This window comes from Zingiber officinale, chromosome 5A, assembly GCF_018446385.1.
Source record: "Zingiber officinale cultivar Zhangliang chromosome 5A, Zo_v1.1, whole genome shotgun sequence".
Classification (NCBI taxonomy): Eukaryota; Viridiplantae; Streptophyta; class Magnoliopsida; order Zingiberales; family Zingiberaceae; genus Zingiber; species Zingiber officinale.
The window spans coordinates 88,806,421-88,924,836 of record NC_055994.1 but is presented as its reverse complement, the minus strand read 5'-3'; the positions used below and the strand labels follow the sequence as shown (position 1 = coordinate 88,924,836).

The 118,416-nt window shown below is 38.2% G+C and overlaps 9 protein-coding genes and 1 long non-coding RNA gene across 16 annotated transcripts in view; all 10 read left to right on the top strand.

Annotated features, from left to right (window-relative positions):
• Window positions 1–15,135: 15,135 nt before the first annotated feature.
• LOC121982997 (myb family transcription factor MOF1-like) lies at window positions 15,136–16,821 on the top strand. 3 transcript variants are annotated; one of them, XM_042535989.1, is made up of 7 exons: window positions 15,136–15,298; window positions 15,385–15,549; window positions 15,638–15,714; window positions 15,785–15,821; window positions 15,903–16,023; window positions 16,113–16,224; window positions 16,495–16,821. In XM_042535989.1, the coding sequence occupies exons 2-7, from the start codon at window positions 15,408–15,410 to the stop codon at window positions 16,720–16,722; spliced, it is 717 nt and encodes a 238-aa protein (XP_042391923.1). In that variant the 5' UTR covers window positions 15,136–15,298; window positions 15,385–15,407; the 3' UTR covers window positions 16,723–16,821. The 3 variants fall into 3 exon arrangements, with proteins under 3 accessions (XP_042391923.1, XP_042391926.1, XP_042391925.1); XM_042535992.1 differs by having other exon boundaries at window positions 15,137–15,298; window positions 16,490–16,644; XM_042535991.1 differs by having other exon boundaries at window positions 15,143–15,298; window positions 15,385–15,534.
• A 17,961-nt stretch (window positions 16,822–34,782) lies between these two features.
• On the top strand, window positions 34,783–41,722 carry LOC121980905 (glutamate receptor 3.1-like). Its single transcript, XM_042533178.1, has 8 exons — window positions 34,783–35,555; window positions 35,645–36,993; window positions 37,114–37,391; window positions 37,483–37,514; window positions 37,598–38,004; window positions 38,090–38,550; window positions 40,766–40,853; window positions 41,671–41,722. The coding sequence occupies exons 1-6, from the start codon at window positions 35,291–35,293 to the stop codon at window positions 38,546–38,548; spliced, it is 2,790 nt and encodes a 929-aa protein (XP_042389112.1). The 5' UTR covers window positions 34,783–35,290; the 3' UTR covers window positions 38,549–38,550; window positions 40,766–40,853; window positions 41,671–41,722.
• On the top strand, window positions 38,972–45,743 carry LOC121980906 (UDP-N-acetylglucosamine--dolichyl-phosphate N-acetylglucosaminephosphotransferase-like). Its single transcript, XM_042533179.1, has 11 exons — window positions 38,972–39,407; window positions 40,766–40,853; window positions 41,671–41,762; window positions 41,931–42,049; window positions 43,623–43,738; window positions 43,816–43,943; window positions 44,054–44,140; window positions 44,916–44,976; window positions 45,075–45,115; window positions 45,200–45,320; window positions 45,402–45,743. Exons 1-11 carry the CDS (start codon window positions 39,058–39,060, stop codon window positions 45,459–45,461), a joined length of 1,263 nt encoding a protein of 420 aa, XP_042389113.1. The 5' UTR covers window positions 38,972–39,057; the 3' UTR covers window positions 45,462–45,743.
• Window positions 45,744–55,608: 9,865 nt separating this feature from the next.
• LOC121979772 lies at window positions 55,609–57,166 on the top strand. The gene is made up of 3 exons (XM_042531765.1): window positions 55,609–56,344; window positions 56,453–56,897; window positions 57,004–57,166. Exons 1-3 carry the CDS (start codon window positions 55,609–55,611, stop codon window positions 57,164–57,166), a joined length of 1,344 nt encoding a protein of 447 aa, XP_042387699.1.
• Window positions 57,167–57,245: 79 nt separating this feature from the next.
• LOC121979771 lies at window positions 57,246–59,197 on the top strand. Its single transcript, XM_042531764.1, has 4 exons — window positions 57,246–57,847; window positions 57,944–58,219; window positions 58,318–58,417; window positions 58,514–59,197. Exons 1-4 carry the CDS (start codon window positions 57,246–57,248, stop codon window positions 59,195–59,197), a joined length of 1,662 nt encoding a protein of 553 aa, XP_042387698.1.
• Window positions 59,198–60,882: 1,685 nt separating this feature from the next.
• LOC121982996 lies at window positions 60,883–61,217 on the top strand. Its single transcript, XR_006112352.1, has 3 exons — window positions 60,883–60,894; window positions 60,986–61,075; window positions 61,145–61,217. It is a non-coding gene; the product is annotated as an uncharacterized LOC121982996 (long non-coding RNA).
• Window positions 61,218–70,351: 9,134 nt separating this feature from the next.
• On the top strand, window positions 70,352–87,355 carry LOC121980904 (rhodanese-like domain-containing protein 8, chloroplastic). The gene is made up of 9 exons (XM_042533177.1): window positions 70,352–70,756; window positions 70,901–70,954; window positions 71,827–71,976; window positions 72,355–72,529; window positions 85,000–85,091; window positions 85,987–86,090; window positions 86,201–86,479; window positions 86,558–86,779; window positions 86,962–87,355. The coding sequence occupies exons 1-8, from the start codon at window positions 70,442–70,444 to the stop codon at window positions 86,688–86,690; spliced, it is 1,302 nt and encodes a 433-aa protein (XP_042389111.1). The 5' UTR covers window positions 70,352–70,441; the 3' UTR covers window positions 86,691–86,779; window positions 86,962–87,355.
• Window positions 87,356–87,796: 441 nt separating this feature from the next.
• On the top strand, window positions 87,797–91,833 carry LOC121980903 (probable U6 snRNA-associated Sm-like protein LSm4). 3 transcript variants are annotated; one of them, XR_006111675.1, is made up of 7 exons: window positions 87,797–88,047; window positions 88,131–88,172; window positions 88,259–88,357; window positions 88,469–88,546; window positions 90,472–90,514; window positions 91,099–91,539; window positions 91,628–91,833. XR_006111675.1 is itself a non-coding variant. In XM_042533176.1 (7 exons), exons 1-7 carry the CDS (start codon window positions 88,045–88,047, stop codon window positions 91,648–91,650), a joined length of 450 nt encoding a protein of 149 aa, XP_042389110.1. In that variant the 5' UTR covers window positions 87,797–88,044; the 3' UTR covers window positions 91,651–91,833. The 3 variants fall into 3 exon arrangements, 2 of the variants coding, with proteins under 2 accessions (XP_042389110.1, XP_042389109.1); XM_042533176.1 differs by having other exon boundaries at window positions 91,378–91,539; XM_042533175.1 differs by lacking the exons at window positions 88,131–88,172; window positions 91,628–91,833 and having other exon boundaries at window positions 91,099–91,371.
• Window positions 91,834–103,917: 12,084 nt separating this feature from the next.
• On the top strand, window positions 103,918–106,932 carry LOC121980902 (anamorsin homolog). The gene is made up of 8 exons (XM_042533174.1): window positions 103,918–104,095; window positions 104,291–104,444; window positions 104,660–104,820; window positions 104,908–105,012; window positions 105,963–106,113; window positions 106,199–106,335; window positions 106,424–106,498; window positions 106,592–106,932. The coding sequence occupies exons 2-8, from the start codon at window positions 104,294–104,296 to the stop codon at window positions 106,628–106,630; spliced, it is 819 nt and encodes a 272-aa protein (XP_042389108.1). The 5' UTR covers window positions 103,918–104,095; window positions 104,291–104,293; the 3' UTR covers window positions 106,631–106,932.
• Window positions 106,933–114,599: 7,667 nt separating this feature from the next.
• LOC121980901 (WD repeat-containing protein 44-like) overlaps window positions 114,600–118,416 on the top strand; it is a 5,727-nt gene continuing 1,910 nt past the window's right edge. For all 3 annotated transcript variants that reach the window (XM_042533171.1, XM_042533170.1, XM_042533172.1), the window contains exons 1-6: window positions 114,600–116,237; window positions 117,379–117,469; window positions 117,570–117,727; window positions 117,817–117,868; window positions 117,956–118,038; window positions 118,151–118,244. In XM_042533171.1, the coding sequence (XP_042389105.1) occupies window positions 114,795–116,237; window positions 117,379–117,469; window positions 117,570–117,727; window positions 117,817–117,868; window positions 117,956–118,038; window positions 118,151–118,244 (1,921 nt within the window). In that variant the 5' untranslated portion in view covers window positions 114,600–114,794. The remainder of the gene's footprint in view (window positions 116,238–117,378; window positions 117,470–117,569; window positions 117,728–117,816; window positions 117,869–117,955; window positions 118,039–118,150; window positions 118,245–118,416) is intronic.

The following is a 118,416-nucleotide window of genomic DNA, read 5'->3' as shown; positions in this document are numbered from 1 at the left end:
ATAATATACACATTAAATTAAATAATAATGATAATAATCATTTAAAAGTTCATATGTGTTTAATTTTAATTTTAACTTTATGATCCATCAAGCATAAAACATGAGTAAACATAATAATCATGCTCATAGTGATCTAAACATAATCATGCTCAAAGTAAGAAAATATTCATAACTCACATACTAAACAAATATGTGATTATCAAAATCATTTATTTTTAATGAATGACACTACAAGAATTTCTGGATTTAACCACACCTAATAGACAACAGTTTTTCAAGAAATTGTTGTATTTTTTTCATTTAACAACAGTTTTATTGAAAACTGTTGTTGTTCACCATAATGTTTTTTTAAATAACAACAGTTTTTCAAAACATTGTTGTCTAATGTGTGTCAAAGACAACGGTTTTAAAAAACTATTGTCTTTTAGTGTTGCTTATGTGATAATATACAACAGTTTTATTAAACTGTTGTCTATTGAATGTTGTTGAATCCTAAAAACACAACAGTTTTTTTAACTTCATGAAAAAAACCTAAAACCCACTTCTCTGTGACTCTTCAAACGAACAACAGTTTTATTGAAAACTGTTGTTGTTCACCATAATGTTTTTTTAAATAACAACAGTTTTTCAAAACACTGTTGTCTAATGTGTGTCAAAGACAACAGTTTTAAAAAACTATTGTCTTTTAGTGTTGCTTATGTGATAATATACAACAGTTTTATTAAACTGTTGTCTATTGAATGTTGTTGAATCCTAAAAACACAACAGTTTTTTTAACTTCATGAAAAAAACCTAAAACCCACTTCTCTGTGACTCTTCAAACGAACAAAAACCTATCTTTGACTCCTCCTTCGCGACTCCTCCGCGAAAGACGCTCCTCCTCCAAATTTGACTTTATTTGGAGGTCAAATGATTGAGATCAAGCAGAATTAATATGAGTCGTTGATCCAAATCAAAAGAAATCTTCCTCCTTCATTCAGATCTAAGTCATCCAACCCTCCATCCAGATTTGAAGCTACATGGACCATTGGATCGAAGCAAGAAGGCAACTAGATCTGCACCACTCATCTCTCATCACGATCTTTTCCCTTTCATTTTTTTTGCTAACCTAAAACTTTCCCTTCCCGCAGCGATCGCATTTCCTCTCCGCAGCATAACACGATCTTCTTCCATCGCCGACAAGGAGGCCGCTGACAAGGAGGCATGCGACAAGGTTGGGCGCCGACTGCTCGAGAGGTGGCTACTGAGGCTCAGTCACCAGCAAGCAGCCGTTGCCTCGCTTCGCTTGTAGGCGGTTCGCGAGCGGCTACTTGAACAGCGAGGTAACCCTTTCTTCCTCTCGTTGCGGCAATCCACAACAAGATCCTCGAGGTCGCTTATGGCCACCTTGCACTTACGCGACTTGTTCTCTGCTAACTAGAATGCTGCCCGCACCTTGCCTCCTCTGCCACTCCTTCGCACCACCCGTGACCTAGCTTCCTCCGCCACTTCTCCCGCCGCCCACACCTAGCCTCCTCCGCCCACTCATCATCATCATCATCATCATCATCCAATTCTTCAACTGTTAGTGTATATCAAATCTACGGTAAGCTTTAAGATCTGCGTCTTTATTGGAGATTCCATCGGTTGCAAGTTAGGATCCAGCTGTGGCAGGGGTCTGTTGCCATAGTGACCATTTTAGGTTTGCAGAATCAGATCTTCCAATTACGAACAAACTCATTAAGGTTTGTTTTCTTATCCATATTTCTTATTCTTAGGGTCATATGAACATGACTTTCTCTGAAGGACCTTAAAGTAGATTTGTTTCAATGACAATGATTCATCATTTTGTATTCTTACTTATATTTTGAATTTTGATACTTACTAATATATCTAGGTTCACCAACATATACACTTTCACTTATATTTGCAAATTATAGTTGAATGATGTTTAAGGAATGACTTTTTAGTCGATAATGCATTGGTCTTAGAATGCATTGATATGGTATTTATCCAAGCCATATTGTCCAGTGTTTGCTTTGTTCTATCCAAATAAACTTTCAATTTCTTTAAAATACAGCTAGATTCATTTTTAGAATTCATTGGTTATTCTTTTGAGATTTTTTCTCCTCACTTTGATGGCTGATATATGACTTTTCTTCCATAAAGCCTTTCACCTATCCGAAGGCTGAATCAACGGATGCTGGGCACGTGGCGCTCTCCGGGTAGCTGACGTGGATCGACGACTGATCGTACGAAACTCCGGCGAACCTGCACAGAAGTCGGGCCGGGAAGGGGTTCCCGGCGACGACCCTCCGACGCTCAAGTCAGGCAAGCGGACAGCAAAAGGTGGCTCCGAATATCAAAGAACGCGTACCTCCGGCGAAGGGTGAGGACCCTTTATATAGAGCTGTGAAGAGGCTCGGGCACACATACCGAGGTGCATACGTGTCCTCTGTCCATACCTCGGTATGGACTTGTCAGAAGAGCTTACCTGACCCCTTACTGCTACAGTCCGAGCACGTCTTTGATGGGACAGCGGACTCTTGTTAAAAGATCATGCGTATGGCCTGCTCCTCGAACATACCCGCTGTCAGAGGACGTTTCCTTGTCCTATTGTCTATTCTTACTCCGTCTCGAGTGTCCGTCCGGTCGGTAATCCCCTTACGTCCGACCGGTCTTATGTTGTGTGGACTGTTCGCAGTGTTGCTACTTTGTGCCTTCGGCCGAGCGGGCTACCCGCTCGGCCATACGACTCTGTTCAACATGAGCGTCAGAACCCTGGGATATGGTCGGGTTGCCTTCCGTTCGGCCTGGCATGCTTCCGTTCGGCGAGGCATCCTTCCGTTCGGCTCGGCATGCTTCCGTTCGGCGCGGCATCCTTCCGTTCGGCCCGGCATGCTTCCGTTCGGCGCGACATGCTTCCGTTCGGCCCGGCATGCTTCCGTTCGGCGCGAACTTGGGGTTGACCTCCACGTGTCTTTGACCCTCCGCCCATGAGGGTCCCCCGTCCTTACCACCAGATCACATGCCTCCCCTTCAAGTCTAGTCGAAGGAGGCGCATACTCCGACTGACTGGACGCCCGTAGTGCCGAGCAGTGCATCCAAGAAACCATCCTCCGCTTCTCCTCGTTAATCGCCTCTCATCCTACCTCTCTTGCGTTTTGCAAGGGATTTCTCACGAAGTATTTTGCGTAGCTTTTCCACTCGGCTTAATATATTATGTCTCGACAAAAGAGGTTGTTCGCTGGACGTTGACGAAGTACTTTTGGGTACTTGGCCGATCGAATAAACGACTCACCAGCGAAACCTCTTTATTGCATTCATCCGGCTGGAGGGTTTATAGACGCCGGTTCGTCTCTCGATTTTTAACGTCGGAGCTCGACGGTCTTCCGGCCGGAGGGTTTATAGTCGCCGGTCCGACTCTCGATATTTAATGTCGGAGCTCGACGGTCTTCCGCTCGGAGGGTTTATAGACGCCGGCTCGTCTCTCGATTTTTAAAGTCGGAGCTTTACGGTCTTCCGGCCGGAGGGTTTATAGTCGCCAGTCCGACTCTCGATATTTAACGTCGAAGCTCGACGGTCTTCCAGCCGGAGGGTTTATAGTCAACGGTCCGACTCTCGATTTTTAACGTCGAAGCTCGACGGTCTTCCGGCCGGAGGGTTTATAGTCGCCGGTCCGATTCTCGATATTTAACGTCGGAGCTCGACGGTCTTCCGCTCGGAGGGTTTATAGACGCCGGCTCGTCTCTCGATTTTTAACATCGGAGCTCGACGGTCTTCCGGCCGGAGGGTTTATAGTCGCCGGTCCGACTCTCGATATTTAACGTCGGAGCTCGACGGTCTTTCGCTCGGAGGGTTTATAGACACCGACTCGTCTCTCGATTTTTAACGTCGGAGCTCGACGGTCTTCCGCTCGGAGGGTTTATAGACGCCGGCTCGTCTCTCGATTTTTAACATCGGAGCTCGACGGTCTTCCGCTCGGAGGGTTTATAGACGCCGGCTCGTCTCTCGATTTTTAACGTCGGAGCTCGACGGTCTTCCGCTCGAAGGGTTTATAGACGCCGGCTCGTCTCTCGATTTTTAACGTCGGAGCTTGACGGTCTTCCGCTCAGAGGGTTTATAGACGTCGGCTCGGAGGGTTTATAGACGTCGGCTTGTCTCTCGATTTTTAATGTCGGAGCTCGACGGTCTTCCGCTCGGAGGGTTTATAGACGCCGGCTCGTCTCTCGATTTTTAACGTCGGAGCTCGACGGTCTTCCGCTCGGAGGGTTTATAGACGCCGGCTCGTCTCTCGATATTTAACGTCGGAGCTCGACGGTCTTCCGCTCGGGAGTTTATAGACGCCGGCTCGTCTCTCGATTTTTAACGTCGGAGCTCGACGGCATATTAAGGCTAATTTTTATTATATACTCCCGAACGGCATGGGGTCTTCGTCATTGAGCCTCCGACTCGGCTAACATACTCCCGGCCGAACGGCGCGGGATCTTTGACCTCGATCTTGCTTCGAATAATATACACCCCGCCCGAACGGTACGGGGTCTTTACCATCGAGCCTTCGACTCGTGTAATTTATATGTCCGGCCGAACGGCACGGGGTCTTTGCCTTCGAGCATTTGGCTCGTATAATTATACGCCCGGTCGAACAGCACGGGGTCTTCACGCAGTAGGCCTTTCGGCGGATAATGCTCAATGCGTTTTTATCTTTTTGCTTCCTGCATTACAAGGACATAGGCGACCGAAATGTATATAAATTTACATTTAGCGCACCTTTCACCCAGCTCGGATAACGTACTCCCGGCCGAACGGCTCGGGGTCTTCTTCGTCGAGCGCTTGGCTCGGATAACATACTCCCGGCCGAACGGCTCGGGGTCTTCTTTGTCGAGCGCTTGGCACGAATATTATACCCCCGGCCGAACGGCTCGGGGTCTTCTTTGTCGAGCGCTTGGCACGAATATTATACCCCCGGCCGAACGGCTCAGGGCCTTCAGCATCGAGCGCTTGGCTCGGATACTATATATCCGGCCGAACGGCTCGGGGCCTTCATTTGTCGAGCGCTTGGCTCGGATATTATACCTCCGGCCGAATGGCTCGGGGCCTTCGTTGTCGAGCCTTTGGCTTCGATGATATACGCCCGGCCGAACAGCACGGACCTTCTTTCGGAAAATTACGATGAATTCTATGCCCGAAAGAAAGTATATATCTGAAAGACTAACCTGGCGATCAGCATAAGATCTGACTCAATTTCTCAACTCCCAAATACCCGTGGAGTGAGGTGGATACAATGTACTCGTCGAAATTTATCAAGGCCAAGAGGATGGCGAAACTTCCCGGTCGGTCCTCCATGGCCGCTCGGCCCCCCCAGAGGTGGAGGCGGCCTGCTGCGTTATCCTTTTGCTTGTGCCTTCTGCTCCTATTGCTCCACGAGCCTAGCTACTCTTGCCTCTATCATGCCTCTATCAGAGTGTCGAGTTTCTCCATGGAGAGCATCACCATGTGCGGTCGTCCAGCTTCATCCATCTCTTCCGATCGGATGCAGGAGTGTTCCCACAGACGGCGCCAAATTGATCCTGTCCGAAGGCTGAATCAATGGACGCTGGGCACGTGGCGCTCTCCAGGTAGCTGACGTGGATCGACGACTGATCGTACGAAACTCCGGCGAACCTGCACAGAAGTCGGGCCGGGAAGGGGCTCCCGGCGACGACCCTCTGACGCTCAAGTCAGGTAAGCGGACAGCAAAAGATGGCTCCGAATATCAAAGAATGCGTACCTCCGGCGAAGGGTGAGGACCCTTTATATAGAGCTGTGAAGAGGCTCGGGCACACATACCGAGGTGCATACGTGTTCTCTGTCCATACCTCAGTATGGGCTTGTCAGAAGAGCTTACCTGACCCCTTACTGCTACAATCCGAGCACGTCTTTGATGGGACAACGGACTCCTGTTATAAGATCATGCGTATGGCCTGCTCCTCGAACATACCCGCTGTCAGAGGACGTTTCCTTGTCCTGTTGTCTATTCTTACTCCGTCTCGAGTGTCCGTCCGGTCGGCAATCCCCTTACGTCCGACCGGTCTTATGTTGTGTGGACTGTTCGCAGTGTTGCTACTTTGTGCCTTCGGCCGAGCGGGCTACCCGCTCGGCCATACGACTCTGTTCAACATGAGCGTCGGAACCCCGGCTATGGTCGGGTTGCCTTCCGTTCGGCCTGGCATGCTTCCGTTCGGCGAGGCATCCTTCCGTTCGGCCCGACATGCTTCCGTTCGGCGCGGCATGCTTCCGTTCGGCCCGGCATGCTTCCGTTCGGCCCGGCATGCTTCCGTTCGGCGCGACATCCTTCCGTTCGGCCCGGCATGCTTCCGTTCGGCGCGATCTTGGGGTTGACCTCCACGTGGCTTTGACCCTCTGCCCATGAGGGTCCCCCGTCCTTACCACTGGATCACATATTTCTTATTCTTAGGGTTATATGAACATGACTTTCTCTGAATGACCTTAAAGTAGATTTGTTTCAATGACAATGATTCATCATTTTGTATTCTTACTTATATTTTGAATTTTTGATACTTACTAATATATCTATGTTCACCAACATATACACTTTCACTTATATTTGCAAATTATAGTTGAATGATGTTTGAGGAATGACATTTTAGTCGATAATGCATTGGTCTTAGAATGCATTGATATGGTATTTATCCAAGCCATATTGTCCAGTGTTTGCTTTGTTCTATCCAAATAAACTTTCAATTTCTTTAAAATACAGCTAGATTCATTTTTAGAATTCATTGGTTATTCTTTTGAGATTTTTTCTCCTCACTTTGATGGCTGATATATGACTTTTCTTCCATAAAGCCTTTCATTCCATTCATAGGGATGGCAAACATCATCCACAAGTGATGTGGAATGTGAATGAGAAGAATTTTATGCCTCACTTGGCTTCATCTTGGTTTGTGCTACTCATTGTTATAGATTTAGTGAAATATAATGTATTTACAATTTTTGCCTCATTTAGACTATTATATATATATAGCACAAGATAGGGAAGTGGCTAATAGTTCTTCTTACTTAACCTACACTATTGTTATCCTTATATCCCAGCCTAATCTGATTCTACATTAAATCCACAGATGAGATTGTTGGTGTGTATTAAGATTCAAATGCAATGTTATTTTGCTTCTCAGCTATTCAATTTCTAAATAGTGAAATGTTTCATAATTGGATTTTTGAAAGTCATGTATCAACACATGCATGGATGGAAGGTGTTATCATGTTCTTTAATCCATCTAGTACCTTGCTATCATGGTTATGTATATTTTCCTTTTATAGATTCGTTATGCATTTGAACTTTTGACAAATGCTTTATGGAAGAGAGATTATGACCTTTTTGGCATTGATGAACACTCTGAATCCTTTCTTGTTGGAGAATTTCAAGTTTTAGTTACTAGTATGATATGTTTTTTTACTCAATATAGAATGATATGTTGTTGACAAGTATCCCATCTTTGGCTTTAGCATGTCAGTAATAATTCATCCATTTCTCAGAGATTGAACTTCCAATTATTAATTCATCTTCACTTAGTATGTTCATTGTTCTACTGATGCAAAAATGTCAGCATGTGCATATGAGGTGTGTAAGCCTTTATGTAGAAGAATTGATTAGCAACTTTTATGATTGCAGTTAGGTATGTTGAGTGATATGATATGTAGAAGAATTGATTAGCAACTTTTATGATTGCAATTGGGTATGCTGAGTGATATAACCAAAGTTCATTTCTATTGTCGGGAAATCAAAGCCTTCGCTCATACAAGTAAGTTTTTGCAATTCAAAATATTTTCCATTGATTAAAGGAGCACACATGATAAGTTTGGTTTCTTAATTACTTCTTTTAATACTACAAGAAGTAAGTTCAGGTCCTGAGCTGAACACATTCCTTATCGCAACAAGTTTATTCTGCATCACATAGAGACCTAATTTTGGCCTCTGTCTTGTGTAGCTTTCTGTGAATATCGGCATTTTTCTAGCTTATCTACTGGGTATGTTTGTTCATTGGAGATTGCTTGCAGTTATAGGTAATAATTTTGGGCAGCTTGATCCCAGAATCTCGATTTCATTTTGTTTACCATTTTCAACTGCTAAAAATATGCACTTCTCTATAATATTCTTTGTAAGACCAGCATGAATTTCTGAGATGTTTTGCACAGTTAAATTTGTTCTTGTATTTGATCACATATGAACTTTTGTCTTTGCCAAATTAATCTCAATTGATTGCGCATCCAGCATCTGGCATCATTTCTAAATTAAATCATGGATTTGGCATTGGTGTAGATTGAACCATTTTTCACATATGGTTTTTAGGAATATTGCCATGTACCATCCTCATTCCCAGTCTTTTCTTCATTCCAGAGTCGCCAAGTTGGTTGTTAAGGTTTCATCAGATAATTGTCTATATCAAGAAGAATCTAAAGTTACATATTTAGATTTATCTTTTCCTTTATTTGTGCAGGCAAAAATGGGCATGATGGAAGATTTTGAAGCTTCTTTACAAGTTTTGAGAGGTTTTGATACTGACATCACTGTTGAAGTAAAATGTTATGCCAAGTAGATTTTTAATGTTTCTTTTAATTTAGAGTATATCACAATGAAAAAAATAACAAACCTTGTTAGCTAGTTTTTGTTATATACTTTGCAAACTCTAAAGCTCTATATTACTGGAGACTAGCTAGACTTGTTGTTGTTGAATTGGATTAAAATCATATGATTTTTATTTTCACATGAAGTAAAAGGGTGTTTAGAAGATGCACAAGTAGAGAAGATTTGATCCAACAAAACAAGATACTTTGGCATATATATGTGTGATATATTGTTATGGGTACTATTTAGTTTTGTAAACTTCGATGTTTGGATGTTGATGTTTGGTACTTTAATGATGTTTGGATTGTAGGTTGATCAATGATATTTTGTAGATAACTTGAACTGAAATTGAGGTATGCAGTAATTTTAGTTTGTGCCTAGAAAGAAGTATTGTTATCATATTCAATTGTGTACAACGTCTTTGTCATCATCATCTTTATGTCATTTACTCCTGGGAAATGACTTAACTTGCAATCATATGCTATTTACCTCAGGGAAAAGATAATGACCATACCTAGAAAGGAGAAGAAAAGAAAAGCTAGGAGGGAGGAGAAAGCAGAAAAGGCTGCAGTTCTCAATATGGTGTTTAGAAGATGCACAGGTAGAGAAGATTTGATCCAACAAAACAAGATATTTTGGACTTCATATATATGTGTGATATATTGTTACGGGTACTATTTAGTTTTGTAAACTTTTGTGATGTTTGGATGTTGATGTTTGGTACTTTAATGATGTTTGGATGATGATGTTTGGTACATTAATGAAATTTGCACTGGATGATGATGTTTGGATTGTAGGTTTTTGATCAATGATATTTTGTAGATATATTATTTAAATAAAATAATGGTTATAAAATGATGGAAAAGATTCAGTTTTTTATTTATTGTCAAAATGTTGTATATTGTACCCAAAGACATCAGTTTAAATATGTGAAACTGTTGTCAATGGCGTTAAAAGACAACGGTGAAAAATCATTGTCAAACTGATGTTAAATAACATTGATGGCTAAAAAGACAACGGTTTTTAACTGTTGTCATTGGCTAAAAAGACAACGGTTTTTAACCGTTGTCGTAGACAATTCAAAATTGTTGTTGAAGAGCATATTATTAAAGGAATACGCTCAAAGACAACGATGAACAACTGTTGTCGTTGAATAAAAGGACAACGATTTTTTACCGTTGTAAAACTGTTGTCTTTGTCTTCAAAGACAACGGTTAAAAACTGTTGTCTTTGAGCACCCCCTTTAACAACACAACCTTTAACAACAGTCCGAAAGGGACTACGACAACGGTGAAAAACCATTGTTGTAAGCCTTTTTTCTTGTAGTGTGAATATATTAGAAAGCATATAAAGTGTTGGTGTAGTTTGCACTAATATTCAAACTCAGGTTTTGATGTATGACAAAAGGTTAAAGTTAAGTGTTATATTTATCTAACCTTTTTACTAAGTGTGTAGGATTACAAGGCTTAGGACCTAACACCAGGTTGAATCCCATGTAGGTTGATACCTAGCAGGAAGTCCAGTTGGGTCTGCGAGGTTTAACAACTGGCTGAATCCGATGTAGGAAGTCTAGCTGAGTCTGCGAGTCCTGACAGCTGGCTGAAGTTCAGATGGGACATCTGGCAGGAAAATTTGGTGGGTTAAAGAAGTTAAGTAAAGACTGCAACTAGTAAGTGAAGGTAAGTCACTGAAGGAGAGAAATCCGGTGAGAAAAAATCTTGATTGGACTATAGGCATGGTCTAGCTTAGAGTCATTTTAGATGTCTAAGCTGAGACTATGACTAAATCCTGATTTTAAGAAGACATGATCTAATTAATAATTATTTTATTTTAACTGTGCTAACTCTGTTTTGTAGATTATATTTTATTTATGGATTAATGCTTTTTTGTAGGGTTCAAATGTAAAATTGAAGCCCAGATGAATAGTATCCCAAGTGCCTCAAGTGGGACATGAGGCACCTCAGTTCACACTAGAGGTGCCCTAGATGGCTGAGGGTGTCTTTACATGGATAAGTAGCAAAGATCAGAATTTAGCGTTGGAGGCGCCGTAGCTGGGAACCAAGACACCTCAATTCGAACTCGAGGTGCCTCGGATAAGACTAAGGGCGCCTTTGAGAGGATAACCTACGCAGTTTGCACATAAGATTAAAGCTACGAAGTGAGGCACCTTAGTTGGGAACTATCAAATAGAATTGCTAGAAGAACTATCCCGATCATTATGTCGTTTCGTTCTCTAACTGCTACGACTCTACTATGCCCGACTGCTTTTGACAGATCAATACCAATACACGAGCTCGATCAAATTCCATTCTTCTAAGTGTTGGTAACGATTTCATTTATTGTGTATCTTTTATGCTTGCAAAAGGAAAGTGTAGGGTGTTACACTTTTCTTATTTATGTAATCGACTACTCTACTGGGAGTTTACTGGTAGAGAGATTTAGTGATTACTCGTCGAAAAAGGTCCAAGGGGTCTAGGTCTTAGAGTGGGAGTTGTCGAAGGCTCCAAACCAAATAAAAACCCTTGTGTTCTTCTGTTTGTGTTTTTGTTCATTTTCGTTATGTACTCGTATTTCTAAAAATTGAAAAAGAAAGATTTTAAAATACACGTCATTCCCCCCCCCCCCCCCTTATGTGCATCGGTCCTACACAAAGATCTAATAAAACACAAATAAGTGTAACATGACATTATGTCCATTAGACAGTTGAGATGGTAATAGAAACATACACAACTTTTAGTCTCAAAAATCTTTTTTGGACAATTACTCGACATGTTAATCATATAAGCTTTCTCAATTAAGTTATCATACATGTCGAGAACATTCATAATTACATGTTCATACTTGCACATGTAAATCACAGAGGAAGAAAACATAAAAAAAATTAACATGGGATCGATCAAGAGAAAAAAAGTATTCTTTAATGGAAAATCATAAGTTTTTAACAAGAGCACTAATACCACATATTAGCATAACATATATGTTCATGAATGTGAATATGCATATGTAAATTAAGTTATTGCATATTCCTTAATACCCAAGGTTTTGAACCAAATCATTTTTACAATATGATATTTAAAAGTAAAACATACCTTAGCTCATGATAATCTTTAAGCATGAATTAAAAAATTAGAACCCCTTAGACAATTGTGTTTCTCCTTCTTGACCTCTCTTCTTACTTAGCCTCTTTGAGCAATGTGGTTGGGTAGAGGGAGAAGTATTTTGTAATCTTTCATTTACACATTCCATCAATGTGTGCATTCAATTATCCCTTAATGCAATACGTTAATTCTCATATTGCATGAATATGAGAATGATCTTTTCCTCTTCCTTTAAATTCATTTGTATGAATATGAAAAGAATTGTCTTTTCTCAATATAAATATAGTCATTAATAATACTTATAATTATTTAATTATAATAAAATTGAGACATATGAGCCATTGAATAAAGATACAAATGATACATATGACATTAATTAAAAATAAGAATTATTTCTAACAATCATATCACAACTAACTTGTACACTCAATGCAATAGCATCAAATATACACTTAACACTCAAAGCACTATGGTGCTTTAGTATTAAATATCGATCTTAGGGCGTAGCCGGGTTGGTTATCACATGACATATTTGTAAAATTGAGTAAGGTTTGAATCCCGACAAAGATTGAAGAATTACCCTCCCATGTGATAGTTAACTTCCGTTTTCTGATTTACTTCCAATGATATAGGACAGTCATAGGGGGACCGCTAGGATGACAAATTTCACCTTATTACGGAACTAAGGTTAAATATAATCTCCAAGAAGAAATTATTTCACCAATACACTATGTTTATCTTTTTCCAATTTATCGAGCTCACTTATTTCTTTCAATCAATCAATTGATGGACTTTATCTCTCCAACTTGACTAGCTAACTCGATTTATCAAGCTTTTTCAAATTTCTTACTTATTTAATCGAATTGTTTCATCTAATTAATTTATTGACTCTAACTATTTGATATGAACTATTTACTCTATTTGGTATAATCTAATTTGTTTATTGCCTAGCTCATTAACTCAATTTTCCTATACTAGCTATCTATTCTACTAAAATAATAAACACATTCAGTTAGGTTCATCCATTTCATCTGGTTGGTCGAACAGGTACCTTCAGTCCATTTAAAATAATAAGCATTCCAAAGACAAGAATACTTTCTATTTGATAACATTCCAAAACCTACCAAACAAAACATAAATGATCATTTCTGATATCCATATCTACTAACACTCTGAATATCCAATACTCATGTCAGTCATGTCTAATTTTTTTTAATAGAAATACTTATGTAGAACATCTAAATTTAGACAAATGTCCAATGCTCATATCCAATATCTGAGTAACCAATCCATTCATCTGATGCGTTCTGTCATCACCCAAACCAGAGTCAGAACTATCAACATTATGCTCTGTGATCCATGAATAGATTGTGGTTATGACCCTTTGGGTGGTCCATCCTCTCTTGAACTAGTACATCAGATAGTCAGAAGAGCATTTAGTGCTGTTTGGTTGCTTATGCAGTGGAATTACAAGGTTTTAGGAAACTAGGGACCCCTCAATGACAGTGCATTTAAGGCCACCATGTTCCATTCCTTCCTCCACAAGTGCGGATCATTTTTCCTCCATGTTTAACAACTAAAATCGTTATAACTGAGTTGAATTTTCATTAAAGATGTAACTTTGCATAACAGTAGTACAGTACATCAGTTGTCCATCAAAGCTCGACCTAACTTTGTCCAAGGCACCATGATTATGATTTGACTAACTCTCTGAAGATCGCCTACAAGAGAGAGAGAGCGAGAGAAAGGAGAGAAGACTAAGGAAAAGCCATGAATGAGAACAATCTGTGGAGTGGGGACGCTGCTCAGGAGAAGCCATGATTGCAGTTTGCTCGTGGAGCAGGAAAACTGTGTTTGATTGATATTGATTCCCAATGTAGTGTTTGTGTATATTTTATTTACATATATCCAAAAGCCTTTCAGCAAAACTTTTGCTGCTGTGCATGGAGCATGATGGTGGTGGTGGTGGTGGTGGCCTGGCCTGGCCTGTGGCCTAAGTGTAAGTAAGTGTTCACCACCTTCATGCGCTGCCTTATGATGTGGTCATCCTCCTCCCTCGCCGACCACCTTCAGACCCTTCTATCTCCTCCTAAAGACAGGTCTCTTTCACAGTTGTCTCACACACACCCCTCTTCCACTTATGATCTCAGTGGCATGAAGGAGATGAATAAGTTTTTTCTTTTTCATGTGATAGCAAATACTCAATCGATTCACTGTCTGCACTTCACCACTATTACATGGAAAAGAAACAGTAGCAGCAGTACCATTATTATTCCTTTTAATAGTTTGGCAACATGAATTCTGCAACCGCAGCAATTCCCATCATTCTTTCTGCAGACCCACCTCTTCAGATCAATGGCGACAAAAAGAATTAGACCATGCAGCAGATTTAGCTCCCAAGTCCGCAACTTTATCAACACCTCCGAAGAAACATTCAGGACTAGTTATGTGAGGGCTGAGTTGGTTGCACCTCAACCAAGTTCAAGTCCGTCCGTCTAAGTTTGTGTGGTGAAGGAATAACAATTCTGAACCTACTGGTTTTGGATTCAGATTTGGGTATTTGTTCTCTGAACTTCCATTAGTCTACTCTTGGCACCAATCTAGCAGCCATGCATGTAATTTAGACGACTGGACTAAACCAGTCGATCGCTGGAGGTTTGGTTTGGTCTTCAAAGCATTGCCCAGTAGTCCTTTATTAGGTCTGATCAGCCCTGCACGAGGCAGGAAGAATTTTCAGAGGTTGGCAGCCACTGACTAGGCTTTCAAGTACTCACCCTGCAAAAGAGTTCAATGCATGCAAATACTTTTTCCTCTTTGTTGGCTTCTGCAACACCAACATTGCTCCTACAGGGCTACTCCTGTGAGCCCATTTCAGTGCAATATTAGCAAAAAAGGGAAAGGCTTAAATCCCTGAGCAGGGAGGACCTCATCACTAATCTGTGTAAATAAATGTGGTTGGTTCAGGCCAGCAGCTCTGGTTTGGTTTTAAACACATTGCAGGACTCTGATCTCTGGTTTGTATTTCTTCAACTAAGGGGCAAACACTGTATCATATGAATGGGTGATGGAGGTTTAAACCATTGAATTTGTACTGAAAGTGCATGCTTAAACCCTCCATTCCTTTTTCTCGAAAAGGACCCTGAAAGATAAAAACCTGAATAATAATAAATGAATAGATAATAGCTTTAGTGAGATTGACACAAGATAAAAGAGAGTGAGTTTTGGCACAGGAATGGTAAAGAAATCCCCTGCTCAGAGATTCTACGACCGTTTTCTTGTGTTGCTCCTTCCAATGAACTACGAGCTAGCCTTTTGGCTCCTCAAATCTGCTATCTTTGTCCCTAGTGTGTAGGTGGTCAAAAAGTCTGCAACTAAATAATCATGATTATTTAACATTTCTTCTCAGGTCATGGTGGCCATGGAGGAGCCGAGGAACATCACCACTTTGTCCTCGCCTTCTCATATATAATAAAATCCCCACTCCACTCCGATGGATTTTACATGCAATGCAAATATGCAATGCCAGTATGTTCTCTTGTGTGCCTTGTATCAATGATTAATCTCATGCAGGCCACGTGTAAGCACCTCAAAGGTAAATGTTTTGAAGAGAGATTTTGTAGTTTATTTTAATGTAATTTGTCTGCCTATAAAATGCCACTCTCGTTACACCTCAAGAAGACTGATCGCCATTCAGAGGAAGAATGGGGAACTGTGGGAGGAACGGAGCAGTGAGGCAGTACACAAGATCTAAGCTTCCTCGCCTCAAGTGGACTCCTGACCTCCATCACCTCTTTGTCAACGCGATTCAGAGGCTTGGAGGCCAAGACAGTACACATCGTTCCCGTCTCTCGTTCATTTCAATCATCAAACAATATCTCTTCTTCTTACTCCTCTCAATTCTCATTCCTTGTTGTTTTTCCTCTTTGCACAGAGGCCACTCCTAAGCTTGTGCTTCAGTTGATGGATGTCAGAGGCTTAACTATATCTCACGTAAAGTCCCATCTCCAGGTAACTAACCAATTTGTGTATCAAGATTCATACGATCTGATACATTACCGGGTTTTCACTTTCGTTTCAGATGTATAGAAGCCTAAGGAGTGACCTGAGCAGACAAGGTAAGGTCAATTATTAGTATGTTCTTAATTCATTGACAATCATTCTTGCTGCATTATTTCTACTCACTGTTTTTAATTTAGAGTTGCAAGCGAGAAAGCACCCTGCGAGCTATGAAAGTGAGGAGAAAGTTGATGGTGCTTCATGTCCTCATTCGAAGTTCAGCAAAGAGTTGCACTCTCAGTTCTTTAAGCCTCTGAAAAGGTAGTTAAGTTTGTTATGTTTCTGCAGTTAAACCTTATCAAATTTGCTCTGGCCACGCACTGTCTTATTTGTGTTTGATTTGCTAAAAGAATTAGGGCGGAAACGCAGCAGAAAGAAGCTGATTTCTTGGGGTTTAACGATCGCCATGCCAAGCTCATTAATGCTCCAGGAACAGTGAAGCAGGAATTCAGGCTTTGTAAGGTAAAAGTGCAGAAACTGAAGCTGAGAGAGCTTTATCATATTTCGTTCTTCACATTGTTAAAATTTTCTTGAAAGACTACACCGAAATGCTTTATTATCAGGCACAGTGTATTCAAATATCTGACTAATTATGTTCTGTAAGCATCTGTTCTTTTATTAAAAACACAAAAAGAAAGTGCAAGAAAAGTGGCAAGAGATTCAATGTGTTTATAGGAGCATTTTGAGCATCATTAAAGCTGATCGTTTGTTTAACTTTGGAGAAAAGTGCAGAACAATTTAAACACCAGGCACTGCTACGTGAATGGATGCTACAAGTCCCCAACCTTCATTGATGAGATATTGGACAAGGAAGAAGCCTATGGCTGTTCGTTATCGCTATCGTTATCACCGGCTTCTGCTCAAAGAAAGGCAGTTTCTTCGTCGAGTAGGCAGATCAGTGGATGCTCTGGGGGTCGCAGAATCAATCTGGATCTTTCCATGTCTATTTGCAGCTCTTAAATAGAGACTCTTGTGTGTGGAATTGTGAGACAATTGATGTATACTAGTTCACTAGAGGGATTAATTGAAGCTGCTTTTGCATTAGGATTCTTTTTGCAAGCCCTGAGTGAAGTAAAACCTCTTCTTGTAGGATGAAAAATATGTTTTATGTTTTTTTATGTTTTTTTTTTACAAATAAAAAGCATCATTTGACTATTTATGTGCCAGGACAAAATTTGCTGAGTGGCACTTGAAGACAGGAAAGACTGGATGCAAAATAGTCTAAAAGCTAAGAAAATGGCAATTAAAAAAATACTCAAAAGAGCAATTAAAGAAAAATCAAAATTTAAATAAACGTGTATAAATTAGGTTTCGAATTTATCAAAAATTAGGATGGAAAAATATCCACCTATAAGATTAATAGGTGAAATCTTTCTCTAAAGTATAATCGAGTTTGTTATCACATGATAGATTGTAGGGGTGTCAAAAATGAATCCGGTCTGATGATTCAATCCAAATCGACCCGAAAAAAATTAGGTTCGGGTTGGGTATTTTTAGATTCGGGTTGGAGGGTTGGAGAGTAAAAAATTTTCGGATTGGGTCGGGTCGGGTTCGGGTTGATCCGGGTTGACTTAAATATAGGGTTTTGTGAATTTTTTGGGGTTAAATCAATTTTTATTTTTAAAATTTAGATGTTTTTATGTATATTTGTATGATAATGATGGAGTATTGAGATAAAAGTGAAGAATTATAGGGAAAATAGTCCAAAAAATCATTTTGAATAAGATTTTCGGGTTATATGGGTCGGGTTCGGGTTAATCGGGTTGGTCGGGTTCGGGTTCGGGTTTAGGTGTTTTGGGTTGAACTCGGGTTCAGGTCGGGTTCGGGTTGGGTTAAAAAAAAAAACTCAACCCGATCCAATCCGATTTGATCCATCCGAATTGACACCCCTAATAGATTGTACGTAGTCTAACCAGAGTTTAAAGTTACTTGACTAAGTTCGTGATTTAGGCTCCTTCCAAGAGCTTCCTCAGCAAAGAACAAGAAAGGGATTGTAAGGAGGCAGAAATGACAATAACATTAGCAAATTCGATAAATATTCATCTTTAAACAATTAATGAAGCAAGAGTTGGTATGAACAGATAAAACATTTAGAGAAATAACTAAGAGAATCAGAATTTGAATCCAAGTAAGATGAATATCAACAGAAATGATGTTTAACTTCAAACTCACTAATGATAAACCAAAATGAGCACCCAAGAGCGCAAGGAGAAGAAATGCATCGTCCATATCTGTAAAATACCGAAAATGGGTGAATAACTATAAGAGAATTTTTAGAAATTTTTCGAAAATTTTTCAGAAACCGTATGGCTTCGGTTACGGGGATAAAAATTGGGCCCCTGGGAAAGTCTGTTTAGGCTACCTCATTTAAGCGAGGAAATTTTTATTTTTTTATTCCTTTTTCTATTTCTTTTCCTTTATTTTCTTTTCCACCGTGTCTTTCCCCTTCATTTCCTTCCCCGCGTGCTCGACGCCTCACTCGACGTCGATCCTTTGCCCTAACCGCACGCGGCGGTTTACTTCTTCCTGTGCATACAAAACCCTCGGCCAAGTATCGCCTCTACCCAATCCTCTTCTTCTCTTCTCCTCCCACTCCTGCTCGCGCCGATCACTGTCGCCTTGCCGCCGGCCATCCCGAGAGCCACGGGGTTTCCTCACTCTCACCGTCGCCTTCCCTCTCTTGGCCACGGACACTCAGCGTTCACCGGAACCCAAGATCCCTTTTGTACCATGCCCTAGTGCTACCCCGATTCATCTCTTTTTCTCGGTTTCCTTAGCCCCTTTGCCCTAGTTCACCACCACAACAACATTTGGGGGTTTTCGGCCTGAATCCTGGCCAAACAGCACTATTCTCGCGAGGGAATTAGAGAAATACAAGGGTAAGTTGTATGGTTTAGAAGTGGTGGATTAAGATCGAGTCTTATGCTCAAAGGTTAATGTGTTGTTTGCATTTTTAGGATATTTGTGTTGTAGATGGGCAATCCCACCTTGCTGTAGCCATTGGATCCGGGCAGAAACCATCTCTTGGCAGTGGATCAGTGATCACGGCTGTGAGGAAAGGATTCCAGCAGGGTAGTTTTGTGCTATGGGTTGTTCTTGGGTCCGGCAGCCGCCTTCTAGTGGCGAACAACCCTAATATTACAACCACTTCCATCCAGCAGCTTCTTGTTCTAAAACAAGATTGTGATTTGAGGTAAGACATAAGGATTTGAAAATATTTTGTAGGTGGTTGCTAGTTATGTTAGCAAGGAGTGTTAATTTTGGTAGGGTGAATGATCATGTTGATTAGGGTTTTCCCTAATTAGGTTTGAGCATTTTATTTAGCTACTTAATTCATTTGAATTTAGTTAAATAAAGCACTACATGTACGATTTATTGCAGGACTTTGATTCAGGACGAGCACTTCGACATAGAGATTGATTAGCTCGATCTATATTGGAGGCGAGTACTTTGACTTACTGTTTTAGATTTGTCATTTGATGTGCATAGTAGTTTGTTTTAACAAATAGAAATGATTATGTATTATATCTGCATCAGTATGTCACTATCCATTAACTGTGCATGCTTTGATTGTTTCCTATTTTGCATTCATGTTTATATCTTTCATATTACTTATGATCATAAAGGTAATGGCATACCATGCCATAGGATATACCGGACTTATTTGATACCATATCTAACCTGTGTACCTAGAATTTCCGATTTGATCCATGTATATTTTTGGTACATATTTTATAGAGGTAGATATGGTCAGAATCAGGATATTTCCATGCTTAGTGTCATGCACCATCTCGCATGATTGCATGCTGTGCGATAGTCAGCTCCATTATGGTTGAGCACATCGTCAGTTACATAGATCTGTATACACCACCACTCATGAGTTAGTGGTATGTCAGGCAGGTGTGTGGCAGTTCTGCTGTTGGGCTCCGCTGGTTCGGTGACTCAGCGTGGTAGCTGGCAGATAGTTCTGCTCTGTTAGGCTCCGCTGGTCTGGAGACGCAGCATGGTAGCCGACAGATAGTTTGCTCTGTTTGGCTCTATTAGTCCGCTCATGGGTAGTGTGACGCAGCGTGGTAGCCGGCAGGGATCCCTTCTCTGAACTTGCTCAGGGAGATGAGAGCATTGAGCTCCCCCACTTATGATTTGGGGTAGGAGGATAGGTGTACTCCGACAGAATCCCGTCCACTCGATCACTCATCAGGAGTAGTGATGGCAGAGTGCACGGTTGTCACAGCCATACCCACTCGATCTCATCATCGTGTGTGAGACGGCTGACTGATAGTAGGGGTGACCAGGACATGTCATTGGCATTATACGCATTGATGCTGATCCGGCAGTGAGGATGGGGGACCCCCCTTTTTAAGCAGAGTCAACGCCACGTGGAGGTTGAAAGGTAAGAGGTCAACCAGAGGCTTGGCCGAGCGGATAGAGATTGGGGCGACCGGTCGAAAGTTCCGAACGGAAGCAAAGACACCCCGACGGGGAGTCGGGGTTCCGACGCTCATGTTGAATAGGGTCGTATGGCCGAGCGGGTAGCCCGCTCGGCCGAAGGCATCAAGCAGTAATACTGTGAACAGTTTCATCCGAGCACACGACTTGAAATCTCCCGAGCGGATCAGTACTTACGTCCGGTCGGACGTGAGGGAACTGCCGAGCGGCCAGACGCTCGGCGCGGGAACAGAAGAGACAAAAGAACAAGGGAAACATCGAGAGACATCTTCTGACAACAAGTGTGTTCGATAACTAACCCATACGCAAAAGCCCATGACGGAAGGTTCTACTGTCCCATCAGAGAGGTGCTCGGACTATAGCAGTATGGTGTCAGGCAAACTCCTCTGACAAGCTCATACTGAGGTATAGTAAGAGGACACGTATTCGCCTCGGTGTGTGTGCATAAGCTTCTTCACAGCTCTATATAAGGGTCCTCACACTTCGCCGGAGGTACGCTTTTTACGCGATCACGCATTCTCTCATATCCGAAGCCATTTCTGCATTTCCTCTTGTCTGACTTGAGCGTCGGAGGGTCGTCGTTGGGAACCCCCTCCCGGCCCAACTTCCTTGCAGGTTCGCCGGAGGTCCATACGACCGGTCGGAGATCTTTGTCAGCAATTCGGAGAGCGCCACATGCCCAGCGTCCGTTGATTCAGCGTTCGGACAGGATCAATTTGGCGCCGTCTGTGGGAACGCACCTGCATCCGAGCGGAAGCAATGGACGAAGCTGGACGACCGCATACGGTGATGCTCTCCACGGAGGAGCTCGACGCTCTGATCGAAACAAGAGCAGCTAAGCTTGTGGAACAAAAACAGAAGGCACAAGCCGAGCGGAAGCACCCACGACCACGGTTCCATTTCATCGGGCCCTATTCCGTAGGCCTCCAGAAGCCGCAGCAGTTAATCGCGATCGAGGATCTTCATCCGACGAGGTGCCTATGCGAGACAACAGAAAAGGCAAGGTTCCCCGAGCGGACGCCTCCCCCGAACGGATCAACCAGCAATTTTCAGAGGCCATCCTGCGGGACTCTCTACCAAAGCACTATGTGCCCCCCGGCGATCGGTGAGTACAACGGAACCACCGACCTGGATGATCATCTAGGTAAGTTCGACAACACAACTACCCTTCATCAATACACAGATGGAGTAAAGTGCCGGGTGTTCCTTACCACCCTCTCGGGATCGGCGCAATGGTGGTTCCGGAGGCTGCCGTACGGATCCATTACAAGTTTCAAGGAGTTCCGCACAGTCTTCCTCCACCATTTCGCAAGTAGTCGGCGTTATCAGAAGACAAGTGTCAGCCTGTTCGCCATCAAGCAAGAACCCAGAGAGCCGCTCAGAGCTTATATACGACGATTCAACCAGGTGGCCATGGATATTCCAATGGCCACCTCAGAAATGATGATGAATGCGTTCACGCAAGGCCTCGTGGACGAGGACTTATTCCGCTCGCACATTCGGAAGCCGCCCCAAGACTACGATCATATGTTACACCGGGCCAATGAATACATCAATGTGGAGGAAGCCCAAGCGGCCCGAAGGAAGGAAGCTCCAACCGAGCGGGCACCCACTGCCGAGCGGAAGCCGCGCACTGCTCATCAGCCGCCCAGGGGACCGCGAGCTGAAGCAGCCCGCCCCCAGCAACATGCAAGATCCAACGCCATTCAAGAAGTATCTGCCAAGCAGCCCAAACATAAAAAGAAGGTATAGACCCCAATGTTTGCTCATTTCACCGGACAGACACGCATAATACAAGAGATTGTCGGAGTCTTCCCCTGATCGCCCACCCCGTGCCCCGGGGTGGCCACCGTCGATCGCCATCGTCCGACAGGCGACAGCGACACTGTGAAGCCGATCGACGACAGTCTCCCGAGTGGTATCACCCTCAGAGGCATGAGAACAATCCTCGGGTGTCTAAGGAGCGGCCTAGGCCGTCCGCTCGGGAAGAAGAAAATAGAAGTAACACTTCCCGAGGCGAAATCAACATCATCGCTGGGGGGCCGACTGGAGGCGACTCCAACAGAGTAAGGAAGATGAGCGTCAGACAGCTTCAGATCCATGCGGTCGGCTGCAGCCAAGAACGGGCGCGCGGTCCCGAAATCAGTTTCGGGCCCAAGGACTTGGAGGGAGTCGAAGTGCCACATGACGACGCTCTCCTCATCAAAGCAGTAATAGCTGACTATACTATTCATCACGTTTTCATCGATACAGGAAGCTCGGTCAATATTATATTCAAGAAGGCCTTCGACCAACTGCAAATAGATCGAGCTGAGCTGTTGCCCATGACAACCCCCCTCTACGGGTTTACGGGCAATGAAGTTCTGCCGGTCGGACAGGTCCGACTGGCTATTTCGCTGGGAGAGGAGCCGCTCAGAAGGACGCGGACTGCAAACTTCGTCGTTGTCGACTCTCCCTCAGCATACAACGTTATCTTGGGGCGACTGGCGCTCAGGGAGTTCTGAGTGGCTGTCTCCACCTTCCACTAGAAAATCAAGTTCCCGGTGGAAGATAAAGTGGGAGAAGTGCGAGGAGACCAGCTGGCAGCTCAGCGATGCTACGTCGAGATGGTCCGAGCTGAAGCTAATTCCGCTCGGAAGGCGCCACGGATCGAGGTAAATGTCATAACCGAAAAACCACCCTCTTTGGTGTATGAAGAAAAAGAGGAAGTGCAGATTCACCCAACCCGATCGGAGGCCACCACATTCATTGCGGTCGATCTGGAGGCGAGCCAGAAAGAGGAAGTGATCAAATGTCTCCAGAGAAACTGTGATGTTTTCGTTTGGTCAACACATGAGCTACCCGGAATTTCGCCAAGTATAGCGCAGCACGAGCTCCATATCCGACCGGACGCTCGGCCGGTGAAGCAAATGAAGAGGGACTTCAGCGCCGAACAAAATGTCATCATCCGAGCGGAGGTTGAGAAGCTCCTGGAGGCCGGCCACATACGCGAGGTCCAGTTCCCGAGCTGGCTGGCGAACGTGGTACTAGTCTCCAAGCCGGGCAACAAGTGGAGGGTTTGCATCGATTTCCGGGATTTCAACAAAGCATGTCCAAAGGATTTTTATCCTCTACCCCGGATCGATCAACTGGTGGACTCCACAGCCGGCTGCGAGTTGATATACATGCTCGACGCCTATCAGGGCTACCATTAAGTGCCGCTCGCTCGAGAAGATCAAGAGAAGGTCAGCTTCGTTACAACCGACGTCACTTACTGCTACAATGTGATGCTGTTCAGACTGAAGAACACGGGAGCAACTTACCAGCGCTTGATGAATAAAGTATTCAAGGAGCAGATCGGACGAAATTTGGAAGTGTACGTGGATGATATTCTCATCAAGTCCGTCCGAGCGGCCGATATCTTTAAAGACATGGAGGAGACTTTCCAAACGCTGAGGAAGTATGGAGTTAAGCTGAACCCTCAGAAGCGTCTGTTCGGGGCAAAAGGCGGGCGTTTCTTGGGTTATATAGTGACTGAGCGGGGCATCGAGGCAAATCTCAGCAAGGTGAAAGCATTACAAGATATGTCGCCCCCAAGAAATCTGAGGAAAGTACAGCACTTGACCGGTCGGATAACTGCATTATCCAGATTCATCTCGAAGACAGTCGATCGGAGCCTCCCGTTTTTCAAAATCTTGCGCAAAGCCACTAAGTTTCATTGGGATGAAGAATGTGATCGGGCGTTCGAAGAACTGAAGACATATCTAAACTCTTTACCTGTTCTAGCCAAGCCAGCTGTGGGTGAGCCGCTTTGTATCTATTTATCTTCAACTGAGCAAGCAGTAGGCTCGGCATTAGTGAGGGCGAGCGGAGAAAAACTCGTGTATTTCTTAAGCCATATTTTAAAAGACGCTGAATCTCACTACACTGGGCTCGAGAAGCTGGCTTTTGCTTTGGTCCTCGCCGCTCGGAGACTTCGCCCCTATTTCTTGGCTCATACTATCATCGTCCGGACAAATAGCCCCTTGGGAAGAGTTTTGTTGAACCCAGAAGTGTCCAGACGGCTCATCAAATGGACCACGGAGTTGAGCGAATTCGACATTCAGTATCAACCCCGTTCGGCGATAAAGGCGCAGTCCTTGACAGATTTTGTCACCGAAGTACAAAAGCTAGAGCCCGAAGCTATGTGGAAAATATTTGTGGATGGATCGTTTACTCGGCTCGGAAGCGGAATTGGGGTATTATTGCTCTCTCCACAAGAAGAACGAATGCATCTATCCGTTCGGCTGGACTACATAGCCACAAATAACGAAGAGGAGTACGAAGCCCTCATAGCCGGCTTGCAGGCAGCTCGGCATGTAGGAGCCGGTTGGGTGACAATCCATTCCGACTCTCAGCTGGCTGCCCAACAACTCTCTGACACTTTTGAGATTAACAACGCTCGGCTCAAACTTTACGCTGAAGCCTTCGAAAAGCTCAAGGTCAACTTCAGAGAAGTCATTATCCAGAAGATACCCCGAGCGGAAAATCAGGCAGCAGATGAGTTAGCCAAACTCGCAAGTTCAATATCACCGGTTGTCATCCAGTAGCCAATTGAACAAGTATCTTTGGTGGTGCACGTCGACCGGATGGAGGGCCTCGCGTTTCCGAGAGATTGGAGGACAGCCATCATGGAGTTTCTTCGATCGGGGGCAACGCCATCCGATCGGGAAGCAGCCCAGCTATTAAGGAGGAGAGCCGGTCGGCTCACGCTCATTGGAGACCAACTCTACAAGAAGGCTTTCTTCTGCCCACTGTTGAAGTGTGTGAGCTTGGAAGATGTGGAGTACATCTTCCACGAAGTGCACCAAGGATCGTGCGGGGGACATCCGGGCGGATGATCGCTGGCCAGGAAGATCTTGCTGGTCGAATACTTCTGGCCAACCCTGCACACAAACGCCACTCGGACCGTCGAGACGTGCCTTTCCTGCCAGAAGTATCACAACGTCTCCCACCGACCGGCGGGGGAAATGAAAGCATCTACAATATCATGTCCGTTCGACTAGTGGGGAATGGATATTGTGGGTCTGTTCCCTATGGCGACCGGTTAGCGGAAGTTTCTACAGGTGGCGGTCGACTATTTTTCCAAATGGGTGGAGGTCGAGCCACTAGCCAAGATCACCAAGCAGATGGTCAAGAAGTTTATCTGGCAGCATATAATCTGTCGTTTCGGCATCCCTCATCGGCTCGTATCTGATAATGGGCGGCAGTTCGTCGAGCGGAAGACCGTCGAGTTTCGACGTTAAAAATCGAGAGTCGCGCTGGCGACTATAAACCCTCCGGCCGGAAGTCCGTCGAGCTTCGACGTTAAAAATCGAGAGTCATGTTGGCGACTATAAACCCTCCGGCCGGAAGATCGTCGAGCTCCGACGTTAAAAATCGAGAGTCGAGCCGGCGACTATAAAACCTCCGGCCGAAAGACCATTGAGCTCCGACGTTAAAAATCGAGAGTCGAGCCGGCGACTATAAACCCTCCGGCCAGAAGACCATTGAGCTCCGACGTTAAAAATCGAGAGTCGAGCCGGCGACTATAAACCCTCCGAGTGGAAGACCGTCGAGCTCCGACGTTAAAAATCGAGAGTCGCGCCGGCAACTATAAACCCTCCGAGCGGAAGACCGTCGAGCTCCGACGTTAAAAATCGAGAGTCGCGCCAGCGACTATAAACCCTCCGGCCGGAAGACCGTCAAGCTCCGACGTTAAAAATCGAGAGTCGAATCGGCTACTATAAACCCTCCGAGCGGAAGACCGTCGAGCTCCGATGTTAAAAATCGAGAGTCGCGCCGGCGACTATAAACCTCCGATCGGAAGACCGTCGAGCTCCGACGTTAAAAATCGAGAGTCGAGTCGGCGATTATAAACCCTCCGAGCGGAAGACCGTCGAGCTCTGACGTTAAAAATCGAGAGTCGAGCCGGCCACTATAAACCCTCCGAGCGGAAGACCGTCGAGCTCCGACGTTAAAAATCGAGAGTCGCGCCGGCGACTATAAACCCTCCGGCCGGAAGACCGTCGAGCTCCGACGTTAAAAATCGAGAGTCGCGCCGGCGACTATAAACCCTCCGGCCGGAAGTTCGTCGAGCTCCGACGTTAAAAATCGAGAGTCGCGCCCGCGACTATAAACCCTCCGGCCGGAAGACCGTCGAGCTCCAACGTTAAAAATCGAGAGTCGAGCCGGCGACTATAAACCCTCCGAGCGGAAGATCGTCGAGCTTCGACGTTAAAAATCGAGAGTCGAGCCGGCGACTATAAACCCTCCGAGCGGAAGACCGTCGAGCTCCGACGTTAAAAATCGAGAGTCAAGCCGGCGACTATAAATCCTCCGAGCGGAAAACCGTCAAGATCCGACGTTAAAAATCGAGAGTCGTGCCCTCCGGCCGGAATACAATAAAGAGGTCGGCTTGTTAGTCGTTTGGCCATTCGGCCAATGAACCAAAGGTACTTCGCGAACGTATATCGAAAATCCTATTCGCGAAGCAGGATATATTCAGCCGAGCGGACAAGCTATGCAAAATACTTCGTAAAAAATCCCTTCCGAACACAAGAAAGGTGGGATGAGAGGCGAATGAATAACAAGGGGAAGTGAGGGAATCTAAACGGGGGTTGTTGTGCCGAGCGGATGGCACACATATTGATTAGCAAAAGGACAAAGCAAGCAAAAGGATATCATATCATTAGAGAAAATAAGGTCGAGTGGCCAAATTACAAAAAGGGATAGTTTTTTTTTGCCGAGCGGCCGAAGAACATGCAAACTTCTATTCTAAATAATCGTAAAGATCCTTCGGGATGGTGCTAAGGAGCGTCACCTGGTCTTGAGCTGGAATGGTGGCGGAATCAGAAAGTTGCCCTTTGGACTTCAAGTAGTCTGTCGTGGCAGTCATGGCAAGTTCAAAAGCTGTGTACATCCGCTCACAAACTTTCTCCGAAAATTCGGCCGAACGGATGTAATTCTGTCTTAGGGCAGCGACCCGGCTTGACTCGACCTCTTGATATTCATTAAGGGCTGCTCGGGAAGCATCGGCGGCTGCCTGGTGTTCTTGTAAAATAGCCCTGAGTTTCGTCACCTCATCCAAGCGGGCAGTCTTCTCGTTGGCCAGTTGGTCCATCAGCTCTTTAACTTTTTGCTCCAACCCCCAAGCCTCTACGTTTTTCTTCTCCAGATTGGAGATAGCCGTTTTCTTCCGCTCGATGGCCAGGCTTATCTTGCGATCCAGTGATTTGTTCAGGCGATCAAGTTCGCCCAGATTGTGAGCCTGATCGGCCGTCTTCTTCCGTTCGGCCTCCAACAAGTCTTGGGTCTTTTTGAGCTCCTTCTACAGCTCGGCATATGATGGGCATTGGGAAGGAGCGCCGCCCGAACTCCGTAGCCTTTTGAGCTCCTCGTCCACCATGGCGAGCCGATTGGAGACAGCAATCTCCTCCACCCATCTCTGACAAAAGAGAAAGGAGAAATTGTTAATAGCCGATCGGAAAGAATGCGTAAAGGACTTAAAGAAATTAGACTTACCCCCGTGGCCTGCTATATGTGGCTGTTGGCCAGGTTGCTGAGGGGGATCAGTGCGACGCGTGCCCGAGCGTCGGCCCACATCTCGGCTAAGGGCCCCTTCATTGTGATCATGTGCTCGGGCACGGTGGGTTGAGCGGCCTCGGGCATTAATTCCTCGGTAGGGAGATGCAAAGAAACCCGGATGGTGCGGTGCCGGGGAAGGATCGGAGGCCGGCGCTGAAAACTGGGACAGAATTGTTGAACGTTGAACTTGGCGAGGAGCGGGCGGAAGGGAGCTGACGGGTATGGCCTCCAAGGGGTCCGCCGACGCGTCCAATTGCGATGGGGCCCGATCAGACGAAATCGCCTCGACCTCTGGAGCTTTGCCGCGAGCAGTTGCGGTGGCCCGTTCGGACGGCTGGACCGCTGACGTGGCCGATCGGAGGGGAGTCTCCACTCGGCGCCTCTTTTGTCGGAGAGGCCGCTCTTCTTCTTGAGCGGAGCCTTCCCCCCGGATGGAAGGCTCTTGGCTAACAATTGCTCCCACAGATGGCTCCGGGAGAGAAGCCTGAGCGGCCGACTCCTGTTGAGTCCCACTTTCCCCTTCATGTGAGCCGACCGGCTCAATGCCGAGCGCCTCCATCTCTTTAGCCGCCACGGCCTCGAGCGCCGCCGCCTTTCTTTTCAAAATGCCAGCCATCACAGACTCCATGTCGACGCCCGCTGCAAAGGAAAAAGGAGAAAATTAGTTAGCAATCAAAGTGAATGCACAAAGTAAAATTCTTACCGAAGCCACTCGGAAGGGGGGTCCTGATCGGACTCAGACCGAATATATACATCACCCCTTCAGGCAAGAACTTGTTGATGTCAAACCTCAGACCGGCTAGCCTGTTTACGGCATGAAGATAGTCTGGTCGGGTTTTGAACCTTTTGAACTCTGGTGAGGTTGGTGGTTCGATCTGCCACTGCGTCCGGAAGGGAGCCCGCTCGGGCATACGAAGGTAGAAGTAGAATTCTTTCCAATGCTTATTAGAAGAAGGCAGTTTATTGAAGAAAACTAAACCAGGCTGAGCCTGGAACATATATGTGCCCGACTTGGACTGCTTAGGGTAATAAAAATAATAGAAAACCTCCGGTCGGAGGGGGATATTGTGGGTTTTGAACAAAACGACCACGCCGCATAAAAGGCGGAAAATGTTGGGGACTAGGCTTCCGAGCGGAACGCCGAAAAAGTTGTAAACCTCTACGATGAACGGATGGATGGGAAAACGCAGACCAACGACGAACTGGTCGCGGAAGACGCAGAAAGCTCCGCGCGGCGGTTTGTGTGGCCGAACGGAAGGGGAAGGTAATATAAGTTCAAAATCAGAAGGGATTTCGAAAGAGTCCATCAAAATATCGATGTCGCGCCGATCGAAGTGCGACTCCAGGGTAGTATACCATGGGCCGAGGGTGTGGTCTTGAGGTTGGGAGGAGCTAGCCATTGTCCGAGCGGACGAAACCAAAAAAGACGAAAGGCAAAGGATAAAAGGAAGAAGATGATGGACGAAACAGTGCACAAAGGAAGAAAACACGACAAGAAACACAAGGCTAACAAAGAAAGAAAGAAGAAGAACCTTACGGAGAAGAATGAGGATCGGAGAAGAACATTAAATCGCCGGAAAAAGGAGAATCGAAGCCGCCAGAGCACTGAAACGCCGAAGCTTCTGGGCACGCGAGAGCAGAAATGTGGCGAAGGCGGAGAAAGCGATGGCTTTATAGGGTTGAGCCCGAGCGGCCTCCACCGTCGGATTCAGGTTGCGAGAACCGAAGCGCGCATCGGGTCGTCCATTTCAAATCGCCTCGATCTCGTCGCCTGCGACGCCGCCGCCGTACGATGACGGCAGCAATGCCATGTGGCATTCCACCATGGGAGAGCATTTAATAAGCGCCTTATCGAGGCACAGAGCGCGTGCTTAGCCTTAATGATGGAGATTGGTGCAAATTCTGAGGAGATCCGAGGGATGGTGGCGTTGACTGAGGTCGTAGTTACCGCCACACCGGCCGAGCGGAGGATGGTTTCTTGGAAGAGCCGATCGGCGAAACAATCATCCAGTCAGTCGGACTAATCGCCTCCTTCGACTAGACTTGAAGGGGAGGCAAGTAATCCGGCAGTGAGGATAGGGGACCCCCCCTTTTTAAGCAGAGTCAACGCCACGTGGAGGTTGAAAGGTAAGAGGTCAACCAGAGGCTTGACCGAGCAGATAGAGATTGGGGCAACCGGCCGAAAGTTCCGAACGGAAGCAAAGACACCCCGACGGGGAGTCGTGGTTCTGACGCTCATGTTGAACAGGGTCGTATGGCCGAGCGGGTAGCCCGCTCGGCCGAAGGCATCAAGCAGTAATACTGTGAACAGTTTCATCCGAGCACACGACTTGAAATCTCCCGAGCGGATCAGTACTTACGTCCGGTCGGATGTGAGGTAACTGCCGAGCGGCCAGACGCTCGGCGCGGGAACAGAAGAGACAAAAGGACAAGGTAAACATCGAGGGACATCTTCTGACAACAAGCGTGTTCGATGACTAACCCATACGCAAAAGCCCATGACGGAATGTTCTACTGTCCTATCAGAGAGGTGCTTGGACTGTAGCAGTATGGTATCAGGCAAGCTCCTCTGACAAGCCCATACTGAGGTATGGTAAGAGGACACGTATTCGCCTTGGTGTGTGTGCATAAGCTTCTTCACAGTTCTATATAAGGGTCCTCACACTTCACCGGAGGTACGCTTTTTACGCGATCACGCATTCTCTCGTATCCGAAGCCATTTCTGCATTTCCTCTTGCCTGACTTGAGCGTCGGAGGGTCGTCGCCGGGAACCCCCTCCTGGCCCGACTTCCTTGCAGGTTCGCCGGAGGTCCATACGACTGGTCGGAGATCTACGTCAGCAATTCGGAGAGCGCCACGTGCCCAGCGTCCGTTGATTCAGCGTTCGGACAGGATCAGATGCATTTATTGCTTGTGTTTGCTGCACTTATATGTTGCATATTGGATGGATGCATTTGTTTGACAGGCATACAGGATTTCTATACATCTCAGGTTATTATCCATATACCAGGTCCTGGTTAACACAGTTGTTCTTCTATTTATTTCAGTTTGCATTTATCTTTCTTATATCAGGAGACTGTACGCATGATTAGTGTTATTTGTTATATTTATTACTATGCATGTCAGTAGTTACCTGCTGAGGAGTTGACTCACCCCGTGGATATTTACTATTTTCAGGTTGAGGCTATCCGGGGGAGTTACAGACGCTAGTCTCCTGCAAATCGCGAGGATGTATGTTTTTATCTTTTGGTTTTCTTATTACTATCTAGACTTGTTCTGGTTTTAACACTTGGATATTGTATGGTTTTATTGTCGATGGGTTTTATTGGATATGTTTTGCTATATGCCTATCTGGACGGCAGAAGAGGTGAGTTGATTTTATCATTGTGATTTGTGTTTTATGGGTGTAGTGGAGTAGGATATAAGTTTTGAGCTTTATGTGTGTAGTTGAGTAGGATTTTTGACTTGGTTTTTCCTTATCATTACATTTGTTTAGTTTTTTACTATTAACTGTGTGGATGCTTGCCTATTTTACTTTTATGTTATATGTATGTTCCGTTCGTGTTGACCGAGGTATTTGGATGATGTAATAAAATTTCAGATTGACACTCATACAAGAGAGATGCTGTCGAAATTACTTCTAGCAGGGACTCCCTCGGGGCGTGACAATATCGAATTTAAAATATCGTGTCAAAAGGGAAAAGAAAAGTGGAGACCTCCAATAATGTATTTTGAAGGAACACAATTGATCCTGTCTGGAAGTGGTGAATTGTGGTATGTCGATAAGTTGGCTAGGAGTTTGACTAGAAGAAGACTTCGACAGGGGAACGTCGAAGAACGCCCGCAAACACCAACAGAAGGAGGGAAAAATCATCAGTAGGCAAGTCAGAGGCCCCTGGCGTAACTTCTCCAACGATCAAGTCAGAACTCAGAAAGAAGAAGAATAATGACGTAATGAGAGAGAGGCAATAGATTCACGTACCTGCACTAGCGGAGAGGGACCCCTTGTATAATATCTCCTATAATCTCCGCATTTAGTGAGATATTATATCACTGCTTGACAATCTGTCTAATCATCATGCTTCCATCGTATGTTGCAATCTCATCGTAGGCACAGGGGAGTTTTGCATATTCATGTGAAGATAATCTTCTAATTTTCTAACAAACTTATGTGTGGTACTAATAGTAAAATGAGCTCATGAACTGGGAGGTATATTGGGCTGCTAGTCAAAAGATGGAGAGGAGTGAATGAGCTATGATAGTATCGGGGGTTGACCCCATAGACGACTACAGATCGAGGAGATGAGCCCCTTGGAGAATGTCCAATCGAGGAGATGAGCCCCTTAGTTAACTGGGAATGGTGGGGACCAGGGCCCTTTAGAGTCGATCCAATTGGTATTAGCCGATCGAGAAATGGTGGGGTGCATAACCCCGTAAGCGTCCAACAAAGTTGGGTAGTTGGACCTTTGAGAGTAGGTCCAGTCGGTATTAGCCAACTGATAAATAGTGGAGAGTAGAGCCTCGTAAGTGTCTAACAAAGTTGGGGAGCTGGGCCGCCGAGAGTTGGTCCAATCGGTATTAACCGATCGAGAAATGGTGGAGAGCAGAGCCCTATAAATGTCCGACAAAGTTGCGGAGCTGGGCCTTTGAGATTCAGTCCGATCAGCCTTAGCCGGTTGGACGATTGTAGGAAACAAAGTCTCATAAGCGTCCGACAAAATTGGAAAGCTTGGCTCTTGAGAGTCGGTCTGATCGACCTTACCAGTACGGGTGGGCATAATTCGGTTCAAATCGAAAAAACCGGCCGAACCGAAAAATTTCTGTTTTTTTGTTCGATTTTTTCGGTGTTTCGGCCGGTTTCGGTTTAAGTTTTTTAAATTTCGATTATTTGGTTTGGTTTACGATTTTGACTTCCAAAAAACCGAAAAAACTGAACCGACCGTATTATACTTAAAACATTATTTTTATGGATATTGGATCATACAAGTGGATTAGTTTATAATCATTTATAATATAATAGCATAATCAAATTATATATTTATATTTATTTATTATTACCAGATAATAAAATTTTAATATTACTTTAAATTCATAATTATTTTAATAAATTGATATTTTTTCTTTGTCTCTAAACTAATATTTATAGTAGTACAAAATTAATTTAATTTATTATATAAATCGTATATAACCGACCGTATAAATCGGACCGTATTACAATAAAAACCGGACCGAACCATATTAAAATGGTTTGATTTTGGATCAAAAATCTTTAAAACCGAAATTGAAAAAATAAAATCATAGTAAAGTAAAATCGGACCAAACCGATCGATGTCCACCCCTACTTATCAGGTTGAGAGATGATGAAAAACAAAATCCCGTGTCCAACCCAATTAGAGAACTGGGCCCCTTGGGATGCACCGGTCGGCCACTGACATGGGGAAATCCCACTGGACAGATTATTTGTCCTATTTTAGACTTTATCGTCATCTATTCCGATCTGCTGACCTTTAGACCCTCCCTATTCGCCGAACCAGCAATAATAACAAATTTCGAGCTGTTTTGCAAACCTAAAGAAAAAAAGACATGGTGATGAAAACGACCCTTCAACAGCCAAAATTATCCCTTCAACAGCCAAAATCATGTAAATCCATAATGTGTTTTGAGATGCAGAATCTAAAGAGCCTTTTTTCACCAATAATGTGGATTTTTGACTATATATCCTCAACCATTTCTAATCAGATTCTAAGTCCTCTCATTCCATTAATATATAAAACGACAAATTACCGAATCAGGTACGAAATTTCCGATATATATTCAATCCCAATTTTAAAATTATTAAATCATGTTATTTTTATCTTTTCAGATCGATGGTTGGTTCATTAAAATAATAATGTTCTAAATCTTAGAATAATAATGTCCTGGATTAATTAAAAAAATAATTTATATTCAGAAAAATGAAACGAATATATAAAACTTAATTTCATGTCATTTTGAACTCTTCAAGTCAAACAACTAATTTTGGTCTAAATCTGATGAACCTTAAGAGTTTAAAATGTCATAAAACTAAGTTTCATATGTTTATTTATTTCTCTTAATTATACATATATTCTCAAACATTAATTTAATACATTGTAGTGAAAGAATGAATTTTTTATCATAAAAGATTTTTTTAATTATTTTTTAAAAAGTTTTTAATCGAGGACTACATTATACAATTGATTTAGTTTACTATTCATACTCACATAAACATTTTGATTGAAAAATATTTTTTTAAAAAACTTACTGTTTTGAATAATGTATTAAATTGATATTTGAAGCATACAAACATATAAAATATTAATCCATATTATATTAAAATTTTTAGGTCCATCAATCAGGTTTAATTAAAATCGATTGATATATTTAAAGAACTCAGAATGACATAGAATTAGATTTTACATATTTATATAATTCTTTTAATTATATTCATTTTCTTAAATATCATTTCTATACGTCATATTAAAGATTATTTATTTTAAAATTAATATACCTGAAAAATTCACTATTTTTAATATTATAGATTTAGTGAACTCAAATTTACATAGAATAAGATTATATATACCCGACAACAACAAATTTTTATCATAAAAAACTTTTTAATTAATTTTTTTTAAAAAATTTAATCAATTGCTAAAATATAATAATCAGCAATCGATTAAACTATTGTTATTATTATTAATCGATTAACTTACGGTAGCATTAAAATTACTGTTATTCACGTAAACATTTTGAATTGGTAGGGATAAAAATGAAATTGAATATGTGATTCGGTAATTTTAATATTAATGCACGTTATTTAAATATTTTCAAAATTTTGCGTGGCGGTTATTTAACGTATATAAAATTATTTGTATCGACTTAAAATATGATTTTTTTTTCACTTGTGCGATAGATATTTTACAATGTTCTTGCGCAGTAAAACAGACAGGAATGTTATTTGATTGTTTTTTCCTCATAAAAAGGAGCCCTTTTGATATTTGTTTCCTTGCATAGTTTTCATTGCTCGGTCTTGTTCCTCCCAAGAATTCTCAGAAGAAGTAGAACAGCATCCAGTGAGATGTTTTCTTCTATATTTCTTCTTAATCTGGGCAAGTAGTTTCCTGTCCCTGTCTCTATTAATTTCTTCTGCAGAACACCAGACATTTGGATCCATTTCGATGGAAAGAACGTGAAATTTGTTTGCGCTTCGAGTTCGAAGTTGGGCCACATGTTCCTATTTCTCCTCCTTATCTGCTCTAAGTCCTGCAATTGTTTCCTTTGTTGTTTTTTCCCCTTGGATTCACACCTCGACTTCTTTTGAATTGAATTTCTTTTCTTTTCCAGTTCCTCATGGATCTTGTTTTCAGCAACTCTTCTTTTTTGCTTTTTTGCTAATCGGCGCATGTATGAGATGGATTTATGATAAGTTTGTAAAAATAGGGGAAAAGTTGAGATTTTTCAGTGTAAATCTCATACTATGAAGCTTGCTTTGCTTCTATTTTTGGCTATCTTTCTTAATCTTTTCCTGAGCGGCCTCAATATGAATGACTCCACCATGAGGCCTGCTACAGTGCACGTTGGTGCCATTTTTTCACACAATACCACCATTGGAAGAGTTGCCAAGGTTGCAATTGATGCTGCAGTGAGAGACGTCAATGCAGATCCAAGCATTCTCCGAGGCACCAAACTTGCTGTTGTAATGCAAGACTCCAATTGCAACAACCTCATAGGCGTTGTTCAAGGTGCATAGCACATTGCCTGTTTGTTGAAATGCCTGAGTGAGCTCTAACAATATGGACTCATTGTTTCTTCTTGGATTTGACTTGCACAGCCTTGCAGTTCATGGAGACGGACATTGTTGCCATCATTGGCCCGCAGTCGTCTGTGATTGCTCATGTCATTTCGCATGTTTCGAATGAGCTCCAAGTCCCTCTTGTGTCCTTTGCTGCAACGGATCCCACACTTAACTCTCTGCAATATCCCTTCTTTGTCCGGAGCATCCAAAGTGACCACTTCCAAATGGCTGCTGTTGCTGATCTAGTCGATCATTATCAGTGGAACCAGGTTATAGCAATCTTCATCGACGATGATCATGGTCGAAATGGAGTAACTTCTCTCGGAGATAAGCTTGCAGAAAAGCGCCACATGATATCATGCAAGGCTGCATTGCGGCCCGGGGCTACATCAAGCGACATCATGGACTTGTTGGTGAAGGTTGCACTCATGGGTTCAAGGATTATTGTCCTACATGTGAGCCCAGATATCGGTATCAAAATTTTCTCGACAGCAAGATACCTCGGTATGATGTCGAATGGGTATGTTTGGATAGCAACAGATTGGCTTTCTTCTCTGTTAGATTCTTCCGCGCCGTTGGATGCAACAACTATGGAGACAATGCAAGGAGTTCTTTCACTGCGCCAGCATACTGCAGATTCAAAGCTCAAGAACATGCTAATTTCAAGATGGAGCCAACTAATCAAGAATGAGAAGGCTGAAAATTTCAAGTTGAACTCTTATGGACTGTATGCTTACGATACTGTTTGGTTGGTTTCTCATGCATTGGATGCCTTTTTCAGCGATGGAGGGAGGGTTTCATTTTCTAATGACTCGAATTTGCTTGACACGGAGGGAGGGAGCCTACATCTCGAGGCCATGAGTGTGTTTGATCAGGGACAGGTTTTGCTGGACAAGATTCTCAGCACAAGTTTTGATGGTGTAACTGGTAAATTCCAGTTTGATCATGAAAGGAATCTGATTCAACCAGCCTATGATTTGCTCAATATAATAGGAACTGGGTGGAGAACAATTGGTTACTGGTCAAATTATTCTGGTTTGTCAATTGTATCTCCTGAAAAGTTGTATGAAAAACCAGCAAATCTTTCCACTTCAAATCAACAACTGCTCAATGTGATTTGGCCCGGTGATACCATGGCCAAACCTCGCGGATGGGTCTTCCCTAACAATGGAAAGGAACTGAGAATTGGAGTTCCAAAAAGATTTAGTTTCAGACAATTTGTTTCAGTATCATCAGATGGCAACGACATCAAAGGTTTCTGTATAGACGTGTTCACTGCTGCAGTCAACTTGTTGCCTTATCCTCTTCCCTACAGATTCTTACCCTACGGAAATGGCCATGAGAATCCCAGCTATGCGAAGCTCGCTGAAATGGTTGCATTGGGTGTAAGTCTTAAGGAAAAAATGGTTCTGCAAAAACAATTCAATGAAGATATTGGTTTTTCAGATTACTATATAGCACTAAGAAGAAACTTACTGAGCATGATGAATCTTTGCTTCTTGTAGGAATTTGATGCTGCCGTTGGTGACATGACCATAGTAACAAATCGAACTAAGATTGTCGATTTTACACAGCCATATGCTGAATCTGGGCTTGTACTACTGACCGCCATGAAAAAGACTAACTCCGGCGCATGGTCTTTCTTGCAGCCGTTTACTTGGGAAATGTGGTGTGTCACGGCGATCTCCTTACTTGTAATAGGAGCAGTGATTTGGATCCTCGAGCACCGGCTCAACGATGAATTCCGTGGCCCTCCTAGAAAACAGATAGTTACTGTGTTTTGGTTAGTGTTCATTTGAACTTGATCTCACACAAGAATAAGCATTTTAATTCATTTGAACTTTGACACCATGCGATCTCCGATGGCTTTGCAGGTTCAGCTTCTCAACTCTATTCTTTGCACACAGTAAGTGAACCCTACGTGATCTTCAGTAACTAGGATCAGCATTCTCGTGCCTTGAATATTCAGATTTCTCTGTTTGTTCACAGGGGAAAACACTGTAAGCGCTACAGGGCGTATGATCCTCATAATATGGCTCTTCGTCGTGCTGATAATTCAGTCGAGCTACACAGCGAATCTGACCTCAATTCTAACTGTCCAACATCTGCAATCGCCAGTAACAGGCATTGATAACTTGATTGCTAGCGATGAGCCTATAGGGTTCCAAGGCGGTTCATTTACTGAAAACTATCTCGCCGAGGAGCTTGGCATTTCGAGGTCCAGACTAATCGCTCTTGGTCCCCCTGAAGACTACGCAAGAGCACTTGAGCTTGGACCAAACAATGGAGGTGTTGCCGCTGTGGTGGATGAGCTGCCCTATATCCAGCTCTTTCTCTCGACTCAATGCAAGTTTGCTGTGGTAGGATCAGAATTTACCCGAAACGGCTGGGGATTCGTAAGTTACATAAGAAGTTCAATCATCGTGTTCAGTTTGCATGAATCTTAGCCTGTGTGTTTGACTTCATTCATCATTCTCCTAGGCATTTCCGAGGGACTCTCCTTTAGCCGTCGACTTCTCTACTGCGATCCTTACGCTGTCAGAGAACGGCGATCTCCAACGAATCCACGACAAGTGGCTGAGCACGGACGTGTGCAGCTCCGACATCAACGAGCTCGATTCTGAATCCCTCCAAATAAGAAGCTTCTTGGGTCTGTTTTTGATATGTGGAATGACGTGTGTTCTTGCTTTGCTCATATATTTCGTAACCGTGATTTGCCAATATCTTCGCCACTGTCCCACGGAGGAGGCCAATTCTTCCGCGGTGGGCAGCCTGCAGAGGTTCTTCTCTTTCATTGATGAGAAGGAAGAAGATGCCAAGAACAGGTCGAAAAGAAGAAGGGTGCAACAAGAAGAAAGCAGTGTGGTTGGCAGTGGAAGTCTCAATACGAATAGTTCCAATCAAAGTTCTGTGGGATTTAACTCTACTATATCTCCGTAACTGTAAGTACTCAGATAACATCAAATTAGACACTGGATTTTTTTTTTTTTGAAATATTTTGAAAGTTTCAGAATTATGAAATGCTTTTCAAATTGTCAATGATTTTAATGGCTAAGTTATAAATTAGTTATTTAAAAAAAAAATTGAAGAGAAGAGAAAAGAGTCGGATCTTAACTCTATCGAATATTTTAACCGTTGATTCAGTCCGACTCAATTTGTAGATAATGTTTTGATTCAGCCCGATCTGACCCGGCTCAGTTTTTCAACCCGCAAGACAAGACGAATTGGGCAGCGGACGGTCTGACCGTTTGCCACGTCTGATCTCATTTCGCACCCAATAGCCGTCATGGCCCCATATTAGTGGGTCCACTCTTTTTAATGCCCTTTTGACACGTCGAGCGCCCACTAACCGGCCGCCGCGTGGACATCTTTCTCTCACTTCTTCCTTATTCGTTCCGTTCTCCCTTCCCTTCGGCTTCCCGACGAGTCGACGACCCACCGCTGCCGCCATGGCGACTCGCCGGAAGCCCTCCTCGAAAACTGTAGAGGTCCAGCAGCCGATCTCGGCTAAGGAAAACAAACCGCTGCCTGTGGAAGACCCGCCCCTAGCTCCGCCGAAACTTGGCATCATCGTCCCAACCGCCGCCGCGTTTTTCCTCCCATTCTTTTACCTCGTCTTCGTGCACTACCAGATCGAGCCCGAATTGCGTAGATCCATCTCCATAAGTGCCGCCATGAGCTTCGGCGCCTTCGTCGTGGCGCTGCGAATGATCCCCGTGGCGGCACGCTACGTGCTGCGCCGAAATCTCTTCGGGTTTGACATCAATAAGAAGGGGACTCAGCAGGGATCCATCAAAGTGTTGGTTTTCCCCTCCTTGCTTTCTACCTTGATTTTCTTAATTAGACTTCTTACCTTGATGAACTTTTTTGCCTTTTCGTTCGCCTGCTTGATCTTAATTTCGCTAATTTCTGACTTCCTGCAAGTTGATTGCATGAAATTTATTGTAAATTTCCGAGTTTATAAAAAGTGGCGATTAAATTTACTTCATTTTACCTAAATAAAGTATGTGTCTTATGTTTGACCGTAGAGACACAAGCATTTCCACTTTCCACATCTTACGTTAAGAAGACTAGATCTAATACGCTGACTGACTTTGTTAGACTTCAGTCTTGTAAGTTACCCCAGAGCATAATGTCTTGAACACAATCGGGAATTCTATGGTCTTCAAACTTCTAAATTAGTGCAAACATTTACTTCTTAGAACTAGTAGAGTTGAATGCAGTTTTTTATTTTTATCCAACTTGAAAGAGAAGATTCAATTTAGGTGAAACTGCTTTTGTCCTAGTTGACTAGCTTTGGCCATTTGAATTGAAGCTACCCGTTCACACAAAATATTCATATCGAGGCTTTAATGGGTTGGTTTCTTATTTGTTGAGGTTGCCATAATGATAAGCAGTATGAAGTCTCCATATTATATATAAATTATTGACATTTGAATCTGCTATACATAAGAATTAAGGTATCACCTGAGTATTATGTCTTCCTTGGTTAATGTTTTAAGTTATTCATCAAGTTGGGGCTATTTCAATTTATGCATTGAACTTGCTGACATTGTTAAGCTGCCCGATAATGGAGAGACACATCATGGAGACTTCAACCATCAACATAACTAAACTGATGATCATTTACTTTGTTTTGGTTTGTCTATCTTTTATTTGTTTCAAAAGTTGGCTTCTCTTATGCATAAATATGTAGTAATAGTCTTTAGGTTGGACAATATTTGTAGATTTCAGTACAGAAATAGCTAAATAACTGAGAAAATAGGCTGATTTATTGCTGAAGAAGTGTTTTAGATTTTTATGAAAATTTTATTTTCATTTTTTTTGTTTAATTTTAAGCTACTGAATTCAAATTCGAAATGTTTATTTTCTAGTGCTGTGGTATTTTACTTGATTAGAAATCACTTAATATAGTTTTTTTTTTTCATTTAAACTCTCACATAAAATATTTATAAAATATCAACGTATTTTCACTAGCTATTAACGAAGACTTCTTGCGTGAGCTTACTGAATGGAGAAGTTATTATGGATTAAATATATATGAATCTGTATAGTGCATTAAATATTTATGGATTTCTAGACATACTTATTCTCTTATTGATATTCCATCATATTATGCATAAAGAAAATCATAATAAACACAATTTTTTTTTTCAGGCCTGAATCTTTGGGCATTGTTATTGGATTTGTCTACTTGGTTGTTGCTATATTGTTTCAGCATTTCAACTTCACATCAGACTCCAATGTATGTATATTTGTCCTATATGAAGTTCATAAATACATGTGATGTTGCTGTGTAAATGTGCATCTCTCAGTTTATTAATTTTGTGAATGACTCTTCATAAACATACCAAAAAAATAACAAAATTGTTTGTAGGCTTTCTTTTGCTGATATAATATGATGCGCACTTTAAATGCTGTTGGAAATTGGAATACTGTCATAGTGATAAAATGGTTTAGTTGAACTTTGCAAAATGACAATTTTGAAATCTGCATAATATGCACTCCTATCTTCAGTGTGGTTTAAGATTTAGAAAAGATGATCTATGCCACCATTGACATCCAGTACCTAATAGTATAGGTTCTCATACATGTCGAAATCCTATGACAATCTATTATACAGTTACACTGGTCCATGCAGTATGCTTTAATATCTGTTCCAGGTGTCTTTTACATTAGGAAAGTTTTGTTCTCATTTCTTATCACCTTGTCAGTTGTTTGGTGATGGAGACCAGCATGGCCATGTATGCTTTCACTCCCATATTTCAACATTATGTTGTATTTTATATTTATGTATTCATCAGGAATTAACTAGTGCAATGTAGCCTTTTGACTTACCATACTTTTCTGACTATCTAAATGTGGTCTATTCATGGAGATGTTTTTGTGACTTGTTTCACATTCTGATTTCTGATATTTATGTTCAAAAACATGTTATGGGCTCAGAATTGCAGATGGCTCTCTTTTTAGATAATGCAAGTGCATGACGCATTTCTTTCAGAAGTTTAACATGTGTACATGGATTTTTAGTCACATGGTTGAGCTTCTTGTTCTGAATGCAGTGGCTTGTTGAATATAATGCAGCACTGGCTTCTATCTGCTTCATGATTCTTCTGGGATTTGTGGATGATGTTCTTGACCTCCCTTGGAGAGTGTATGATCTTCTGAAGGAACTTTATTATATTTAATTCTTCTAGTATTTTCTTGTGTTACCTTTATTCTTGACAAGTTCCCACAGCCACTATATCTCATTCATCTGGAGTCCTGCAAGCTGTTCCTTAGTTTCTATTTGAAGCTGATTCTCTTTTCTTTTCAAGAGCAGAAAATTGGTGCTACCCTCATTTGCAACTCTTCCCTTGTTAATGGCATATGCTGGGCATACTACCATCATCATACCAAAGCCACTTATTCAATATGTTGGAGTAGCTGTTCTTGATTTAGGTACTTTTTTGTTGGACATTAATCACATTAAGTTTTTGTGTACACTATCTGTCCAGAAGATATTAGTTTTGATTTTTGTGTTCACTGCCGATACTGTGGTTTGCAATGCATTTAGTGCAACAGTCTCAATCCAAAAATGAATATGGTTTTAACAATTATCATTTCGTTTGTTGCATTTAGTTATCATGTCAATAAAAATATTTACACACACACATATACGGATGAATCATGGGAATGAACAAAGATATCTTATGCATGATGGTGACATCTCCCTTACTGTTTTTTAGCAGTAAAAAGGAACTTCAGCATAGAATAACATGACTAATCCTCATTTTACTTGCTAAAAGGAAGTGAGTCAACTAAAAGGAAGTCTTGCTTGCAGAACACGCCATGCATATGATTCTACATTCATTTAATCTCCTTAAGATTTTGAATATTTACATTATTTTATCAAACAAGAAACAAACTTTGGATTTACCACTAAACATTTCTTTTTATTCCAGGTATGTTCTAATATATTTTGGGAATGGATACTACTTATCATTCCATTCAATTTCAATTTTATTCCCATTCCATTCCCTCTTACCAAAACATATATGTTTGGTACAGTGGAATGCATTCAGGATTGAATGTAATAGAAATTGGTATAGAGTGAAATTGATTCTCTTCCTATCTTTGGTTTCAATATTCCAATAAACATTGAAATGATTTTGGGTAATTAAAGGAGAGTTATGTAAATATGAGATACATGCATACCTTTTTTTAAGAGAAAAATAAGTGCAATGGTTGATTTAATATTTGAACTTGGAATTAAAATTCCTTCTACTTTAGGTCTTCTTTCCTACAAAGGAAAGAAATAGATGGGGAAAAAGGAGGGGGTCGAGAGAAAAATGTCACGGAAATATTCTGTAATATTTTTAAGGAGAAAATTTTGAAATTTTATTTATCAAAGATAAGAAAAATATAAATAAAGATATATAGTTGAAAAGAAATAAATTTATATTTTAGGCATAGATTTGAGCTTCATTCCAAATGAGAGTGCAATTTCTGTTCGGAAAAAATATAGAGGAAAATTAAAGAAAGATCACCCACAGTAATTTTTTCCATCAATAGAAACGGAGGGAGCTTATTTCCTTTTTGGTTTCTTTCTTTTATAGGAAGCACACCCTTAAGAATGACAATTCCATTCCACATTTTCAAATAGCAGACACAGGATTGAAACCCAAAGTGCAATGGTGATTCTGTTCCTCTTTTGATTTCAACATACTAAACATGCCACAACTGCCATTTTGATGAGGTATAATTTTAATTTTAATGGACTCACAATGAAAGGGTGGCAAATCCTGAATTATGATAAAAACACTCATTTCAACCATATTAACTTGTTTAATCTTGAATTTCTCAACAAAGATATTTTCTCACAATAGTTATTTCAATCTGGTTATGCATGGTGTCTTTTGGGTTCTGTGGCAAACTTTGTTGTTTTTCTTTCTTAAATGATTTTAGGCTGCATCTATCTCAAGATATATTCATGGCTTTGTTCTTTTGTCTTGTATATTTGTGGGAAGAACAGGTTGGATTTACAAGCTATATATGGGCATGCTGGCAGTCTTTTGCACAAACTCCATTAACATCCATGCTGGTTTAAATGGCCTGGAAGCTGGGCAGACTGTTGTAATTTCTGCTGCAGTAAGAAGGCTACAGACATCATATTTCTTCTAAATGTTTCATTTGGATGAAATTAATAATAGTTAGTCCAATTACAGGTTTTAATCCATAATGTGATGCAAATTGGTGCATCCACAGACTCGGAATATCAACAGGCTCATGCATTTTCTATTTATCTTGTCCTTCCCTTACTGGCTACTTCATTGGCTCTACTTTCGTATAACTGGTATTTAAAATCAGCTCAACAATTGGTTATGGTATTCTTTACAAAACATTTGCATTGCTTGGTGTTCTGAAGTTTATACAAAGATGCAAATATTTCTATTTGTATGCTAGGTATCCTTCGTCAGTCTTTGTTGGTGATACCTACACCTACTTTGCTGGAATGGCTTTGGCTGTAGTTGGAATTCTTGGCCATTTCAGGTAAGTTCAATTCTTCATTTACTTTCTATCTTCTTTATATATATGTAGTTATAACAACTGTAACTTCTTGTTCTATTTGTCTATAAACTTCATAATATTTCTCTATGCTATAACGAATGGTCTCTATCTAAGGAACTTTATGCGGGCTATTATTTTTAATAAAACAACTTTAGTTGCCCTTGGTTCATTAGTGTACGTCCAGAACATAAAGAAGGCAATTGGCAACACTAGCAGAAAACAAATTAACTACCATGACACCTATAGGCATTTCGATCTCCATGTTGGATGCAGATATTTGTAGAAACATAAGGACTGATTCTGAGGGATGGAGGTCTTGACATCAACTTGAAATCTGTATTTTGGCATATGAACACTATTTCTTTAGACCAGTAAAACATAACATCTCTGTTCTTGGAGTCCATGATCTATGGAAAGGAGAGATATAGATGGTGGAATATCTTTGTTGATGAGTGTGATTTGAGATGCGGTCAGAGTAAAGGAAGAATCATCCACGCTTGTCATTTTTCTGTCTACTTCAATGCCACTTTGGAGATTAATTATAAAGACCCCAAGTATGGTTTAGATGGTATCTATTCTATTGAATCATGAAGGGATTTACTGGTGATCTTCTATAGTCGTTGAAGTGTTTGGCATGATATCATACCAGTAAAAGCATCCATATGCATGGCTATGCTTTTGTGTACTGTATTTTACATGCGCATGGCTGTAAACTCTGATCAACTATCCATGCTAAGTCACTGTCGTTTCTCTGCAGTGAGACACTCCTGCTCTTCTTCTTGCCTCAAGTTTTGAATTTCCTGTACTCCTGTCCTCAGGTTGGTTTAACCTCCCTCCTGTAATTAAATTCTCTTTCAATTATATTATTTTGTGTCACTCGATCATTTATTTTTTATTCTTTTCATCATCATTGCAGCTTTTTAAGATAATTCCTTGTCCAAGGCATCGCCTACCAAAGTAGGTTCATGCTAGATTTTTGCTACAATGATGTTACCATCTTTACCAACCGTATTGACATTGCAAGTTGTTTTCTTCCTCCAGATTTGATCCTCAAACAGGACTGTTGACCGGGACAAAGGATGGGACCTTGGTCAACCTGTTCCTCAGATTGTTCGGCCGGTGCACCGAAAAGATGCTATGCATTAGACTTCTTATTTTCCAGGTGAGTTTGTGGTAATTTCTTCTTCACCTTGCATCCATGCCTACCAGTGTAATCAATACTGCAAACTAATTCTCGGCGCAGGCTTTGTCATGCCTTTTCTGTTTCTGGCTGAGGCATTTTCTTGCTGGATGGTACAAATGAGATGAGAACACATAACCTAATTTACAGTTGTTTACTCACATCTCAGCGGGTAGATTCCTCGAGGCAACATTTTTTGAAACTCATAAATTATATCTTGTTCTGGCTGAGGAAGATGATAAGATTTCTGGTTGGCACTTCACTTAACCGTGTAAAAAAATTTTAAATATTGACTGTATTCAAGTTGAATAGAATCATTCGACTTTACTTTTGTAAGATTTTGTGCACTTGTCAAATGTTGTCTGAATTAGAAGATTCATCAATAAAATTTCTGGTTTTCTGAAACTTGTAGCTGGATTTTGTAGAAACAATTCGAGATGAGCACTTGACCATCTCAAACTCGAAGAATGCATTGTAAGATGAGGAAGGAATCGGACTCTCTTCCTCAAGTTCATATTCGCTCATTTTGTTTCTTTGGGCAGATCGATGTGAAATAAATAAATATTACATTTATTTCGCAGAAATACCATTATAAATCAGTTTGCACTATAAAAAACATTTATTTTATAGAAAATTACTTACCAGTGTAAATTAATTTTCTGTAAAAAAAATGGTAATTTACCAAAACGTGTAGGTGGTTTTGTAATTTTATCATGTTGTCTGTGTTCTTTTCTCTCGATTTCCTGCCTCTTTGCCTCCTCGTCTTGTTGCTATTGAGTGTTATGCTCGTCATGGAAGGTCATCTCGAGTTCCACGACTAGGAGATCTTGATAGGCTCCAACGCCGGAGAGTGATTGGAAACCCTAGCAGGAGCATGACTATGACAATGGAGCCATCATGCTTGACTACTTCACTTTAGATTTGCGCGAGGAGCGTCGTAAAGGAGTCTTCTTTGATGGAAATGACCACGATGCGGAGACGATTGAGGTGGCGGTGATGGATGATTCAAAAAACCCTAGTGGGTCAACTCGGACACGAAGGGGAAGGACATCAGTTTTTTGGAGGTGGGTACTGATTTGGATGATGTGGGTTCGATAAGTCGAAGGAGGAGAAAATAATTCTCGGTACCCCACTTAGTGATAGTATAATACAAGAAATCCTAATAACCTTCTAAACAGAATAATCAAGAATTTTATCAATTTTTATATATATCATCTTTTTTTGTAGACAACAAAATTATACAAAGAACATGACACATAAAACAAAACATAAATACAATGAAATGAAAATTAAACCAAATCAATAATTAGCACATCGAGATCTCTGAGCAACTTTATGTAAAGTCAGGACCAACTATAATATCAAAAAGATTCCTGTGCCTACAAAATTGAAGGACAAGGAATACAGAAAGTAAACTAAATAGATAAGTGGATAATAAAAAAAGATGCACATAAATTTAATCTTATTTAAGAAGTCAAAGAAATAGAGTAAATCATAATTTATTATAACTTTAAGTTCTTCTTAAAATTCTCCATTTATATATATATATATATATATATAAAATGTTTTTATATTAGAATTTTGAATCTTTACTTTATCATCATTTGTTATTATCAATTAAAATCAATTCTCTAGTCTTATTATTTAATTAACTGGTATCAAAGTCATCCATGGTAATATCAACATGCATATCAATGGTCTAAATATGATAAATCAACTAAAATGTGAATTACTGAACCAATATTATCAGAGTGTAATGTCATATGTATAGGCTAAAAGTCTTCTCAGAATATAATACTATCGCATATATTAGCTTATGTATGGGCTACCAGCCCTCACCGGTGGAAGATATAATTAACACTGACCAAGGACTACATCACACCACCACACCTCGGGTGTACGGTCAGATACTCTGGATCACGGGCTACCATGCTACTACAATAACATGTGAGCAACCCAGTATTCAGGTATAAAGCTCTGATATAAAGCTAGGCTTATAGTTTTCACTTTTTAGTATTCTCCAATTATCATTTTTATTATTTCACTTTAATCCTTGTTACCATCATTGTTTCATTCTACGTTCATATCTTATTAGTGAGTCTAAATGACCATTCTAAGTCAACTTTTCATATAAATATATATTAATTCATTTAAGCATCATCATAGGTTTCATAGGAAAATATTATCAATCAAAAAGTTACAAGTATCAATAGGTAGAAATAGAATATCAAAAAGCATGGAGTATGGAAGGTCAAGCAAGTAAAAAAGATATGAATCAACGGAAGAGTAATTCAGAATATTTGTTTAATTTTTAAAACAACCCTTCACATATTAACCCTCATATGAACACATAGGTGAATAGGCAATAATATCAATTATTTACCCTCCAACAATTTAATTATTTTAAACCCTCATTTCACCGTTTTAAATATCCTTTCAATATCCTTTTTAAAATAGTTATATAAGTATATACATATAATCAATTACTCTATTTATTCATGCACAACAAGGTAATGTTTAAAGAGTCAAAGGATCAAAGTTACCCACTTTATATACAGTAAAAACTTTGAGTGTCGGCAGGTCACCGTACTCCACTCAAGCTCATGTCTACAAATATAATATCAAACATAATTCAAATAATTAAAATATTATCTAATAAGAATAATGACCTAAAATCTAAATATTGTCTACGATTCGAAATCGGTGAATTATTTTGATCTCGCTATCTCGTAAGATTCAACATTCCTAAGACCTCCATTCTGATCTAAATAGTCTTCCTAACTACACATCGATTAAAAAAGCAACTCAAAATATACCTCGCAAATTCCTTTGAAGCTACTCCTATTGCTGGAAAATGGGACAAAACAAGAAAAAGGGTTGATGTTTGTTGAATCTTGTATTGTAAATGGCGAAGAGAAACTGTTGTTGATGTTATTACTGAAACCCCAAGAGCAAATGAAAGGAATGATAAGAAAAATGCCAAAACAATGAAAGAAAAGGAAGGAAAACCTTTTCCTTTTTGTTGGTGGCATCGACTAGCTTCAACAGAGGCTCTGGTGGCTAGCATGTACCAGAAAACAACAAAAGAAGGGGGAAAGGGTTGTTGCACTTGTTTTCTGGGAGAGAAAACAACAACTAGGGTTGCTTTTCCCCTTTCTACTGGCGGCTTCGATGAGCTATAGTGAGCTTCGATGGTTGCTGCCAATAACTTGAGACCGCAAGGGAAAGGAAAGGCAGCTGTTAACTGGAAAAGGCCATCAACTTGAAGCTGCTATTATTGGAGAAAGTAACGAAAAAGAAGAGAAGAAAGGAGGAAGAAGGATAATAAGTTGTGGTGGAGAAGAGGAGAAAAGAGAGGGAGAAAAAAGGGGGTATGGGGTGGTATGGTGGTGGCATGGGGTTGTCCTTTTCTCCTTATATATATGTTTTCCATACTTAACATCACGTCTTGGTAGCCAAAAGTATAAGTTTGGTGGTGCTAAAGTGCCGAAAATTATCGAGAAGATACATGAAGAAATAGTGGGTATCAGGAAAATGGGAATTGAGAAGCCTGAGGAAGAAGGGTATAAAGAATATGTGGAGATTGAGAACATTGGTTTGCAGAATAATTTTGTTAAAGGATGAGAGAAGAAAGTGATTGTTTGGTGGAAGCTCCCATTTGAGCTTCTAAAATTTTGTGTTTTGCAACTTATTATCTATCAATTGTTTTTTTCCTTTGAAAATTATTTCATTGTTATTATGTTACTATCAAAGTTCATTGCTAAACAAATGTTAGGTTGAATGTCAATTCTCTTTCAATACTTGTTCCTCTCCGCAGAGTCACTCCAATCTTAGTTGAAGACCCAAGCATTGCATCTCAACGAAGCATTCTGGGTCATGAGGTGTCTTTCAATTTTAAAATCTCAACTTCCTGCTAGTGGACTGACCTCATGGTTAGTTCTAATCTCAACTGTCTGCTAGGTAGAATGTCAAAGATCTTTGAACGAACTTTGATTTGATATATTCGTAGCTTCTATGACATGTTGATGATCTTTGAAAGACTAGTAATAACATTATTACTGGCTTAAAATTTGAGAGACCATAACTTTTGACTGAGATTGAATCACGAGACACAATATATTAAATTGAAGACCTTTGAATGAACTTCGATTTGATATATTATATGTCTCATTGTTTAATTCTAGTCAAAAGTTACGGTCTTTTGAAAATCAGTAGTAAAATCAGCAACACAATATAACTTTTGACTGAGATTGAAGTAGGAGACGCACAATATATCAAATCAAAGATCTCTAAACGAGTTTCGATTTGATATATGTGCATACTGTGGTTCAATATTAGTCAAAAGTTATGGTATGTCAAAACTTAAGTCAACAATAATGTGTTGCTAATCTTTAGAAGACCATTGGACTCTTCGTTTTGATTATCTTAAGAAACTAGCAACACATTGTAGCATCTATGAAATCGTAGCTACTACAACTACAAGTTATAACATTGAGAAGTCATAACTTTTGATTTGAGTTGAACTATGAGACACATAATATATAAAATCGAAGCTCATTCAAAGATCTTCGATTTGATATATTATGCGTCCAATGGTTTAGTCTGAATCAAACATTATGTTCTATTAAAGTTAAACTTATAATTGTAGCAGCTATAATTTCATATATACTACAATATATGCTGGATAAATTTTGAGAGATCATAACTATTGGATCGTGCCGCACGTGAGAGGGGGGAGGGGGGTGAATCACATGGTTTTAAAAATACTTCTTTTTCGATTTTAAAAAACTCGAGTACGCAGCAGAAAGTAAAAGAAAAGTAACAAGAAGAACACAAGTAATTTTTTACTTTGTTCAGAGCCTTCGGCGACTCCTACTCCAAGGTCCAGGTCCCGCACACCTATCGATGAGCAATCCACTAAAAATTTCTTCCGGTACCCCCGAAAGAGAGAATCGAGTACAAAAGGTTAGGTCAAGTGTAACACACTGCACTTGTCCTTTGATAGAAATTAAGTACAAAAGAAAATGTTACCAACACTCTTTATGGATCAAAATGAGAGCTCTTCTTGTGTTGATGTCTGTCTGCTGGGCATGACCAAAACTCCTCGGATCAGTCGTTGGGTTCAGTAGCTTCGTAGTAGAGTCCCGCCACTCTCGAGCACCTTCATTTTTTTTTATTTTAAATTTGGTTTAAGTTAATTTATTTTAAATTTAGTTTAAGTTAATTTAAAGTTAAATTATTTTTTTCCAAATAGTCCTATCCACTGAACTTAGTACAAAATCTTGATCTAACTAGTTAAGATCTGTAAGGAGTAGCTTCAGTTAGTTCCACTCAGCCAAATGCACCAAGTCGAAGTCATATCTTCTTGGACATGTAGACAGAGCTTTCCCAGCCTACTATCATCTAAAACTTCACCAGTACTATGAGTCAAGTTAAACTTTGTCTCTTTTAAGTTAATCCTAATTACCTTGTCGGGTAGGTTAGTTTTGGAGGTGCCAACTAGTTTGGAGCCTCCCCCTGAATTATTGATATGAATTAAATTTTAGTTCTGGGTTTATGTCGATTACTTTTATAATTGTAATGAACTTGATTATAGTTTGGGTTTGATTTGATTCTGTAGTTATTTCTATTATTTGATTTTGGTTTAGTTGATTTAATTTTATAGTTAGGATTCTGAATTTGATTATTTGTTTTTACACAATATACTTTATTTTTAGGTATATGGTATTGATTAATTCCTACTTATGTGGTTAGACACTTTTCGGAACCCAAACTTTAGTTTGTATTTTATGTTGAGTTATTAGTGACATAAATGATTTATTTGTTGAATTTAGCTTGTAATCAAACCTGGATTTATTATATACTGCTTTTTGATTATTTAATATTAGATCCAAATTTTTAGATCTAGTTGTGAAATTTTTTAACAAATCTTTAAGTTTGTTAATTTCAATTTTTAGTGTTGAATTTTCCTCCTCAAGTTTTACGACTTGATTTAGATTTGTTTTTTCAATTTGTTCCTTGAGTTGTTGGTTTTCCTCAAGGAGCATTTTATTTTGATTTCCTTGTTCAGTTAATTTTCTATTTAAACAAGAAATAACTTTAAAAAACTTTTTTTAAAAATTAAAGCTTACCTCATCGGAACCTTCGAAAACGAGTACGAACTCGTGGCTCGATTCGGGTTCGGACCCGTCTTTCGATTCGTCCTCTGATTCTGATTCATGGGCCATCAGTGCAAGATAGTTTCAATGATTCTGCTCTTCGGCTTTCGATTCCTCTGAAGATTATTCACCCCATGTTGATTTGAATGCCTTCTTTTTAGTTGTCTTGGTTTTGTCGTTCTTCAGCTTCGAGCACTTGTTCTTGTAGTGACCCTTCTTGTTGCATCCGAAGCAGGTCACATTCTTTAGTTCGGTAGTGGAGTTGATCTTCTGTAGGTCTTTTCTACTGAAGTTTTTCTTTCTCCTAGTGAACATGTTTCTTACCAAGTTCAACAGGTGTTATTCGTCTTCTGAGTCTTGGTCAGACTCTCTTTCAAATTTAGGGTTAGTTCTTGACATTTCTTTCGAGGAACCTGCAAAAAAGGCAACACCTTTCTCGGTTTTGGTGTTAGTTTACTTGTGTAGCTCAAGTTCACAAAATAATTCGTCTAACTTTAAGTTTGAAAGATTCTTCAAAATTTTGTAGGCATCCACGATGGATACCCACAGTGCATTTCGAGGAAACGCGTTTAGGGCGTACCTTATTAAGTCGTGGTTCTCCATTTGGTGGTCGATGGTGTGAAGCCTATTGAGGATATCCTTTATTCTTGCATGGAGTTGACTCGCCGATTCTCCTTCCTTCATTTTTATATTAAATAATTTGTTTAAATAAAAATCTCGTTTAGTTACCTTATCATCGCTGGTTTCTTCATGCAGTTCGACGAGCTTGTCCCACAGTTCCTTCATATTTTCGTGTGGGCCCACTCGGTTCAGCTCTTCCTTCGTTAGCCTGCATTGTAGTGTGTTGAGGGCTTTGAAATCTGTCTGGGCTTCCTTCTTCATCTCTGGGTTCCAATGTTCCGGGTCCTTATAACCTCTGGTGACGCTGAACCATTGATCGAAGTCTATCTTCAGGTAGACTTCTATTCGCTTCTTCCAGTATGAGAAGTCATCGCCATTAAATGGGGGAGGTCAGACGGTGTTATAACCCTCGGTCTGGGCCATGAATTATGCACACAAAGAGAGAATAGAGAGGATCTCAAGACTTGGTCTTGGATTAGTAGTGTGAGAGAAAGAAAAAAATATATTATGATTGAATTAGTGTTGCACCAATTCAGATTAGTTTGCTAAAAAAAACTTTCCAAAGAGGTAATTATACCAATTTGGATTATGTTGAAAAGCTAAAAAAATGAAAAGAAAAATTACCCCCTTTGCCTGACTGGTAGTTGCACTAAATCAGAGTGGTACCCTTTCCCTGACTTTTGGATCGTGACACACGTGAGAGAGGGGGGGGGGGGTGAATTACGTGGTTTTAAAAATACTTTTTTTCGGTTTTAAAAATTCACTACTAGAAAACTAGGCTTTTGAGACAAAAATTTTAAGACAGTGACAAAATTCGTCTCAAATGTCAAGTAATTAAGACAGTAATAATAGATGTCTCAAAATTTTACATGGAGACATTAATTTTAAGACAGTATTTAAGATTTTGTCTCAAATTCAACTAAATAAGACACCTAATAAAGACGGTTAAAAATATAATTATATAAGACATTCAAATAAGACGGTAAAAAAGTATTTGTCTCCAATTATCTTGAATATGGTTCGTCGGAACGGTTACGATAATCATTACAGACTCTACCGTTCTAGTTCCAATATCTTTTCACGGAACAGTCACGATATATATATAGCAAAATACATCTACAAATTTAACTTAATAATTTTTTTAAATTTATAATTTATGTTTAGATTATTGATAATTTAAATTTTATGAAAAAAACATACTAAATATTTAATAATATACTATCTTTTGATGGGCCTACAATATATACTAAAATAAATAATAAGTTTATTATATATCTAGGTTAATATAATTAAAGGTGTTAAATTTTTTATTTTAACATTAAATTTACATTTGTTATTATCTGGGTTTAAAGGGGTTAGGTTAATAAGTTTATTATCTACGTTACCTTAATATAATTAAAGGTTTTAAGTTTTTTTATTTTAACATTAAATTTACATTTGTTATTATCTGGGTTTAAAGGGGTTAGGTTAATAAGTTTATTATCTACGTTACCTTAATATAATTAAAGGTTTTAAGTTTTTTATTTTAACATTAATTTTACATTTGTTATTATCTGGGTTTAGATGGGTTAGGTTTGTTTTATTTCTTTCGTGCGACAAAATAGAAGACGTCGAGTGAAGAGGGCGAAGAGGGCGACGGAGGCAACGACGATCTCCACGGCAAATCTCAGGTACTTCTTTAGTTTTTCTCTTCTCTTCGTACAACCTATTGAGATTTCCTCTCTTACCGCATCCGCCGGCGTCGCGCGGTTGCTGCCACTCGTGCGACCAACTCGCACCCCCTGCTCCTGCCCTGTCGTTATGTCGCACGATGCTTTGGCCGCGGCTCCTGCTGTGCACATGGCCATGGGAGTTGCTTTTCCAAGATCACAGCGCGGCCATTGTCGCGGCCAAAGCATCGCACGACATGAGTTGGCAGTAGACTCATGGGCGGAGCTTAGCCAAGCCCAGTGTGGGCAACTGCCACACTGGTCCCATAAAAAAATAACAGCCTAGCAAGATACTGACCTTTATTAACAGTGCATCCCACATAGAATAGGAGAAATGGAATAGAAGGATGAGTTGGAGACTGATCTTGCAGTTGTAGTATTTTGATAGCTATTATTTTTATGATGAAGACAAGCTTTGAAATAAAAAATCTTTGTAATAACTTTCTTTTGCCAACTGCTATTATTTTTATTTAATCAAGTCATTCAAATTATTTCAATACAACTTACAATTTTATTTTATTTTCAAACTGTTGCTAATTCGAGATAGATTGTTTGATGTCAATTTAGTTAACTGGTCTGATAATAAGTAATAACATCGGATGTTTTCTTGTGTGTGCTTTTTTAATCTGTTTCTATCCTCTTTTCTACTTGTAACTATTTTACAATTGTATCTATTTAGCTTTTATATCAGTTGTATCAGAAAAATATAGGAAAGTTGGCACAATTTATAAGCGTTGATATCGTGAAGTGTTGATTAGAAGAAATACTATGAAGCTATTAGCTATACCTCATGTTTTCAAGTCGTCGACAAGAAGAACTACAATGTATATTTTTTTTTAACATACTTCTCATAATTTCTAGAATTTACAAGAAGTATATTCATCTTCAACTATTCTGCAAATGAATTTTTGTTTACAAGAAAAATAAAAGCTAAATTGATATTATTATTATGTCTTATTATCCACTTGAATTTTTATTTGTTGCACTCATTTTTGTCTCTTGCACTCTAGATTTAAAATTGTGAACACAAGTCAAGCCTTTCCTAACTCTGATTCCTGGATCTGTCCCTGAGTAAATCAATTTACATGGTATATCTCTTATTGCTTTTGATTTGATTTATTAGTTTGACTGGATGTGAAGGAGAGAAAAGAAATTTAGTTCCCCATCCTATTGCAATTAAGATGTTCTATAAAAGGCCAATATGATTAATTTTGAGAACTCGGCAATTTTAAGATTACTACTAACTATATACCAAACAAAGCAAGCATACCTTTAAGAGATAATGAGAACTATTAAGTGAATCTACCTGATACGGACCCCAAATGTTAGATGCAATAGTTGAAGGTAAATAGTAGTTTCAGTATTTCTCTTAGGATTGGAAAGCTTGTGTTGTTTTACTATAGGAAAAAATTCACAGACACAAGAAGTTGGAAAAGAAATAGATCTAGTGATGATTTTTTGCATTGCAATTGAAGGTGGGTGGTCAATCCTTTGATGTCATGATGCACTTTTAATTTTTTACAATTTCATTTGTAGGCATTGAATACTGCCAGTTCTAAAGTTAGAGCTTTATCACATTGGAGAGAACTTCTAGAAAAGGTACTGTTCTTTCATTAGTTAAATTTAATTGTACTTGTAAGTGCTATTTGTGTAGTAAATATTTAGTTGTGATCTAAGAAGTAACTTTTATTCGGTCATATAATGATTCAATTGTCATAAATGTACAAATTTGACAAACTTTTTTTTTATAAATGATTTTTTTTATCAGTAAATTGTTCCTCGATGAACATCGGCGATATGGAAAAAAGTTGGATTGATTCAAAGAATAGGAATTCAGAAGAATATAGAAGAAAAGTTGATGAATTTTTAGAGTTAGCTTACAAAGACAAGACTGAAGATAGCAGAATTTATTGTCCATGTTGTGATTGCAAGAATCGTTATTTTGTCTCTAAGTTAGATGCTAGGATGCATATTATTGTTAGAGGCTTTTACAATAAATATAGAGTTTGGGTTTACCATGGGGAAACTTACAGTTCTCAACAAACAACCTTGTCTTCTGGAGGTACAAGTGATATGAATACAAATGATAATATGTTTAGAATGGTTCAAGATGTTTTTGGTGCCAACAATAGCCATGATTTTGGATTAGAAGATGATTTAGTTGGGATGGATGAAAAAACCAGGCGATATATGAAATTATTGCAAGAAGCTGAGTGTGAATTGTATGAAGATTGTAAAAATTTCATAAAACTGGCATTCATTGTTCATCTCCTACAACTAAAAGTTCTAGGTAGTTGGCCTGATAATTCCTTCACTCTTTTACTTCAATTGTTGGTAAAAGCCTTTCCTCATGCAAAGTTACCTTCATCCTTTTATGAAGCCAAAAAAATAACTGAAGATCTTGGCTTCACATACCACACTTGGGATGTTTGCCCAAATGACTGTATGATATTTCGTGGTGAAGATAGTAAACTTAAAGAATGTGAAGTATGTGAATCACCTCGATACAAGCCTGGGGGTAAGCAAATTGCTGCAAAGCAAATATGATATTTTCCATTAAAGCCAAGATTGCAAAAACTTTTCCTGTCATCTAAGATTGCTTCATTAATGAAATGGCATGAAAAAGAAAGAACTGATGATGGTGTCCTGAGACACCCTGCTGATTCTCAAGTTTGGAAGTCTTTTGATAACAAATATTCATCTTTTGCTAGTGATTGTCGTAATATTAGACTTGGATTAGCTACGGATGGATTCAATCCTTTTAGAACAATGAACATATCTCATAGTACGTGGCCTGTTATGCTTATTCCATACAATTTACCCCCATGGCTATGCATGAAACAATCAAATATCATATTATCTGTGCTTGTTGATGGGCCTAAAGCACCTGGAAACAGAATAGATGTGTACTTACAGCCACTCATTGAAGAATTAGTAGAACTATGGAATGATGGTATATGTACTTATGATGCTTCAAGTAAGCAAATGTTTAATCTTCGTGCAGCTTTATTATGGGCAATCAGTGATTTTCCGGCTTATGGAAATTTATCTGGGTGGAGTACAAAAGGGAGGTATGCTTGTCCATGTTGTGGTAGCAGAACTCGATCACTATGGTTGAAACATAGTAAGAAATTTTGCTATTTTGGTCATAGAATTTTTTTTACCTCCTAATCATAGATTTCGAAAGCTGAGAGCATCCTTTGATGGAACACGAGAATATGGAAACAAGCCAAGAAGGCTTTCAGGGTATGAAATGTATGAAGAAGTGAGAGAAGTTTTAACAGATTATAAGAAAGATGACATTAAAAAGGCACAACGGGGAGTTTCATTTACCAAGTGAGACCAATTGGAAGAAAAAAAGTATATTTTTTGAGTTGCCTTATTGGATGGATAATTTAGTACCACATAATATTGATGTGATGCATACAGAGAGAAATTTCATGGAAAATGTACTTTCTACAATACTTGGCATAGCAGGAAAATCAAAGGATCATCTGAATGCTCGTCGTGATTTGAAAGAAATGGGAATAAGGAAAGCATTGCATCCTACTCTAATGGCCTCCGGTAAAGAGCGTATTCTTCCTGCAAAATTTACAATGTCCAAGGATGAAAAATTGGTTTGTTGTAAAGTTTTGAAAAATATCAAACTTCCAGACGGCATTGCATCAAATATATCAAAATGTGTACACTTGGAGGAGCGAAATATATGGGGTTTGACGTCTCATGATCATCATATTCTTATGCAACTGTTGCTTCCGTTAGCTATTCGCAAAGCATTGCCTAAAGATATAGTTAAAGTTCTTATAGAGTTAACTAATTTTTTTAGGCAACTTTGCTCAAAAGTTAATCACATAAATGATTTGGAACACATCCAAGATAGAATTACTGTTATCCTATGTCATCTTGAGAGAATATTTCCTCCATCTTTTTTTGATATAATGGAGCACTTACCTATACACTTGGTTGAAGAAGCATTACTTGCTGGAGCCGTACAATTTCGATGGATGTACCCCATAGAAAGGTTAGTTTTTGTTTGCTTTATGAATGAATTATATTTGTGTGAATATTTAATATTTTGATTAATTGAAACCAACTGATATCTCTTTAATGTTTCTAGATATCTATGTACTCTGAAAAAATATGTGCGAAATCGTGCTCAATTCGAAGCTTCTATTGCTAAAGGCTATTTAATGGAAGAGTGCATGAATTTTTGCACAAGGTATCTAGATGATGTGGAAACCAAATCTAATCGACCCAAAAGAAATTTTGATGGCAGTAATGATGAAGGACGTTCTACAAGAAAAGGAGTGAACATAACTCTTGATAGAGTTACATGGACACAATGCCATCGTTATGTCTTAATGAACACTGATGTTGTGCAACCATTTATTGAGTAAGTAAATAAATATTTACAATACATGGTTAGTTTAATATTGTGCCCCTTTTATAGGAGAACATATTATACTGAAACAAAATCTACCAAATGAACAGTATGCATATGACAGAACTTTGTGTGAAGTTTCCACGTTATGGGTACCATCAACTTCAAAGTGTGCATAATGATACATTTCATACATGGTTCAAAACTCATGTAAGTTTTTATTTTGGTTTTATATTTAGAAATAAATTCATGATTTCATTCAACAAACTTCTCTGAAACTTATATGTGCATACTCATGTATTGTAGGTTGAAGAGCAGCTAAATGCAAGAAATTCTAACTTTTCAGAAGTAATCAAAGCATTAGCAATAGGCCCTAATCCTCGAGGGAGAAGTTTCAAGGCTTATATGATTAATGGATTTCATTTTCGTACAAAGGCTTTCGAAACTAGTAGAACAACTCAAAATAGTGGAGTAATGCTTAGGGCAAAAACTACTAGCTATGCTAGTAGGAAAGATAGGAATCCAATTGCTGGAGAAATTATTTACTATGGAGTATTGAAAAATATTATTCAAGTACACTATAGTAATAGGATGAAGTTTGTTATGTTCAATTGTGATTGGGTTGATAATCAAAGAGGGAAAATGGAAGATTATTTCAAATTTACCTTGGTGAATTTTGATCATCTAATGTATAGAGATAATCAGATGTCGGATGAACCATTCATATTTGCTAGTCAAGCAGAGCAAGTATTCTATAGCAATGATCCAGTGGAACCCAAATGGCATGTTGTTCTGAAAATGAGTCGCAGAGATAATTATGATGTTTACTCTTCTTTGGATCAAGCAGATTCATATTCTTCTCAAACTTTAGATGATAATATTCCTATTAGGGATGAGGATAACGCTTGGGTGAGGGAAGATGTAGTTGTTGATGGAGCCATTGATCTTGGACAAGACGAAGAAGTTGTAGAGAATGATGAAACATATTAGGATTGTTTATTGTATTGTTAATCTTTAATATACATTTTTATTTATTATTGAGTAGAGACTTGTTTTTTAATTGTATATTTCTATTTCATTTTTATTCTTCATTTATGCTTGATGCATAATCAATTTTTGAGTATTAATCTGATTTATTTATAATTTAATAATTGGTCATCAATGTTTTCTTTTCCAAGTTCAGCTTCAAATGTGTAATTGATCTTTTTTGGCCTCTGGATTGATATGTTGATTTTTTTTCATTATAGGTCATCACGGCTAGACAAAAAAAGAAAGGGACAACCATGTTGGAAAAATTGAATGGTGATCAAACAAATGTGGTAAAAGGTAATATATCTCAAGTGCATCCTTCTACACGTGTAATAGAGAAACCGCAACAACAAAGGCCAAATAACATATTACGTCCAATAGTTCATCATCCACAAACAAGATCCAAGCATCAATCACAAGTTCAACAAGCATCAACATTGCAAGCTCAAACTTTGGAGCTCATTGATGAACTACAAAACTCGCAATCAATTGATCCACCTAATTCACAACCTGGATTAACCTTACCAAATTCAGGTTAGTTTATATTGATTTCCGAAGTGTTCAATTATTTTTAAAATTTCTTGTATTATTTGTCACCTCTCTTTGTTGGTTCTTTTTTTACTTATTGTAATTTATAAGTCTTTTACATTTGTTGAATTTCTAGAAGAAACTAATAATGGAGTGACTAAAAAACGAGGAAGAGGCCCTGCTCAGGGTAATTTATCTCAAGTGCATCCTCCCACACGTGTACTAGAGAAACCACAACAACAAAGACCAAATAATATGTTACGTCCAATAGTTCATCGTCCACAAACAAGATCCAAGCATCAATCACAAGTTCAACAAGTATCAACATTACAAGCTCAAACTTTAGAGCTCATTGATGAACAACAAAATTCACAATCAATTGATCCACCTAATTTACAACCTAGTTTAACCTTGCCAAATTCAGGTTAGTTTATATAGATTTCTAAAGTGTTCAATTATTTTTTAAATTTCTCGTATTCTTTATCACCTCTCTTTGTTGGTTCTTTTTTACTTATTGTAATTTACAAGTCTTTTACGTTTGTTGAATTTATAGGAGAAACTAACAATGAAGTTACTAAAAAGAGAGGAAGAGGCCCTGCTCAAGGGGATTTACATGCAGGTGAAAAGTTAATAGTAGATTTCAACGAATCATTCCAGGCTATTGGACCGAATCCAGGGAAGTATTCATCATTGCTTGGTCGAATTGCTCGTAATGGTGTCCAAGTTCCCTTAACATATGTGGAATGGTTTGACATGCCCACACATGTTACAGATTATATCTGGAATGAAGTTCAAGTAAGTTCTCCATTTTTGCTCTATTATTAATCATATCATATGACCAATATGACAAAGCAATGTTTCTAACCTAGTTATAATAATTGTTTCTAAATATTTTTTAACTGTTCATATATCTCCTATAAATTATATAGGAGAGCAGTAATGCCCCTCTGGCACATAAGTCTGTATGTCTTAAATCTGTTGGCGACAAATGGAGAAAGTGGAAGAATCAAATTAAAACTGATTATTTTAATGGAAACACGTATGACCAATTGTTAACCAATGTTCCTAATCGTGTTGAACCTGAGCAATGGAGGATTCTCATCGAGTACTGGAGTACAGACAAATTTCAAGTAATTTCTTGTCTCAAATAACATTGTTTATGTTTTTTAATTATTGTCATTATAACCTGTTCAAAAAATCTCTACTTTTTTTGTTTTTAAGGAAATTTCAAAGAAAAATGCACTCAATAGAGAACTTGCGGGGCCAATACATAGGACCGGAAGGACTTCGATGCCTAACTTCAAAATAAAAGTATGTATAATTATAATATACTATATTTTTCTGGTAACAAATTTATAAAGATTTGTCATTTTTATATAGTTGGCAGCTGATGGAAAGTCAACTGATCCCTTAACAACATACATTGAGGCTCGTTCTAAAAATGGAGTTCCAGCTGATGTCGAGACTGCAAATTTAATAGTAAACACATTCATTTACAATTCTTATATTATTTAGACATTATCATTTTGCTTACTTGTGAAGGATCTATATTTATTGATGTTAATAAACATCTAGGGTCAAATGCAAGAAAAGTTATCAGCGGTACCTATTGAGGATCAAACACCTGAGTTTAGACAGAAGATTTTCAATAGTTTCATGGGAAATCAAAGTCATGGTGATGTTCGCACTATGGGTTTAGGTCATAGTCCTTCTGATATGCGTACTCACCCTTTGTTATCCAATGAACATTCAAATGAGTTAATAAAAATAGCTACGGAGAAAGCTGTAGTAGAGTGTATGAAAGTAGTGACTCCTATTCTAAACCAAATGAAATCTCAAATAGATAAACTTCAATCAAAGTTAGAGAATCATGAATCCCCATTGACTCATCTTGGTATGGAATCCAGTGAATTTAGAAATCAAAAGGTATCTTTACTTCATTTAAATAATTGACTTTTATAATGAATTTTGATAGTTTTGTGATACATACATTATTTTTTATTTAGGTTGCAGATAATATTATTTCACATGAACAAGGATTGTATAACCAACAGGTACATTGGTAGTTGTTTTCATATTTGGTGATGTAGTAGTGTACATATTTTTAAGTTGTAGATAAATTTATTTTATAGGTGCAACAACTTGAAAGGCACAAAGATATTGACAAACACATAAACCATCATTTCTTATTACGAGATGAAGAGGTTTGTTTAACTTGGGGTTGCTTATGTTGTATATATATATAGTTGCAAGAAAGAGGATTATGTGTTAGATGATGAGATTTCTTATTGAAATGTTCTGTTTATTGATTTTTTTAACAATATATATTATAAATCATCTTTACCTCTAATAAGAGTTTTTTTTTATGTTCAGGATTCTGGTGAAGAAGGATTATAGAAGTTATCTCTAGATCACGAGGAGTTGTTCTTTAGACTTTCTTTTATATAACTTTCATGGGAACAGTTGTTTTTTTTTTTTTTTGGATGAATGTTGGATGTACTTCAAATAATGATTATAGAATTTTATATTGTGGATATCATTTTTAATTTATAAAAAGAGAATTTTTTTCTTTTGTTTTGAAATGACAATTTATTAGATTTAATCTAGATTAATTAATTTGTATAATAAATGTTCTTTAAAGATTATTAATTTTTATCATAATTGTTGCATTTAACAAGTTAAAATATTAGGGACAGTAATTTACTGTCTTCACTTCTATTTGAGACAGCACATTACCATCTCAAATTAGTGTCTTTAGTTTTTTTCACAGGATAAGACACAACATTTGAGACAAAACAATAACTGTCTTAAATACTTTTGAGACAATTAAATAACTGTCTCATCACTGTCTTAAATAGCATTTGAGACAGTACAACTGTCTCAATAGTTTTTTGAGACGCTTGTATTAGGGACGACTACATTACTGTCTCATCACCGTCTCAAAAACATTTTGAGACAATAAATTTATAATTTAAGACATATTTTGTTGTGTCTCAAAAGCTTAGTTTTCTAGTAGTGGAGAAAGAAAAAAATATATTATGATTGAATTGGTGTTGCACCAATTCAGATTAGTTTGCTAAAAAAACTTTCCAAAGAGGTAATTATACCAATTTGGATTATGTTGAAAAGCTAAAAAAATGAAAAGAAAATTACCCCCTTTGCCTGACTGGTAGTTGCACTAAATCAGAGTGGTACCCTTTCCCTGACTTATGGATCGTGACACACGTGAGAGGGGGGGGGGGGCGGTGAATTACTTGGTTTTAAAAACACTTTTTTCGGTTTTAAAAAACTTGAGTACGCAGCGGAAAGTAAAAGAAAAGTAACAAGAAGAACACAACTGATATTTTACTTGGTTCGGAACTTTCGGCGACTCCTACTCCAAGGCCCAAGTCTCATGGATCTATCGATGGGCAATCCATTAAAAATCTCTTCCGGTACCCCAGAAGAGAGAATCGAGTACAAAAGGTTAGGTCAAGTGCAACACACTCACTTGTCCTTTGATAGTCATTAAGTACAAAAGAAAACGTTACCAACACTCTTTATGGATTAAAATGAGAGTTCTTCTTGTGCTGATGTCTATCTGCCGGGCGCGACTGGAACTCCTCGGATTAGTCGTCGGGCTCAATAGCTTCGTAGTAGAGTCGTAACAGCAACCGAAAGCAGCCGGAGGCTCAAATGTGTGCGTAATAGCTCATATGTAGTTGTTGTCCTAAAGCCTCCTCGAGACTGCCTTATCAAAAGCTTGAAGGGTGCTTCCCATAAGCATGGACGACGCCTCCAATGGGATAGAATTTTATCCCGGCTTCGCTGCTCCTTATCTATGAACCGATCAAATTTTATCCATGGAGGGCGCCTTCCATAGCCATGGAAGGTGCCTTCCACGAACAGTACCGAGGCACCTTCCATAGCCATGGAGGGCACCCTCGGGTACTGTTCACCTAAATGCAGCTTTGCTTCCTTGCCCTGCAACAAATATGTTAGTCCAAATACCCTACAAGACAAGTGTTGACACAAATATAATAAATAGAGTAATTAGTTCCTGTCCTCTCAAGATCATGAACTAGTCAAGGTCTTAGTCTAGGGGTCCTAAATGGTCCTAGACTGGACCGACGCCTACTGACCCTCAATTGGGATGCGTCCTCACAGTCACTTTCCTCCAGTGACTTACCTTCACTTACCGTTTACCAGACATCTGGCTAGCCCGTCAACCAGTCTAAACTTCATGCCAGCTATCCGGTCAGCCCGTCGACCTAGCTGGATTTTGTGCTAAATATCCGATCAGCCCATCGACCTATCTGGACTTCATGCTAGCTATCCGGTTAACCCGTCGACCTAGCTAGGCTTCGCACCAGCTATCCGGTCAGCCCGTCGACCTAGTTGGATTTCTCCTGCACACTCAATTAAAGTGTTAGATCATAACAAAACTAACTTAACTTACTTTGTCAATTATCAAAACCTGAGTTAGACTGTTAGTACTAACTGCACCAACAATAACTTTAACTATTATTGAATAATAGGACACATAATCTATCAATTCGAATCTCATACAACTACAAGTTCAACTTTAAAAGGTCATAACTTTTGATTCAAATTGAATCATAGGATACACAATATATCAAATCAAAAATCTTTGAATGAGCTTTGATTTGATATATTGTACGTCTCATAATTCAACCTAAATCAAAAGTTATAGTTTCTTAAAGTTATAACTTGCAGTTGTAGCAGTTAAGATTTCATAGATGCTACAATGTGTTGTTGATCTTCAGAAGATGAGCAACAACGTGTTGCTGAACTTCTGAAGACTAACAACATGGTCTTTTGCAGACCAACAACCATCAGCCAACTTCCTTTTAAAAGTGGTTGATGGATCTAGAGATATTTGATTCACTCCAAATAAAGTCCTATGTGCTCGGCTTAGTCGCCTTATTACACCCATAATGTCAAACATAATTATGATACACTATATTGAGAGGAGCAATATTTTTCAACTTGATTCCAGTATGATAAATTTTTTGAGCATGAAGACCAGCAACAATGTTGTTGCTGACTTAAATTTTAAGAGACCACAACTTTTTGACAGAGATTGAACTATTGGATGCACAAAATATCAAATTGAAGTTTGTTTAGAGATATTCGATTTGATATATCCCAAATGGTCATAGACTAGACCGACACCTATTGTCCCTCAACTAAGACGCGTCCTCACAATCACTCTCCTCTAGTGACTTATCTTCACTTACCGTTTGCTAGACATCCGGGCAGTCCGTCGATTAGTATGGACTTCGTGCCAGCTATCCGGTTAGCCCGTCAACCTAGCTGGACTTCGTGCCAGATATCCGGTCAACCCATCGACCTATTTGGACTTCGTGCAGCTATCCGGTCGGTCCATTGACCTAGCTGGGCTTCGCACTAGCTATCCGATCGGCCCGTCGACCTAGTTGAATTTCTCCTGCACACTCAGTTAAAATGTTAGATCATAACAAAACTAACTTAACTTACTTTGTCATTCATCAAAACCTGAGTTAAACTGTTAGTGTTAACCGCACCAACAATAACTTTAACTATTATTGAATAATAGGACACATAATCTATTAATTCGAATCTCATACTACTACAAGTTCAACTTTAAAAGGTCATAACTTTTGATTCAAATTGATCATAGGATACACAATATATCAAATCAAAGATCTTTGAATGAGCTTGATTTAATATATTGTACGTCTCATAATTCAACCTGAATCAAAAGTTATAGTTTATCAAAGTTATAACTTGCAGTTGTAGCAGTTAGGATTTCATAGATGCTACAATGTGTTGTTGATATTCAGAAGATGAGCAACAATGTGTTGCTGAACTTATGAAGACTAACAACATGGTCTTTTGCAGACCAACAACCATCAGCCAGTTGCCTTTTAAAAGTGGTTGATGGATCTAGATATATTTGATTCACTCCAAATAAAGTCCTATGTGCTCGGCTTAGTCTCCTTATTACACCCATGATGTCAAACATAATTATGATACACTATATTGAGAGGAGCAATATTTTTCAACTCGATTCAAGTATGATAAATTTTTTCAGCATGAAGACCAGCAACAACGTTGTTGCTAACTTAAATTTTAAGAGATCGTAACTTTTGACAGAGATTGAACTATAAGATGCACAATATATCAAATTGAAGCTTGTTCAGAGATATTCGATTTGATATATTGTGTGTCCCATGATTCAACCTGAACCAAAAGTTACGACCTCTCAAAATTTATCTAGTATACATATTCTAGCAGCTACAAAACTGTAGCGTCTATAACTACAAGTTTAGATTTAAGAGGACATAACTTTTGATTTAGACTAAACCCTTGGATGAACAATATATCAAATTAAAGATATTTGAACATGCTTTGATTTGATATATCATATGTCCGATAATTCAATTCGAATCAAAAGTTATTGCCTCTTAAAGTTATAACTTGTAGTTATAGTAGCTACAATTTTGTAGCTGCTACAACGTGTTTGCTGATTTCTTAAGATCAGCAATACCAAGAGTTTTTAGTCTCTTGAAGATTAACAATACATTATTGATGACTTAACCATTGGACACATAAACCATTGAACACATAATATATTAAATCGAAGATCTTTGAACTATTTAAGATGTTATTTGATGACCATAACATAAAATTACAATAATAGTTTTATTGAGTTTTACAACAATAATACACTAGAAGAGTATAATAATTTAGACAAAGGAACAATTAGCAGTATAAATAATTTGATATTAAAAAAATAAAAAATTTGATATCTTCGGAAAAATAGAAATCCAAGGAACTCATTTATGTTGTTGGTTAGTGAGTATGCTCCCTTATAATGCACTTTTAACATCATTTATCATACTTGAATCGTGTTGAAAAAATTCGTTGCTCTCAATATTGTGTATCACAATGGTGTTTGACGACATTAGCGTAATAAGAAAATTGAGCCGAGCACACATATGACTTCATTTGAAGTGAATTTGACATATCTAGGTCCATCAACCACTTTTGGGATGAAATCGGCTGATGGTTGCTAGTTTGTAGAAGACTATATTACTGGTCTTCATAAGATTAGCAACATGTTATAGCAGCTATGAAATCATAGTTGCTACAACTACAAGTTAGAACTTTGAGAGGTCATAACTTTTGATTATGGTTGGATTATGGGATGAATATCAAATTGAACCTCATTCAAAGATTTTCGATTTAATATATTGTATGTCTCATGGTTCAATTTGAGTCAAAAGTTATAACCTCTTAAAGTTTACTCAACATATATGTTATAACAGCTACAAAACCGTAGCTGCTACAACTACAAGTTCAACTTTAAGAGGTCTTAAGTTTTGATTAGGATTGAACCATAATATATCAAATTAAAGCTTATGCAAAGATATTTGATTTGATATATTATGCATTCTATAGTTTAACTTGAATCAAAAGTTATGACTTCTCAAAGTTATAACTTGTGGTTGTAGTAGCTATAATTTCGTAGCTGCTACAACATGTTGTTAGTCTTTAGAAATTCAGCAACAAAGATCAGTAACAACGTGTTGAAGCATAAATTTTGAGAGCTTATAATTTTTGACAGAGATTAAACCACAAGGCACACAATATATCAAATCAAAACTTATTTAGAGATATTCGATTTGATATATTATATGTTCTATAATTCAATTTGAATCAAAAGTTATAACCTCTAGAAGTTATAACTTGTAGTTGTAGTAGCTACGATTTCGTAGTTGCTATAATGTGTTGCTGGTCTTCTAAAGATCAGCAACACAAAGAGTTTTTGGTCTTCTGAAGATCAGCAACACATTAATGTTGATTAACCATTGGATGCATAATACATCAAACAAAGATATCTAAACAATTTGTGATGGTGTTTGACGGTTATATCATAAAATTATAATAACAGTTTTATTGAGTTTTACAACAATAATATACTATAAGTATAATAATTTATACAAAACAACAATTAACAGTATAAAAAAAATTTGATATTAAAAAAATTATAGCAATAATTAAAGATCTTTGAATGAGCTTAGATTTGATATATTATGTGTCATGTAGTTCAATCCAATCAAAAGTTACAACATCACAAAGTTATAATTTATAGTTGTAGCAGCTATAATTTTGTAGTTGCTACAACGTGTTGATGATCTTCGAAAGACCAACAACAATGTTGTTGCTGATATAAACTTTAAGAAATCATAACTTTTGACTGAGATTGAATTACAAGACACACAATATATCAAATCAAAGATCTCTGAACAAGCTTTGATTTGATATATAATATATTATACGTCCCATGGTTTAATATCAATCAAAACTTATGGTTTTCAAAATCAGCAATAATGTGTTGTTGACTTAATCTTTGAAAGATCATAATTTTTTACTCAGATTTAACCATAAGGCACATAATATATCAAATCGAAGATTTTTGAATGAGTTTTGATTGATATATTGTGCTGCTCATACTTTAATCTCAGTTAAAAGTTATGATCTTTTAAAGATCAATAGTAAAATTAGCAACACAATAAATTACATTACTGATTATTTAGCAATATAAAATCAGCAACACAAGCAACACAATGTTGTGTTGCTGATTTTGAAAGATCAACAACAATGTTGTTACTAAATTAAAATTTGAGAGACAATAACTTTTGACTTACATTAAATCACGAGGCTTACAATATATTAAATTGAAGATCTCTAAATGAACTTCAATTTAATATATTATGCGTGTCGTGGTTTAATCCTAGTCAAAAGTTATGATCTTTTGAAGATCAATAGTAAAATCAACAACACAATGTATTGTGTTATTGATTTTTCAGCAGTATAAAATCAACAAATATCTTTGGAGATCTTTAATTTAATATATTGTATATCTTGTGGTTCACCAAGTCAAAAGTTATCGTCTCTTAAAGTTTAAGTCAACAACATTATGTTGCTGATTTTTAGAAATCCACAACACAATGTTGCCGATTTTTTAAAATCAATGTCGTGTTGCTTATTTCGGAAATCAACAATACAGTGTTGATGATTTTAAAAAATTAGCAATAATGTGTTGCTGACTTAAATTTTGAGAAACCATAACTTTTAGTTTTAGGAAATCAGCAACACAGGCCAACAATACAAGTGTTAATTTTTGAAAATCAACAATACCATGTTGCTATTGATTTTTAGAAATCAGTAACATGGTGTTGCTAATTTTCCGTATGGCTGATTTCTGGAAACCAACAACACAAGTGTTGGTGGTTTATTTTTACGATCCTATTTATGTTTATTATTTTTATATATTACATTGAAACTATATATAATATCTGAAGATAATGTAGTCTGTGATTTAACTTTTCAATTAATAATCTTCAGCATTCTCTACGAGCTCCTTAAGATAAACAAACAAAGCACTCAAAAGATAATACAACCAATCTTCTTTTGATAAACAGATAAAAAGGCACCGAACATCCATTACGGATCTCAAACATAGATGTTGACATCAATGAAGATTGAACATTCTACCTAATATTTGTTTAGTAATGAACTCTGATAGTAGCAAAATAATAATGGAATAATTTTAAAGGAAAAAAATAATTGATAGATAATAAGTTGCAAAACATCGAATTTTAGAAGCTCAAATTGGAGCTTTTAACAAACCATCACTTTCTTCTCTCGTCCATTAACCAAATCATTTTGCAAGCCAATGTCAATCTCCCCATGTTCTTTACACCCTTCTTCCTCAGGCTTCTCAATTTCCATTTTCATGGTACCCCACTACTTCTTCACCCTCTTTATCTTCATGTTTCTTCATGACAATTTCCGGCACTCTAGCACCACCAAGCTCGTTCTTTTCGTTACCAAGACGTAATCTTTTCTTCTTCAGCTCATCGAATCCACATCCATTCGAATCAATACTCACTTTTGGAAAATCGACGTCCTTGCCCTTCGTGTCCAAGTCGACCCAACTAGGGGTTTTCGAATCATCTATCGCTGCTGCCTCAACCGTCTCCTCATCATGATCATTTCCATCAAAGGAGGTGCCCTTACAGTGCTCCTCACCCGAATTTAACATGAAGTAGTTGAGCACAATGAGTCGGTTGTTTTAGTCGTGCTCTTGTGAGAGTTTCCAATTGTCCTCATCGATATAGGAGCCCATCAAGATCTCTTAGTCACGGAACTTGAGATGACCTTCCATGACGGGCACAACTCTCAAGTGTAGAAAGACGAGGAGGTAGAGTGGGAGGAGAATGAGGGAAACATGGTGTTATGATACTGATTTTAAGATGAACAATTATAAAGGAGGGAGGAGGATAAATGGGAAATGAACTCAATAAGACTTCAACAATTCCAAAACAAGTACTGAAATGGAAAAAAAAAAACATAGATAAATGGGAAATGAACTCAATAAGACTTCAACAATTCCAAAACAAGTACTGAAATGGAAAAAAAAAAACATAAAACCACCCGCTTTTGGTAAATTGCCGAAAAAAAAATACCGGAAAAGATTTTTTTTAATGTTTGACTGCTAGATAAGGAAAACATTCTTTTTTTCCCCATGGTCTAGCAAATGTGGCAACGGCAAAGTTCTTGGGGTCAATTAAGCAAATGGCTAGTAGCTAGCAATTCGCCGTTGCAGATAACGCAACTCGAGGGATGGTGACGGCATGCTTCGGCGGAAGCGCCGCGTCGACGTCCCTCTCGCGCTCCGCCCTCTGCCTCCGCCGGCTTCCCCTCGCATGTCGCTTCCCCTCTTTACCCCCCTTCCTGCTCCGACCTTTCTCTCCCATTCGAGCGGCGTTAAGAAGCACCGGGCTCGCTGCCTCCCGCCGCTGCGCCGATAAAAATCCCGAATCAAGAGCTAGAAAGTCGATCTTCCCGGAGGAAGATTTCGTGGTTGCCAATTTCTATAAGTTCGTCACCATCGAAGATCCCGAGGCCGTGGTTGCTAAGCACCTCGATTTCCTCCAGGTCTCGTTCTTCTCTAAACATTTCCTTGATATGTTTTTATAGTCTGTATTAGAATACACTAATCCTACACAATGAATAGCCAATCGTTTATTATAATATAGAGAGAATGCTAAATACCCGGTGGCATTGCCTTTATGGTACCAGGAATGGGATATTCACGGTCGCATATACATCAATGAGCAAGGAATTAATGCGCAGGTGCCTTTTACATATATTTTCTTTTTTCATATAAGAACGATGTAAATCTAGAGCATCTGTGGTTTCCCTCAACTTCTATGTTTTGCATGCTCTTCTAATCAGTTTTAATGATTGATAAATGTCTGTTAATGTTATTATCCTCTTGTGAGCTGCGTATTACACGAAGTACATAGGGTATAAACATGTAATTGAGAGTAAACCTCATATCTAATTATTGTTCGTGGCAGAAACGAAATTAAATAGTGTACACGCATGCAATTGAGAGGAAACCTCATATGTTAGATTATTGTTCATGGAATTCTGCCGGCGTCACCTTACATTTTCTGAAAGTAGACAAGGGAATGTAGTAAAAAAAAGTAAATTGATCAGAAAACATTTTATTTATAATGGGCCGATCTGCACTCAAATGTCCACGGCTCTGATGAATGTCTCCATGGCACTGACTAGTCAGAAACTTAGTTCATGGGGTTGGGAAAGTGATAAAATTTGTTTTCGTTACATCAATGCAGAAGAATGCAACTACTACATACCTGATTGACAGATATATGACACTTGCTCAGAGAACATCCAGTCAAATTTCTTACTGCTTTACCATGGTCTCAACCTGGAATATAAATTTCCCCTATTTATTAATCTAAAACTGAATAAAAATCTGATGAACTAGATTTTTCAGTTTGGTTCGATGAAGCATTCTTAAAAACAAAGAAAGTGCTTTGCTTTGATTTGTGAATGCAACAAAGACAACAACGCATGATTTGCTTGCATGCAAAATGTTTTACATTCCATAGCAATTTGAATCATTTTGAAGCTGACTCTTTGACTTTTTACTCATCTTAAGCTTTTGTTGGATCATTGACATACTATTTTTGCAGTATAGTGGTCCAAATGGAGATGTTCTGGCATACACAGATTGGGTGAAGAAAGATCATAGATTTTCTAATCTATTGGTCCAAGTTTCACCAGCTTGTGATGGCCATGCTTTCCCTCGATTGAAATTGCGATACAAACCATCACTTGTACAGGCAAGCGATTTTTTTCCTCTAGATTTGTCTTTTCATTTGCTTTGGCACACAGTGCTCTTAATCTGTAAGGTGGCTCTGATATTTAAATTTTCTTATTTATTAATAAAAATGCTCTGTGATTATTTTGTAATCTATTGGAAATTTGATTACCCCATTAATTTAATTTGAAAATTTTTCCTCTCTCTCTTGGGTCTTGATCTTGTAACAAAAAATTCAACTTCATAATGCAGTTTATCTCCTAATGAAAATTTTTTTCTTCTAGATTTCTGCAATATCTTTTAGAAGTTCCACTTTTTTCCAAGCAACTTGTAGTAAGCTGTAATATTCAACTTATTTATATTCTAACCTTTCACCCCTAAATATCTAATATTTCTTTAGATGGAAGGTGGCACTGCCCATCTTCCTCTAGTAGATGATGCTATGAGAGCTCACCCATTGACTCCATCTGAGTGGAGGGAAAGACTGCAAGCTATGGATGACTTTGGCATATCAACAAGCAAAGCGGATAGCCAGGGATCTGTTAGGAAACACCTACTTCTGGATGTGAGAAATGGTAACTCTTATTCATTGTTGTGCACACTTGAAACATTCCAATTACATAACTTGTGTCTCAGATAAAGTAGGATGTTGTCTCTGCACAAAACTGAGTTGTAAGATATGATGCTCTGAACTATTTAAAGTTGGTATAAACAGTTGAGTACGGCATCAACAAATAATCTACATCCACTTATCAAACACGTAATGTTTTGAGAAGCTTTGAATTGCTTTTAGCATCATAGGAATTGTTTAGAGTAATGGTGAAAATTATAAGGTTTGCTTACCTTATATAGTCCCCTCTACTTGTGTATATATATTTATTTTAAAACTTGATGCATTACACTCTATACTATATGATATTTACAATTAGTTACCTTGGTCCATAATCCTCACCCTTAACCTAATTCAAATATATTGTGGAAATTCAACTTGCTACAAATATATTTGGTTCTAGGATTCTTTGATGATTTGATTAGCAAACTACCAATTTATCATTGAAGTCAAAAAATGAGTGAGAGTTTTATTGGATTATACCTTCTATCTATGGAGGTGATATCAATTTCAATATGTTCTGGTTCTCATGAAAATTGGATTCAAGATTATTTGTGTGGTGGATTGATTATCGTAATACAATTTTATAAACTTTATTGGATGTATGTCCTAACTTGCTTATCAATTATTTGATGACTTTGATCCAAATGATCTCACATGTTACTGGAGTCAATTTTATCTACACTCGGTTCTTGTTCTTCTAGGAAATTAGATTACCTTAAAAGGGCAGTCCGGTGCACGAAGCTCCCGTTATGCGGGGTCCTGGGGAAGGATCCATTATACGTAGCCTTACCCTGCTTTTTGCTAGAGACTGTTCCAGGATTCGAACCCGTGACCTTTTGATCACAAAACAACAACTTTACCGTTGCGTCAAGGCTCCTCTTCTGGAAATTAGATTACCTTGTAGAAAACTATTGTAGTATGGTGCAGAACATTTATCTATTAAAGAACTTGTCTAATCAATGTCAATCTGCCTCTGATGGTACCGAATTCGAAATTCAGATATCGTGTTTCGACACCTCTATGTGCAGCGGAATTTTAAAATTTTTTTATGATTTAACAATTAAATCAAAAGAGTGTTCGTATGGATTTTTAAACAAACATAAGCATGATCTTTATCTAAGCATGCATTACAATCTAACTGTTGAAGTAAGATCCTATAAGCATAACAAAGATTAACTATCGTATGATTAATTCATATAATGCTAATTAATCATTTTATTTAGACATGCTAAACTATCTAAAATAAATATATTAGATCATTTAAGCATAATCTAAATAAAACTATTAGCATATGCATCAATATACATATGAATCATATTACAAGCATAAACATACTTTCCAAACAACCTGTGTTTGGGGATGACTCCAACTATTCCGGTTGTAACGAAATAACTCTTCGTTGATTGTCACGAGCTCGTACTTTCTTCGTCTAATGCGGTCCACGATCAAAGTCCTCTTTCCAACACCTGATCACGCTAACGATCAAGTGTCGTTTTTCGTTGAGATAGTTGAAACGTCTTCCTCGAAGATGAAGAAGGGGCTACCCAATTGCCCCTTCACAAAGGGTTGTCTGATAGCCCTCAACAGGGGCTATGTCTTCCAAAATTCTGCAAGAAGATGGGTGGCAACAATGCTTCTTGAAGAGGAGAAGCAACAATAAGGAGATGGGAATTTTCGATGGAAGAGAGAATATCTCTACCTTCTTTCTTTGGAAGGGGCTGCCGAAACTCTCAAGGAGAAGAGAGGATGTGGCTATTGAAACTCCAAGGAGAGGAAGCAAGACTTGTCCGAATTCAGCAAAAACAAGAAAATGTGTTGCTGCCATATCTTTTTCTCAAGCAAAAGGAAAGAAGAAGTTTTTCCCAAATTATCCAAGAGACAAAAAAAAAAAAACGTTGGCAGCACAACTCTTCAAAATGGATGAAGTGGTGGAAGTGGGGTTAATGGCTTCCATCATCTCCAAATAAAAAAAAACGTGGTGGGAAGGTGGAGGATAAGGAAAAAATCAAAATTAATTTTTTCTTTTCTTTTCATCTCATGTCACATTGAAAATGAAATCCTCTTTTCCCTTTTTTTTTTCAAATTTATTTCATGATACGTTGATCATCCAAGCCCCCTTTTATTTTCATAATATATTTTCTCCTCGTGATGCAAAACTTAATGTGATTGCATTTTCTCTTAGACTTGAACTTTCAAAGCCCATTGTCTCTTCTATCTTTGTCTATTGTGTTTTAAAAACCTTTCTAGAACCCAATAATGTGAGTCTCTTGTAATCATATCAACGATCCAATATCGTTGATGCAACAAACTCACTTGTTCACTATTACAATAATATAAATCTAATTTATAGAATTTATATGGAACTCTTCCACTCTTCTTTTTTCTATTGATTGGAAATCACTCAACATTAGATCATATCAAACTTTATTTGTCAATACACTATTTGATTACATCAAACATTATTCGTCAAATTCAACTACTTGAATTTAACTTTCTCAATGGAAAATAGAGAATATTGCAACCAATATTTGTGTGACTCTCAATGGTTCAAGGATACAGCTAGCCATGTTCACAACTCTTTGTGATTCAGGACTATCTTTGTCCTTTATTCGGGCATACCCTTAATAGTCTCATCTTATGATCAACTCCTTAATTATAGGATGTCAAAACTAATTCTGATTAACACCCAACGAATCATGGTAAGAGCGTTTAGCAGCACCGCCCCATGATTCCCTAATTATCACTGAATAGTGCCTGTAAGAACTAGTCGATTATGATTAATGTACAGTCCGGTCCCTTCATCTTATATATCCCGATCGAATCTACAACCATTGGTATATCGAGGATTGTATATTGATTCGACAACCATGTGATATATCTTATAGTGATATCGTATGTGTAACTAGGAAATTCCTTTCCTAAAGTACATCTTACAGCTCTGATTAGAGACTTCATATACTATAAAATAATATATTACATAGGATATCCATACCTGTAGGTGTGTGGTGAATCTCCGGCTACAATACACTGACTCATATATGTTTCATTACTACACTCAATCTCACCACCTGATGACTCTAATAGAATCGGTAAATGAGTCAAAGTATAGCCCCAACATATAGAGTCTTAGTGTTATTCCAGGTCATAAGGACTACTAGTGTACAACCACAACTAAAGACTTATCCACTCGATAAATGATAATCACTTGGAAAGTCTGTGTGAGGGATGTTCGATGAACTCATCATATGATCTGTATGTTTAAACATCTCTATGTCCTTACCAATGAAACATGGTACATTACATCACAGATGCTAGTCTCTAGCTCGAACGGTCTTTTATCCTTGTTTATTAGACGACCCAATTGACTAGAAATAAATTTAGAATATACAGTAAATATTGATGTATTTCCTGATGACCATTATATGTACTACAATATCTCACTATAGTATATTCAAGGACTTTATCTATGCATCTAGCATGGGTATAAAGATAAAATAAATGTCAAACTGAATTGAATTATATTAAATAAAGTTGCTTATTTACAAGAATCAATAAAGCCCTAGCCAACCATTGACTTTGCAAGACACCTACTCTAATAATAGCTTGAGACAAAAGATCTTGCTCAAGAGCATTCTTATGGTATTATAGAATCTTCAAGGTTGCCTCATAATAATGATTATGATAATCATACTAACTATAAATGAGATGTCATGCAGTATAATTCTTTGCTAATTCAATTTCTCTATCGGCCTTTTGTACTTCAGAATCTCATGGAGTCTTTGCTATTTGATCTCCGACACATAAGCCGCTTCAAGCGTATCAACTACATACTTCCTTTGAGAGTTGTAAATGCCTCCACTAAGAAACCTTCATGCCAAAAAAAGTATGACATATGTAATATCTTTAGCCTAAGAATGCTAATAGAGGTACTCCTCGGTCATGTGATCCTGATGGAATCATGATGATGTTGCCTACCTAGACAATAAGTATTTGGGCATCTTCTACTAAAAGGTGAGGTATTAGCAAGGTTCTAAAATTCACTAGGCACTAGTCGGATACCACACCAGTGCCTAGCGCCTAGGCCGCCTAGGCGAGGACTAGGCGTCGTTAGACGGATTTTATGGTATCAACATAAATTACATAATAAATCACATTATATAACTCCAACACAATAATATCAAATTTAAAATGAGTTCAAAATTACACAACTAATAAAATATCACAAATTTATTCTACTTTTCCATAATTTTCAACAACTTATTTTTCATTGAACACAAATTCAATATCATCATTATGACCCTCCTCTTCTTCAGATGCAAAATCATCCTCGTGAAGTTCTCTCACTCTAGAGCTTCTTCTGGTTGTAGATTTTCATTTGCTCCAGTTGAATTTGCCAAGTGATCCCAGAACCTGGTTCAACTTCATCATCTTCACCACCATCCACAATCCAACCTTGTGCATTTGAAGCATCTTTTGCAAGGACATCACCATTCCTTTCTTTCTCTCTTTTTTGTTTGTTCAACAATCTAGCATTAAATTGGACAAATACTGGATTGTTCAACTTGTTGACATCCAACCTATTTCTTTTCTTTGTATGAATCTTTAAAAAAAAAGAGAAAGTAAATATCGTAGTTAGTAAGATGAATATAAACTTTAAAAATTAGTACTTTAATTAAACTTAAAGTTTAAGCTTACTCCTTCAAATGCACTTTAATTTCTTTCACACCCAGATGAACTTATAGTTAATGAAAGTATCCTCAAAGAGACTCTTAGCAAGTTGGATGTGTGAGCACCGTAGGTACTCCACCATCCACATGAATCAAATGTATCATCATTTTTTTCACATGCTTTCCCAAATAACCCAGTCTTGTCTCTATATTTTGCATACTCCTTGTTAATAATTGCATCTTGTAGATCAAATTCATCGGCATGCAAAATTTCCATGCATTCAAAAATCCACGTCCCGGCCTTCTCATAAAGAGCAATAGAACTATCTTTATAGTAAAACTAGGGATTCATCAAAAAGGCAGTGGTACGCAATGATGTATCAAGTTTATCATTCATTTTTTACTCAATAATCATTATGATAGGTTGATTATTTGATTCCATGTTGTTCAGAGTCATCTTGATATCTTCTTTTGCTTGAAGAAACTCCCCATATAGAAATCTCATGGATGACTTTCTGTCTCCATCTACCAATAAAAAAACTCTTACCAAAAATATTTTCAAACAAAGTGTCACACCATTCCAAAAACTCATGCTCATTACAGTAGAGTAAGCCAATTTTCCTTTGTTTGTTTTAACCATTTATATTTCTCCTACATATCACTTGTAAACATGACCCTTAAACTAGATTTTTTTTTTTCAGTCCAACTTTGCAATGTGAGGAAATTTGATGCAAACCTGGTAACTCTTGGCCGGACTATGTCTCTCTTCTTCATGAACTTCTCATTAATGACAAAGTCTTATGGTGAGCATAAATAAAAAAGGGTAGCCCGTGCACGAAGCTCGCGCTATGCGGGGTCCCGGGGAAGGATCCATTGTATGCAGCCTTATCCTGCTTTTTGCAAGAGGCTGTTTCCAAGATTCGAACCCGTGACCTTTTAGTCACAAAACAACAACTTTACCGTTGCTTCAAGGCTCCCCTTCTAAGGTGAGTATAAATGAAAATGGTAAAAGACTTGGTTTGTTCAATAACCTTTTTATATTATGGAAGCTTGTCTATACTTTCAAGCATGAGATTAACAGTGTGAGTTGTACAAGAACTTCAAAAGATCCTAGACCATTTTTCTCACATCAATTTAGTTGCTGCCATATTGTTGGAGGCATTGTCAATTACAATCTGAACAATATTCTAATCTCTTATTTGTTCAACACATTTGTCAACATACTTAAAAATAAGTTCAGTTGCATGTGCCTTGTCTGAAGACTCCTTAAACTCTAAAAATGTAGTACCCTCCTTGCAATTAACACACAAATTTAGGATGCTTCTTCTTTTTCTATCACTCCATGCATCTGTCATGACTGAGCACCCATTCTTTACCCATTCTTTTTCATGTTTCTTTGCTTTGTTCTTTCGACTTCGGCTTTCAAAAGTGTCTCCCTAAGTTGATATTGAGTTGGAGGCTTAAATCATGGTCCAAATTGACCCATTACCAACATTAGTTTCTTGAAGCTATCATTATCAACAACATTGAATGAGAGTTCATTTTTATATACCCATCTCTAAATATATTGTCGAACTTGTTGAGTTCAAAGAGCCTCATTTATATTTGTTTGGCGAAACACTTTACTCCCACTTGAACTTACATTTTGTGGAGAAATCATCGATGCATATCTTTCCATGGGGCCAAGTGGAAGAGGTTTTTTAAATCTATCTATCCCTTTGATTTCATTACCTTCTTATTCATCTAGAAGAACATTCACTTCTGCTCTACGACTCTCTTCTTTCATTCTTTTGTTTTTCCTTCTATTTCTTCCGTCTAAAATAGCTTGTTTGCACTTATTGAGATCTTCTTGAGATGCTTTTTTGACAACTAGATACATTTCCAGATATATTTTCAATGTGTTCCTTGATCTTATAAACCCCATCTTACATTATTTTCTCACACAACTTGCATTTAATTTTGTCCGGGTTCTTAGGATTATTCAAAATCTCAAATTTTCATCCGATGTCAGTTGACTTTCTCCTAAGAATCTCATATTCAGGCTGAGTGATATATGTCGTTGAAGATGGAGGTCATGACATTGTTACCTATTGTTAATCACTTTATCAGTTAATTGTAATAACCCAAAAAGAGATTTAAGAATAAAATCAGCAACTTTGGAAGCTATGTGATTTAATCATCTGATTCATCTTATTCACCATTTTTCTCACAATTTTATTGAACCTTTGATATTTAAAAAGTAAAAGGTCATTGCTCCAACTTCAAAACTTCAATTGAATTCATAAATCACTTTAAAATTTATTTTTGTCTCAAGCTCTAATATTATTAGCCAAAAAAAATAACAAAACAAGATGCTTTAGCAAAAACATATTTTCTTTTCATTAAGAAAAAAAAACATAAATGACAGACTCACGTAGAAATTGAGTGAAGAAAAATCAAAATTAAAACAAATTATCTTTCAATTTGCAAATATCAAAATTAAAATAAATTATCTTTCAATTTGCAAGTATCAAAATTAAAACAAATTACCTTTCAACTTCAATGAATATTGCGAGTGTCTGATGAAATGACATTTCCAAAGGATGAGGCTTTGATCAATCTTCAATTGAATCCCTTCCAAGTCACTTAGTTGAGGAAAGATCAGACAACAAATTTTTTTTCAAATCGATTTCTCCAACCTTTAACTCTATGATTTCTCCAAAATGTGGACTTCTTCATTCGCTCTGATTTCTTTAGCTCTGGTTACTCAGTACGATGAAGATGAAGTTTGGTGCTTGCCTCTTGGGGAAGCCAACAAATCAATTTTCTTATTGAACCAAAGTTTAGGGCTTATAAAACTTAAGCCTAATTAAAAAAAGGTTGCATTTCAGTTTTTTTTAATTGGACTTTAAATTTAGGGCTTATAAAACTCCGCCCATGACGACTGATCATAGCCGGTCCTAAGCCTGAATAAAGGAGGTGGGTTGCGTTAGGTTGTCAGCTAACATTAAAACTATGACAAACATTCAATGAATGGATTCATTCAACTATTGTGCTAATGCTAGGTTATTTCCCGGAAGGAACGCGTTGCAGGGTCCAACTGTAATGTCTCGGCAATGACCGCTATATCTCTAGAACTCGGGTGTAGTGCTAAATATGTAAGAGTTCGCATTACAGAGTCCGACTGTAACGTATCAGCAAGGACTGCTACATCTCCATGAGAACTTAGGTGTAGTGTTAAATAGTCAAAAGTTCTCACACCATTGGTTAGATAAGAACACATATGATAGGAAAACTAATAATCTAAGATTTGGAACATGAAACATAGGAACCCGAGGTAGTAGATACGATGATTAGGAGAAAAATTAGTATTTTGTGTGTACAAGAGACAAAATGGGTAGGCGAGAAGGCAAAGATGATAGAGAACTTGGGTTTTAAGTTATGGTACGAGAGAGTAAAGCAAGAAATGGAGTGAGTATTATTGTAGAGAGTTCGTTAAAGGATGAAGTTGTAGGAGTAGTTAGAAAAAGGGATAGAATTATAACCCTTAAGATAATAGTAGCGAAAGAAACTATGAACATAATTAGTGCATATGCACCGTAAGTAGGATTAGATGAAGCTACAAAATCAAGATTTTGGGACGACTTAGATGAAATATTTTACCAAATGAATGATTTTAATAGGAGGTGATCTAAATGAGTATGTCGGAGTGAAAAATGAGGAATATGAGAGGGTACATGAAATTATGAGTTTGGAACGAGAAATGAGGAAGGGAAACTATATTAGATTTTGCGATAGTATATGACCTTATATTAGCTAATACATTTTTTAAGAAAAGAGACAAATACTTAGTCACGTTCAAAAGTGGGAATAATAAATTGTAAATTAACTTTCTTATGGCTAGGAAGAAGGATAGAAAGATTTATAAAGATTCTAAAGTCATCCCTAGATAAAGCTCAACTACCCAGCATAGGTTAGTAGTATTAGATATACGCAACATAGTATCAATAGAAAGAAAATATATATGATTCATAGAATTAAGTGATGGAAATTAAAGGATGGGAAACAAAATATATTTAAGGAGAAGGTAGAAGTACAAGCATTAGGTGAAATATATGATACTCTAATACAACATGAGATAAGACGATATCAAAATTGAAAATAGTAGCTAAGAGTGTATTCAGTGAGTCAAAGGGACATGCACCACTAAGTAAGGAATCTTGGTGGTGGAATGAGAAAGTACAAGAAAAAGGGAAGGAAAAACGAATAGCTTATAAAAAATTATATGTTTGTAAGAACGAGGATAATTTAAAAAATATATAATAGCCAAGAAAGAAGCTAAGAAAGTAGTGAGTGAAGCAAAGAATGAAACTTTTGAACGATTATATTAAAAATTGGATGCAAAAGAAGGTGAAAGAGACATTTATAGAATAGCTAAAGTGAGAGAAATGAAAATAAGAAATCTTATCCAAATAAAATATATTAAAGATGAATGTAATAAGGTATTAGTAAATGATGGAGAAATAAAAGAGCGGTGGAAGAGATATTTTCATCAATTTTTTAATGAATATTTAAGTCAGTGTTGTCAAAATCGAGAGTTTATGTAAAATCGTTAGAGCAGTCATAAAATCGGATCGTAAAATCGAATTGTAAAATCGTAAGATTTTATATTATACTTTAAATCAATTTTAAAAGAAACCTGATATATTCTTTTTAATTGATCATTAAATATTTTAATCCAAATTATAAGATAAATCTACATATAGAGCATTTTAACTCATATAATCATAAACTACTCATATTTAAACTTTTAAACAACCAAATACTCACCATGAAAATACAATATAAACATAAATTCAAGTCTAAACTTAAATCTAAAGATAAATAAAACACAAGATAATAAATTAATATAAATCATTTATAGACAAATGCAAATCTAAAATCATCCCAAAATGATATCATTTTGTCCAAAATAGTTCCCTTTTATTTACGACACAAAATTGATAAAATTATCTAAAAAATCATGTTTTTACAAGTATAAATGCGATTTTATGATTTTGATCCGATTTTACGATTTTGATCCGATTTTACTTTAATACACGATTTTATCACGATTTCACTCGATTTTCATAAGTAAACTCACAATTTTGTACGATTTTACGAGTTCACTCGCGATTTTGATAACATTGGTTTAGGTAAACAACTTAACTCAGGTAATTTAAGTAGGTCAAATGAGCATAGAAATTTTAATTTTGTTCGTAGAATTCAAACTTTAACAGTATAACAAACTTTAAATGGGATGTACAATGGAAAAGTCGTTGGACCAGATGATGATCTGATAGAGGTATAAAAGTGCCTAGGGAAACAAGGTATTGAATGACTTACAAAATTATTTAATATGATATTGAAAACGAAAAAAATGCTTGATCAATGGAGGATAAGTACTTTAGTTTCCTTATATAAGAATAAGGGAGACGTACAAAATTGTGCAAACTATAGGGGTATTAAACTAATGAGTCATACTATGAAATTTTTGGAAAAAGTAATAGAAAAAAGATTAAGGAAGGAGATTACAATGACCGAAAATCAATTTGGATTCATGCTTGGAAGGTCGACAATAAAAGTTATATATCTTTTTAGACAATTAATTGAAAAATATGAGAGCAAAAATAAGATTTACACATGGTATTTATTGATTTAGAAAAGCTTATGATAGATTCCCAAGAGAAATTATATGGAGAATTCTAGAAAAGAGAAGTGTTAGTGTAACATATATTGAACTAATTAAAGATATGTACGAGGATGTAACAACCAGAGTAAACACTTTAGGCGGATTAACTGAAGCATTTTAAATAAAGATAGGGTTAGATCAAGGATCAGCTCTAAGTCCCTATTTTTTTACACTAATTATGGACGAACTCATTGCGCACATTCAAGACGGTACCGAGGTGCATGTTGTTTGGGGATAATATTGTTTTGGTAGATGAAACACGTGAAGGAGTAAATGCTAAACTAGAATCTTGACAGAAAACTCTAGAAGGGAAAGATTTTAGGCTTAGTAAATTAAAGACATAATATATGAACTTTAAGTTTAGCAATATTAGAAGTAATGAGACAATTGTTAAGATAGGAGAGGACGAGTTACCCGGAACCGAGAGCTTTAAATGTTTAGGATCAGTTTTACAAAACGATGGAGGGATTGATAGAGATGTCATATATAGAATACAAGTAGGATGATTGAAATAGAGGGGAGCGTCGAATGTTTTATATGACCGTAAAGTATCTCTAAAGCTTAAAGGAAAGTTCTATAAAATCGTAGTTAAACCTGCTATGTTATATGGAGCTGAATGTTGGGCTATGATTCGAGCACATGAGCAGAAGATAAAAGTTGCAGAGATGAGGATTTTAAGGTGGATGTGTGAACATACGAGAATAGACAAAATAAGAAATGAGAGCATTAGAGCGAAAGTCGGAGTTGCATCTATTGAATGGAAATTCTGAGAGACACGTTTAAGATGGTACGGACATGTACTTAGACAATCAATAAATGCTCCAGTTAGGCGATGTGAAAGTATAACAAACACACATATCAAACGAGGAAGAGGAAGACCAAAAAAGACTTGGTTAGTAAAACAAGCTAAAATTTATTTAAGTATAGCTGATGATATAGTAGGAGATAGAGCTCAATGGCATAAAAGGATTCATATAGCCGACCCCACCTAATGGGATAAGGCTTGGTTGTTGTTATTGTTGTTGTTGTTGTTGTTGGACTTTAAATTTAAAAGCCCAAACTAAAAAAAAAATCATGAAAACGCTACACTATTTTCGCGTCACCTAGACGATTCGACCGATTAGTCGGCGCCTAGGGGTGCCAAGGACGCCTAGGGGTGCCAAGGCCGCCTAGGCTAACCGATTAGCATGTTTTCAATGCGGCAGGCTGGTGCCTAGCGTTTAGGCGGCCGCCTGGGCCAATTTTTAGAACATTGGGTATTAGTGATCTATCAAGCTCTTGGTCATTTTAAACTAAAAAAGTGCATAGCTATTTTTTTTCAAATTAAGCCCCTGAAGATTGCACCAGTTCATGCAAAGCATTTTTTTGCTTGCACACTAGGTCAAAATTTCATCCATGATGCTTCACCATATTAGACTTCCTTAGTAAGACTACCATGAATGAAGATGTTCTTATTGTGAAGTTGATAACACAGTTGCCACTTGAGCAAAAGGCGATCAAAAGTAATTTTGGCCTCAGGAAAAAATAAATATAGTATCCTAAAGAAAGTGCTGTGTGAGGAACTCATCCGTGAAAAGCAATGGATGCCTGCATTGTTCAAACAATAACAACACAGTTTGGGATTAAGACAGCCTGGTGTGTAATTTAAGAATTTTGCCTTTTCCCTTCCATGTGTATGACCATTTATGGCATTTTACTCGCCCCCACGGGCGGGATCAGCCGGTTATGACATGGTATTCTTGCATCATGAGTCGGGAGGTCAAAGGTCTGCGGCAGCAATTGCGATAACATCAATATCTGTCCGTGCTAAACACCTAAGACCGCCATGTCATAACTGGGCCCGTATTCACCGTGATTTACTCCCTCTCATACTTGTGGGGCCGGGGTGAGGGGGCCGCTGGGTTGGCGGTTCCAACCTTTTGCATCATTTATGGCATTTTACTCTTTTTAATTTCATAGAATGCTGTTTATATATTTGTGATCCATATCTTTTTTTGCTTTTTGCATGCTTGCTTATTTTTTTTCATGCCAGTTGGATTTGTCACATCTATGCAGGCTATGAGTGGGATATTGGTCATTTCCAAGGAGCACAAAGACCTAATGTCGACTGTTTTAGAAGCACATCTTTTGGACTCTCAAATGTAGAGGTATGTTCGCCTTTTAGCTAATACATTTTATCTTAATTTAGTTCCAGAACTGACCAAATGTTAGCATAGTCACCTTCAGATACAAAACAATTTTGTCATTGTTTGGTTAATTTGTACACCCCAGTTAATCTGATAGCATTAAGCATGTCAAACGTCAGTAGTTGCTTTCTAATGGCAGCACCAAGCATACAATCAATTCTGTTGTGTGCTTACCTAATGTAGATATTTGTACTGAAAATTTGTTAGCCACCTTATTTAATTAGATTTATTGCCTCAAAAGATAAAAGGACAAATGCCTTAAAAAGCTCCTATTTTTCTAATTAGCCTGCATCATTTTTTTTTTACAAAATGGAGAGAAATTATCCTAGGGGTATATTTTGTTTTTGTTTTGAAAAGGGAGCCTTGCCAGAGCATTTTTAAAAAAATAGGGTCTTGTTAGGACATTTGCCCAAGATAAAGCAGCTTTTGGGTAAATCTTTTTTGTTTTCATCTTCATCTTCACAAATATATTATTGATTTACTTTCGTGTTACAATTACAATTCTCGCTTGGACCACCTATCAATCTTCCCAAGCCAAGCCAAAGACACAACATGAATGAGAAACTCCCTAATATTTTTTCTATTACTAATCTCCACGTCGACAATATTCATTAAATGTGACGGAAAAAATAGTAGAGTTTGATGATATTACACACAGACATGAGATCCATATAAAAACCTTCCTTATCTGTCCTGCTTAGAGAGTGATGATGTGGTCTGTAGGAAAAACTTAGAACTTCATACACAACTACATAGTTAAGACAATGCTGATAATTTATGTAAACAGCTGCAATTTTATCCCTTTGGTAGTTCTATTCTCCATTTTTCAAACTCATTTTGCATCTTCTGCATCCAGGTGGCCTCCTCTGATCCTTTAGCTAAAATCGACAAGGAAAACACTGATATACTGATGTATTGTACTGGTGGCATAAGATGTGATGTGTATTCCACAATTCTTAGGTACCATATTGTTCTTGCTTACACTGCTCATGTGAAATACACAGCCTTCTTGAGTTATGACTATTCTCATCGGTGTCCTCATTTATCTGACTTCTTATTTCATATTGCAGACAGAAGGGTTTTCAAAATTTATACACTTTAAGTGGTGGAGTCTCAAATTATTTGAATACTGAAGGTTCAGCTGGATGGATGGGTAACCTTTTTGTTTTTGATGCACGCCTGTCCTTACCTCCTTCCTTCTACAAGCCAGGGGCCAATGACAGTGCCTTTGCAAAACCTGAACTGGTGCATGGAAATAGTGCATTTGCCAGGTGTTATGTATGTGGATCAAAGTTGCTGGAATATCGACACCGCAACTGTGCAAACCTCGACTGCAACCGGCTCTTTTTGTTAGTACCTTCTGACCCAACCTGGCTTGTTTTAAAATTAGAAGTACCATGCCATGATTGCAAGCCTTCTCTTTCCAGGTCATGTAGTATTTGTGTGTCACAACTTAGCGGGTGTTGTTGTTTAGACTGCACATGCTCCCCTCGACTTAGACCTGTACTTCCTGGCCATCAGAGATACCAGAAGTGGCACATGTATCGCGGCTGTGAGTAGCAAAGGAAGATACAAGTATCTGTTTTTCATTTCACCGAACAGTTTCAAGCCTCCTTTCTTTCACTAGAGCAGTACCAATTGTTACAAAGGTTTGACAAAGTTATCATAGCTGTTTCACGCATCAAAACTTTGAATATGCAACCGATAATGTTTCTGATGCTATTTTGGAAGTTTTAACTACCATGACCATTATTCGTTCCACTGGTTAATGTTCTACCCAGTTGTAGTAAGCCATTGCACTAGGACTGATAACTTAATGTTTGTTTATCAGAAACAGTTGCATCAAGGCTCTCGACCATTTTCAAAAGAGTAGGTGATGGATGCTGGGGTTTAGCGGAAGGAAGAAAGGCAACAAAGATTGTAAGGTGCTAAGTTCATTAGGTAGAGCTCAATGGATACGGTCTCTTTTCTATTTCTTAATTATCTCTCAGAATCTGTGTGTTATGGAAGATCTGTTGTACAAATAATGGTCTTCAAATCAGCTGCTTTGTCAATGGTTCAAGTGTTGACCAGTATTCATTGGTATGATTATCATACATCACTGTGTTGTCCATCTACACGTGATAGGTGATACAGACCTAGCTAAGCCTGTTTTGGCTGGTGACATCCAGACCAACCAAGATGTAATGATAATCTCAATTAGTTTTATTGATTATTTTAGGGGATGATCGATCTAAGTTTACGGAATTTTTCTATTGGTTATTAGGATAAATTGAAAAACACATGCGGCGATCTAAGTTCACGAAATTTTTCTATCGGTTATTAGGATAAATTGAAAAATACATGTGGTGATCAGTATAGAAATCTAGTATTTTTTAATTACGTCTTAGATTTGGAGAATTTTTTTTTTTATAAATAAATCGTAGTTGGGGTTCAAACTCACCTAAGATGTAGATGTAGATATTATTCAGAATGGACATTAAGCAAACATAAAATTAATTATCTTCAGTAATCATGATTCTTATTCAATAAATAATATTTATTTTAGTATCAGTTAAATATAATTATTAGTTAAAACATTTATTATATTATTTTGGTAACATTTTTTTATTTTTTTTCATAATATTATATACTCGCTCGTAATTTATAGTAAAGTCCATCCTCCTCCCAGGTTGATCTGTCACTGCGAGGGCGAGGAAAACGTACTAAGAAATTCACCGGCGAACCGGTTATTATCGGGTCGGATCATGTTTGCTGTGCAAAAGACTCGGTAGAAGCATCATCGCAAGGACTGGGAATCAAGTTAGGGTTTGGGCCACGCAGCTCGAGGTTTTTCGCTCTGGTGCAGGCGATCGCTATTTTCATAACGTATCTGATAGCTCCCTTACGTTATTTGGACGTCTGATCTTCGAATATGGTACAGTTCTTGATGTCTCTTAGTGTCTGTTGAACTTTTTAGTAGATTTTTTGGTCCTTTATGTGTCAATCATACTTCTCCAGCTTCCCTTATCGCTTCTGAAGACCGCTCAAGGTCATCCCATGGTAGGCAATCCAGTTTGTGTACTGTTTGTCTTTTTTTTCGTGTGATTTGAGCCTGAAGTTGCTTGCTTCATATTGGTCGGGTATAGTTGGTGGAGTTGAAGAACGGGGAAACATATAATGGGCACTTGGTGAACTGCGATACCTGGATGAATATCCACCTTCGTGAGGTTATTTGTACGTCAAAGGTGAAACCTGTTTTCCTCATCAAATTTACATTTTCTTCGTGTGTGTATGTTTAGGAAATTTTGATAGACTGGCTCATTTATGTCTCTTATAGGATGTGATTCTGGTTGTAGGATGGTGACCGATTTTGGAGGATGCCTGAGTGTTACATTCGTGGGAATACCATCAAGTACCTTCGAGTTCCAGATGAGGTATATATCAAGTGAAGAGTTGGATTTATTTTTCTTAATCTCTACCTTTTCAGCAGCTCAGGTCATGAAATGCTATTGACAAAATTCAGATTTGAAAATTTGATGTTTTAAACAAAAATCTTGTTCTTTACTAATGTACCATATAATTTCTTAAGTTATGAATAGAATATTTCTCTTAAATTGCTTCTGAATCGCGAAAACATGATCCTGCTGATTTGTCTCTACAAAAAATAGATAAAATTAACTTATTTTAGTTGTAAACTCTTTATCATTTTATAATTTAAAGTTTACAAAATTTAAAATGATGGAATGATGATTCTCTACTTCTTTAAATTCCTTGAAGGAAATGATGCAAAAAAGAAAGATGCATATGTTTCTTTTCCTTCAAGAAAATAACATGATGGATCATTCCAGCATTTCTCTTTTCTCGGTTTCTGTCCCTTGCTTCGTACTTCATCAGTTTCTATCTCTTCTAGGAAATAGGGCCTAGAGGACAGCATTCTGGTAGTTTGTAATCTTTTGTTGTTTGCATTCTGTTAGATATATTCACATTTTGGTTCAATCTTAAGCTATGGATTCATCTTATGAATATTTCAACCTCATCAAGATGATCTTTTATATGAAGTGATGCCATGCTTGTTTTGAGAAATTGGACTAAATTTGGTTTAATTTGTTCTTAAGGTTTTTAGAGTGATGCAAACAACATGTTAATTTGACTTTAAACAAGACTTTCAAACAAAACCCAAAGTTAAAAAATTATGAGTTACTGACTTGACAGTTGACACACAACCTAGACTGCTATTTTTTTTTTTTCAAAATTATCTATATTGTATTTTATTTCGTATATAATTTATTTGTTTGTAACTTGTAGTTTTAAATCATCTGAATTATTTTCTTTGAAATAATAGTTTTATATCTTACACCCTTTAATGTTTGTTGAGAAGAGTTGGCTCAATATGCTTGCAACACAGTAAGGTTAGCTTTCTAAATGAACAAAACTAAGTTTTTGATGAACAAAACTATCTAGCATTCCTTGGTATAAACTATCTATCATTCCATTCCCTGGTATAAGAGGGAAGGGAACAACCAATTCACATGAAAAATTAAAAATGGCCATCCATGTTATTTATTGCTTGAGGGTTGTAAATAAGCCGAGCCAACCTTTGTGGTGTTCAAGCTTGTTTGATAAGGAACCGAGTCGAACCGAGCCGTGCCCAAAATGAACTAAGCTGTTAAAATGATTGTTTAAGCTTGACTTGGTTTTTTTATGAGCTTATGCTTGGTTCGTTCTCAATTCAAGTTTGTTTGATTGTTTGAAACTTTTACATTTTAAGCTTATTTGATTAGTTACTGAGAGCAAGTTGATAAGAGTTTTATTGATGAACGTGTTTCACGAACGTGGTTCACGAACGTTGCTCACGAACGTTAAATTGAACACATATATGTTCAGGCTTGTTTGTTTAGTTAAACGAATTGTTCAAGTTTGTTTATTTAATTGATCTTGTGTATATTGAACGAACATAAAGAAGCTCTTACCAAGCTGAACACCAAGTTTGTTCACGAACGTTCGATTTATTTACAACCCTAATTGCTTCCCTTCCACGCAATCCCTTCATCCACCTAAATGAACATCTAAATAAACAAACTATAAATGTCTATTGGAATTCCACATTTTGTCTATTCCATGTTTCGGTTGAAGTGTTGATGAATTATGGCTCTCTATTTTTTTTCTTTTCTTTTTGTTCTCATTTATTTATTTTTTTCTCTTGATGAGATCCCTTGTTTCTTATTGCTAATGTTAATATCTTCCATCAACACTGCTGTATTTAGATAGCTCGAGCAATTCCTGTTGCTCAAAAGAATACCATGATTTTGATTAATTTCTTTGCTGTTCAAATAATGATGATATCTCTTTGATGTTGTAGGTGATCGACAAGGTTCAAGAAGAGACCACCAAAAGTCGTACAGGTAATTTTGTGTGTTTCACATATTTAATTATGCACAATGTATATAGAAAGCTGAGATTTATCAATTTGTTTGGTTACACGAGAGTATTTAATAAATTCAAAATAGATATGCTGCTTAATTATCATGCTGAATATATGCCAAAAGTAGACTAATTAGATGACGTTGGCATAGCTACCAGCAGTAAATTTTTTCCCCAACATATTCTATGAATAAGAGAAGTATGTCATAATTTTAATGATGAAGCCAAGTTTTTAGGCTTTGCATTATGTATGGGGAAAAACACAAGGTTAGGCTTGTCTAAATAGCTAATTAAGAAAATTGACATTTAGTTGGCTTATCTGTTTTGCCAATGTTAGAGTAGAACTAGTTTGGGGTTATAAGAGATAATTGTATGTTGAATAGGTTTAATCCCCTATCATCTATTTAAGGATAGGTTAGTTTATGGGAAAAAAACAATAACGATACAAAATTTTTCTACTTCTCTACGTAGTATCTGAGCATGGTTTCCCTTGAGATCCTTAAAGGGAGGTCATGAGTTTGACTGCTGCTGGGTTAAGGTTCATAAGCAACCTTGCAATGTGCAGAGATGGCCTATATTGGGAAGCCCATGAAGGTGACCGCAAACGCCCGCAATAGTTGCAATGTGGCATTGGCGTCACCATTTCCTGGAAGAATGCTGAAAATCTTGGAAGAATGTTTTTTAAAAAAGGCGGATAGTGAAGGATTTTGTATCAGCTCTTGCCACTATCGTCGTCTTGCGCTCTGCTACCTCGATTCCAGCTGCTACACCTTGTTATGCATGTGCATCCGTGCATAAGTCAGCTGTGACTTTGATTTTTTTTTTTTTGTTTGTTTTCCTGCAGATAGGAAGCCTCCTGGAGTTGGTCGTGGAAGGGGACGAGGAGGCAAGGAAGATGGCATTGGGCGATCTGCCAAAGGGATCGGTCGCAGCCAAGATGATACAAGCGGCAAAGGTGGTGGTCGCGGCAGGGGTGGAGTCGGCGGTAAAACTGGTGGTTCCAGAGGTATTCAGTCTCAGCTTGTGTCCATGTCATCATCAACCAAATCTACTTCCTACTTTGCTCATCACGCATATGGACTTCAAACTCACAGGTGCAGGGCGCAGCCATGGCTGATACTCTGAAGCTGAAGGCGACCTCCTGTCTAAATTGTTTCAAGATTTCTTAAATCCGAAGACTATTTGGTGGATGTTAACTGTCAGCTATGTGAATCATCTACTTGATGGAATGCCTTTTCACCATTGAATTGAACGTTTTCATAGTGCAATAAAAAAATCTGGTGCGATGGGTCCAATAGCTCATGATTGTGTATTCTATTGGGAGGGAGCCTAAGAACAGTTCGGATCCTCTGGACCAGGGAACCCTGGACCACCCTTGGACCACACAACCCATATAAAACGTGTATCACGCGGAAGGCACGTGCACGCCCGAAACTCAACTCACACGAAACGCAAGCATCGGCAGTGTTTCTGCGTGCCCTAGCATCCCTCCTCCCCAAGTCCGCCAAGACGAAACGTGTAGCTGCAAAACAGGTGGAGCCCTAACCTCACACCCAAACGACGAGATGCAGCGAGCTCTAGCCTCAAGCCGGGTACTGAAGCCGGCGACGGAAAACGCCATCTTCCACTTCTTCCACGCGAAACACAAGCTCTGCCCTAGCCGCAAGTCATCGTCCTCGCATCTGCGATCCGCCGGCGCCATCTTCCACTTCTTCCTTTCGTCTCGCCATCATCCGCCGGGATCTGGTATCATTGTCAGTCTTCTTGCTCTTTAGCTTCTGACGGATGCTCTCCATCAAAACGCGAGAAACATCGTTATGTCCCTGATTATAAGACTGTGGTTTTGATTTGAGGGCCAGCAAACAATTCTTGCAATAGAGGCCTTTTTACAGAATAAAATCCATCTGGAGCTTTATGCAAGTAACCATAGTCTTATAACTATGGATTTTACAAAGTTCTGACAGTTTGTGGCAACGAAAGCTTGTTTTCTATTTTACTGTCTTTGCTTGAATTCCTAACTATTTAATTGTTTGAGTTCTGCATATGCCAATTTTAGTTGAATGTTGTTGATTAATTCCCTACATGATACAGCACATGTACAAATTACTCTTTACAAAAACAAAATATAACTGACATTGTTTGAAACATTTTACATCTTTATATTGTGCTATTATATATTATGGATTACCATATGATATTGGAATGTGGTTGTAACAGTGATTAGCCTGCTATATATGTATCTGTGTATATTCTGTGTTTGTGTGTTTGTTGCATGCACATGAAAGTAGGATTGAATGCTACGCAAGAATAACTGTTTAACTGTTTGTTGTAACATATTCTAATACTTTGAAGTTATACTGTTGATTTGAGTTTAACTGTTAATTGCTTATGCATAATATAGGTTTCGCCTTTAATGTTGATATTGAAGTTATAAGAACATCAACATCAAGTAACTCTGATGATTGGAAATAATTTGTATTCAGATTGCAGCACTGAATTCAAATTCAACATCAAGTTCCAATCTGTACTCAACATCAAGTAACTCATTGTTTACAACTTTGAATTATAACTTTGAGCTTATTTATTTATTTTTTTATTTATTTAGCATACAATCTATGAACATTAAAAAATATTTGAACTTAAGTAATTCTTGTTTGCTTAATAGGTTGGTATTTCATGGCATCATCAAGTTACAACTCCATCGACAATACAAAATTTGAATATGTACCATGCAGGGATTGCGGACAAAGAACAGTGGTTTGTGTTTCTAGATCGAGCAAAAATCCCGGAAGGAGGTATTATCGATGTGGGCAGCATGGCTGGCAAAAGTGGGTGGTAACCGATACTTTTTCTGATGAAGACAACAGTGAAATATGCCGTGGAAGGTTAGGAAAAATAGAGTCAAGGTTAGGTAGTGAACCCATTGCTTCTCGTGAGCATAATCTAAGAAATTCAAATGTACCATCAGTGGTTTGGATATTAGTTATAGTAAATCTGACTCTTTTGGCCGTTTACCTTATTACTTTATTAGTTCGGTCTTGTTAATTAGTGTTAAGTAATGTTGTTATTGTAATATGACAAATTAACTGTTTGTAAGAACCAGTTGACTGATATTTATATGAATAGTTTTGTGTTGTTGTGATTTGCACTGTAATCTTCTGTGGTCGAATGTTGTATCTGTGATTCATCTTGATTTAGTAAACAATGTGTTGTTTCTTCTTAATAGATTTGAAGTTCATTTTTCTGCTTGTTGTACTGTTTTTTTGGTCCTGCGAGATCAGGAAGCTCTAAATCCACATGGGTATTGGATCGGTCTGCAGACCGATCCAGTGATACTGTGGTTATCTGATCGGTCTGGTGACCGATCAGTAACCTAAATCCACATGGGTATTGGATCGGTCTGTAGACCGATCCAGTGATACTGTGGTTATCTGATCGGTTTGGTGATCGATCAGTAACCAAACAGTAGCGTTACGTGGGTTATCTGATCGGTTTGGTGACCGATCAGTAACCAAACAGTAGTTCTCACTGTAAGTTATCTGATCGGTCTGTAGACCGATCAGATGGGATTCAGAGAACAATAGGGGATCGGTCTGTGGACCGATCTCTGATCGATCCACAGACCGATCAGAAGCCTCCAAGACCGATCAGGATATGTCCTGATCGGTCCAGAGGGCTATGGATCGGTCTGACCGATCCACAACATGATCAAAGGTCCTAACATCATTTTGAAGGTCCTAACATCATTGACTTAATTTGAACCAGAGAGAGACTTTAAGGAAGGGAAGATAAGAAAGGTTAAGAAAACTCAATTGACGTCCTCAAAAATACTATTAAAAGAAGACAAATGAATACTCCATTCTTCTCTTCTTCTAAAAAACATGATCAGTAGCTTAACCATGCAAAAAGAAAATTAAGAGAGGAGGAAGTAGCTTTATCTGAAGACAAGACAATAGGGGCAAAAACATGCTGCAAAAACCAGTGAGAATCTCACATGATATGCCTGAAAGCCGAGTTCAACTTCTTCACCAAATCTTTGGCTGTGATGCAGAATTCCTCTTCCATCTGCGGAAAATCCGCAACGAGATTTTTTTGCTATTTGCAGCTAGTCATAAAACCAAATATGAAAGCGAAAGGAACAAGGCTTGGAGCAAGAGGCTGAAGGGATGAAAACTAATCACACAACAACAAAACTCATTCAAAATATCAAGAAGTCCATTAGTTCTGTGATGGTCCAAATTATATAACATAACATAGAATCAATAATGTGCATCTTTAACATCTTTAACATCAGCTGGGTTGAACTTCAGGCCAAGCTAATATAACATCTTTAACATCAGGTAACATTGACCTTGTGTTCAAACAAATAGTAAAAACATCTCCATTGTCAAAAAGAGGACAAATACTAAAAACATTGACCAGAATTTTTCAAGCAAGATGTCTGGAAGACCAGTGAAGATGCTGATAGTTCAAGAGATGTCAACAGACATAAAGTCTAAGAAGAAACCACTCAGTGTTGTTGCTCGATTGATGGGTCTTGATGATGAACTAAAACCTCAGCCATGCCCAGAAGATAGCCAAAATAAGTCCCAATAAGTTGTTCCTTCTCAGTCTCATCAATCTGATCATCAAAAAGAATAAGATGGTGCAAATGAAGTTTGGCAGAAATCAACTCAAAAGAGGGGAAGCTGTGAAGGTAATCAGAACGAGATAAAAATGATACTTGCCTGTCAAGATGCGCTGGATGTTCTCAGTTCAAACAGAGATTTATTTCTAAAATTTCTTAATGAACCAAACTCCCTGTTCACAAAGCAACTAAACAATAGATTAGTTGGAACCTAAAGTATTTGGAACCTATCAAGAAAGGAAATCATATCAATAAATTAACTAGTATTTCAGGTGCACATATAAATAGACATAGGCACATACGAGATCGTTACTGTCTAAGGGAAGGAATCCGCACGAGGTGGTCTAGCAAATTGCACAAATGGGGATTGCACCTATAACAGTAAACAACTGTAAACTATTAGGAAGCCGAAACAATAAAGGAAGCCGAAACAACTGTAAACTGCACACATCAGCAAGAATTACAAGTGATTATGACATAACCAAATCACCGATAAAGGAAGCCGAAACAATTGAATAAATTGCAGGTCCATACAACAGTGCTTATCAATAGAAATGCAGGTACATACAACGTTGAATAAATTGCAGCATTTAACTTTATACAAGGCCAAAGCATCGGCAGCAAAAGTACAATGTAGGTCAAATTTGCTCAGAAAGTTCATACAGATTGAAACAACAAGATTCAGACAGATATTATAAATTTCATTCAGACTTAAAGAAACTTGTGATAACTAAGATGTATATATACCTGAGAAAGTTGTGATGCCAATAATGGTGGAAATTGAGTCTCAGTCATATTGAAACTACCAACAAAGCTACCAATTGTTGGCACAGAATTTATAGGCTAAAATAAAAAAATAAAATACATTCTTAGATAGTTATAACATAAACTATCTTAGATTAACATAAGTAAAACAAATACCGACTTGGTGAATGATCCGGTCACATTGTACGCTGCCCACGGTGGAAATACTTTGATCTACACCCTGTGTTATAAAAAATAGAATGATTTTAGTTACAACAAATAATACCAAATAAACAAAATTTGCGAAGTTAAAGAATAGAAACCATTACAATTGTTGAAGCTTGGTTTGTTTTCCTCGTTGCTTTTCTTTTCCTTGAAAGCTTTTCTAACCCACCTTTCAACCTCTTACCTGACACCGTTTTTTTCTTCATTTTAATCCCTTTTACTCCAGTAGAGTTCCCTTCACCATAATCAAATTCCCTGGATGCTTGGCTCACATTTAATTGTTGGACATTTGATTCATTAACTTGTAATTTATCATCCACTATCTTACACAAGCTCAACATAGCATCTTTAACAAACATGTAGGTGTCATCCCTTTCTGTTGCCTTGGTAACCAATTGAACATTCAACCCACACAACTCTTTGTAACGGATGTTTTGAAGTACTTTTGGATCCAAACTAGCATTGTTGGCCATTGAATCATTTACTCCAAAATATCCAATTTTTGCTTTTCTTGTCCACCTTTTCAATACATAATCACTTGGGATCTTCATGATATTATTCCACGTAAATATTTTCAGAATATGAGAACACAAAATCCCAGCAAATTCAAATTTTCTACAGCTACACTCAATCTTTTCACACTTCTTATCAAGTGTAACTATATGATGGTTTTTCTTTTTGTGAGGAGTAACTTTATATTTTGCAAATGTATCAACATCCTCACAAATTTCAAGATTAGAATCATGAGATAAGCACCACTCCTGTTGAAAATACTTGTATACCTCAGGAGTATAAATTTCACTAGCATGTTTTAAAATCTCAATTGGAAATATTAAATAGGGAACAGTTGTATTTGATTTGAAATCAGATTTTAATTCCTCATATCGACGATCATCAAGAAGCCTTTGGAAGTGACTGAAAAAGTCTAAAAACTTGTGTTTATAAGTGACATATTTTTTCACAATACTATTCTGTTGGACCCCGTGGTAGTTTTGATGTGATCAACCAAGTTAGTTAGGCCCTGCTGTATTTGATCCCTGTGTCTGAGTGTGCAGGAGCTTAGGAACACAGGAAGTCGAGCGGAAGACGCAGCTAGCGAGAAGGACGGCACGGGAAGGGAGCCGACGGGCTCGGTGCGTCCGAAGGACGAGAAAGCTGCGGAAGAGTACTCCGGTGGGCGTGAAGAGCGTGCGCGACGTTCGAGGGACGTTAAGCCGGGACGGAAGGCTGCTCGAGGAAGGCCGGAAACTGGGTTCGGGTGAGCCCTATTTCGGTTGGCCACAATCACCCAAAAGATCGGAGCATCGGAAGTCGCAACAAGCTGGAAACGAACTCAAAGGAGCTGAGCTGCCAGCTTGGAGGCGCCTCCAACTGACTGGAGGCGCCTCCAGCTTGAAGGCGCCTTCAACCAGGTTGAAGGCGCCTTCAGCCAGGCTGGAGGTGCCTTCAACAGGTCAAAATGACCGTTTACGTTCGGATAGAGTTCTATCCGCTGACCGAGCTGTGGAGGCGCCTTGAACCTTGTTGGAGGCGCCTTGGACCCTCGGGATAGAATTTCCAGAGGCTATTTAAAGGCCCCTGGAGCTAGGAATTACAAAACAACTCAAGCAATCAATCTGTTAGCAATTCCTAAGCAACTAGTGAGCTTCAAAAGTGTAAAAGGCTTCTCCGCCTTCAGAGAAGGAGATGTTTCTTACTACGCTTTTCTACTGTCCTGGATTAACAACCTCCTTGGTTGTAACCAGGTTAAATCTCTGGTTCTTTTCCATTCGTGTTTCTTTTTCTGTTTCATTAATTTAGTTGCTGATTTAAATTCTGAGTTGAAATCCGAGGAGGGTATAATTTGTTTTTTTTTAGCAATTCATCCCCCTCTTGCCGGTCTCCGCTGCACCAACAAGTGGTATCAGAGCCTGATCGCCTCAGAAGGACTAACCGCCAACTGAAGCACTACGATCAAGACGATGGCCGGAGCAAACATCCATCCTCCGAAGTTTGACGGAGACTTCGCCACCTGGAAGCGTAAAATGGAGGTATTTTTCAAAATGGATTTTGATATTCTTATTACAATGAAATATGATTTTGCAGCGCCGAAAGACAAAGAAGAAAACACATGGAGCAAGAAGGAGCAAGCCGATTTCGTCGCCAACGGAAAGGCGGAGTTCCACCTGCTTAGCGTGCTGCCACCACAAGAAGTAAATCGGATCGGAAGCTACGTCTCAGCGAAAGATCTCTGGGAAAAATTCCTGGAACTACACGAAGGTACTTCCGAAGCAAAGCTAGCGAAGCGCGACATCCTCCGGAACCAGTTAACGAACCTCCGGATGAACCAAGGCGAGAAGGTAGCGCAACTCCAAGCGAGAATCAAGGAGCTAATAATGCAACTAACGAACCTTGGAGAAGAGGTAACCAACCGGGACTCCATCCGGTACGCGCTCAACGCCTTCCCTAGAACTCCAGAGTGGGCTTCCTTAGTAGATGCGTATTACATCTCTAAGGATCTCGAGGTAAGTACTTTAGAACAATTATTTTCTACTTTTGAACTTCACGAATCTCGAGTTTCAGAACCCAACGAAGCAAAGAAGACAAGTCAGAACATTGCCCTAAAGGCAAAAATAAACAGTTCTGACTCTGAAGCCTCAGTCGACGAATCAGAAGCGGCACTACTGGTAAAACGCTTCAATAAATTTTTTAGTACTAATAAATTTAAATCGCAGAGGCATGATCGAAAGAAGAGGACGGTTCGCTGCTACAACTGCAACGAAGAGGGACACATCAAAGATGACTGTCCAAAGCTAAAGAGAAAGGAGAAAGAAAAGGCAAAGCCAAAATACAAGAAACCAGAACCCTCCAAGCACAAGAATCTGAAGGCCACTTGGTCAGATTCGTCATCCTCCGAATCGGAAGTCGAAGAATTCTCGGGACTAGCACTGATGGCCAACCATCAGAAAGAAGAAACGTCCAGCTCAGAGATGAGCATCGATGAAGGGGGAGGAACATCAGAAGAAGAAAGCAGCAGTGAAGGGGGAGCGTCACCAGACCAGGTAAGTAAGGTACGCAATCTAACCACAACTCAATCTTTCAAATTTATCAAGTCTCTTTCTAAAGAGTTAGAGCAATTAGAAAAAGAGAATGCTGAACTAAAATTGAACTTAGCAAGAGCATGCCCGTTAGAAATGTATGATCATCTAAAATCAGAAAATGAAAATTTAAAATTAGAAATTGAAAAATGATGCACACTTAAAGAAATTTCCAAAGTAAAAAATTAGGACTTATGGTAAATTAAATTGGTATATAAGGAAACATCAAGGTCAACTTAGAAAAATACCAAGAAACTATGTACCCCTTAGATTTTTGAATAATCCTGTAGGAAGGAACCTCTATTGGGTTCCAAAATCTGTGCTTAATTAATTTTTCAAAAATTAAAAGCTTATAGTGAGAGAATTAAACATTGAAATTCTTTATGGAAGTTTTGTCTAAGGAAGTGGTTGTTGCTCCAATAACCAAGAAGGTCTAGTGCCTCGCCACGACCTGGAAGCTAAAATATTGGAAGAAAATGTTTAATTAACGTTTTTGAAAAAGCATTAAACTAGAATCAAATAATGCTTTAAAAGTTTTTAAATCTTTTTAAAATTCTAGAATGTCAGATTGTGAAAATTAAAAAAAAAAAATTTATTGACTTGAAATTTTTATTGACTTAGAAATTTTTTTCTGGAAATTCAAAAATTTGACTTAAATTTTTTTTTGTAGAAAAATTCAATTTGACTGAGAAATTTTTTTTTCCCTAGAAAATTTTTTCCAGAAAATTCAAAAATTTAACTTAGAAGATTATTTTTTTTAAAAAATAACTTAGAATTTAACTAAATTCTATGCATTTCACTTAACTTATTTGTTTCATATTTTCTTAACCCCATTTTTGCTGTGATCAAAGGGGGAGAGAAAAGTACAAGTTTAGGGGGAGTTAGAAAAAAATTTAACATTTCTGTTATTATTTTTATAAAAAGTGTTGCAATTTTACGCAAAAATTATGCATAACTTGTTAGTTTAGTAATTTTTCTTTAAAATTACTTTTTATGTCTAGTTTAACCCTAACTTGAACTTGGGTTGATGCACATCAAAAAGGGGGAGATTGTTGGACCCCGTGGTAGTTTTGATGTGATCAACCAAGTTAGTTAGGTCCTGCTGTGTTTGATCCCTGTGTCTGAGTGTGCAGGAGCTTAGGAACACAGGAAGTCGAGCGGAAGACGCAGCTAGCGAGAAGGACGGCACGGGAAGGGAGCCGACGGGCTCGGTGCGTCCGAAGGACGAGAAAGCTGCGGAAGAGTACTCCGGTGGGCGTGAAGAGCGTGCGCGACGTTCGAGGGACGTTAAGCCGGGACGGAAGGCTGCTCGAGGAAGGCCGGAAACTGGGTTCGGGTGAGCCCTATTTCGGTTAGCCACAATCACCCAAAAGATCGGAGCATCGGAAGTCGCAACAAGCTGGAAACGAACTCAAAGGAGCTGAGCTGCCAGCTTGGAGGCGCCTCCAACCCTTCAGCCAGGCTGGAGGCGCCTTCAGCCTGGTTGGAGGCGCCTTCAACAGGTCAAAATGACCGTTTACGTTCGGATAGAGTTCTATCCGCTGACCGAGCTGTGGAGGCGCCTTGAACCTTGTTGGAGGCGCCTTGGACCCTCGGGATAGAATTTCCAGAGGCTATTTAAAGGCCCCTGGAGCTAGGAATTACAAAACAACTCAAGCAATCAATCTGTTAGCAATTCCTAAGCAACTAGTGAGCTTCAAAAGTGTAAAAGGCTTCTCCGCCTTCAGAGAAGGAGATTTTTCTTACTACGCTTTTCTATTGTCCTGGATTAACAACCTCCTTGGTTGTAACCAGGTTAAATCTCTGGTTCTTTTCCATTCGTGTTTCTTTTTCTGTTTCATTAATTTAGTTGCTGATTTAAATTCTGAGTTGAAATCCGAGGAGGGTATAGTTTGTTTTTTTTTAGCAATTCATCCCCCTCTTGCCAGTCTCCGCTGCACCAACATATTCATGCTTTCACTTCTTTGGGTTGTAGTCATATCTGCACAAAACATTTTTCGTCCATATACTAAAGCCCATTTTTCCTTGATGTTGTACATGCGCCTCAACCAATCATTGTCTTCAAGTGCATACTTGGCTAACATCATGTTCCATGCTGAAATAAAATCTTCCTCTTCATCAAAATCATATATACATGAGGCAAAATCTTTAGCAAAATCTCTAAACATAGAAAAAACTCCATTCAAATGTATGGCAGCATTTTGATAAATATGCCAAATGCACAAACGATGATGTGTTTCAGGCCATCTGGAAGCTAACGCCTTTGCCATTGCTGCATCTTGATCTGTAAGAATAGTAGTTGGCTTTTTCTCACCCATAGCTCTAGTTAATGTATCAAATAACCGCTCAAAAGTCAAACTGGTTTCATCATATAATAAAGCGGCACCAAATAGTATGGATTGTTTATGATGATTAACACCTACAAACAATGCAATTGGTCGACCTTCATTGTTCTTTCTATAGGTTGTGTCAAAGCAAACAACATCTCCAAAATTTGCATAATCAGCTCTCATCTTAACATCATACCAAAAAATATTAGTAATCAAATCATCTTCATCAACTTGGATAGCATAAAAAAAATTAGGATCCTCGAATTACATTTTCTGCAGATATTCCAATGCACCCCCTGTATCCCCAACTCTCATATTTATTGTTCTTTTGGATCGCAAGTAGTTTTTATAATCTTGAGGAATAAATCCTAAATTCTCCCTCCCACCTACTTGCCTCACCATAAGATAATGAGATGATTTTGGGGGGATTCCCACATCACTTGCCATCTCAATCTGTATCGCTGTAGAAGAAGATATATTCCTATGACTTCTGTAGAGGTGCGTTTTGTTTGGACTTGAGAGATAATGATTATGCTCTTTAACAAACTGTACCACAGTAAACTTGCTTTTTTTCCGATTACAAATCTTCATTTTAGCCTCACAACCAAACCTTGTTTCATCACGACTTGCTTTGACATAAAGATCTCGTTTGTCTTTTCCTCTTTACCTTGGGCACAACAATAAAAGACCCTATCAAGTAATTTACCCGATTCATCCTTGTGGATTCTACCTCTCCTTACACCAAATCCAACCTTTTTAGCATATGCCAAATAAAATTGATATGCATCTTCTTCTGTCTCAAATTCCAATCCTAGTTGTGGTATATCCAAATCGGTTTCAATGTTCAAGCCTATACAAGCAAACAAATAAAGCAAGATGGGTAAAAAGGAAAATTTGATATACTAAAGCTCAATACATTCCCAATATGATTTCTATTACCTTCATCAATATCATCAAAGTCAACTTCCCACATATCCTCATTTCCTTCAAAATTCAAACGACGACAACTTGTAGATTCACCCTCCATGATAATTTCTTTGATCCTATTAATAAATTCCAATCCTTAATTTGCTACTGATCGTTCACATAACCAAGATCAGAATTTCAAATCTGTTCTTATAACTTCAACATGAACATTAAAGAAATAAGCTTGTTTATAACTTCAAAGTTCCAACAAAATTTAACGGTTTCTATTCCATTACTTTTGCAAAACAAGGGATTGGTCAAGGCTAATTATAAGAATTGGTGATACTGCTAATTTACTTGCACGCCATTTATCATTCCTGAATTTGAAAAAGGAGATGAAACTACTTGTTACTGTGACCTTGCAGCAACCAAAGTACAAAACTGATAGAGACAAAAACAGAAGAGCATCAAACGAATGGAACTAAGCTCAAGATTACATGGAAAGGTGAAGATAATAGAGAGTATAAGTAAATCAGAAACAAAACATTCAAACGAATGTTACATAAGAACTAACCTCAAGATTACATGGAAAGGTGAAGATAATAATAGAAGAGCATCAATTTTCTGTAACATAAGATGGCATTGAAGGTCTTACATTTGATTGGAACTAATTCCAATGAATCCTATGAACCAATAGACTAGTTGGTCTCTTTAAAGTCAACTTTCAGAGACCAGAATTACTCACGTTTGTTGGAGGCCGAACTTGTTCACACCAGCAAATGGGAAATCAGCCCTAATGGTGGAAGAGCTTGGGCCGTCGCCGGTCGCGGGCAGGGCTGTGCCTCAGAGGAGTTAGGGAACTGTGTCATCGCCGCCGGAGGATCCCAGTTGGTTTCTGCGTGAGTCGCGGAACCAAAAGACCGTCGGGGACGCTGTCACTTCGTCGCCGACGCTGGAGGTGGGCGTTGGGGAGGGGCCAGGGTCTGGGTTCCCTGGTCGCCGGCGGAGCGCGGAGGTGGAAGAATCGCGAGAGGTTAGGGCTGCAAGCAAATGGGTGCGTTTCTGCGCGAGTGTTTCTACTGCCAATGCTTGCGTTTCGCGTGAGTTGAGTTTCGGGCGTGCACGTGCCTTGCGCGTGATACACGTTTTATATGGGTTTTGTGGTCCAGGGGTGGTCCAGGGTTCCCTGGTCCAGAGGATCCGAACTGGCCTAAGAAAGGAGTATGTTAAACCAAAAAGAAGCAAATTTGCTATGGGCTTTTCCTTGGTGTTTTTTTTTCCCATCACGATACTACTTCATTTTGGACCGTTGGATGCGTTGACGCATAACAAAGCGGCCGCGTGGAATGCACGGCGATGCGGTAACCGCCTTCGTCGAAACCGAGAATCCCGTTTTGAATTACGCTCTCATCCTGGCCGTCCGATCCGTCGACGTTCCGCCTTGCCGTCCAAGTAAGAATAAAGAAAGAAATATTTAGAGCTCTGGAAATTAAAGCGAGTCGCAGATCGAAATCACGCGAACGCGAAGCGGCGGCCGTCGCCATCTTCGGAGATCGGTCTTTGCCTTTCGAGGGTTCGAATTCGCTTCCGAGGATCCAAGACTGCCTCCTTGATCTCCCTTTAGAAAGTTTTACTCGATTTTCAATCTTGCTGGTTCGTTGTCCTGTTTGAACCTCGTCGTTCTGCTTGGATCTGCCCCCAAAATGGGCGGATTTTTCTATACATTTGTTTTCCACAAATTTCTGCTTTTTCCTTTATGTTTATGTTAGAATTGCTGCTATTAATATTCCTATTCTGTTTATATTGAGTTTTCCACGATCTGTTTCTTATTTTTAATTTATTGGTTAGGAAATGTCGGAGACCAGGAAACGAGCTCTTCTTCTGACGGATAATGTCTTCATCCCTGTCAACGTAGTGCTCGATTCTGTAAGTGATTCGAGTCTTGGGTTGGGTTGGGTTGCTCGAGACGACGTGCTCGTCATAACCCTAGCGGCCTCGTTGGGTAAGTTGTTATTTCTTTCGTTCTTTCTTTTTTGGGATTGACTGCTTTCCTTGCGGCAATGCAATTGTCCAATTCTTGTTATATCATCACTTTTATGTGCTTTTTTCTTCATCACTTTACCTGTTCTATCTCGTTCTAAATTTAGACAGCATGATTCTAAGTGATCTTGTAACGGCGTGCAATGATAATTAATTATGATCAATGATTGGTTGCAGGAGGAAAGTTACCCATGGAGTCTGGTTCGCTTGATTTGGTTGTGTCAGTCTCTGAGTCACCTGAACTTGTTGATGAAAAATGGGTCGAGGAGATCTCTAGAGTGCTCAAACCTGGTGGAGCTGTTTTAGTACAGGCTTTTTATGATCAGAGTGAATATAAGGTAAGAATTCATAGATGATGGGATATGGTGCATCTTTTGTATCTTAGAAAGCTAGAGTGGATGTTTATGTTGTTGCTTCTGTTGCAGCAAACCTCCACAATTGAACGAAAGCTGTTGATGGAAGGATTTTTAGAAGTACAAGCTTTGGAAGTAAAATCTTTTCTACCCAATGAACAGCTTCAATCATTTAGTGTAAGTTCAAATTTTCAACTCAACTTATACCCTGAGGCATCTTTCTTTTCTGTGTTAGGATCCATGTATTGGCAAGAACAGAGTAACATAATTGTAACCTCACTAATCATTTAATGACAACAAATTGCAATTAGATACGTATTATTCTTACTGAGAGATATATATTCCTGAAACAGCCATTTTAAGAACTGCCGAAGGTTTTCATTTATGGAGGCCTAACACTATACTTGATTAGTCTGTCAAAGCATAGCTTGAGTATGTCTTACCTAGCATATTCATATTATTGAGTCACTTAAGTCTTTGCAACCTGTCATGACCTTCGTGAGCTTAAGGATTGTAATTTGTCAATGGATTCATCATTCATGTTTTGTAGTTATCAATGGATAAGCAGCATAACTTACATTAATCTGATGTTGGATATAGTTTTATATTTAACTTGACTGCTTAAAATTAATAATTGTACATATTGGTTGTATTGGCCAGTACTTGCACCAGTTCAGATTCATTGCATGCCATAGGATAGGAGAGAGAGCAGTGTTGTGCAGTTACTGCTGTTACTCGCTTGGTTCATATATGTGTCACTATTTAGACCTTGCTTAGTGGTTGTAATGTCAATATGCTCTGGTATTTAATTCTTATCTACCTGGTACAACTAATCCACCCTTGCATACTGGTTGTGTTGGTCATAATATGAAAAAAAAATGAACATATCGAAGTGACTGAAAATTGTTTTATTTATTTTTTTGGTAGATAATTGTTGATTTCAAAGGCTTATATATGCTCACTTTTGTCTTCATTGTTATTAACAAATTGATGCACATGCAGATCAAGATAAAATGGAATCTTGAGTTGTGGCACTTGTATTTGAGTTTGAGTTTCATCATTTATTGTTGATTGGATACTTGCCACTCACTGTTGTCTTTTTTTTTGTTGTTGACAATTTGATGCAGATCAAGGGAAAAAAGGCATCTTGGTCAGTGGGATCATCATTCTCCCTAAAGAAAACAGTTCCAAAAATTCAAATTGATGATGACTCAGATCTAATTGATGAGGATAATCTTTTATCGGAGGAGGACTTGAAGAAACCACAGTTGGCTCAAGGTTAGCTATTTGTCTATAATACTTGCTGTCTTTATTTTACTCTAGGGTTGCCAAAAATTGGCTTATGATTGATTTCCCAATGCAGTTGGAGATTGTGAAGTTGGGAAGACAAGGAAAGCCTGCAAGAGCTGCACTTGTGGTCGGGCAGAGGAAGAAGCAAAAGTGCTGAAGCTGGGTCTGACCGCTGACCAGATAAATAATCCTCAATCAGCATGTGGCAATGTAAACATTTGTTCACATTCTCGTAACTTGTTTGAAGCCCCTCAAAATTTCCCACTTTTCCTTTTGATAACCTTTTGCAATTGCGCAGTGTGGTCTTGGTGATGCATTTCGCTGTGGCACATGTCCGTACAAAGGCCTTCCTCCTTTCAAACTTGGTGAAAAGGTGAAGTTTGGAGCTTTCTGGTTTTACTTGGGTTCAAATTTGACATCCCTCTCCGAAATCTGAACTCATGCTCATTGCTCTGTGTTATTTCAGGTATCTCTATCAACAAATTTCCTAGCTGCTGATTTTTGATCCGTGAGAAGCATGATCTATTGTTTGTAGTCTCCGGTGAAGACCATAGACAAGTTTGCTTTCAGATCTCTGAAACTAGGCATTTTGAAATGATTCTGTTGAACAGTCGCGGTTGCATGCAAATTGGATGGTTTTTGTGTGTCATGAAATATATACAAAAAAGAAGAAAAAAAGGAGTCTTGATCGTGTATGTGTTGTTTGCATGAAATAGTTTTGGTGAAACAAGCATAGTGTGAACTTTGTCATGCAACTTACAATGTCTTTCAAGTGGCATTTCTACGATAGCTGCAAGTTAAACCGTTTCTGGTTATATTGTCTGCACTTGCCCTGTTAATATTGCATGCGGTATGTTGTGATTTGTTCAAACAATTGATTTCTCCGTTGTGTAAAAAAGATGGTACAAGAGAAAAGTGAAATATCTATTGAGAAAATAAATCTCAGCTTGTTTGTTTGCCATACCGTTGGCTCCTAACTCTTTGCGCTCAACAAGACGATGAACATACAGGCCTTCAATGCAGTAGTACAACCTAAATCAAACGCACGCTACTCTTAATATTCAGTACTAAACACGACTTGATAACAATGACGGTGAGGAGAGCGATGGCAATTGTGAGACTGAAAACAAGGCAAAGGCAAGTAGTAACTAGGGCGCCCTAGGACCGCAATAGCTAGCCTAGCACGAACAACTAACTAACTCTCTTGTCTCAGCTTGATTTTCTCACATCACTTCAAACCTTCTTTTCAAGTACTCCAGCGATTCCTCTTCTTTTGTGCCCTACATGAAACAACCCTCGAAAAGATTCGAGAAGTCAAATTTGAAAAAAAAAAAAAAGCTTGGACCAGCAAGAGCTTGTGTTGCTCCTCACCAACCCATCATTATCAACTTCCAAAAAGAAGAAACAACCTTAAAATCACTTATTAGCTTGACCTTTAAGTCACAGCTAGCCGATGCAGTTTAGGGCACCCTCACATATCCCCACTGTCACATCACTATAATTATTTCGCATCGCCTTCAAATCAATGGACCAGAGCTTAATTCCATCTCAAGAACATGAGTCCAGGCCTTGTTCATATCACCGATTAATGCAAACCATTTCATCGCACTGAAATTCTTCATCAGTCGAATGACACAAATTAACGATGATTCGGCAAAAAATTAAACTAAAGGCTGACCATGAAGATAAAACTAGCAGACAGATTCGTCGGTGTGTGGACCTTGAGGCAAAATGTAGTTGTACAGTCTCTTTCAATCATTACTATTGTTTAAATGAAGAGAAGAGAAGAGGAGAAGAGAAGATCTAGGAGAAATATATGGAATTTGCTCAGCCAACCCCATGCAAAGATTATTGCCGACAGCGATTAGACTGTGCTAAGATTTTCAAATCATTATTGGGAGAATATTTCATTTTGCTCATTCCCCCCCCCCTTTGGAATATTACATTTTAAAAAAATAAAAATAGAATAATAAATTTTATATTTCATGCACTTCGCGCTGATAATAAATTGAGAATAAATGAGATAGATTTTATTGTTCCTTTTATTTAATATTTAATTACATCATTATCATATAAAAAAAGTGAGATGTAGTTTAACTCTTAATCTGTTGCCGATCATATTTTACATAATTTTATGTAATTTAAAATAAAAAAACAAATTTAAATTGCTGTCAAAATAGTAAAAGAAAAAGAGACATTAAACTTAAACCATATGTTCACTTTAAATATCACGATATTATTTGCCATATTATTTCACGTAAATATATATTTATATATCCCCAATCTCAAAACAACCTTCATATAATATAATAAAAATTTGTTTTTATTTTCCTTTAAAAAGGAAAAACAAATATTATAACTCGATGGGACAGGCACATGCACGTTACCTGATTCCCCTTCAAAATGACACACAAGTATACATAAAACTCATTCCACCTTAATCGCCAATATATTATCATTTTTTATTAAATAATAATTTCCTATAAAACCTAGACTTTAAATATTAAATATCCAATCATGCAATAAAATTAATCTAATTCATTCTAATAACTTAAGGAACAAATTAAAGGCGAGGCCCTAAAACATTACAAATAATCAATATAAGATTTATTAATTATGGAATTACGATCGGGGACCATCATATATAAATAACAATGATGTGATTCATGCCCTTTTCTTTTAAGCTTTTTATTGTTGGGGGGACCTATTAATTACGATCCTTTAGTTAATCTGAAAATTTATAATTTTACCGAGATAAATTATATTTATTATAGTCTAATTAATTAACTAAAACATAATTAATAGAAATGAGTAGAAAACGGGGGGAATTAAAGGGGGAGGGAGATCACATGGTTGCCCCCAACCAATGATAATGTGGAGATGTATTATTAAATTATATATGTGATTAATTAGGGATGGAAGAGATCTAATTAAGATTGCGATGGTTGGTTGACAGCGATGTATATACGTGCAAAATTAGATGCGTGATTCCTATCCGTACCCTTCCTTCCTTCTTCCATGTGACCTCCCTCCCTCCCTGTCTCCTCCTCACCCTAACTTTCCAAAGGGATCCTAGTCATTTGACGGTTGATTATAAGCTGATCTCATAAGTTACCTTTTTTCATGTAACAGCGTAATTAATTTTTACGACAATTGAAAGGGACCCTTGCTAATTCCTTCTTTACTTTTCTCCTCTCCTATGTTAATCTTGTTGAATTATGGTCTTTAATTTCTACACATGGATTGTAGATTGTATATGAATCGGAAAAGAAAAATGTGGAAGCAAAATAAAATTGTAAATCTGAAGTTCGAAGCCCCGTGATTATCTTGAAGTCGTCGAATCAACTTGAAGATCAAGAAGCAAATGAATTGATGGGTTTGATCTTGCTTAGGGGTGTCTTTGGCTCTAGTCCAACCCAACAAATAAAAATAAAAAAAATCCACCCCTTAATCCACCTCATTAAGCTCAAGAAATCAGTCTTTATATAACTTTAGACTCATATAATTAACAAAGTAATTAATATCTTGTATGTATATATATATAGAGGAATATAATTAACAAAGTAATTAATTAATTTATGATCTGAAGATCGATCCAAAGTAGACCTTAAAAAATAATTAAATGGAGGACAAGTACAGAGCTAGACTTAATGCATGAATTCTGCATCCACTTAATTCTCTAGTTAGCTAGCTGCCAGTACTTGCAGTTCATTTTTCAACTTAATTCCATGGAAGAAAGAAAGAAAGAAAGAAAGAAAGGCATCTCGATCCTCGGCCTTTTCCAACAAAGGCATGCAAGCATTCGGCAACAAGCAGCTAGCTAGCTACCTAGCTACCTAGCAAGCTAAGGGAAGGGAAGGGACTTTAATTAATTAATCTCACAACTCACAAGCTAAGGTCCCCCCTCAGCTAGGCCTCTCACTGAGTGGCCGAATGATCCTTACTGTAAAGCTACATCCATCTCCATTGAATGGCTGGACCACGTAGGTACTATACAGCAAGCTAAGGTCAACTAAACCAGCAGTAACATATTTTACAGAGGCAGAGGAGTTGAGATATATATATATGAAGAAGACTTATAATTAAGGTGGTGGCTCCACGTTATGCCTGTAATGGGAGACAGCAGAAGCCACCATGCATGCAGCTGCAGGTCCGCCAGCCAACGAAATCCTCCTAGGTTTTCAACTATTTTTACACTGCTAGTTGCTCAGTAACCTGATCTTTTAGCTAGGGCTCTTCTCTTTTCTCCTCTCCTTTCCTCTGGCGACTGTACTACTGTGCATATGTCGAGCTGAATGGTGATGGTGGTGAGGCAGCTGCTTAATTGTGCCACAGAATGGACGGAGACAATCATGAATGGTGATGGTGCTTCACAGTTTTGGACCAAGATTTTGCTGATGAGGTTGCTGGTAAAGTGTGACGATGGTACAGTGAAATAGCATGGAATGGTCCATTTCTGAAGAGAGAAAAAGGAAAAGAAAAGCATATGATTAATGGTCCACACAGCTCAGAATTATTTTTAGTATTATTCATTACTGATCAGTAAATTGAATTAATTAATCACAAATATAATGCATGTAGGTGAAAACTGTGCTGCTTGTTCTTTTAGTTTATGATGATGCATGATCTCTCTCATCATGTAAATGCACATTCATTAATTGTTTATTGCAAGAATTTTTATCTAGCTAGGTACTATTCTTAATTTAATGGCTACAAAGATCTAACAAAAAATCTCTTATTTCTTCTTTTTAATGTATGAGTTTGATATAGTCACTAAGATCTTGTGATTACATATTATATGCAAAAAATTTTTAAAAAAAATGAAAAATCAATTCCAAATAAAATTAATAATACTTGTTGCATGCCATGATTGCTTCTAGTGATGGCATGAGGGTTCATCCAACCTCATGCTGTTCCCCCCCTTCCTTATCCTCCAAGGGCTCTAGATCTTAATGCAAGAGAGAAGGATGGAAGGAGATAGTGGAGGTGGGATCGTCAATCAAATTATTGATTATGCATTTGGCTACTAGTCCAAAATGGTCCCCGACCTTTCTTTCGAACCCTAATTATCTTATCTCTCGTTCGTTCCGCATTAAGTTCTTTTCCTTTCATCATGTAGTTTGGGCACCACTAGGGGGGACAAGTCTTGCGAAGTAACCAAGAAACTGTTAGATCCATAATTTGAATGCTTTTGGTTCACTTGTAAGAGAAAAAGGTCCCAATTTTATAGTTTTGTACTATGTGTTCCCTCCTAGCTAGATCTCTTCCATGTTGTAATCATAGTAAAAAAAGTATATATATGTTGAGTTAAAAAGTTTAGATAATTTATGAAAGAGATATCGACTCCCCCTTAGATGCCATAATTTGAGACTCCAATGATTTAATGTTAGTTGTGATATGCATGATAATTAGACTTCTAATGATTTAGTATTAGTTGTGATATGCATGATAATTAGACCTAATTGGATGCGACATCAAACATGATCATGATAAAATTGATTGACTCAAAGCATTTAAGCAAAATTATTTATTGAAAATTTGAATAATTAACCTAATAAAAAGATAATTTTGTAGTAATTTTCATTGAGACAATTAAGCCTAAACTTAGCCACATGCCTGCAAAGTGAGTCATATGGCGAAGGATTCTTACAACTCAAAACCATTCCCACATGAACACCAAACATGTTCTTGACTCTAATCCATTAACTTCATTCTCTTATTATTTTGAAACAAAAATACATTCTAATCTAGTGTTTTATTTTCCTCTTATGCTGAGTTTGGTTAGGGGTAATGTAATCAAGCTTATAATGTAATAAAATTTATAATATAATATAATATAATGTAATTAATATTATATTACTATATTTAGTGAAAGAGTTGTATACTATGCATGTAATATTTAATTATAAGGGTAATTATATTCTTTTATTTTATATCAATTATTTTTTATAAGGAATGTAATTATATTATTATAAAATGATAAAAATATCCTACGATCTCTGTCGGCGGTGGCGGTGACATCAGCGATCGATTGGTGCAGGAAATAAACTAGGGGTATATTTAACTTTTAAATTTTAGTTAAATATTGAGTTTGGAATGTAATTGGATTATATGATGTTGGCCTTCATGTAATCCATATTACAAAACTTTATTATGTTTTATAATCAAGATTACATTACATTACAACTTTAGAACTATACTAAATAAAATAATTAATATTTTAATATAATCTTGATTACATAATAAGATTGATTACCCCTCACCAAATCTTGTCTACTAGATAAATCTTGAGCACAACTTATACATACTCAAAAAAGGAAAAAAAAAACTGATCTATAAAATATTTGTCTCATTTACAAATTAAATCTTGATCTTTTTATCATTCCATTTTACCATTGCACTAGTGTTTTAGATCATGTTGGCCTTCACTTGCTCATAAAGAGTATGATAAAAACTGATTGAATTCAATTGGTACTGAAAGAGTTGGAATGGTATAAATTGTCATGAATGTCTTCTTTTCTAGACCCAGTCTACAAGTCCTTTTATTGGGACTAGAACCTCAAGTTCAGGTTCATTTTTTTTTCAAAAAATATATTAATAATAAATTGATAAATATACCAAACAATAAATAAATTTAGATCCAGATTTATGCAATTTTATCAAATTATTTAATCAAAGAACTTGATAGATGAGATTTTATATTAAAACTGACTTAAATGAGTGACAAACTGTCAAAATTTACTTAACTAAACAAACTCAATGATTAATATTTGGTAATAAAATAGTGCAAATGAAGACAATTGTTTTATTGTGGTTGTTTATTTATTTATTTTTAATTTGTTTTTGTTGGCTTTGTTGTAGGCTTTTTTGCTTTGGTTTTAGCATTCACTTTTATCAATGAACAAAGTTGGAAGGAGGAGCAATCAATTAAATGAGGGCAGTGATATGTAGCTGTAGCTTGCAGAAGCCTATTGCTATTAATTTCCTGTAAATCTTTGTAGCCATGTTTTTTTTTAAAAAAAAATATATTTTATTTAATTAGAAAAAAATTAAAGAAAACATTATTTAAAGTTGTGGAAAAGAAAAAAATCTGGTATTTCCTTGTATTTTTTTAAAGAGATATGATAAATAGTCATTACTCTAGTAAATTGATTAAAGTCCTGTAAATTGCAAGATTAATCCTCAATAAATATATATATATATATATATATATATATATACACACACACACATATGAGATTTTGCATGGGCTGTTCATTCACACAGAGTGACCAACTCTCATATTTTGTGCTGAATAGTCCTAACTATATAAATTACATTAAGATCATCTATTTGATTAAGAAAGATCACTCATAAATGTGTAGTACAAGGGCACAAAAAGGATCAATGGACATTACAATCATTATTATTATTATTGATGGATTAGTGTGTTTGTGAATATATAAAAATATAAAAAGGATTTAGATTAAAAGACTAAGTTGTATAGCTAAATTAAAAGAGGACCATTGCAATATTTAAATTATTATTATTATTATTTATTTATTTTGTTAGTTCCTTTGTAGTTTTCAAGTTAATAGTTTGGATAAAGAAAACACACGGCTATCGCTATAAAGCTGCTCCCTATTAAGTATTTAAGTCCAAATTAATAAAAGGAGAGGTTGTTTTCATATACAAAGATTTGAGCAATAATAAGGTTGGTAGCCAGAGAGGATAAGCTACCTATAACAATCTTCAATATGTGAAATTTGAAAGGTCATTTCATAAAATTTCATGTGAAAATAATAATTTTCATATCTCAATAATAATAATAATAGTAATAATGCTTTATTTTTCAAAAAAAAAAAAAAAAAGAGTAACGTGGTGGAGGCATATTGTGAGGACTATGCACATAATTAAATAAATAAAGAGTTGAATCAAGAAGTCAATTTTTATCATGCATGTTATAATGCATTATTTTTCATTATTTTATTTTCAACATTTTTATATGTGGAAAGGGGGAATATACCAATATGAGAATGAGCTTTCAAGCCCTTTTTAATTTGTGAACCACATAATTTGATTTAAAATATTACAATAAAATGGTCAATTATGACTTTATTAAGCACGCTTTCTTCATTATGTTTTTCATATGGTAGGTACATCGATACTTTGTGGGGAGGGAGGAATATGTCAAATTAAATGGGGATTGAGATTTGAGGTTGATAATTACAAGAAGCTTTATAACGTTTAAACATTTGAATCATAAAATGCAATTCGATGTTCTCTAGATATGGCGTAAGGATAAGACGTTCAACAAATTAATCAAGCGTCAATGGTTTGAATCTTGATGGATGGATGTTTTATTCCTTAGGAATTAGGAAATGACTATTCATTCCTACTCATATCCAAAATAAAGGCACAGTAAGAATATCTACTGCAAGCTCACCATTAATTAATTAATAAATAATTAAGTCCTTCCCAACTGACATGAACTAAAACGGCAACTCATATCGCCAGCCTTTTCTCTCCTTCCTTCCTTCGTCCCCCTCGCCTCCGTGTCGTTTCGCCCGTTACATCGCCGATACGATCGATTCCTTCTCCTGGCGGTGGCGGCCGCTTCTCTTTGTATATATATCCCTTCCCCGCGGCGAGGCTGCCGTCGCGGCCGTATTGCGATTCGGAATGCCGGAATGATGAGACGTAACGCCGTCGCGGAAGAAGGGGAGGACGAAGAAGAGTTCTACGAGTCCTTGGACCGGATCCTCTCCTCCTCCGGCTCCTCCACCTCCGGCTCCGCCTCCGACGACGACCACGGAGACGACGGCTCCTCGCCGCTGCTGTCCCACGACGTCTGGACCTCCGAGCCCGCCCCTGTGGCCGAGCGCCGCCGTTTGCTCTTCCAGCGATACGGCCTCGCCGGAGACTCCATCCTTTCCCGCCTCCCTCGCCCCGGCGACGCCCCGGCGCCTGCCCTCGATGCCCCCTTTTCGTCCGACGCCAGATCCGACGCCTCCCTGGAACCCTCGTCTGTGCGTACGGCCGAGCCCCTTGTCCGCCCGCACCGGCACCGCCACCGCCAGAGATCCGCCAATCTGTCGGTTTCGATTTCTCGATCCTCGTCCTCGGGGGTTATTGAGGTCTCCGACGGCGACGGCGGTAGAGGAAACCGACGCCCCGAGGACTGCGGCGCCGCCGATTGCGACGATCCCAGGTGCTTGATCAGGAACCTCGACAACGGGAGGGAGTTCGTGGTGAAGGAATTCGGGGAGGATGGGATGGGGAAGAAGTTCAGGGAAGTGGGGACTGGGCGCCAACTCACGATGCAGGAATTCGAGATGTGCGTTGGCTGCTCGCCCATCGTTCAAGAACTGATGAGGCAGCAGAATGTGGAGGATGCAGAGGCTGGGCGGCGGAGCAGCGTCGGCTCTGGTGAGTCTGGCAGCGGGCCGCGAACAGATGGGGTTTTGAAAGGAGGAACACGGTCGAAGAAGAAAGGCGGCTGGTTGAGGAGCATTAGGACTGTGGCTGGGGCTGCTATCACCGGAGGACACCACCACTACCACCAGGACCGTCGGAGCAGTGATGACAAGGATACATCCTCGGAGAAGGGAGGGAGGAGGTCGAGCTCTGCGACCGACGATAGCCAGGATGGTGCACAGGGCCTTGACCTTCGGGTCAAGGTCTCTCAGTATGGAAAGTCTCACAAGGAGTTCACTGGTTTGTACATGAGCCAGGCAATTCAGGCACATAATGGTTCTATTTGGAGCATCAAATTCAGCTTGGACGGCCGGTACCTAGCCAGTGCAGGGGAGGATTGTGTCATTCATATTTGGGAAGTCTCTGATATCAGTACAAAGAGTGATTTGCTCAAGGCTGCAGAGGAGAATGAGAATTTCAAGCCATTTGCTATGGCAATCAGTAATTCCCCTTCAGATCCAAGATCAGTGTTGGCTTGCGCAGAAGCAAACTCCTGGGATAAGAAGAGAAGAGCAAAGATCCCTAATGGCCGGAAGTCTAACAGCTCAGACTCTGTTATAATGCCTGAGCATGTGTTTGCTTTGTCAGACAATCCTTTCTGTTCTTTCAGAGGGCATGTTGATGATGTCCTTGACCTCTCCTGGTGGAAATCACAGGTTTGTTTTAATGATAAAGTGCTAAGTTCGTTTTTGAATCAATTTGAGTTGAAGAACTGAGTGGTGAAGGGTAAAGAGAAATGAAAATTACATTATCTGATTATATAAATTTCTTCAGTATTACTTGAGATATATAAGTCCAATGACTGCTTGAGATCCATCTAATTGAGTTACAATAGTTGTGTTTGTGCAATTCCACATAATTGTGTTCCAACGGTTAACTTGCAATCAGGGACTCCAAGTTATTTTGCTACTAAAAATTGAGATGATTATGTTGGAAGAATTTGCGAAGGCTTTCCTATGTTTAGCATTATATACCTCGAATATAGTTATTGGTTTAGGTACTCAAATTTAGTTGATATAGCAAAAAACTAAGCTACCACATACAGATAGTTGGCTTGGGTTTCATAGAACTCATATCACCCTGGATGTCTAGAAATTTGTTTTTGCTGAAATTTGAACATCAAAGTGACTCATACTCAGAGCAATTACAGATAGAAATTTAGCTACATTGAAATAGACGCTACTGGACATGGGCACAAACCAGCACCTCCTCGAACCTAAAAGGAGACAACTCAACAAACATTTAATCCTATCATCTGAATAAATTAAGACCTGACACTGACTGATAGTTTCTGTATGTTAGGACAATTAACTTATCTTTGCTGAAGGATATTAGCTTACATTATTTCTCCATTTGCACTGCCCTTGATTTATTAGTAAACTGTGCCTGGTTTGAGATGCTCAATTATCTGCTAGTTAAATATCAAATTTATGTTCAAAGTGCTACTACAGTGTATTTAAATCCACAGATTCATTCTTTGGAATGATTTATACTATACAAGAACAATTTAAACTTATATTCGACAATTGTTTTACATTGTTCATAATACGTGTTGCAGTAAAAAATAAATGTTTTTGATCCTTGAATTATATGGGAAATTATTCCTGAACACATTTTATCAGCGCCTATCTCTTTTGATCATAAATTTTCCCCTTATTGAATTCTTCCATGTTAAATTTCATAATCTATCCGTGGATGTTGCTGATTGCCTGCCCATTTATATATGTGGTATTGTTATTCAGAGAGTTGAATTTTTTTGGAACAAAATTCACAATACCAAATTTGTTTGCTTTGCAGTATCTTTTATCATCTTCCATGGATAAAACTGTTCGACTTTGGGACTTGCCCAGCAAATCCTGTTTAAAGATATTCACACATAGTGACTATGGTAAATTCAGCTTATCTTCAAACTTTTCTTTTCCTTGTCCTGTTATACTTCCTTTTTACTAATTTCTCCCAAATTCTCCTTATTGTTTGCATTGATGCAGTGACTTGCATCCAATTCAATCCTATTGATCATAGGTATTTCATCAGTGGATCCCTGGATGAGAAAGTCCGCATATGGAGTATTCCTGATCGACAAATTGTTGATTGGGATGATTTGCATGAGATGGTCACTGCTGCTTGCTATACCCCTGATGGACAGGTATCAAATATTGACGGCCTTCAATTTTCTTCCTAGTTTCCAATGAATTCCCATTAATATGCAATGTTTAATGTTTTGAATTCTTAAAGGGTGCTCTTGTTGGTTCTCACAAGGGAAGTTGCCACCTGTATGACACATCTGGTATGTAGCACTCAAACTTATTATTGTCCTATGTATTTGTTTTCAATGCTTCATTGGTTATATGACATGGATCCTTTTCTTTTTTAGATAATAAGCTTCTCCAGAAAAGTCAGATTGACTTACAGAACAAGAGAAAAAGATCCAGGCACAAAAAAATTACTGGCTTCCAGGTACTCTAATGAATTATGGTTCTTTTGCTTTGAAAATATATATGACTGTCTCTGTCTATTTAAGTGCCAATTTAAATGGTTGTTAAGTTTTGCTGACCGGCATTGTTAACAGTTTGCTCCTGGGAGTAACTCAAGGATATTGATCACATCGGCAGATTCACGAGTCCGGGTAGTTGATGGCAATGACCTAATCCACAAGTTTAGAGGTAGAAATCTTCCCTTTTGTAAAAGTCAACAACTTTGATATTATGGAGTAGTAAAAAGAGCCCAACAAGTACTGGAATAAAAGCTTCTGAGTATGCTTCAAATGCGAAATCAATTTTCCTTTTAGATTTTAGATTGGCTCGAAACTATAGCATGATAGGTTTCCCTGGTTAC

Excerpts from the sequence above, each read along its gene's own strand:
- LOC121980906 (XM_042533179.1), top strand. The coding sequence starts at position 39,058 with ATGGCGACTCGCCGGAAGCCCTCCTCGAAAACTGTAGAGGTCCAGCAG. Across the intron at positions 40,854-41,670 it reads ACTTCACATCAGACTCCAAT|TGGCTTGTTGAATATAATGC; the intron begins GTATGTATATTT and ends TTCTGAATGCAG. Across the intron at positions 43,739-43,815 it reads CTGTTGTAATTTCTGCTGCA|GTTTTAATCCATAATGTGAT; the intron begins GTAAGAAGGCTA and ends GTCCAATTACAG.
- LOC121979772 (XM_042531765.1), top strand. The coding sequence starts at position 55,609 with ATGAACATCGGCGATATGGAAAAAAGTTGGATTGATTCAAAGAATAGG. Across the intron at positions 56,345-56,452 it reads ACCTCGATACAAGCCTGGGG|AAAGAACTGATGATGGTGTC; the intron begins GTAAGCAAATTG and ends GGCATGAAAAAG. Across the intron at positions 56,898-57,003 it reads GGGTGGAGTACAAAAGGGAG|ATTTCGAAAGCTGAGAGCAT; the intron begins GTATGCTTGTCC and ends TCCTAATCATAG.
- LOC121982997 (XM_042535989.1), top strand. The coding sequence starts at position 15,408 with ATGGGGAACTGTGGGAGGAACGGAGCAGTGAGGCAGTACACAAGATCT. Across the intron at positions 15,822-15,902 it reads GAGTGACCTGAGCAGACAAG|AGTTGCAAGCGAGAAAGCAC; the intron begins GTAAGGTCAATT and ends TTTTTAATTTAG. Across the intron at positions 16,024-16,112 it reads TTCTTTAAGCCTCTGAAAAG|AATTAGGGCGGAAACGCAGC; the intron begins GTAGTTAAGTTT and ends ATTTGCTAAAAG.
- LOC121980904 (XM_042533177.1), top strand. The coding sequence starts at position 70,442 with ATGGTGACGGCATGCTTCGGCGGAAGCGCCGCGTCGACGTCCCTCTCG. Across the intron at positions 72,530-84,999 it reads ACTTCTGGATGTGAGAAATG|GCTATGAGTGGGATATTGGT; the intron begins GTAACTCTTATT and ends ACATCTATGCAG. Across the intron at positions 85,092-85,986 it reads TTGGACTCTCAAATGTAGAG|GTGGCCTCCTCTGATCCTTT; the intron begins GTATGTTCGCCT and ends TTCTGCATCCAG.
- LOC121979771 (XM_042531764.1), top strand. The coding sequence starts at position 57,246 with ATGCATACAGAGAGAAATTTCATGGAAAATGTACTTTCTACAATACTT. Across the intron at positions 57,848-57,943 it reads TGGATGTACCCCATAGAAAG|ATATCTATGTACTCTGAAAA; the intron begins GTTAGTTTTTGT and ends TAATGTTTCTAG. Across the intron at positions 58,220-58,317 it reads GTTGTGCAACCATTTATTGA|TATGCATATGACAGAACTTT; the intron begins GTAAGTAAATAA and ends CCAAATGAACAG.
- LOC121980905 (XM_042533178.1), top strand. The coding sequence starts at position 35,291 with ATGAAGCTTGCTTTGCTTCTATTTTTGGCTATCTTTCTTAATCTTTTC. Across the intron at positions 35,556-35,644 it reads CCTCATAGGCGTTGTTCAAG|CCTTGCAGTTCATGGAGACG; the intron begins GTGCATAGCACA and ends TGACTTGCACAG. Across the intron at positions 36,994-37,113 it reads CTGAAATGGTTGCATTGGGT|GAATTTGATGCTGCCGTTGG; the intron begins GTAAGTCTTAAG and ends TGCTTCTTGTAG.
- LOC121980903 (XM_042533175.1), top strand. Across the intron at positions 88,547-90,471 it reads ACCTTCGAGTTCCAGATGAG|GTGATCGACAAGGTTCAAGA; the intron begins GTATATATCAAG and ends TTGATGTTGTAG. Across the intron at positions 90,515-91,098 it reads GACCACCAAAAGTCGTACAG|AGATGGCCTATATTGGGAAG; the intron begins GTAATTTTGTGT and ends TGCAATGTGCAG.
- LOC121980902 (XM_042533174.1), top strand. The coding sequence starts at position 104,294 with ATGTCGGAGACCAGGAAACGAGCTCTTCTTCTGACGGATAATGTCTTC. Across the intron at positions 106,336-106,423 it reads CTCAATCAGCATGTGGCAAT|TGTGGTCTTGGTGATGCATT; the intron begins GTAAACATTTGT and ends GCAATTGCGCAG. Across the intron at positions 106,499-106,591 it reads CTTTCAAACTTGGTGAAAAG|GTATCTCTATCAACAAATTT; the intron begins GTGAAGTTTGGA and ends GTGTTATTTCAG.